Here is a 144,179-nt window from a genome sequence, read left to right as displayed (position 1 = left end):
TTGTTTTAAAGCTTAAGTTATTCTCTCATTTTCTCCCTTGGTTAAGGTCATTTATTTTACTTAAGCATATATGATTCTGTTGGTTGGACTGGATGATCTTAAAGGTCTTTTCCAACCTAAACGATTCTATGATTCTATTGGTTGGACTGGATGATCTTAAAGGTCTTTTCCAACCTAAACGATTCTATGATTCTGTTGGTTGGACTGGATGATCTTAAAGGTCTTTTCCAACCTAAACGATTCAATGAATGTTTTACTTCTTAACTAGGGGCAGAGGCTCACCATGAATTCTGCTGAGCCCAACCAAGAGCATACGCAGTCCGTGTCACCGCACTGCGGACATCACACTAGAGGGGGTGAGCTCTTCAGGGCTGGTTACTGGTGCACATCTGAGCAGAGACACCGTTCCCTTCTGGTCCACTGGACTTGATGAAAAAGAAATAGTTGAAGAAGGCTTGTGCAATAAAATATTTTAAGAATAGCCCTACTGCAAAATTAAAAGGAGACTTAGAGGAGGAGCTGTGAGTTCCTTCTCATGAAGGCAGCACCCGCAGTGTATAGGGCAGGGTCCCACAGCACCCAGGCTTTTCCTCCCAGCAGCCCCACGCATCTTGATGGGCCATGATGGTTTCTTGGACACCCTCACTTCCCCAGCTCCCTTCCTCCTGCCCATCACCCTGCCAGTGTGAAGCGGACCACTTGTCTCTGGAGGTGCTGAACATGCAGCCCAGCCTTATCCCCTTGAGAGCTTCCCTAGGCTCTGCTGAAGGGAATTGTCCAGCCAACAGCGCCAGCGAGGAAGGTGAGGCATGCCCCATGCTCCCTCACTGACCTTCCTCAGCCACCTGCACCTGAGCGGGAAGGAAAGTTGGTCAACATCCCCACCCAAGGATTTCTTAAACTTTCTAACACATATTTGCATGCACATGACATCTAATGTAATTTAGAGACCTAGAACATGATTTACTGCTGAATTCATATGCCCTAGGAAAAAGCAGCAGCCCAGAAACTCAGCTGAGTGTGGGTCTTGTTGCTTCTGATGGTTGGTCACAGACAAATGACTGTTGCCATATTGTGATGTCCAAAAGAAAAAAAGTGGGAATAAAACTTCTCGCTTTATCTTTTAAAAAATTCAGCCTAATCTGATCTGGCAGGAAAAATTACTTACTTCTAATCATATAATGAACACTGCTACAGGGCACACTTACCTGGGTGATTTGTCTGTATATACCTGTATCTTAACTTGCCTCAGTTTCTTTTAAAGCTTAACCTTCAGGCTGAGACATCTGGTTAATCCTTAGTCTGAGCCTAATCACAAGATTCTTACAATGTTTGTTAGCCTCACAGGCACATTTCAATCACCTCGACTCAGGTTTAGCAGTTTTTTTCCTTCCCTGGAAAATACATGTTAGCTCAGTTTTTCCAGAAGATGAAACATTTCTCTTTCTGCGATTTTTTAGCCTGTGTTACATTAGCAATTGAACTTTCCCTCAGCAACAAAACCATAATAAATATTCAGTTTCCATTGAACAAAAGGAAAATCAGAGCAGAGTCTGCTTAGCTTCCTTTGCCTGTGAACTAATGAACACAGACCATAAATGACTGTCTGCAAGATCTAGTTATCTGTCCCTGCGAAAGGAACATACACTGCAGGAGAAAATGAGATTGCAAGAAAGAAGGAAGCTGGAGGATTAATAATTACAGGAAAGGAAACTCATTTAGGAGCCTAACAATCATTACGTAACTAAGCTTTGTTCAAGACGGTTCAGATGATAAAGCAGTATAAACTGAGAATCAGCTAACGACTTGCTTGAAATGCTTTAGAAGCTAAAGCTTTTTCTTTTTTTTTTTTCTTGTTTTAGCATGACCAAACCTAGATCAAAGTAACTGTTATTATTAACTGATTATTATTAAATGTGTTCTGTACACATGAGGAGTGCTTTCCTTTCCCCAGAAATCCAGTCCTTAGCAAGAAAAAGGTTCTTCTCTTGCTGAGCAGGTTTGTCTTTAGAGAGTATATCTGAATTCTTTTAAATCTCTTTATCTTTGTCCACACATCTCAACCAACGGGGCAGCTGCAGCCTGGTTCACTCCTCCAGTGATATGAGTGAGTCTCAGCTACTTCTGCACTTGAAGAAGACAAGTAAAGACAAACAGGAGGGAACAGCAGCCTAGTAACTGCTCTTCTAAAACCAAGCCACATTTTAACAGTCAACCAGTAACACAGAATGGCCAGCTTAGACCTCAGCCCAAATCCATGTTATCCCCCACCTACCTCAGGAATCTAATTTGCTTCTCTGTCCCAGCGGGTGGGTGGGTGTCAGGCTGTCTATCTTCTGCTAGATGGCAGCAAAACCAAAACACCTGTCTCTTCACAGTTGGTCTTGTCATCAACGAATAGGTGCTCATGGTTTTCCTGGTCTTTCTTCCTGATGATCCTTCCTGGTAGAGGAAAGTTGTGTCATCCAGTTTTTCATGGCCCATGTCATGCTATGCTAAACACACAGCTCCTGTTCCTCATATCTCCACATATCCTGCCCTTCTTCATGGTACAAATGAACTCATTCAACAATACAAAAGAACAGAAGACCAGAGGGAAATGGAGGCATGGACTATACTAATGAGAAATAACTGTACACTTATTTTTCGTTAGCACAGGGACCATACATCAACATACGAATCAGAGCAATGCTGAACTACTCTAAGAGTTGACACCTCCTGCTTATTTCCATGGCACTGCAGGTTTTTTTTGCCAAAAAGGCCAAAAAAAGATATTACCAACCAACTTGGGACAAAGTCTGATTCCGTTTTCATTGGTGGAAATATGAGGTTCAGCAATATATATGATTGCTAGTCAGGCTTTTACGAGCATTCACATTTTTTCAATAGCTCTCATCAAGACTTCTATTGCTTCACTGTGCTAGAGAGATCTCCTGTAGCATATTAAGCTACAGCATAAAAAGCAGAGGTATATCAGCTGGGTATATTAATCTGGAAGCTCAGAAAAGACATTTACAACAATACCTGCCAATGTCTTCCAGAGATTCGGCACACAATAAACTTATGAATTTCAAACTTATTTCATTTTAATGGCACCCCCAGGTCCAGATAGGATTTTGCTGTTTGCCTGGGAAATGAGGTGCTCTAGATTACATAAATAAAGGAATGATTGGAAAAAAAATCATCCTGTAGCTGCTTGGAGTGACAAATCATACTGGCGCATGCAAAAAATTCTCATCTCTAGTGTACAATTTTCATAAAAATGAACATAATTTATTCCTTAATTGCTACAAAAGATTAGGCACTCACAGACAGTGGATAACCAGTGACCATGTAGAATTATAGATGTTTAGTAGCAGATAACAGATATGTGTAAAGATTGATGTGAATGATGCGTTTATTTATGGGATGGTTACTGTAGCCCCCAACTGATGAGTAGGATGCAAAGGGTAAGAGGCCCTCTTAATCTCATAAACTTCAGAGTTGTTAAAGTAATAACCATATTTATGTCTTCAAAGCACTTTATAAACATTAACTAATGAATCTTCACTACGTATCTGTGAGGAAGACATTTTATAGATGGGGATACGCACAAAGAGATGCAATGATTTATCCAAGGTCACAGGCACTGTCAACATTAACAGAGATTAGTACACAGTGTTCATTAGACCACATTCATATCAGGAACAACTGTCTTAAATATTTCATTAAAAAATCTATTGCACACCCTTCTCATCCAAAGCAGAACAATACTGCAGCTGCAACAAATGTCTTGTCCAGAAACAAAATGACCTTGTGCAGAGTCATCTCCTCTACCTCTTGTCAAATATGCTGCTCTGTCTGCTTGGTTTATTCCCATAGTATCTAATATAAAGAGAAATTATAGTACAGTGCTATTACCTGCATACTCTTCCACACTTATTTTTATTGACTTATTTTTAATGAGTCCTTTATATAACAAATAAGAGGATTGCTTGAAAAAAATGCTTTCACAGATCTGGTTAGTTTCTCAGGTGCCATAGCTAACTGTCCTAATGCAGTTCTAGCTGAAGGAGTTGGTAAAAGCATTAAAGTTATATGCCTGGTCTTTGAATTCACAGTTGGAACCAGCTCCACCTTTACAGGGTGATAAATTCACTAGGCCAAATTCACAGCAGGGCCTGATACCAAGGACAAATGCAACTCCACCAGCCAAAGAGATGAGTGCTCTTAGCTTGCTGCAAACCACTCATCACCACTCTCCCCTGCTCCTCAGGAAAGCATCTCCTTAATCACTTCTGTTAGTCTAAACAACTCCATTTGTAGGTATTGGTTAACCCAGTTCATGTGGACCGAACCAATGAAGGGAGTGTCATGAGTAGCCCTACTAGCAGATCTGAGCAAACAGGAGCTTTTGGCAGCCCAGCAGGGAAAAAAAGGAGTAGACAATGACCTCTTCCACTGTTCTATCTGTTTGCAATGCATGTTTTCTTGCATGCTGGGACAACACATCAATGTCACTTATACCTTCAGTCATCAGGTACAAGGGTACAAGGTCCCACTCCTACTTCCACTCCATCACAGCATCAGTTCCATTGCACTTATGATCCTGTAATTCCTCTACAAAAAGGCCACATGATGAGGAGGAAGCAAGAAACATTACACACAGTGGCGTGTTAGAGCACCTCAGTCATGGCAGTCATTCCCAGCATCAAAATATTTCACCTCAAATGTAGGTACAGCCCATTGGCACATTTTACTACAGCTTCAGCAACTTGACAATCAGAGCTTGGGAATAACATGAAGGCCATCTAGGATGACATGGGAGTTTAACCTGCACCTCTTCTGTGATCTGCATACTAACAGCACTGATCAGCTTTTAATTTCCCTTGTTCAGGATCTCCAACTCAATATTGTCTTTGAAATCTATCACTGATACATGTATCTCATTGCATCCTTGCGTTGTTAATTCATTCACTTCTGAAGGAAAAGAATGAGAATTTCCATCCTATTTTACTTCATAATTTCATTTTTTGAGAATTTTCCTTTCTTATCTATAGTGGAAACTGCTTTTGTTTCATTGTTTGAATTTCTTATCTTGCCTTTGCTGCATGCAAGACTGTAACCTGTTTTCTTCCAACTGTAGGTGAGGTAGATAGACCCTCAAAGGGAGAAATGAGTTTGAACATTGGTAAAATAGTACAGGGATAACTCTGAAACAAAAGAGACATCTATATGCCTACCTGGAACATCTGTAAACCATAAGGTACTTATAATAAGTCTTCCTTCTTTTCCCCTCCCAAACTATGTTCTAACCTGTTCACTTTTTGGTGTTTGCTGAACTATAGCAGAAATAAAACTCGAGGTTTATGACAAAAAAAATTAATTTTTTTTTCATGCAAGAAGAATTTTATGCCTTTTCATAGTAAAGCAACATTAGCTCATTTCTTACCAGAGCAGACATCCTTTCTTTCCATTAACTTCTGCATGTTCTGCCTCAGGTGTATGATTAATAAAGGGCCAAAGTTGGATCAGTTTATTTATCCAAATAATCCTATTAAGAACAGTGGGGAGTCCAAAGGCTGGTAAGGAAAATAACCCACTTGTTGAAATGTTTGGACCAAGTAAGAGAAAATGAGTCCCATCTGTTTTTTCTATATTCTTAAGGCAGAATGAATAGCTATGCAGGAAAATATATTTCTGGTGTATTTTAAAATCATCATAGTAACATAAGAGGCCATTTTCAGACAGTAGAAAAAAAGATTTCTGGAAATGAATACTATACCAGATGCCTTGTTTTTAACAGTAGGGCATGGAGATTCAGTTTGACAGAATCATTACTAAGTGGTAGGTGTGCTACATTTGAAAAAATGGAGTTCTCTTTTTCTGTGCAGTTTTTAAGCACCTCTGTTATTATAGATACCGGCACAGTAGCAGATTGTGTCTCCTAAATATGTTTAATTATATTTAATAGTGTTTCATCTTAGACATTACAAGCTGGGAATGAAGGGAATGCCTGGGAATGAAGAGAGCTGCCAGGCTTGGAGAAGAGAGCACGATGGGGAGCCGAGGAACATTTGTAATTCAGGAATTACTTCAGAACGGGATCAGTCACTGCTCAGTCTAAGTGATTTTTGTCCAGTTTCTGACCAATTCCATAAAGTAGAATATTATTTCCTATATATGCATTTCTAATAAGAAAAAAAATTGGGAAAATGCCAGAAGAAGAAAAAGAAAATTGCCAATCCACCCGTCCAAACAACTGAAGCATTACAGATCCTATTACAGTTTATAGCAATTGGGATTAGAAATGCCACAGAATACCCTCCTGCCATCCTTTTACAGACAAAGCTTCTGGGCTCTTCCAAAGCAGTGACTGCCAGATTAGGCCCATAACACTAATTTCCAAGGAGACATTTGTTAAGACCCAGTCTTGACAGGTGGGATTCAAAGCCGCTATCACTTTGAATAGGACCTTCAGCACCGCAAACATTTTGAATCAACATCATCATCTAATGGATAAGGAGGGCAGGAGAACCTATTTCTTTTTAAATGTTGATTTACTGCAGCTTAAAGCCCCGTAAGTTTCCAAACCATTTTCCAGAAACAGCATGAGTGGCCAGCAACCAAACGGTAGCTTTGTGTTAGATCTTTCTGGCTTCTTTCTCTTTTGAAGTGGATAGCCTCTGAGGTATTCATCTGTTCCACCTTTCTGGCAGCTATAAACTACCTGTGTACCTTCTCTCATAAAAAATGACCCACTAATACTGTCGGTAGGTAACAGTAAGAGAGAGGGGCTGCAGGGCACTTGTTCCCCGCTGTCCCACAGACTCCCTGTCTGTGCCAACATCTCCTTGGGGACTGGAGTGGCTGGGGAAGCACAGAGGTCCTGGGCCACATCGTTTGTGCCATATGATGTGTGGTAGCGCCACACGATATGTGGGCATCACAGAGTTTGGGTGGCACGCAGATGCCTTCCAGGTCCTGCCAGGTCCCCTGGAAATGGCCTGCACCTGGTCAGGCTGGGCACAGTTTCCAGTCCCACCAGACACAGATCTCATCTCCAGGCAGGCTGCTGGCCATTACTCAGACTCAGTGACAGTGCAGCTATGGCCCCTCCAATTAATTTTCTTTGTCATCTCATGCACAGCAAGCAAAATGTAAAACAAATTTAAAACCCCATCTCTAGAATCATGGAATCATAGAATCGTTTAGGTTGGAAAAGACCTTTAAGATCATCCAGTCCAACCATTAACCTACACTACCAAGTCCACACTAAACCAATCAAGGGTAGACTAGACTAAACCATGTCCCAGAGTGCCACATCTTCCCATTTTTTGAACACTTTCAGGGATGGGGACTCCACCACCTCTCTGGGCAGCCTGTTCCAATGCTTGACTACCCTTTCCATGAAGACATTTTTCCTAATATCCAACCTAAACCTCCCCTGGCGCAGCTTGAGCCCATTTCCTCTCATCCTATTGCTAACTATGTGGGAGAAGAGCCCAACACCCACCTCACTACAGCCTCCTTTCAGGTAGTTGTAGGGAGCGATAAGGTCTCCCCTCAGCCTCCTCTTCTCCAGGATAAACAACCCCAGTTCCCTCAGCCGCTCCTCATAAGGCCTGTGCTCCAGACCCTTCACCAGCTTCATTGCCCTTCTCTGGACATGCTCCAGCACCTCAATGTCCTTCTTGTACTGAGGGGCCCAAAACTGGACACAGTATTCCAGGTGCGGCCTCACAGCCTACCACAATTACCCTCCTTTTTTTCTTAACAGGGGTAGTCGTAATCTGTGGGGTTGACTGACTGGCCCTCGGCAACCCCCTGGCTGGACCTTCACCTTCACCTTCACCTCCCTCCCCACTTGCCTGGCCCTCAACTCCCAGAGCCCCATATCTGTTGTGTAGGGGCAGCTGGGAAGGTGAGGGAGGCCGGGAGGGGATTCGCCTGCCTCCCCGGGCAGGGACCTGTTTCCATTCCCCCCCGTCTCTTGGATCCCCTCCTTCTGCTTGCCGGCAAGAGGGCAGGGGATCCTCCGCTCCTTGTGGGGCCTCCGCCTGCTGCCCTGGCCCCAGGGACGGCAGGGTGCGACTCCACCAGTCTATTGCCCTCTCACACTCCCTGATACTAGCCCTGAAATACTCCTGAGTACCACACTACTCGCTGTATATAAAACCTTCAAGTGGCTTGACCAGCACAGAGCAAAAACTCCTCACCACCCCTGCTCACATGCACAGATGTTTCCTTCCTGCACACAGGCACGTGGGTGTCCTTGGGAAGTGAAACCACGCTCTGTTCTTCTTTGGGGAAACAAGATAGCTATCTATTTATGAAAAAGAAAAAATACACTTCAAAGTCATATGGAAACACTTGACTACACAGCCGCTGTTGTTGCTGTAATCCTACTAAGCAAGGTCGCCTATGCTAACCCAGGCTGGATCAGCCCTTCTCTGGCTGCTGGAGACTATACAGCCGCTCCGGGTTTCTTGTGTTATAGGGCTGAAAGGTCAGATGCTGCAGCGGGCAGCAGTAACAGCCTTCTCCATCACCCCACAGCCTGGCTGGCTATCTACGTGGCTTGAGAGCACATGCCCTGGAGAAGAGCTCTTCTGAGTACTGCAACAGTTAACTATCTCCGTACAACTTATTTCTGTCTATATGAATTAATAATTTCTAGTTTTTATATAATTTACACCCTCCAGATGATTTCCAGTGAGATGGAGACCACTCTGTCTGTGGCCAGGCTTACACAGCAATCTGAGTCATCCCTGATTAATCAGATGCCTTGAGCCCCTAGGGGGTTTGGATCCCTCAGAAACATGTGGAAAGTTTCAGGAGTGTTACACTTTGCAAAGTGAGGTAAATACAATCTACTGAAAGGCAAAAAATGAGTTAATTCAATTAAGTGCTTGGGATTTTCCACTTTTTCAAAATTCACCTTTGTGTTTACACAAATGAATGACATGGCCAATAGATGCACAATGAAAGGAAGAAGGATTTCCTACGCTTAGAGATACTTTTATACAGACATGCAGAGTACACTTTGAAACAAGGAAAGAAGGAAACTTACACTCAGCATGTGCTCGCAACTTCAAACAAGTGGGTAGCTGTATGAAACAAAAGCTAAATGTGTGTTTTGACATCTGAACAGGAAAGCCAGCATCTTTTATAGGTACCAACATCTTTATTTCATAGGAACAACTCTTGAGGCTTGGGATGTGTTTTCCAGGCTCACAGCAGGAAAGAGGATTTCCAGGATGCAGAAAACCTTTAACATGTCAGGAGTCACAGCATGGTCCAGCCTGGCCTGGGGAAGGTGGACAATAGAGAAAGATGGGCATTTTCTGATAGTACCTGAGGCAAGTTAAAAAAACCAACTGCCACCTGGAACCAGCTCTATTGGCTGGGCTCTTTGGCACCTCTTTTAAGAAGAGGTAGGAATCCAAGCCACAGTTTTAAAAAACCTTTCCTGATGTCAGAGCTAAAGCTTGTCTCTGAAGTCCCCCTTTCTGTTTCCATCCATACACTAGCAACAGATATTTTTCTTAAAGTATGGCGGAACCAGTGTGTCCAGAAAACATCCTGTTGAGCATGGTAAATGGGAGACATCACTGCATGCCTTGGAATGGGCGAAGGTGGAAGAAAAGACAGTGTCATCTTTCAGAAGAAGTGTTTGGAGATGTCTTACCTGGTGCTGAGAAAGAACATGATTGAATCAGACCTTCTCAAACACAGCAGCTGAGGCCCAAGAGGATTCCAGATGAGCTCCTGGTAAGGAAACATTTAAGAGGAGGCAATCCAACAGGGCTATGGAAAGGCTGAATTCTATCTTCAACATAGTTAACATGCAGCAGCACCTGCATGCAGAATGATGTACTGAAGGGTTTTACCCTGATTATCTCATACCCCTTCTGGAAGAGCTCAGCTGACACAAGGCACAGGCTCAGGGCACAGCAGAGCAGCTCATGCTTGCATGCCTCTAGTGGGACTGGATTGTTCAGGGGGACTGGAGGAAGGCATAAGTAAAAGAGAGAGGTGGGAAGACAAGACCAATGAAGTGTTATCAGATCTCTGTGGCAGGTCTTCTTCCACCTGGATTTATGTTTCAGAGTTTCAAACAGCTAGCGACGGAATCAGAGTTGTTCTTGGAAGTCTGTCCCTTCAATATGCACAGACCAGCGCAACAAACCATACTGCTCTCACAGCAGGCCTGATGCCTCCAAGAAGGAAAGAGAAGGAAGAAAGTGGAGGCAGGACAGCTGCAGCATGTTGGCAGTATTTAGCTGTTGTGCTGGCTCACTTGTGGAACTGTTTTTCAAGTTCAGACCTTACCCTTAGCTTATCTCTTGTCTGTCTGTCCACAGCAGAGTCACTGGGGTTAATGACTCTTTTGTTTCTTCTGTAGTATCCTCTAGACTGTCTGGATAGTGCATATCAGCAATGTGTCAGTCCCGGGCTGACTCATCACACCGAAGCATTCAGCCAACAGAATTAACCACAACTTGTAAGCTTTATGTAGACAAAATATCTAGATCCCAACTTTCAAGCTGACAAACAAAAAGCAAGGTCTGGAGTGCCTACATTAGTGTCCTGGTTTAGCCCCAGCCAGCAACTAAGCACCACGCAGCTGCTCACTCACTCCCCCTGCCCCGATGGGATGGGGGAGAGAATCGGAGGAGTAAGAGTGAGAAAACTCCTGGGTTGAGATAAGAACAGTTTAATCATTGAAATAAAGTAAAATAGTAATGACAGTAATAATAATATAATAATGATAATAATAATAACAATATACAAAGCAAGTGATGCACAATGCAATTGCTCACCACCCGCCGACCCATACCCAGACAGCTCCTGAGCAGCGATCGCTGCTCCCTGGCCAACCCCCCCAGTTTCCATACTGAGCATGACGTCGTATGGTATGGAATAGCCTTTTAGTCAGTTTGGATCAACTCTTCTGGCTGTGCCCCCTCCCAGTTTCTTGTGCACCTGGCAGAGCATGGGAAGCTGAAAAGTCCTTGACTAGCATAAGCAGTACTTAGCACCAACTAAAACATCAGTGTGTTACCAACATTCTTCTCCTACTAAATCCAAAGCACAGCACTGTGCCTGCTACTAGGAAGAAAATTAACTATCCCAGCCGAAACCAGGACAATTAGTCACCCACGGCTTCCTTAGTGTCCAGAGACAGGCACCCTGAAAGCATAATTCAGCTTGTAGGAGGACTAAATTGCGTTCCCGAGTTCCTTGTCTACAGCAATAAGAGAGCTTAAGACAAAGAGATTCTTAATTTAGGTGCCTTGTTAAGTGCCTATGATGTGATGGAATGAATCTGAGTGAAAGTGTTCATGCCACTTTCAACAACAGAACCCTGGGAGGGTTGCTGCTGTGTTTTTACTTGGAGAAAGGCTAGCTCATCATTTTCCCACGAGACTTTGATCTCATCCCAGTGGCTCTGCTCAAGTCACTAATCCCCAAAAGCACTAACCATTCCCTTTTCAATTTAGAAAAAGAGTGGGTGTATAGATGAGTGTACCAAAAGGGTTTGAGGAAACTAGAGCAAGATGGAGAATATAATTTCAAACCCCTGTCCTCAGGAAGGGATATGCTTCTTTCTCCTCTTACATGATTCAGAGGAGAATATCAGACCTTCTGCTATTGCTCTAAAGTCCGAGTGTTTAACCAGATATGCTGTCCTCTTGCCTGAGGACAGCTGCAATACACAAAGTGCATTTTAAGAAATCATTGCTTTTATTAACTGCAATTATACAGGTCAGTAATGAAAACAAGAAAGGACTATTAGTCAGTCCCTCCCAGCTATCAAAATTCATAATAATCAGCATCACTTTACTAAGCTATATAGCAAATAGTTTTAAGCCAGCCAGAAATATCCAGGGTAGGAGCATAACTGACCAAACTCCCAACTTTCACACACCATCTTCATAACCTTCTGCCCACCTTACGATTTCACAGTAAGTGTTCTTGTCTGGGGAGGCAGATGGCTCTGTATGGAAAATTAAAGTACTGGCTCAAGCTGACACTGATATATACATAGATCAGTGGAGCCTTTCATCCATATTTTCTGAGGAAAAAACATTAAGTTATTCAGCTGCTAAGCTGCTATTGAGACTGAAGCTGATCATGGAAATGTAGGTTGGAATATACCTTGAAAGGTCATCTATTCCAACATCCTGCTCAAAGCAGGACTGTTGCCATCTCAAGGTTCTTCATAATGGTGAGCTACATTAGGCTCTTCCTAATGTAGCCCAGTGTATGGGCTGCCTTATTTGCAGTGAGAGTGCCCTGTCACCACCCATCCACTATAAATACCCAGGGCTTTTTTAGCAGGGCTACCACTAGCCAGTCACTTCCCAGCCTGTGCTGATGCATGGGGTTATTCTGCCACAGGTGCAAAACTTTACATTTCTCCTTGTTAAACCATTCAAGCCATTTAGGTTGGCCTAGTCCTCCTGTTTAGCAAAGGTCCTTTGGATTGAAGCTCTGCCACTCATCTTGTCAGACTCTTATTCTAACTAAGTATCTTCTACAAATTTGCTGATCATTCATTCTCTGTTACCACTCAGGTTGTTGATGAAGATGTTAAACAACCCCTGCAGTATTCCTCTCATAAATGACCACCAAGCAAATGTGAGCCACCCTTTGAGCCCAGAGGTTCAGTCCATCTAACAGTTTGTTTCTCCAGCCCATGCTTCTTCAGCTTCCAAATGAGAATGCTGTGGGTGATGGCATCAAAATCATTAATAAAGTCAAGGCGTATTACATTCATGGTCCTCAACTTCTCCCCACAGACAGTCACACTGCTGTAGAAGGCAATTCTTGCTGACTATTTCTGACTACCTTCTTACCCATCACATGTCTGTGAATGGATCCCAAGAAGACATGTGCCATGATCTTCCCAGGAACCAAGGTGAAGCTGACTGGCTTCACTGCAGTGAAGTTCCCTGGGTCCTCTCTTTTGCATTACTTAAGGACCTACTGCTAGTCTTTTTCCTGTTGTCACAGAGTTCTCCCAATCACCATGATTTGTCAGAGATAACAGGCAACACGCTATGAAATCATATAAGGCAATTCTTTCAGCACTCTTGGGAAAATCTCATCCAGCCCCATAGATCTGAATGCATCCAGGGTCTCCAAGTAGTGCCTACTGCATTGTTCCCCCACTGTTGCCTGTCCCTCCAGTCTCCAAATTGTGCTGATATACACAGTAGTCTGGGAGCAAGTTTTGCTTGTGAAAGCCAAAGCAAAAAAAAGTTATTGGAATTTCTCAGCCTTTTCCATATTGTCCAACACTAACTTGTCTCCTCCAACAGACCCACATGCACTTTTGCGTACCTGTGGAATTCTTGGTATCCTTAAGATCAGCTCCAGGGCTTTGACCTTCCTGATTTTGTGTGTACATACCCAAGCTATGGTTTCATACCACCCTTTGCTGCCTGCTCTCATATAACCACCTGGTACGCTCCTTTTTGTGTTGTAGTTCATCAAGAAACTCCCCAATTCACCATGCTGGCCTTTTGCTGCAACACCCAGTCTTTCTGCACAAACCTTGCTGGTTTGTGCCTGAGCACTCTTATTTTTTCTTTGAAAATCAGCCTTCTTCCCATTCATGGCACTTTCCAAGGGATGCTACCTAGCAAATCTCTCACTGAGCTGAAGTCCACTCTCCTAAAATCCAGTCCTGACTCTACCACTCACATTCCTATCTCTCCTCTGGATTCTGAACTCCACCATCTGCCACATTTCATAGAATCATAGAATTGATTAGGTTGGAAAAGACCTTTAAGATCATCAAGCCCAACCATTAACTTAACACTACCAAGTGCACCACTAAACCAATTAAGGGTAGAGTAACAATTAATTTCATGTTTCCTGGCTTGGTGGCTAGATTATTTTTTAATGAAAGTAAAAATTTGACCCCGATTCTTTCCTTCCTTTGAACAACACATCAAGAAAGCACTGCCTCCATGGACATTTTCACAATTTACACTATAAAATTGTCACTAGTACTCTAGCATCTGCCTGAATTGCCTGCACAATACCAAGTTGCCCTTCTGACAGATGCCTGGATCATTGAAATCCCCTCTGTGAGCTCACCTAGATGCTTTTCAGAAGTTCAGGAACTAGAAAGGTTTCTCAACTTTCATCCTGGATGCTAAGACATGGAACCACTTTTAAAACATATCATTTTTTAATAACGTCATCTGTTTGTTATCTAAACAAGCCCATTGTACCTTCATGGGTAGAATGAATTCAGCTCTATATCTGTCTGCTTCTGTCTTCTGATACTGTCGAAGAAATTGGATTTCCTGCTACATCTGCAAAGCTCATTTTTGTGCAATGAAGAAGAATGACAAAGACGAGCCATAGCACAGTCAGGACCTTACATAATGAAATGTTTATTTTTAGAGCAAAGCTGGAGTATAGAGACCTATGAAGATGTTACACTGACATCTTATTGAGCTGCAGTTTTTGGGGCCTTGCACATTCTATAGTCATTTCCACTTGTACAAAGTTAACAGAATAAATAAGTGAAAAAGCTAGGAAACCCAAAAAGTCATTGCAGTTGTTTATTCATTTTTGTTTCCCTCTGATTTCAAGCACTGAGGTGATGCAGAATCAGGCCTCCTATACTATATTAAATCACATTTTTGAAAGGATACATACTAGAACATGCATTTACTTGTAATGCATACAAGAAAAAAAGATCCTTGGTACAAAAAGGAGCAAGAACTTATCCTCTCTTGGGAGGGGAAGGCCATAATCATCTAGGCCTGGTGTGCAAAGACTTGATTTGATCATAGGCCAGATACAATCTCAGGGAGGTTGTTATGTCAGGGAACTAATTTTTCCAGTATCTGAAAGTATCAGTGTCCTGGCAGTGTCCATGTCCTGCTGTCTAGGTAGTTCAGTCTTTTATTACTCCATAATCTGTAAGGATACATGTAAGGATACAAAATGCCTTTTTTTTTTCTTTGTGTGTGTGTGAGCTTCTCAAATAAAGGTCTGGCAGGACTTTCTCTCTGCCCTATCATCCTCCCCCTTCCCAAAAGCATATGCTTTAGCCAGAAAAATGACTGAGTATAATAGAAATAAGGGCTCTGCCTCTGCTTCTTTCTACTTAAATTGTTACTTTTTCATTAAGAATAAAATCCTTTTGCCTTGCTTGTATCCTGCACCTCAGGTAGGGAAAATCAGAATCCCATTACCCTTGGAAGCAGGGTCTCCCGCAGCCTTAACAGCTTTTCAGATCATCTTCCTGTCTCTTAAATCACACCCAGTGCCTTCAACAGAGCTGTGTTTGTTGGCCTCCTTCCTTATCTGACACACAGACAGAGTTTCTGTAACCCCTTTCAAATGGACTTTTGAGGTTTTCTTCAGCACTTTGGGTATCAAGTTATCTATTAACACCCTTTGCTGTGGTTTAAGTACCCAATGGTTATACTTAACGCTGGTTCTCCAGCCTCTCTCCCTAACGAGGATGTTTATTTTCCATAAGACTCTTACAAGTTTAATCTCCTCAGTGGTATTTGCATTTGTCTAGTGAACGTAAATTCCCTCCCACTGGCACCTGCTAGTCTCTAACAAGGTAAGCTGTTGTCATGGGGTATCTCGTTCCCAAGCAAAGCCGAAATCTCATCTCCCTGAGATCCCTTTGGCTTTCGCACTATGCTGGCCCCAGGACCATATCGATGTGGGTGCATTTTGCAGGGCCTTGAGGGTGCTCAGTTTGAAGAAATTGTCAGTACCAGCTAGCTTAGCCTGCTTGAGCCAGCTGGTTGTAATTTTTGCCAAGTGGCTGTTTAGCAAGATTTACTGCTCTTAGCAGGATTTTTATAAGGACTTATCAATGATGGGGATTAGCCCTGATTTGAGCTCTCGGAAACCAGACACCGGTACAGGTACACCCATGCAATCCCCAGTGCACAGGAGGAACCAGCTCCTTCTGCACCCGAAGCCTGTCCCTGTTTGAAGGTGGAAGCTGCTCCACCAGCGGGAACCGCTGATTTCTGGGGCTGTGCTCGGAGCAGTGGCAGTAGCCACCATCCCCTGGCAGGCGTGTTATGCCCAGTCCAGTGAGGATAACGCTGCCTCCGAGGCCTCAGCTCTTCAGCTTGCACAGCAGACGCTTCTAGTTCAATTCCCCAAGTAGATGCCAAGAGCTGGAATGGGAGACTCTGTTGCTGTTATACTTTGTATACGCTGTGCTGGCAAGAGCACTTTTTGTTAGTATGACTGCATCTACACTACGGCTGCTGCTGGCGCGGATCTTCTGTATTAAAACACATGCCTCTGCCCCAGCCAACATTCCTGTTACAGCCAACATTTCTAGTCTAAGCCTAGCTGGATCTCTCAGCCGGCTGTGATCGTATGCAACCCCGGCAGCGTCTGTCTGCTCTTCGGTGAAAGGTCTGTCCTGGAGCATGATGTTCTAGCCATGGCTCATCAGTAATACTTACCCAGGCATGGAAATGTTTCTGAGTTTTTTCACCTTTCAGCCTAAAGAAATTATCTCAGAGTAATGGTAGATTTACACTCATTACATCGCTAACTTTCCCATGATTCCTGCCTCACTGGGAACTTTTCCTGGACTTCAGAGAGAACAGAAAGTTTGGAGGATAGTTGTTTTTACAGCAAAACGACTCCAAAATACCCATCTTCAGCCAAACAATAGAGGTTTGGCACCATCCATCACAGTCTAGCCAGCTTCCAGCTGTATCTGAGCATGCTTATGCGAAAGAGTCACGCTGAGAGACAGCTACTGTCACATACAGCTAAGGAAAATGAAATACAGGGAAAAGCTCTGCTTCTCACCTCCCACTGATTCCCCCACGATAAATTCTTCCAGAAAATTAATTAAAGTTCGTTGTGTCTTGAATTCTATATTTGGCTGCAACTCTTTGCGCTTACATATTCTCTAAGTGCCACAGGGAAGAAAAGTGTTATAAATTGTTGCATGTTATGTTGCAGGAAACCTTTCTTCCCAAGGCAATAAAAATTGCACTCATTTGAGCTTAATTACGCTATCTCCTAGGGCTTGCCTTAACAGAAAACCTTCCTGAGGTTAAGCAAATGTTGTAACAAGATGAAGTATGTGGTGCAGTGATGGCTACGGACAGTGAGCGTGAACAAGTCCAGTTACCTCAAGTTCAAGGACTCCTTTCTGAGGGGTGTCCACCTCAGAGGACAAGGACAAAGAGAAAGATCAATCAAACAACGGCAACCCCTGGCACAGTCAGGCAGGGGTAGGAAAGGTTGGGGACTGCATGTGTTAGAAGGTCTCTAGCTGCTCCACTCATGCTGGCCAGACCAGGCCTCAAAGCAGGTCTTCTCCAAGCGGAGAGGGTAATTTTGGTGGCAAGGCTTTACACCCAGTGCAGGAGAGCAGTGAGAGCTGCTCTGGGGATTCAGCCTGAGCTGTGATTCATGACTGTTTCACATCACTGCCGAAGGGCTACCACCGAGCTCACAGGCACCAGCAGACAAACCGTTGTACAAGCCCATAGGAAGACCTTGTGTTGAAGAGGAAGCACAGGTGCTGAGTGGCAACAACAGCCAGGGAAAATGGAAGGGAACCCATCCATTTAACACCTAGGATATAAGACAATAACCTACTTCAGGCAACTTTGTTTTACATCCCCAGGAGTCTCTCAGCTGGTGTCTTTGATAGCCCCTTAGTCCCTGCCCAGTAATAGTATGCATAACAACATTTACCTAATTCTGGCTGGGATTTAGCTTTTTTCCCACAAAAACTGGACATGTGAGCAGCCGTATGTGGAGCAGAGCTGCCAGTAGCATCTTTTGAACAGGCAAACAGACCTAAAGCCACAAAAAGAGCTGCTGCGGCGGTGACCAGCTTTCAGCTGGCTGCTTCCCAGAGAGGGATTTATGGTCCTTGACTATGCCAGCATTGAAGGGTAAGAGGCAGAAACCTGAGGTAGCCAAAAGGAAATGTTTAAAGGAAGGGCGTAATATAACCTAACCCCAACACTCCTCCTGGGCGTGGATGTCTTCCTGCAGGCTCCTGGAGACAGACTGCCAGCCCGAGCCCCCGCTGCAGCTGGCTGTCTGGGCAGGGGTGTTCACCCCGCTCTCAGACACACCGCTCCCTGTGCATAATGGATAGCACCTCCTCTTTCCAAAGCATGGCCAAGTAATTCATGCACTCAGCTCTGACCTCCCTTCCATTTCTTCTGCACCTACTGTGTGCATCTGGTACCTTGTCCTTCCCTCCTTGGCAGCACCCACCAGCTGCTGGTGCCCCAAGGTCTCCCTAACACAGAGGTGCCTGTGGCTTGCTCAGCTGCCACTAGGACCCTGGGCCACCCTGCCCTCCAGGAAAATTGGTTCTTGTTCACCTTTGACTCAACAGGTTTCATGAGTTCTTTCATTGTATTGGGCACGAGGCAGAACCCCAGCCACCCAGGTATCCCCGGTGCCCACCTCTGGCACGGCTAAGGAAAGGGACAGGAGACAGAGCGGGGGGAGATACCTGAGAGGAGGCAGAAGAGACACATGGGAGGACATTGCTGGGGACATGGCTGGAGATGCACTCTTGGGAGGAGCCGCTCTGTGCCAGAGGAGGTGCCTCAGAGTGACTGTGGCCATGCATGACCCATGCCAGGGCAGGGACCCCCCTGCAGCTGGTGGACAGAGGAAAACAAGTGAGAAGGAAGGAGCAGTTGAAGGAAATCCTTATGAGCAGATCCACCATGCAGCTCTGCCCATTGCCTCACCGGAGGAGCTGGGAAGGACTGAGTGTGAGGGCTGGTGGAAACAAGGGAAGCTGAGGCTTGGGAGGTGTCTGACTTAAGCTGAGTCTGGGCAGTGGGGAGGAAAAGTGTTTCCCTAAGTGTTTGTTTAATTGTCTTCTTTTTCTTAATATCCAAATCAGTAATTAAAAATTTATGTTAATTTGCCAAAAAATTAAGTAAAATTCCCCAAGTCAAGACTGTTTTGCCAGTGACAGTCATTGAAAACTGCTTCTTTTATTAAACAGTACTTTACAACCAGTCCCATTTGTCTATTTGGGATTCCCAGGTCCTTTGATGAGATGGTGGCCTGCCATCAACACTGCCCTTGTACTAGAGATAGACTTGAAAAACAGCTACAAGCCCCTTATATGCCTCTGTTCCTCCAAAAATCCCTTTACCCCTTTTGCCTAGTTCTGTTCTCTGCAGATCTTTCATTTTCTAAGTCCATAAATACTGCTCTTGAAATGTATAGTTCATTTTCTCTGATACTGTATACTGCCTCAATCTCAACAGCTTGATGCACGTAGGCTGGAGTCAGCTAAGCCAGGTTTCATTTAAGAGCGGCCTACATGCACATACACACATGGTCAGTGACTGCAATAGTAGGTCTTTTCCTATTCTTTTTTTTAAGAAAAAAGCTACCCAACTATTGGACATGTCAAAAACCATCACCTCCAACAGACAGCTTTGCATGTTAAAACTTGTTCCCTTCTACGTGTTCCCTCCTCCCACACCCTCACATGTTGCAGAGCAATGGAGGTACAGCCCACCTCACCTGCCAGTGAGGTATTTTAGTGTGTACAAAGAACAATAAGACCACGCACAGCACTGCCTCATTTTATGTAGAATATGGGGAAATAGTTGTGCAAATCCAGTTGTGCATATGGAAACTATCATCCCCAAAGCTTGGCTAGCTTCACTGGAACACCAAAAAGCTCGTTGCCTCTCCAAGGACTATTTTCCTATAGTGTTTCAGTCTTTTCTTGCTCCCACCCATTTCAACACCAGAGCTGTTCAAAACAATCTATCACTTTCTTCTTTTTTCCTTCTGATGAAGGGAGATTATTTTCCCTGTCTACAAGAATAGCTGTGCTTTGCTACATACACATGTAAATTAAATTAATCCGGCGCAGAAACCTGGTCTGGAAAACTTCAGCTCAGATGCTGAAAGTTTCAGCAGGTAATTAACATCTGAAAATAGAGCTGTAAAACAGAAACAGCTCAACTCTGATATCCCAATGAAGAACAAGGGGAAGAAGCACTCTGTTCCAGGCCAAACACAGATACGTATCCCAGTGGAGAACCAGGGGGGAAGGAAGCCTCTGGTGAAGAGTGCCACTTCATTATGCATCTGAGCCTGGGCAAGGACTGTGCCTGCACTAGCTCCAGCAGCCCTTATTTGGGGGACTTTAGGTTCTTTTATGCCCTTTCATTTGTATTGTTGAACCACTCCTCCTTCTTCAGCACGCTTAGCATATCTGAAGTAGAAAGTACTATTTTTTCCCTTTTACAGATAGGTGTCCCTCCAGGACAGGGATACTGAGATCACTATACCCTCAGAGGTATTTTGGTTCCTAATTCAAAGGAGAGTCAAGAACTCATATGCATGTACAGGTTTGGGACTAACCAACCTTCAAAGGCTGTGTACCCACTCTGTGGCTGCAAATCACCTCGGGTATCCCGAGCCCTGGGCTTGTGCTTCAACACCTAGAGATGCTTTCTTCTGTTACAGCTGCTCCTAAATTCAGTATACTTTCTTGTTAAATAAGGGAGTGGTGCACTTACAACATAGACAGAAGCGCTGGCATCCCTCCACTGCGGGTTTCTGCCTTTGATGCTTTGGCCACGACCCTGCATCAACTCCTCATCCACTGCAACACTTAGCCTCTTTGTCTGGGCAATAGGCTAGGGGCAAGTGCATGGCCACGCACTCTGCCTTCACCGACCCTGCTGGCGGGGTGCCGCCGTTCTTGCCTGACCATACCCTCACATCGCGTGCAAAATTTGGCATTCGCTCCTCAGACCTCCTCCTTTGTCCCATGAGCCCCAAGAATGGTGGGAAGATCTGTACTTCACACAGTATTTTCTTCTCCCCTCAGACTTCTACAATACAATGAATGTCTTAAGCAACCACAGTTAGACCCAGTGGCAGCAGATTTTCAGAGAATTTGTTCAGGTGTTTTGGAGCTGAGCCCTTCGTAGATCTTCTTGAAACTCCACGGATTTATTGCTAATGTCAGTTCCTGAGAATCACACCTTCAATCTCCAAAGCACAAAAATGTCTCTTTTGTTAGAGGATTTAACTACTGCTTAGATTCATTAGCAAAGGTAATTTTGGCCTAATTAGCCTTCTATTTTCTATGTTATCCCTTGTAGGAATATGCCCTCAGAAATTAGTAAAATGGCTTATAATACATGCTAATTACCATAATCTGATTTGTCTTTAATTATACATGTAATGGGGAAACTAATTGGAAGATGAAGGGTATTCTGAAGGGCCAAAATATGTAAATCAGGAAAAGAACAGAATATTATCATTCCACAACAAAAAAAGAAGTTTTCGAGTATATGGAAGAATATTCATTTCCTATAGCAGGAATATCAGATTACTTAACTTCTTTTAGAGCTTCTTATTACAGCAAGACTGATTCATAAGTCTAATGACAACTGAGGTCTTGGTCATACAACATCTGCCTGGCCTGAAATGGAACATCTAATACTAGGACAAAAATACAGAAATTTTTTTTTGCAGAATAAAAGGCAAAGTATAAATAAAGTTGCAAATTATAATAGTGGTTTCCAAATGAAATTTTCTTAGTTTCAAAATTTCCTACTGGCAGGAATCACAGCACTGTATCCTGAAGTTTCCTCTGTGTTTAAAAAAGATATTGGGCTGGTGGATCTTTTAGCAACTTTGCAGTGTATTTTTTCCCTTTCCAGAGGTTTAATGGACAGTAACAGAAAAAATAGCAATTTCCTGGGCATTTATTATTTCTGTTCTTGAAAAGTACATTTTGTATGAAGTACTATTAGATTCTATCCATGCTTTAAATGTTGTGGTGTAATGTGACTTTGCAAAGCACAGCGAGAAAAGAAATTATAGCTCTTCTATAAAGTTGTCATAAGGGAGTAATTTAAAAATATCTTATTGCACAAAAGGACATAAATTAGCAAGAATGGAGATACTATACCTATCCATGTTTTTTAGCATTAATATTTGAAAGAATAAGCATTTTCTGGGTTGCTTGCTTTCTGACTACAGGAGAATTCAGATGTAGATGTGGAATTTGTCTGCATGAAAACCAGGTTTTTGTTTAACTGTGGTTTTTATTATGGGTTTTTCTTTGGTTTTTTTTTCCTATTATTAGACTAAAGTTGACAAATGTTGACCCAAAGTTGACCAATATGCAATTGCACTTTGACCGCTCCAGTTCAGTCATTGCATTTATAACGGATTTTCTATTAAAAAAACCCAATTACTAACATTTGCACCAGTTTCAAACATTTGGGCTCTAGCTTGGCTGGTCCCACAGGTAAGCTACACATCTGTGATCAAGTATGTGGAGAGCATCCACCCCAGATTTTCAGGTATTTTAAGAAATTTGAGTCATCATTGAATGTGCAACTGCACAGTGCCATCTGGGCAGAAGCTTTCAGAAACCAGAGACACACCTTGGCTCTTCAGCTCTGTCCCGCAAACCAGCTTCTGTAACTGAACACAGAGGGAAAACTGCTGTCCCCAGGAAGACGATCCTGTCCTCTCTGCAGCTATACCTGGTCACGTTCTCGTCCATAGAAAAATTAGGCCAACACATCCCAGCAAAGTGTCAGTGCTCTGCTTGGGTACAAGCCATTTTCTTCCATACAGAAGTTCTCAAGGAGGCTTCATCACATAACAAGCTGCAGCTTATTTTTGAGCAAAAGTACATCAGTATCTGACAATGTTCAGCATTTCAAATCAGAGTGTGTTTAAATGATCAGAAAAAGACTCAAGCATTTAAAATTTCTCTTCTGTACCTTCGGTCTGACATATTGCTGGACAGAGTGCTGGCCACACCGGAGTCATGAGGTGGAAAGGACACGTTAAAGCAGAGCAAAGAAAAGAAACCTTACCTAGATTGTTTGCAGGTACAATGTTTGATGCAAAGAATCTCATTTGCACTATCCTTTGACATTTAAACACAAAAAAGAGAATAGCTGATATTTTTATTTTGAAATAAGAAGTCTTGCCCCAAAGGCCTTTCTAGATCATCAGAGTCAGTTGCATTTATACCATTTCTTTCTATGGCTTCATGTCAGCAATGGATTTGGCCTAATGAATATCATGCACATCTCCCAATTTAGGCAATATCAAGACATCTCCTAATTTAGGCAACTTAAAATACCAACAATTATATCTTTTAATGACTTGTGTGTACGTGAGGGTTGATCCCAGCCTTTCAGCAACTGGCAGCCAAGATCCCAGCACAGCTAGGACTGGGATGCCATAACGTCTGCTAATCTTCTCTAAGAGAACTAACCACGCAGTGGGACGTGCCTTAAAGCTTGTTCTTAATTTTTTAATATATTTTATTAAATAGGGAATTGGGGAATCAGAGCACATACATTCATACATTTATTACTTCCTCTGTCAATAGGACAAAACCAGGCCAGCTACACAGAATAAATTAAACATGAGTTGGTTGAAATATTAATTTAAAATAATATTCTGTATAGACATAGATCTTTCATGATGACAAAATATTCAAAAGATTTTCTAATTGTCTGTGAATTTGCAATATTTGCTGAATAATCTGAACAATTAACTTTCCCATGAGGTATTACAAATCTTTTCAACCATCCACCAGTCTTCTTGTTTGGCTGGTAACTTAAGACATCTGGTATTGATTACTGGTATTGGAACTTTAAATGGCAACAAATTGAAGCAAAACCAACCTGTACCTTGTATAAGTGCTCACAATAATGAAACAGTATTGTTACATTTGGGAAGCCTTCAATAGCCTCATAAATAGCCGGTAACTTTCTGAACATTTACAGCCATCAAACAACATGAGCAGCACTAGCCGAGCACAAAAAGGTGGTTGTTTTTTTCTTTTTTTTAACAAGCATATCATGTTATTTAGCATGCCCTAGCACAAAGAGAAAATCTCGGTAGGCCAGTGGCAGTCTCCACAGACCGCAGTGGGTCTTGAATCAGGCCTCCACCGATAACCTCCTAACACAGCAATGGACCTTGCCAGGGCACGGGCAGACGTCCTGCCCAACTCCAAACTGCACAGTCAGGGGTCAGACATCGCTCGCTCCTTCTCCAGCAGACTCACTGAGGAAGCAGTGCACATGCACAGCGCTGCAGACATTGCCACAAGCCATCACTGTGCGGTTCACCGTGCATTCCAAATGCTATCACTGCTCATGACCTTGTTCGTTTCAAGAAAGTATCTACTGCATACATGTAAACCTTTATATGGGAAGGGGTTTGTGTGGACGCAATCTGTCTACAAATGAGGCCACAAGCTAGAAGATAACTTTTGTACTTTTTAAAGAAGAGTCAAATGGGAAAGGTAATCACCCATCCCTTGTGGGCTCCATTTGACTTTCATCTAATTTTTTTCCATGGATGTATAACTGAGTGAGCCCAAATGTGGCCACACACCATAAATTATGAAAACACACACAGAAAAGATGCAGTGCAGTGAAGAATGATATGAACAAATCTGGATGACATTTAACATAAGAGTTAATGGTCATATTGTTCTTGGGTTTTATTGAAAATTACCAGGCGGGCTCTGGAAAATATGCGCTGTTGGGAATCTGTTCAGAGTTTTTATCAAAGCTTCTTTGCAATTAGTGGCAAACTATTGTTCATTCGTCTGGAATTCCTTGAAATAAGATCACTCTGATTTCAGCCCGATACTATTCATGGCCTCACAATCTGCAGCTCGATGGTAAATGTGTTTTAATAATAAATGTAATAGCAAGTATTTGTGCGGCAAGCAGCAGTGATAAAAAGTTAGCACCATTCAATAGCATCTTTACCATCAAGGGACTTGACTTGCCAACCTTAATCTTTACAGCTCCCCATAAGGTGTGTGAGCAGTTTATCTCAGTAAATGCAGCGATAGGAGTGGCTAATCTCTCCATCCTGGCTGGTGGGTCACACCCTGATAAGCCCAGCCCTGGCGTGACAGGGTCCTGCAGCTCGCCAGGGCATCGCGGAGGTAGGCTCAGCTGGATGGAGGTGCTGTTCAAATATCTGCTCTTTTCTTGTTCAAGTACTTCACAGCCCTGCGAGTTCATTATTACTCCCTTTTTTCTGGCTGGAGTGAAGGCACACACATGGGAGTTGCTTGCCTGACACCAGGGTGTTGGAGCTCAGCCAGGACCCAGTAGTTTAGGGAGCCTGTCAGCCTCATCCTCCCAGTGCTTGCAAACATCCCGCTGTAAACATGGCAGCTTCTGGGCTGCTTCTCCATCGCGCCTCAGAAAGGGGAAATTTTGACTCCCCAGGTCCGATTTCTCCCATGTGGTCACCCGCAGTCCCACATGGGACTGGAAGTACGGGGGCTGGCTGGTGCCGCCTGGCCAAGCTACAGAGGGTGAAGGTCCTCGCTGGAGATGTGGTGGAGCCCAGCTGCAGCTCCGCACCACCCTTGCTCCTTCCTTCCCACCGCCGTTGCTATGAAGGATGGCAGGTAAAGGTGTGGAGGAAAGAGAGCAGAGACACCTGGCCAGCCTTTCTTCCTAAGGGAAGGTTTCCATCGGTGTGTCATCCATGGACTGTGCCACTCTCTTCTTTCCAAGGGGACACTGTAAAGTCACTGCAGTGCGAGAGAAAATTAGAATTAAATGTTCCTCTGTTGCAGAGCTGCACAAAGTCTTGATGCAGCAACATCTACCTCATCTACAAGCATGGTGCTGATGGGCCATAAGGGTACACGTCAGGGTAATAGAAAAATAGATTATTACTAGCTACGTCACTGAGAAAAAGGTGGCATTAAAATTATTACAAATAGCTGGAGGGGTTTTTTTTCAAAGCCATGAGGTATGAGGCAAAGAAGATTAACCATGAGAGAAATAGTTGGACTGTTGTCACTACTTTCATGGTTGTTCCTAATAGCATAATTGTCAGTAGCAAGAACAATGGGAAAGCATTGTTAATTTAAACTGCAAAATATTTTCAAGCAATTTATGCAGCAAAAAAGCCTTTGACTTTTACAGCAGCCAGAGTGAAGGCATGCAATGATTTTAAAGGCAAAGCTGTTACTAACAGTTCCTTTGAATGGATGGGATACATATTGTTTCTTTTCCTATAACAAAAAAATTGTTACTAATTTGATTAATGATGAACCTTCAGAAATTAAAAATACAGCATGGAAATCTTGATTAGCAATCATTGCTACCCAGGGTTAATGATTGTTAATGATTAATTAACAATTGCTCAGATGAGTTCCTGCAGCAATTGGATGAAATTATATAGGAAATTACTGTGCCATGGTACACAAGACAAATGATTCCCCTAGTGTGTATTTATAGAAGTGAATTGCACAAAGCAAGCAGCAGAACAATTATCAAAACTAATCACTCCTGGAACTTGGGATCTTGTTTACCTTTTATCTGGGGCTGTGAAATGGACAGAAAATACCCTTGGAAAGCTGTCTCACCGGTGGAAAGACTTAGCATCTGGTGATGGATGCTGACCCTGAGTGCCAGCCTTACAACAACAACATACGCTTGTCATGCTCCCTCATAACCTTCTAGTTTTGAAGGAAAGTATAAAAAATTGCGGAGACCCTGTTTTCTTCAGTGATCAGTGTCAGGGATTGTAATGATAGCTTTTTTTTTTAAGGGCTTTATCCAGCAGAGAAATGCAGACAGGCAACTTTACGTGCAGCTGTGTGACCAGTGGTTTCAAGAAGCACTATCTATTTGCATTCATCCCACTACTGGATCAGTTCTTGGACATTTATTTTATTTAGTTGTGCTTGCACCAAAGTGAGGATGGAAACTGCTTTATATTATGTTGAAAAGAAAACGGGGGGGAAGGGGTAAAGAGGAAAAATGATGCAATCATCAAAAAATTATTTGAAACACCAATAAAATGTTAACAGTCTAATGAAAAGGAGAGATGGAATACAAACCTACAAAACTTGTCACATGGCTGTATTTTGTTTAATAAGAGAATTTATTTTTAAGTGAATGGATGATTCACATGGAAAAATATGTTCTAAATGTTCATCGTCTGTGGGAGAGTAGTGTTACAACATGCATAATTTGGTTTCGGAGAGAACAGTTTGGCTTTGTAATAAAGATGTGGGCTTCAGTGGTAAGAAAAGTCTACATTACTTTAAAAAGTTGTCAAGGTTCCAGAAATAAAACTTTCTTTAATGGAAAAATATAGCATCATTATTCCCAAGCTGTTATTACGACTTGGTCTTGTCGTGCAGAGAAATCCGTGGTTAGTTATCCATGCTACCGAATCATTTGATAGTCTCCTTGAAAGATACCATCCCATCCATTTTATAACATTATAGTAACACAGCTACGGTGTAATCATCTGCCCTTTCACAATATATGAGGGTCATAACACTGCTGTGGGGAAAAATATCCACATCCTAAAACTTTCATTGCTCCTTCTGGGCTATAAACCCCTTACCTACATCTGCTGTTGTACTTATTTTCCCTTCCCTCCTGCATTCATTTATTCAACATGGAAATCTACTGGCAAATGAGCTTTTTATTCAGGTTTCCAAAGGCAAAAGCTTGTTTCACGGATGCAAAGGGAAGCCCAAGTTCATTGCTTCATCCTAAACCAGTTCTGTCAATGATTATGTCTGATGCGAATGCTTGGACCGGTGTTTATTCACCACAGGGGGTTTGTTCGCAGCACGTGGGGAATGTACGTGTGGTCCTGGGTGTGTATCATCATATTAATGTGAGATAACCCCCAGGGCACCAGGCTGAGGTGACTTGCTGAAATGGGTAGCAGAGATACAAGTAGGGTCCAGCTTCTCCATAACTTAGAACCGAACCCAGATGAGTACTGAATTGAAAAGAAATGTATTAAGTCTTTTTTTAATAGCCTTCTCTGAGAAAAATTGTAAAAGGGTGGTATTTATCACTTTGGTTGCTTATTTGTTCGAAATGTTGCAAATGAAGTGATTTGCTGTAGCAGAAGCAGAGTTATTGCTTGTACAGCATAACTTGGGCTGATCTGAATTTCCATTCCTATCTATGCTACTATCTGGAAACAGACCATTTTTCAGTATTTGCAATTAAACTTAGTTACAAGTACTTAGATAAATGGACAGACATATTTGAAACAAATAGGTGAGCTGGAAAAAGGAAAAAAGAGGGAAGGAATCTGTTACTGAAAAGCAGCCATTACCACATCCATCATTCCTGCATTTCAGGTCCACCAGAGCCCAGGACAAGAGAAAATAACTTGTTTAATCCATTAAGAAACAAAGCAAAGATGAAGCTTCATTTCTGCTCTTTGATCCTAACTTCCTGAGGAGTAACATTTATAGCAAGAGCAAAGATGAAAATGTCCATATGCCTCTCATCCAATCTGAAAAATGTAATAAGTTTCATTTCCCCACAAAAATAAGATGCTAGGAAATCTTCAAGTAGGAGAATGCATCCATTGCCAGGTACTGTAGGACAGTAGCTATATTCCTTCAACATTACTTTCCTCTTAAAAGGTCTAAAGAATGCACACTTGCAATTTGACATGACTTTGACCCAGGCTGTAGCTTTGTTCAATAAACATCACTGACCACACCATTACATATATATATCTATATCTATATATATATATCTCCAAATAGGCAACCCATTTAATGTGTATTTTTTGTAAGTAATATTCAGGAAAAAAATATGAAACTGAAAACTCCAGAGCACTAGCAGCCACACTAAAGGAGAAAAATAAACCTTTTAGTAATATTTATATTAGTGACTTGTATCAGCAATCCTGATGCAGACTGAAGTAAAATCTCAGCAGCCAGCTCTAACACATGCTGCATACAATTTGGAAAGATCAATATTTTGACACCTTTCTTTTGGCTAAGCCTCAAATTAAGACCCAAATCCTATGCATTACAGAATGTTCCCATGCATTACAGAGTGCTCCCGGTGGGATGCCGTTTGCCCCTGCTCCCAGTAATTCAAAGCCCCCTTTATGGCAGGTGTTTGTGAAGATCTATTTAAGATAAAAGAAACACAGGTTCCAGTTTCCTTTTGGGTATCGTTCTAGGCCTGAGGAAATTCAAGTCAGATAGAAACCTTTTCTTCTACAGACAGGAGAAGTCCCAGCTCCACAAAAGGAAGCTGCACGCAAGTCCCCAAATGTGGGATGGCTGCACCAGACTTGGGATGTAACCGGAGTGCACAAATCGAGCACTGTCCCTAATGATGAAGTTCAAGGAAATGGCCTTAATTGGGCCCTTTGAAAATGCCAAAGAATTGAGTAAAACTGATGAGCTAACAATGACCATGGAAACAAGCCACCACAGCCACTCAGCCAAAAACAAGCGAAACAATGAGCTGGCCAAAACACTGAATAAAAAAGAAGCGGCGCCTTCTTGTACCCACAATGCTCTTCTGTGTTAAAACCTGTTCTAGCTATAGAGCGAGAGACCTGCCCTTCCTGTCCAACTCCTCACACCCCTTTTGCCCTTCAAATTGTTTTTTAAAACCTATTCTTTTGTAAAGCTTTACAGCTCCCTCCCTCACTATGAGATGTCCAATACTGATGCTCTCATTCTGTATATACCTCACCTCGTACAGACAAACTTTCTGATGTTAACAGCCTGTTTGAGCAAATAGTAGCGTAAAGACTTCAGGACCTGGCCAGGAATAGCACATGCATGTACCTTGCAAACCCTCATCGATACGCTGCTCACCAGCCTGCCCCACGAGCTAACTGCTGCACTCTTTGCGTGACCTCCCTTCTTCCCATCCAACACTCCCTGTCTTGTCACTTCACTTGAATTATAAACAAACCAAATGACACCTCTGAGATTTCAAAGCCTTGACTCCAGGATCAAGGAGTTATATAGGAGTTATATATGAGGATGGTGGAGTATGTCCTCACTCTCAGACCCCCCCAAAAGATCTGGTGGGTGGTCAGGAGCCCGTGCCTCAGGAGAACAGGGACATGGGGGTACTGCAGCCACCTGTGCCATGGCACTACCCGCATCAGCTCCTTCAGCTGAGTTGTCAGGAGACCAAGATGCCCAAGCCTCAAGCAACCACTGCGCATAGTACAGCCCTCCATTTTAAGCAACACTGCAAGCTGATATTTAGCCATCTACATTGTACAGACTGGGCACACGTTGGATAAAAATTCACCTTTTGCTGAAACATATTTTCATCCACAGCAGAAATTCGAAGCTTGTTCTCTTTCTCATCCCTCTAAAAATCATTTAAACTTTTGTTATCAGAGCACCTGCAGCACAGGGTGCCCGCAACACCCACTTGCTGCTCTCCTGAGGTCTGCACTAGGATCCACGTGCTGCTGGAGTGATGTTACCAAACGAATGCTGTCAAACCCTCATAAATATTTCTAGCATCAGGTCTCTCCGTTCAGACTCTTCAAACACATGCTAACGCAAGCCAGAATTGTACTGAGCGAGGCTCCCTTGGGACTTAAGGTAAATTTGTGTCTTTGGGTTTGCTGAGTTGGGCCTTTTGCAGAGTAACTTGGTATTCAAGATGAATGAGGAGCCGTCTCCTGGAAAACTGGATTCCTGGAGACACTATCATTGATTGCTGTTTTAAAAAGTGCTTTGAGAAAATATGGAAGTGCTTCAGTTCAAAAGGCTGAGGATTGCAAGGTATTTTATGAGCCTCAAATGCATAAATGTTCTAAGTCTGCCATCTCTGCTGAACCGTCTAGAAAACATGCCATGGCAGGAAAGTACAGAAAGGCAGCACAGTGTCATTTCTGTGCTAGACATCCAAATGGGTGATCACGTCTTCCATGGAGAATCAAAGCCTGAAATCCTCACTCAGCTCCAAATCCGAGCTATGGTGTGGCAATACCAGCCTGTTCGTTCCACCGATTCCGATGCCTGAGCAGTGACAGCGAAATCAGGTGCTGAGGTCATGGCCCTGTTTTGCAAAGCTACTAAGTGGTATTTAAGGAACCTCCTTAAGATTCATTCAGGCTGATGGGACTTAAGGTATGTCTTTAGGTGTGCTTTTTACCGGGGAGCTTAATGCAGCCCTAACTGAACAAAAAAATATTCTTGGGGACCTCTTCAGTAAAAATACTGTTAGTACAGAGCCCAAATCCAGCAAACTGCTCCAGACTGTGAATCAGTGGAGCCCAGTGAGCTCCTGAGCTGCACAAGAGCCTGTCCCAGCTGCATAACAGGATGTAAACCTCAGCTGGGATGAAGCCCACAGACCTGGGACCAGAGAGGATGCTTGGACCCCCACGGCTCAGCAGTTAGGCTGCCTGTGTACTGCACACGGGTGCCTCGGTAAACACAGAACAGGCAGAGCCCTGCTCAGCTCATGCACTCGGTGGGTTACTACAGAGAGGAAACCAGGAGGCAAAAGGCAGCCTTCAGCCTATGCCCTTGGGACCTTGGCTGTGGGCTGGCCTCAGGGACCTCCCTTCCTTTGCACCCAACACGTGGCTTTTGAAAATGGAGCAAAGTGCCTGCTTTTCTTTCAGACCACAGCTGGAAGAGATGGATGGGTAACAGCTGAGACAGTAACTGTCCACAGCCCTCGCTCAGGACTCCTAGGGCACAAAGTCCCACTTTTCTGGTTGGTACCCAAGGAAATGGGTACCGGGCTGGGGCACTCCTGGTCCTGCAGAGCAAGTTCATGGAGGAGTGCGGATGGAGAAGCAGGGAGGAGCTCTGTGGTTGTACTGCCCCAGGGCCAGACACCTCTGATGGGGAAGCCCTGGGCTCCCTGCTCACCTGGGTAACTGCTAGGGTTGTCTTACGGGGAGCAGCCCCTGAGTGAAGAGCTAAAGCAGCCCTGGGCATAAGGAAGAGCAGGGTGGATAAATCCTCATGCCAAGAGCACGGGCTCTGCCCCTTTTCTGCACCCGCAGCTGCCAGCCCCACTCTCACAGGGCAGCTTGGAGCCTGGTGAGGGGGACAGTTCTCTGGGACCACTGGCATTCTCTCCGCTTGGAATGAGAACTAAATCCAGGTTTCCCAGACTCCTGTCGACTGCCCTAATTGCAAGGTTATTGCACACAATAGCACCACAAGTTGCCCTCAGGGAAGCTGGCAATGGTATTTCTGCGAGAACAATCCTGCCTGTGTACTAAGCATGGCAATGGCTGTGGGGCAGGAATATTCTGCTTAGGATCCCCACTGGCCTCGGGCATCCTCTGTGCCCCGAGGTGACATCGGTGCCAGAGCTGGAACAGCTCTGGTCTGCGTAAACACGCAGATCCAGCAACCTTAAAATCAGGAGCTGAGGAAGCTTTGCAGTCAGGTATACACACGCTTCTCCTTTAACTGTCCAAGTCCTCTGCTGGATTTGACTCCAAGTTGTTTACCTATAGACTGTACACAATGAGGTAACACTTAACACGTGGAAAAAAATATGATTCAACTTCTCCAGGTGCTATGGTATAATATAAAAATCATATCTGACATCTAGTGAGCATCAGCAACAGTGACAGCTGCTGCTCTTAGATGAAAGCAGGAGTGCTGACGCTGCAATGTACAAGTACAATACTGCACATTATCTGCACGTGTCTCCCTCCCACCCACCCGAAATTAAGCCTTCTGGGAAGGCATCCAAGACAGAGTACACCTAATACTCGGGCCCCTTGTCTTCTGTGACAAAACCCCATAGAATGGAACAGATTTAAGAGCAACAGAAAACCTGAAGCAAAACAAAGAAAACCATTTTTAAGAGCTATGCTGAGTGCCAGAAGGCTAAACAAAGACTTTATCTACTCCCAAAATAACAAATTGGTCCAGTGCCACAAGTAGTCTAGCAGTTCTGGAAAGCATATCACTTAATGCCAACAATAACAGACACCTTCGGTCAAATATGACCCCTTTACAGAAATTTACCATATATGAATAATTCAGACAGACAGTAGTAAATCAAAAGTCTGTTCCTCATCTATACATGAAATTATTTATAACACAGTGAAATTCTAACATGAGTGGTATATTGCACAATAATTTTCTTTCATATTTATTTATTTTTCCAACATTTCTTCCCTGAAGTGTAGTTGAACTAGGGAGAAAAGAATCAATCTATAAAATACTATATAAACTCAACTGCAAACTGCTAAGACAAACTAAAATAACACTGAAACTTGACATGAGTTATTTGAAAAGGTTAGGACAATGGATGTGAGATGATGTAAACCATGCTGTCCTCCCAGTCCACGTGAAAATAATACATTCGTATATACGTACGTATGCGTGTGTGCATGTGTCTGCACACATGTGTGCATTCTGTACCAACTTGTGGGCTGCTCTCAGGCAAGGAGGATTAAAATAAGCCAGATGAAGGCTTTGGGGTGGAGGTAGTGAAAAGACTGCCAGGCAAAGGGGAGAATAAAGGATTAGGCAACACGGTATGTCCTGCATTTTCCATACGGTGAGAGCAGGAGGAGCGGAGAGGCAATGAAAGCAAAATGGATATCGGGAAGTGTTTGTATAAGCAAGTGAGTAACCCCTAGGAACTACTTCCACACACACTGCTGAGGTCATTAGTGTAGAAAACACCAGGAAAGGATTACAGTTACACAGATTTGAATATCATGCGAAGTTACGGTAGCTAAAATAGACAACTCTAAGGACCACTGACTCTCCTCATTCGAGAAGGACTTTGGTTGGTTGTACAAGTCTGGAGCAACAAGAGCAGTGCCCTGACAGCAGCCAAGCTGTCAATGGTCTCCACTCACTGGACCGGGCAACCCATCGTTTCCCCAATTACAAAAGCTAATTTCAAACAGCAAGGCCCTAATGGTGGGCTGAGTGCCCACAGACATCCACACACAAGTGCAGGATCTCCACACTCTGTGGAGGGTTGTGGTGAAAGCCTCATTGAGCTGGCATAGAGTTTGCTTGAGCACATACAATCCTGCTCCCGAGCTACTAGCACAAGGAATGAAACATGGGCAAACAGGCTAGAAAATGTCTGGCCGAATGCCCCGCCAGCCTTGCGCTTCTTGCCCGGCTGTGAATTGGTGGGCTGGAAGCAAGGAAAGAATCTCTGACCCCTCCAAGCCTCCAAGGTGCCCAGGTGCCCTACAGTTAATGGGATTTGGTGTCTAAACTGCATGACTGAAAACTGATTTGGTGCCTAATCAGCCTACTTGTCATCTCTCCAAACGAGAGCTGTACTGCTGGAGCGCACCAGCACTTTGAGAGCATTTTCCTGAAATGCTAAATGAGTACGAGCAACCCGAGTGTGGTGAGAGAGGAGGCAATTTGTGCATGAGAGGTCTTCTGCTGTGTGCCCTGAATTTGCCAGTCCTCCCTGAATGCAAAAGAGCCACAGGCTGACGGAAACTACCGCTGCTCATTATCCTGAACGTATAATTATCAGCAACCACGTCACCCAATGGTTAAATCTTCATCTCTCAGCTGATTTCCCTATTGGTTTTGGCACCAGACTCCAAATGCGCCACAGGCAATGGAATTGCCCCATTCCCTTCTCTAATTTTTAGAGAAGACCATAGAAAGAACCATCAAACAGTAGAAATTGTACTAACCTGCAAAGCAGTTTTATTCTACCTTATGTCTTTTGCAATTAAAAAAAAAAATCCTCTCTGTTTTGCATAAAATGACTGCTTTTTAGAAGAGCTATTTACTTTTGATTTCTGTTAACATTTTTGCTGGGAACATAACGCTGAATTGAAAACAGTATCTGGTTGCATGACAACAATTACATGTAAATAAATCAAAACAAATTTTAGTCGTGAATTTCAGGCCCCTGAAATTATTCTTAGGACATTAAAAGCTGGTTTTAGAAGGATGTGTACAAAGTCAGGGAGCCTTTAAAAGGCCTCATTCCCACCAAATAGCCACTATCTGGAAACGAAACTCTTTTATTTCTGATGTAAAGCAAACACGAAGGTTAGATTTTTGGAATGCAAAATTAATATGAAGTCTTTTTAATGCTGCAGTACCTGCTGAAATTCTGTGTTTGGTGCACCTTTGCTCCATTGCTGTTTCTGTGCGGTTTGGCCCCAGCTATGTTGAGAATTTGCTGCTGGAAATACCGACGTTGTGGCTCCCTGCAGGAATAAGGCTGAAACCACATACGGTGAAGGAGAGACAGACAGAAGGCTGCTTGCTAAATGACCAGCACCATAAGAGTAACGCCTAGCACTTCATCTTCAGACTAGTACGTTGACCTTTATTTAGTGAGAGGATTATAGCTGCAACCAGCTGTGTTTGTGATATGGCACTAAGCAGTTAAAACTCATTGCCCCCACTCAGCTAGCCCACCGCTGGCTGCCGTTGTCCTCACTTTACAGGTGGGGGAAGATGGCCAAGGAAAAGGAAAGAAAGCCTATCCAGACCTTACTGAAATCCGTGGGCCTCTTTCAGCTATCATTAGAGGGTTCTTGATTTGGGCTCAGTCTTGGCTGGACGAGGGGCTCGCCTACTCTTAGGAGGGTTTTGCAACACCATCAGAGCCCCACCAGCACAACAGCTGGTGGCCACAGCTGCTCTAGCACAACATACACCAGCCCCCAAGAGAGAGAAACCACAAAAGACCTTTCTGCTGTTCCTCCCACTCTGAACCACGTCACTGAGGCTGTTACGTGCACACAAAGCGTAGTGTTAAACTGCAGAGTATGACACGCTAATTGATGTTTTTTCAGTTGAGAGTGGAAAGTTTTAGGTGGTCTATATTGAACTGATGGTGTGTATTTGCACTGATCTCAAATATGCAGAACAAATAATAGAGAGTAAATAACAAAGTGTGCAACCAAGGAACAAAAATGACCCAGACATCATTATGGCAATGCCTATACTTACATATACATATATACATAGAGTTATATATGGCTATATAAATTTCTAACTTGAAATTTGGTCTCTGAAAAAAAAGTATAAAATATTTTGAGTTAGGCGAACAAGCTTTTTGGTGGTAAGGAAAAATCACCATTAACTCCTAAAATTTCAATTAATGTATTGTTTATTAAAGCTTTTGAACATCTGGACTGCTACAGGAAAAAAATCTTAAGGGAAAAAAAATCAAAGATAAATCTTACTGTACAAGCAGTACCATGACTTGCAAGGAATACAGAAAATACACATATTTCTGCATCTAGTAGCCAGTTTGGAGTTAATAAACCTCTGAATTTTAAAGTAATTTTTTTTCAGCCTAATACTAAAACCTCTCTCATGCTGATGACTGTCTGTCTCCCTTGTTTAGTCTTCATGTCTCAAACAGCATTAAATGTTGGTTCTTTGTCCTCATCCAGAGACCTTTTCCACTGGGACCTTGCATATTATCTTCCCACTTATCTCTGTTCCAGTTTCCCTTATTATCACTCATTTTTTTCCCCCCATTTATACATTTACCCTTTTTGCTCTCTTTGCTTCTTTTTCTCACTGTGGACTTCACGCTTTCTCTTCTGCCTGTCACATCTCCCCATTAATGCCTACAAAACAACCTCCACAACCTTTTGTTTAAAATCCTTGTTTAATCCCTACCTTTTAGACAATAAATCTCAACCACCTCCCCTTCAGCCTCTGTTCATATGTCTTCTCCTATTCGAACCTTTGGGATAAGCAGGCTGTTTTTCTGACCTCCATGCATTGTACCTCTTTTTATGGTGCAATGTATCTTTTAATTATGGAAGAACCTACACCCCAAAGAAGACCAGAAATGACCTTCTGGTAGACAATGGCAATTTGCTCAGTTTTAAAGTTGGTGCAGACAGCTCTCCCATCTGTTCTAGAAAAGAAAACAGAGTTTACTGTTGCCCAACATCTAGAAAGATAAACTGACTTTGAACAAAAAGTGGAATCAATAAGAAGCACAACAGCCTCGTTTCATTGCCTTGCTCAATGAGGTGTATAAACCAAACTGACAGGACAACAAAGAGAAAAGAATAATTGATTTTTAAATGTTTTCCAAAGGTGACATTTGTAATCCAATTAAGGAAAATATTGTAACTTGTTTGGGCTTTTTCCTGACCACAGAATTTCACTTTTGTTGAAGCTGGATCTTCCTTACTGAGTGACAAAGCATCTGTAGGAATTCTTTCAGCTCCTGCATTGTTTTTTTTACACCTATATTTCTCCGCAAAAGAGATCTGTATTTTACAGGCGCTTCTCTCTCGTAGCAGGACAGTGTGTGCATTGTTACAGAGTGTGTGTTACGTGACCACGGCCATCATAATTTGAATGCAGCATTAAAGATAATTAATAAGCCAAGTGCTGAAAGCTGACCATCACCACCATACAGAAGAGGCTCTGACACCCTGTAGCTTCCTAGTGCTTCTGTATTTGTGCCAAGAAAGGGGATCATTGCCAAGACTGTGTGATGTGCGATAGCTAGCCAACGTGATCTTCTCAAGCACAGCTTGTTTTCACTCACGGTGTGTGGAAGGAGGTCATAAATTGTTATCCAAAGAAACCACAGAAAAGCAGAGTGCTTTACAATGATTTGTTGCTGATGATGTAGTTATACGATCAGCCAAAGCCAGTGTTGCCGCTATAAATGATTTTTGCACAGTTAGTTTTAACTGGGAACTGTTGTGCACCCTGATTAATGCTATGGTCAACGAGAGGGATGGAGCATGGATGGGGATGGGAGTAGGAAAGCGCGGTGGGGCCAAGGGATCACGGGAGCACCAGTGCCAGTGCCAGTGCTGGCTGATGTCAATCTCAGCTGATGGTGGAAGGCAGCATCCCAGATGAGCAGTTTCTGCTTGGCATCTCACGTCGGGTGTTCACTGTGCATTAAGATGGCCTTTATGTTAATACAATCACAGAGACATCTCCAAGCACTCAGTTTTGACATCTTCTCCTTGCTGAAACCCCTGCTTGTAATCAGTATTTCCACGGTACAGCTTTTTAGTGATAGAGGTAATTAAAATACTCCATCTGGTGACAATAAGTGTATTCAATAATCAATAATCAACAATTCAATCAACAAATCAATAATTCAATAATCAACATCAGCTGATTCAATTCATGATGTATTCTTTCCTCAGAAGGCACTGAGGTGAGCAGTTCAGCTTCAGTTCTTCCTCAGACACATAGGAAAATGCAGATGTGAGGTGCTACTGGTGTATCGCACAGCTGCTGCCACGAATCCTGCATACCAGGGGTATGTCAGAGACAGCAACAGGTCCATCCAGAGCTAATAGAAATGGCCCCCTCTTGCTTTGGTGGGCAAAGCCTGCTGCAGACACTTAGTTTCTAGGCAAAAGGAACAGAGGTGGGCTGTAATTTATGGCTGACTCTTGTTGCTGCTGCCACATCCAGTCTTAGAAGCACCACTAAGGTGGTGCTCAGTGCCACCTATTCCTTGTCAACAGGCCGTTAATGAAGCATAATCATGTTTATGGAGAGTGCTGTCTTTCTCCCACCAGGAGACTCAAGGTCAGATGAGGTATGCCTATCCTTTCCTTTTCTACTGCTGGAAAAGAGAGACTTCATAGCATGCTCATACACACCACAGTGACGTGTCCGTCATTGGCATTACAACCAGTTGCAAAGTAGGAGTCCAATGCTCATTTTTTGTTCAGATGAGAACAGGAACAATATGCAATCCCACCGAGCCCCTCTGCAGACAGTCAGGGTAATTAAAACACTACTGGTTGCGAGGAGACATGCTAGGAGCTACAGCCCAACCATATTCAATAGCTTATTCCCCTTGAGGCTGGGGAGGTTTCCTGCCAAAACTTCCACTCCCTCTCCCTAGATCTGATGTTCCTAGCCTGGGAAAGGTGAGGCATCATTGCATCTTAGCATGTTTTGCTGCCAGGGGGAGGGACACCAAAGACACGTTTTGTAGCAATGGTTTCCAGCAGGCATCGGCGTGTTGCTGGGTTTACTGCTGACCACCCTCTAGCTGTTTCTGCGGAGTCCGAAATGCTTTTCCTTTGATGTAAGGAAGCAGGAAACTTCATGTAACGGCAACACGATGCAACTTGGAAACCATCCACCCTCTTCTTTCTCACAACAGCTAGCAGGGAGCTCTGGCCCAAGACTGCCAGTGGCTCTGCTGAAGGTTGCTCGCAGGTGATGTAATGGAGCCTGAAGCGGTGCTCCTTGGCAGGCAGGCAGGGAACAGCATGATCACCATCCTGCTCCGCCACGGCTCGCCTTTGAGCTTCCTCTTCTTATCAGGACAAGAAGCTACACGCAGCGGTGCCGGGGTGGTGGAGAAGGGTTTAGGGTCCTAGCCGTTACTGGGAAAAGGGCCGATGGGGAAAAAAAAATCACATGGGCTCTTTCTTCAGCCCAACCACTGCTTTTTCACATTATGGATTTAGCGAGGCTGCCATCTGCTATCTGGGTAACATCTTCCCAGCAACTCCCTTAGCAGCCTGATGGAGCTAGGAAGCTTTCCGAAAACAGCGGAGTCAGACCTTTTCATCTTGCTGTCCCCTCTGTGCCTGCTATCTAGTATTAAACACATTTCCCTGCCCTCCTCAAAAATCAGTAACAGTATTATTGGAACAAGCTGTGTTGGTCCTCAGATTTTGTCCTGCCCTAATGAAATCCTGTCAGTCAGTGACAGAGCTTGTATGTGGCTGAGATTACCAAGGCTCTTGCCTGCAGGTTTTTCCATGGCACGACGCGAGGGATAATCTGTGAGTGTATGGTGAATAAATTGAGCTTCATTAAAGAAATCAATACTTTCAACCTAAATTATGCCTCCTGCCAGGGAGGTGACATCATTCCTAGTCCAGGTATTAGTATTCTGCTGAGCTGGCACCTGAAATAGAGCCCATGTTTTTCTAGGCTTTTCAGAAACCTCCGTTCAAAACCTCAGAACTTGAATATAATAACTTCAATGTTTTGCTGGGTTTTTACAGTGCTGTCACCTGATAACATCAGCACCGGCAGCCTACACTGTGCTTTACCTCGCTAAATGTATTTAGGATTAGATGCAAACCGTGTGTTTCTTTCATCTTTATGGGGTTTAGATAAAACCTCACATCAGGCTGAAGCGTTGCGTGCAAGACCCTGGGAATGAATGGGAGCTCTCTGCAGGAGTCCAGATCCCTCTCCCTGGGGGACCAGGAACATGCTGGGTCCAGAAAGCTTTCCTGAGATGGAGAAGGGTCTGAGAGCCTCTGAGACAAAACCGACTGCTCAATCTCCTTAAAATCCCACCAGCAGCCATACTTTCAACAGTGGGCAGCTGCACAGATGCCTCCATTTCTGCTCAGAGCCCTTAAAGCAAAGCCCACAGGGAAGTGGGACTCTGGAAGACAGATATTGGTCTGCCCCTCGGCCCCACTGAGGCATGTTCGGGGCACGTCAAGCATGAGAGGGCTTGCATGTCTCCACCTCCCAAGTTGTTGTTTGCAGCATTGGCCTTGGCCACATGAAAACCGGGTTCAAATCCTGGGGCTGCAGCAGGGGTTCAAGCCGCAGCCTCCCATGCGGTGGGAGACGGCCCTGGCTGCAGGGGGCCCTTGGATGCGGCAGATGGTTCCCTCTCAGCCTCTCCCCATGGCACTGTTATACTGGGAGAAACAACCTGAACTCACAGCAAGGGGAGGGGACTGAATGCTTGTGGGCATCGCAGCAGGCGTGTGGTCAATGCCCAGCTCCCTGCCTCCTCCGCAACCCTGTGCCAGACGACTGAACCGGCGAGGGTGGGAAAATGGCTCTGCACTATTCCCAGGCAGGACCTTTCCAGCCCTGACCTCCAAAGAAGGGGAACTATGTCAGCAGTGAGGAGCGATGGCTCAGCATCCCAAATAGTGAGTGGTGCCTGCCTCCCCCATCTGCCCAGACCACGAGCACTGGGTCGTGGCCGTCCCTAGGGATGCAGGCTGGACCACGACAAAGCGCGGTGCTCTCCTGGCACGTCTGCACAACCGTGCTGCCCCGCTCGGAGGTAACCTGGGTGATTTACTGACCTCTTATCACTACAAATCATATTGAGATATACGGTAGAATTAACCTAAGCAATGACTTATGCAGGTGATGCTCAATCTCCCTCTGCAACCCTTTCTGTAAATAATATTAGATGCTTTGGTGCTTAAGGTGGGGCCAAGAATTCCTCAGTGTGGGAAACATCTGGGATGCTGCAAAAGCCTAATAGCTCTGAGGTACTTGTCAAAACAAACATATCTCCCTTGGTCATGACTTAGAACAAAGCAAATTCTTTAAATGAAAAATTTTCTTCATTTCTTAGTTTTAAAATCTTGATAGCAGAGAACTCTTCAGTGTCAGTCCCTATATCTCAGGCATCAAATATCATGAGGTATAAGATTAGAAAATGAATGTTTTATAAAAAGGAAGATCTGGATAGATTTTGAATAGGGTCACAAATTGACCATTGTTTTCTATATTGAGAAGTATCACTGATATAAAGGTGTGGGTTAACAAACGTGCAAATACTTACAGGTTTCATAAAATTACACTATCATGTTGTTTATTGGACACCCAAATAGCTATTTCTTATAATCACTAGGCAAATGCGGATTTTGTAATTAATTTCATCCTAGAATTAAAATTTCCTAGAAGTAAAATAATTTATAAATATGACCAAAGATAAAGAAATCAATGAGCGTGGAAAGCACAGCCTTCTCATACTGAATGTCTCTGAGATCTGTACTTTGCATTTAAAGAGCTGATTCAAAAAAACCCCACAGCTCTGGTAAAATCTAGAATCATCTGCTGTATTTTCATTAATTTGTGCAAACTTCATTGATTTATCATTGTCATATTTATGGTGGAATAAATGCATAGCACTATTGGGATGCATGAATATTTAGATAAGGAAATTAGCTAAGCACATGCTCTTCTACGACAGGGCAAATCTAGGCATGAATTAATTTTTCACTAGCTGATATTGCATAGAGGGCACTTAAAAATTCCCTTTACTAGGACCAAATTTGGGGATTGGCCAGTGGGAAATTAACCAAGGCACCACGGCAACCACTGTGAGGTGGCCGACCTCGAAGGTTGGTAAATGATAAGCTCTAATGCTAGCTTTAAAACAATCTTTCGTAATAGGAAAATTAGCTAAATTATGCTCTGTCAAGAACACAATTAAGAGAGCTCTATCAGTAGTAGCAGTATTTGGATAAAACTAGGTCTGACAGAAACGATGTCAGAATATGACTAAACCCCCTGCAAAGTAAAATCTGGACTATCTAGAATAAACTTTCATAAAATAATAGCGAGAAGTAAGAGCAGAGCAAGCAGATTGACTCTGCCGTAAGCAGTCATGCTTACAAGATCAAACAAGGATAAGATAATCCCAGGTGAGCGGAAGGTATTTAGTGGATGTAAAAGGCCTGAGGACACTGATGTGCGACAAGTCTTTTGAGAAGTAACTAGGTCAGACAAGCTGATGATTTTCTCAGCTCCCCGAAACATGGAAAACAACTTTTACAGAAAATTACGGCATAGCTAAAACCTTGAGAATTTTGTTCTGAGGTGATAAACATGCTTTGGGTCAATTTTACAAGTGAAGGGAGAACTGGTTTTGTGTACAGCCTGTGGGCTTTCCCATGGCCAAGGAAGCAGAAGAAAACAGAGGCACACCTCCCCACTCACAGAGCTGTCGAATCAGCAGGGGAAACGAACGGGAGCTGTTAATACACTTGAATGCTGTTTCTCGGAAATAAATTGTCCTAATTATAAGCTGCTCAGCTCAAAATGGCAGAAGCCAGACAGAAAGCTGGCAGGCTGCAGGAGCCCCACTGCCTGCAGGGACCTGGTGTGGTGATTAGGTGGGAGCTCCACCCCATGCCAGTGAGAAGAGGCAACATCCGAGATTTTGGGCATGTGAGTCGGAAAGAGGAATTTATGGCAGGTGTTAGGCAGGAATGCAGGGAAGCATGGGGTCATGCCAGGAGGGTGGCGAGGAGGGTGATGGGGGTGATGGGGCTGCTCAGGTAATGAGAGGGATGCGCAGGGTAAGAAGGTGAAGGAGCGCAGGACATGGAGGAGGAATGTGGCAGGGTTGGATGCAGGCTTTATCTTTAAAAACTTCTGAACTATGCCCTCAGGAAAGACAGAGACAGAGAAGACTAAATCTGCTGAGGAGCTAGAATATCTATATTTATATCTATATATAAAGTAAGTATGTATTTATAGTATTTTTTTTTAATATATATATGTGTATCTATAAGTACCTTTATAAAATGCATTGATAGAAATAGTCATTATCAACAGAAATAAAGTATGTGGTAAAAGTTTTCATTCTTGTTTATGTTTTCATTCATTACAAGGTTTTATTCCTGAGTGTCGTAGTAATGTATTCCTTAATATTGTTCCTACAGCAATGGACTTATTGACATATTTATGTCTGTCCCTCATAGTTACTCTGCTTCTGACAGACTGACTAGATACAAGACATCAGAAAATTAATTCTGGAATGCCAGACTCTCTTCTAGCTCACTTAACAGTGCCTCACCGCTGAAGAGTGTTTTATTTCGCGCCAGTGTGGCCCCTTAGGCACAGTGAGAATTTCCTCTCTTTGAGTACGGTCAGACCTCGCTAGAACTGCAACGCTACTCTCTTCTCTTTGGGACCTCTGCTGTTTATTTTTTATAGTCTGTAGGAAATGTTATCAGAAGGGAAAATCTAATAGCTTTGGAGGCTACCTGAGGAGACATGATACACAACTTAGCATCATCACACATAGTTCCAGCAGGGCTGGGAGCGGGACAGGTCGGACAAGAGAGCACAGGCATTTCACGCAATAAATGGAGTCAGCCTGCTCTGACTCACACGCCTCTTGTTTGTCTGACGTGGAGAGATCCTCTCCCTTCATGTAAACTCCAAGTCGCGAGACAACAGTTGCCAATACTTCTGCTTCTCGTTGCGCTCCCTTCCCTCAAAACCTAGACTAAAATTTCTGCTATGACGTTTGAGGTCAGACTCTTGGTCTTGCTTGCAGTGAGCACCATCTTGTTCTACAGGAACCGATACTGGCTTTGCTGATGGAGCAGGGCTCTGAGATGGGCAGAAATCGCGCACAGTCTGGTCATTCACAATTCATCACGAATGAAAAAAGAAAATCATAAATGGGAAGGAAAAAAAGATGTCAGCGAGTTGTGGCTGCCAGCATGCAGGCTGCAGCACACTGGAAGCGCATTTTAAGGGGAGGGGACCGCTAACCTTTCCGATTCGTGTGCCTGACACAGGGATCATTTTTAATGATTGCGGTACAGGCAATTTGGCGGCCCCATAGACCGGCCGCTGCACAAGGCGGGTTGCACGCCACCCAGCCGCGTGCCGTAGGAGTCCCATGGGACCTATTTCACGCCTGACCTGCAGACAGCCATTTCGCCGCACGGTCCTGGCGCTGGAGGTTTTGTAAAGGAGCTGCCTCGCTGGGCTTCGTTTCTGGTACGCACGGAGAAGTCGTTCCTGGGCTGAAACGCAGCAACCTGGCACTCGTATGGGTGATGACTAGGTGATTTGGTGTTTGATTAATAAAGAGGAGGAGATAAACCTGCGCCGCCCTCTAAACACAGGGAGCTCTGTGCATCAACCTCCACGGAACCAGCCAGTGCGTGGTGGCCCTGCGGACCTGGGAGAAAGGGCTGCTTTTAAAGAGCAGCTCAAGCACTGAGCTGTTTTCCACAGCACGAACTGGCCGCTGCAGACAGGCCTAATTGCTGTGAAAACTATTGTCCTGGTTTCAGCTGGGATAGAGTTAATTTTCTTCCTAGTAGCAGGCACAGTGCTGTGGTTTGGATTTAGTAGGAGAAGAATGTTGATAACACACTGATGGTTTAGTTGGTGCTGAGTACTGCTTATGCTAGTCAAGGACTTCAGCTTCCCATGCTCTGCCAGGTGCACAAGAAACTGGGAGGGGGCACAGCCAGAAGAGTTGATCCAAACTGACCAAAGGGCTATTCCATACCATACGACATCATGCTCAGTATAGAAACTGGGGGGGGTTGGCTGGGGAGCAGCGATCGCTGCTCGGGAACTGTCTGGGTATTGGTCGGTGGGTGGTGAGCAATCGCATTGTGCATCACTTGCTTTGTATATTGTTATTTTATTGTTACTATTATCATTACTATTTTACTTTATTTCAATGATTAAACTGTTCTTATCTCAACCCAGGAGTGTTTCTCACTCTTACTCCTCCGATTCTCTCCCCCATCCCATCGGGGTAGGGGGAGTGAGCGAGCGGCTGCGTGGTGCTTAGTTGCTGGCTGGGGCTAAACCACGACAACTATTAAAGGCCTTCCTAATTAATCCATGCTGGAGCGATGGTGTGGCGGGGAGCTGGGGTGCCGATCCCTCTCCCAGGGGTGCCTGCAGACACCAGGCCCCACGCGAGCCCACTTTCTCAGGAGCGTGTTTCGGAGCCCTGCACGCCTTCCCGCGTGTTCCTGGCGAAACAGGGTCACGCTGCCTGCGCGCACCTGGCGCGGAGGGTGAAGAAGTGTAGAATTTTAAAGGAAAATCCTAAAAACGCGTAAAAAAAACCCCACCCCACAGGCTGGGGTCCTGTCTGAGACTGCAGCGGGGCTCCCTCCTGCTGCCTTCCCGCCTCTCGGGGTGGCTGCAGCGGGGTCACCGCCTTCACCCCTCGCCTCCTTCCCCTCGCACTCGGATGCCCCAGCGACCGCCGCAGCGCTTGAGGGACGCGGCTGGGGGGGCTCCGACTCCCGCAGGGATGGGGTCAGGCCCCACGGGTGGGGGTGAGAGCCCTGCCGCCCGGCGGGGCCGGGGCTGCGCGGCGGCAGCGGGGCCGGGCCGGGGCCGCCATGGCTCCGCCCCGGCTCTTTAAGTCGCTGCGGGGCCGCTCTGGGCTCAGACGCGGCGAGGCGGGAGGAGCCGGGCGGTGAGTGCCGGGCCGGGCCGGGCAGGGCAGGTGGGGAGCGGGCAGGGCCGGGCCAGGCCAGGCCAGGCCAGGCCGGACCGGACCGGACCAGGCCGGACCGGGCCGGCTCCTTGGGAAGGGGCACCGGCAGATCCCCACGCAGCCGGTCGCAGTCCCGCGGGGCGCGGTGGTCGCTGCCGCCCGAAGCTGCGCCCGTGGGGCCCGTCCCGCCCCCCCCGTGGGGGCTGCAATGGGGCTCCGGGTGGTGGGGTGGGAGGAGGAGGGCTGGGGGCGCGGGGGCTGTGCGTGAGCGGCGGCGGAGCAGCCCCGCTTTTGGGGAGGGGAGCGCAGGGGGCTGCGGTGTCCCCAGTGCCGCTTGGCTTTGCTGTCACGGATGGAGCCGCAACGCGCTTGGCTTGCCCGGCCGGTGGCCGAGAAAGCGATCCAGGGTGAGCTGGACAGCCCGAAATTCCTCAGTGTCTGTCTTTAGGGCTGGTTTAGGTTTCTTGTGTTTACATCTGCTGTTAACAAACGGGTTGGAAAGGACTTGGCAGTTGCCGTGGCTTGTTCCCTGGCGCTTCGGAGAGCGCTAGCCGAATAACGCGCTCCCCTCTTGACTGGGTACGAGCTTAGCAGACGTCAGGATTTTCTTCTTAGAGGACAGCAGCTGCCAACAAACCTGCAGTCAAAAGTCAAAATAGTTGGTCCTGGTAGTGAGATCATCTGGATGTTTTAATTACTGCTCTTGAGCTCCCCGAAGGCCTGCCCGAACTAGCCAAAAAGCCTTGAGGGAGCAGGGAAGGCTTAACGCGGATTTGGAAGTCTGAATCTGCTACCTGTGGAGCTCTCAAAGGAGACCTGGGCAGCATGGAGCTCCACGGCGGCGCTCAGAGAGCGGCTCGCGGGCAGGAGTACGGGCTTGTACGCTGTCCTACGTGCAGAGCTTCTTCAAGTCATCGGCCCTTTTCCCCTTAGGTGCCTGCCGGGCACCGCTGCTTCAGGGAAGCCCTTGCTGTCGAGTAATTGAAGAAATACTGCCCTTCCTCCCACGCAAGCCGTCATGGGAACATTATGGGGAGGATAAATGGAAATACCTTCTGTGGAAGACACCAAGGTCACCTTGAAGTACTGACTTCAGTTCCTTTTTGCTTTTCATTTAATAAATTCCCAGAGCCCTTATCAGAAGATTTGAGTCAGCTAATGGTTGCCAGATCGTCTAATACTTCATCTCCCGTGGGAAGAAGGGGTGGAGCTGCACCCTGTGTTGCCCAGTGTTACGTGGGAAGTCTGGGGCAACGCTGGAAACCTGATCCAGGTCCTCAGCTCCAGTGTGCATGGAAACTAAATAATTGTTTGCTAACAAAATGATTAAAATAATTTAGACTCATGTAAATGCACAAAAGAGCATGAGTGTGGGGATGGTGAGAGGAAAAGACAGAAGTAGTTCTTGCACCAAATACCGTTTACATTTTGGAAAGCATACAAAGTAGAAAGGAATCTCTTTTTCTCTTTCTCTTTCTTTTTTTTTTTCCCCCCAGTCCATGCATTCCTTTTCCAAAACTTTGCGCAGCCTATATTCCCTTTAACTAAGGACACTCTTTGCCATGATTGATGTCAGCTGCTGTGCGGTAGCACAGCCAAGCACTTGAATAAAAGCAATGGAATCTTAATTTTTAGACTCTACAGTTGTGCCAAGAATGACAAAGGCAAAGTGGGAAATGTCATAAAACTAATTTTATGAGCTCGGTCAGGGTATTAGTGCTAAACCATGGAGCAGTAATGGTGCTAATCCCGTGGAAGTATTAAACAAAGGGATATCTCAGTAATTAGTGTCAGTGCGCAAATGGCACTGCTCAACCCCTCCGAGGAAGTTTCCTAAGCCTTTGCTTAGGAATGTACCTAAGATGCCCCAATTTAGGTTAATAAACTAATCTTATTTTCCCACATGCCATGAATGGCTGTCTGCTTGTCTTGGACAAAGGTCTTGTAGCAGCTACTTGGCAGCATGTCTTAACTTGGGAACCACGCAACCTTCCCTGCATCCCTAAAACTGCTGAACTACTGGTCAGGCTGCTCGGGCAGGAGGCTTGTTTTTAGCAGCACTAGCTAGATGGGTCACTTAATTCAGGCTTAGCCAAAACTGGCCGCTCTGAGATGCGATTTGCGAGTCTGCTCTACCTTGCCTGGGGAGCGCGAGGCAGCAGCCGGGCGCCCACGAGACCCCTCACTCCGCACCGAGGTCTCTCCCACGCGTCGGTGAGAGCCCCTTAGAGAGAGGGGATCTTGAAGCAAAATGCTCCTCTCTGGCTCCCTGTGTGATGGCGGTGCTTCCAGTTCCTCTCTGCTGGCCAGGGCCACAACTGGAGACTGGTAGTCCTCTGCCTCTGGCTCGGAGGGATGAGCGGCAAAGCTGACTGAAGGCAGCAGGCTGTGGGCATTGCGTGGGGATGCTGTCGTGTGTGTCTTCTCCCTGTCTGGCCGACACACGAGAGCTTTCTAAGGGTAACTGAGGGTGAGTTGTGCCGAGAGAAGTCGGAAGCTCCCGACAAATTCCTTCCTTCCCACACTGATAGCTGACTCGCACCGCACCGCAGTGCTGCGGTGGGGAGCCTGCTGGGGGGGAATGGTGCTGCTGGTGGGGCAGGGTGGCTGGAGGTGCCCTCTGGGCTTCCAGTGGGCAAACCCATGGTCCTCGCCCAGAAACCCTGTCTGAAACAAGGGGCAGTAAGGAGCAGGGTGGGTGATGAGGCCTGGGCAGCTCCGCGGGGTTAGGCTGAATGGTTAACCCTTTCTGGTTGCTCTTGGCTTACGAGAGGTGGTCCTCTGGCGGGGAGCTGCGGGGGAGCGAACCAGCATTAACCTGCGGTCACGAGTCCAGGGCAGGCTGGCAATGACTGGGAGATGAGCCTTCAAGAAACACTGCTATGTTAGCTTGCGGTGGTGGCGGGAGGAGGAGAGCCCAGGAAAAGCCGAAGGTGGTGGGCAGTGCTCTGCTTTGGTGCTTTACTCCAGGACGCTTAACGGGAGGAGCAGGAGGAGCTCCCAGTCGAGCTGGGTGGGAACTGCTGGTGGTGATGGCACGAGCGCAGGGGCGGTGGGCAGGGGGCAGCTGAGCTGGAGATGGGACAGTTGCTGCTTCTGGCTTAATGTAGGAGACTCTTCCCAAGGCTGTAGTTTGACATGATGGGTGATGGTGCCTGTCCCTCCCCGCTAGCCTTCTGAGTGAGTGTCCATTCCAAGTAATGCACGAGAGGGAGTTTTACTTTATTTTAAAACCCTCAGTAAGTTTGCAGACGACACCAAATTGGGTGGGAGTGTCGATCTGCTCGAGGGTAGGATGGCCCTGCAGAGGGACCTGGACAGGCTGGACCGATGGGCCGTGGCCAACTGTATGAGGTTCAACAAGGCCAAGTGCCGGGTCCTGCACTTCGGTCACAACAACCCCATGCAACGCTACAGGCTTGGGGAGGAGTGGCTGGAAAGCTGCCTGGCCGAAAAGGATCTGGGGGTGTTAGTAGATAGCCGGCTGAACATGAGCCAGCAGTGTGCCCAGGTGGCCAAGAAGGCCAACAGCATCCTGGCTTGTATCAGGAATGCTGTGGCCAGCAGGAGCAGGGAGGTGATTGTCCCCCTGTACTCGGCGCTGGTGAGGCCGCACCTGGAATACTGTGTCCAGTTTTGGGCCCCTCACTACAAGAAAGACATTGAGGTGCTGGAGCGTGTTCAGAGGCGGGCAACGAAGCTGGTGAAGGGTCTGGAGAACAAGTCTTATGAGGAGCGGCTGAGGGAACTGGGGTTGTTTAGCCTGGAAAAGAGGAGGCTGAGGGGAGACCTTATCGCTCTCTACAACTACCTGAAAGGAGGTTGTAGTGAGGTGGGTGTTGGTCTCTTCTCCCAAGTAGCTAGCGATAGGACAAGAGGAAATGGGCTCAAGCTGTGCCAGGGGAGGTTTAGGCTGGAAATTAGGAAAAATTTCTTTACGGAAAGGGTGGTCAGGCATTGGAACAGGCTGCCCAGAGAGGTGGTGGAGTCACCATCCCTGGAGGCGTTTAAAAAACGGGTAGATGTGGCACTTCGGGATATGGTTTAGTCTGGTCTACCCTTGATTAGTCTAGAGTGGGCTTGGTAGTGTAGGTTAATGGTTGGACTAGATGATCTTAAAGGTCTTTTCCAACCTAGATGATTCTATTCTATTCTATGATTCTAAAACAGTTGTGGCTCCTTGAGCAGTTGGGTTTGGTTCATGTACCTATCTGGTAAAGGTGCAGTTCATGTAATAGGAATGGAGTCCCTGGGAAATAATCCCCTCTTAAACTTCTTTGAAGTGCAGGTGTGATCTCCAAGGAGTTCAGAATGTCCCTACAGCCCTAGTAAGTGGTTCTCCGGTGAGAGGAACTTTGGCTTGTACTGCATCCCAAATGATAGGCCCTGCAGTAAAACAAAATGCCGTTGTTGGCACAATTGGTTTGCTTCCATCAGACGAGAGGCCCAGTGTTAATGAAGCATAGAAACTGAAATTATATCCATCTGGGGGGGCGTTCGCTCAAGGTACAGTAAAGCCCTTGTGCATGAAACTGTAATTTGTGCATATCCAATTTATGTAATTTTCAAAAGCCTGGGCAGCGACAGGAGGACACGTTTTGTGAAGACTGTGTCTCTGTTTTTCTTGCTGTTCAGCAGCAGCAGCCTCTGTTCCTCTTGCCAGTCCATCTGCTTTTACAAATAGCCGTAGAGAGCCCGCCTAAGCCTTTAAGTCTGCTCTGGGACCTGAAGGGCTGAGAAGTTGATCTGGTCACAAAAACTTCTCACGCGGCAGAAGGTCACGTTTTTAAACAGTTGGTGAAATGGCAGGCTTGCGCTCCGATATACAGATTTCACAGACCTGGTTTAAAGAAGCCTGTAACCCCAACTGTCCTCGAGCCGGGGTGGTGGAGGACACCGTGATTAACAAACCTCTCCCCTTCTCCCTTCCCGCCTGGCTGGGCGCGCAGAGTCACCATGCCAAACTGGGGAGGCGGCAACAAATGCGGCGCCTGTGGCCGCACCGTCTACCATGCTGAGGAGGTCCAGTGCGACGGGAGGAGCTTCCACCGGTGCTGCTTTCTTTGCAGTGAGTATTCCCCTCCCGCTCCCCTGCAAAACCTCTCCTGGCATAGCTGGGGGGTCACAACAGCAAGGTGCTGGTCCACAGGAGATGTCCTGTGCTCAGCTGACACCCGTGACGCGCAGGGGATGGCTGCGGCCAGAGATGGCTTTGTCCATCACGTGTTGGGCTTGATTCCTGCTTCCCCGTGTGCTTCCTGGGTCTGGCGGTGCCGAAGGGAGAGCTTGTCTCCTGAAGAGGTATTATCCTACCTGTCCAGCGTGGGAGGGGTGGGCTGCACCTCCCAAAGCAGAGCACATCGTGCTTTTCTCCTCCATTTGCCCCCCGCCAGCCTTCTCCTCAGGAGTCTAAGGGATCTTTAGGATGGAAGCCTGGCTTAAGTGTTGCTCATACAGAGGAGAAAGCCCAGTGGCAGGGCCCCGTTTGCACTGATCTGAGCTCAGCCAGACTTTTCCTGGTGGTCCCGGGGCCGGCAGCAGCTGAAGGAAGTTATCGAACCCCTGCCCTGAAGTCCCGCGCAGACCGGGACACCGGCGTGCCTGAGCACAGCCGAGTTGTCGACGCATTAGCACAGCCAAAAGCCTAGGCTTTCTTGGCACAGGGGCCTGTGGTTTATTTCAGATGAAAGGAGTCCAAAGCATTATTTTCCAGTCCAACCAACAAGCCCAGCGAGGCATTGAAAATCGCTTTCTTTGCTGAAAAGACCTCTGCTTAGATGAAGGGAACAACGGGGCGCTGTGAATCGGAGGCTCCTACGCTGCAAACAGACAGCCTGTCTGTCTGAATCAGAGAATTTTACCTTATTACAAACACGAGGTACTGTTTTGTCCCGCTTGCGGGTGTTTAATGCCTACGGGCAGAGCTAGGGTTTAGCCCTCTTCGTATAAGCCACAACTGGCCCTCTCAGGCTAGTTTGCTGTTAGTCTGCAGCATAACATCAGCGCGCTGTGCTGGCATGCGAGCCTCGGCGCACCTACGCTCCTTTCCCTGAGCTCTACAGCAGTCACAGAAAAAGATTAGATGTCTCGGCTGCCTCATTTTCAGCCTTTTATGGGAGTTTCTATTAAAAGAAACCTGGAACTTAAAGTCAAACAATGGCTCTAGTGTGTCTGAGTATTTGCTTTTCCTTAGCGCATAGTTCTGGTGGGGTTAAAGTTTGTAGACTTAACAAACATGCATTAGTTGATTTACTTATTGGATATTTGTGTCTTATAAAAAAAAAAAAACTTGGAGCGAATGAATGCCATAAGCAAAGGTCACCCTGTATTTTGAAGACCTTAAAATTCTTTTTAAACAAAGAATTCATAAGGCCTTTTTTTTTTTTTCCTCCCCAAATTCTTTATCACGGGCATAATACTGTTGCAGACGGAAAGAGCATGCCAGTTGGGATACAAAAGAAGGTTTAAGAAGGAAATAGTTCTGCCTTCTACTGTAACCTTGAGCAGAGTACTTCCATTGTGCTGAAGGACAATGTAGGAATGCCAGAAAAGCATGGCCCCTCTGGTGACAGCTGTGAAACAGTCCCAACTCTGCCCCAAACCAGTACTGAGGCAGAGGGAAAACCCTGAAGGGTTGGTTTTTTTTTTTTTTTTTTTTGCCCCAGCCCCACCCTGGCCAAAAGGGCAGGCCAGGGGCTCTTCTGCACCATAGACTTTTGCTTCATGCTGTACGGCATCTGTCAAGGGAAATTGCTGACTGCGCTATCTGGGTTTCTGAGCAGCCTCATTCATCAAACCACAGCAAGTTTCCAGGCTTTAAATGTCATGGTCATGAAGAGGTGGGAGGGAATAGAGCCCTTTATAGGGCTCAGCATAATTCACTAATTCAAACGACAACCTGCTCCCTCTAATCTCTGGCAGTCCCGCAGCCTAATAGGAAGAGTTGTGGACAAGGAAACCCATAACATCAGTTCTCACTTGACTTTTGGCTTACTACATGTGCTGATGGAAATGGTCGCTTAAGGCAGTTTAACTTTTTTTTTTTTCCCTCCAGTGGTCTGCCGGAAAAACTTGGACAGCACAACTGTAGCGATTCATGATGCTGAAGTTTACTGCAAATCTTGCTATGGAAAAAAGTATGGCCCGAAAGGTTACGGCTATGGCCAAGGGGCTGGCACGCTGAACATGGACAGGGGAGAGAGACTAGGCATCAAGCCTGAGAGGTGAGCGAGCTGAGTTGGGGGTTGACCCTTGTCCTCCAGCACTATTTTCAGAGGAGTCTTTCAGGCTGGATTTGGTTTAGTTTACGTTGTCTAGAATAGAAATGCTGCAAAATACCCCAGTATACCAAATACCATTTAACCTGCAGTGTACAAAGCTTCCACTGGTGACTATGTGAGTAGGCACCGTACGAGCAGGAGTTGGTGCGGGTAAAGATGCACTAACGCTATGCATGAGCCATAGGGGGCTGGCTTACAGAGCTGCTGATGGCTCTGCATGAGCCCGCAGAGGTGACCGTGGGTCTCGAGTCGCTCTCCTAAATAAGCTGCAAATGCAAACGTTCAACAGTTTCTGGCAGGGATGGATTCGGAGAGCTGAGAATCTGGGGCTACAAGAAGAATGAATTTTTAACTGGCAAATGAAGAACCATTTGTGCTTAATTATAGCCAAAACCAAAAGGCCTATTAAATAGTAAGCATTCCTCGTCTGATTAAGTTCCTGCTGTAAAGCAAAGCATGTGGGAAAAAGCTAAGGTATGCCTCGCAACTTGTTTCATGCAAGTTCCCAAATTATTGCTTGACATTTACAATATATGTGCTCTGCAGTCAGGTTCAGTGATCAGTTCAGGTTCCAGATTATGATCAATGGACAGGAATTTAACAGAATTATTTGTAGCTTACTATCTGATAAATCCATGTGCTGATACAGAATTCAGCACTTCAAGAGAAGTAAAAAGGTGAAGGCTCCTCAGAAAACTAGGTTTTACTCTAGCTTCCTTTTATCCTTTGAAGCATGGCCTTTCTCTTCTCGCCTGTTTTCTTTTTCCCTCCCTACCAAGTGTAATTGGGTAGCTTTGCTGGTAACTTACTTCTCCAGTTTTGCAGAAGTACTGTATTCTGTACTCTGTGTTGGATGCTGCTCTGTTAGTGTTGTTAAGGAGAGCAAGAGGTCATTTAGTAAAAGAGTGAAGACAACAAATGTCCCGTTTCTTTCAGCACGCCTTCTCCCCACCGACCCACGACAAATCCAAACACTTCAAAGTTCGCTCAGAAGTTCGGAGGGGCAGAGAAATGCTCTAGGTGTGGCGATTCTGTTTATGCGGCAGAGAAAGTAATAGGAGCTGGAAAGGTAAGGAACTGCATGTGCCATTTTGTACCTGCTACGTGGACTTTAAAGTGAGCAAGGTATGTTATGTGGGTTCCAGCAGGGAACCAACTGCAGGGCAGAGTTACCTTAAAGTTGCATTTCTCAGCATTGGAAATAGTTAAATCAATCAACTGAATTGAACAAAAAGCACTTGAAATGCAGGGTGATGAGCGCTCACCTTGGATTTCAGAGGTGAAGCTTCAATATGGTCTCGTGGCAGAGGCTTGAAGCAGACCACAGCAGTGCTCTGCCCCCGGAAGAGGGAACAGTCTTGTGGTGTGCAGCTTACGAATGTTTCAGCAGAAAGGGGATGGTTTCTGAAATACCGAATAAAACTGTGTGCCAGTCTGCCGGCTGTCAGACTCGCTACAGAGAGCCAAGATCTGCTCTGAACTGATTAGAGCAAGCCCAAACCTTTCAAAATGCTGCCCTGAGTAGGATGCTGTGTGGAATTCTGGGCTTTGGGCCACTCGCAGAAATGCAGACACTCTCTCTGCTACTGGTGCACTTGAACTGGTTTTTATTGAACCAGTCATCTATAAACAATACTAATGCAGGCATCTCCAGTTAATGCATTTTTTCTATCAACTCAGGCATTCTGTGTATTTAAACTATCCTTTTTTTTTTTTCTTTTTCCCTAGCCATGGCACAAAAACTGCTTCCGATGTGCCAAATGTGGAAAAAGCCTAGAATCTACAACCCTAACTGAAAAAGAGGGAGAAATCTATTGTAAAGGTGAGGAAAGAAACAGATCATTTGTTTATGGTTCAAGGTAATGCGTTACAAGGACAGATGCTAAATTTATTCCCGGTATAAGAAACTTCCAGGCTCCTGTCAAGATGGAAGTGCTCTATAAGTCATAGGAATCGAGCTGAGAAATGAATATTACTGAAGCTGCGGATGTAGCTTACATCTGCATCAAGCAAAACATTATGCAGTGAGAAATGCAGCAGCAGCCCATGCCCTCTGCATGGGTCAGAGAGCAGATCAGAGTAAGGAAACAAGCTAGCAAGCATCCTGCCATGCCTTCTTGCATGGTATCATGGATATAAACTTGATCTACACAGTGGTTTGATGAACAACTTGTGTCTTAACAGATATCTAGCCACAGAACCAAAGTATGACTTGCTTTCACAGTAGTGTGGGAGCTACGTGGACCGCACAGCCATGGCTATTGAGTTCAGTCATGGCAGTTACGCAGCTTAACAGAATGTTTTTAAGCATTGCTTCCGATGAGGATGTTCTGGGGACTAATGGGAAGCGGCTGAGGGGCTTAGCCTAGACAGTGCTGTTCTTAATTAATGAGCCAGAAGCCTCAGCTACTACACGGTTATCTTCCTCGCAGGTTGTTATGCAAAGAACTTCGGCCCCAAGGGATTTGGTTACGGCCAGGGAGCCGGTGCCCTCGTTCACGCCCAGTGAGGGGGCACGGCTCCAAACCCCTTATGGCTCTACTGAGATCCTGCTACAAGAAAGAAGAGAGTTTCCTAAATGTTACTAACTACTGTGAAACTGCTACTAGTTACTGTAGTGCTTGGGCCATACACTCAGCAGATGGTTTGTTTTGGTTTGTTTTTTTTCCAAAAAAAGCACTGCTTTTTTCCTTGCTTTGTGTATCACACTGTAACACTTTTAATACTGAGTATCAATTCAATAAAGCTTTGCTTGTTGATGTATCCTAAACCCAAATGTTACACACTTTGTCAGCAATAAAAAGCTAAGTAAGGTGAGTTGGGGTGCTTTGGGGGTGCAGGGGTGGAGAGATGTTGCTGTAGACTTGGTGCAGACCTTCACTGAAAGCCCAACATGACTGAAAGCTGGAAATATGTAGCACTGGTCATGGCCTTCAGTGGTGAATGACTGTCCTCCATTATTACACGCATGTGTAAGGCAGCTAGCTGGTCATTGCACAGTAGTAGTAAATCTTAATCTACTGCTCTGTGCAGTGACACAGCTCTGAAGATGATAGATTATAAGTAGCTGTGTGCCTAAATGGCTGGCTGTCTCCGCTATAGAGCCTCTAGTGAATGGAAAACAAACCTTTTTCACCGTAGTATTTTGCGGGATTGTACCTGCTTCGGTATTGAGGTGTTACTATGCACAGGACTTAACTGTGCAGAAGGTGTACTCTACCGAGACAGCTGCAGATGAGTACCATCCCTACTGCACAGTTGACCAAGCTCTGGACTATTACAACAAACTCAGGTTTAAGAGAAGTTTTTAACCTTTTCTCAGCAGTGTTACAACCCTCAGTTCCCTGAAGATGGTGGAGGGTTTCAGCCTCTTGAGGACAGTGCCTGACAAGGTAGCTGTAGTGCAACAAAAGAGCAGAATAAAATTCCACCTTTAAACACTCTGGTAGATAACGTGACTTGAATCCATGTTGATGGGCAAGGATTAATAGCAATTAAACACATCAAATGCAGTGTAGATCTACTCCATGCGAACACACCAGCTGGGTGACTGCGGTAACAGTCAGGGTCCTTGCCTCTGCTAACATGACTTTATTAGCTGCAGTTCCTAAAGGTCTATGATTAGGAGACAATTACTTTTGCCTTAGCCAGATCTTGAGTGGAAAAGCTTACAGAAAGAAGAGCTTGGCTTCTTTTGGTGGCTGGAGCAGCTCCCACTGTAAGCCTGTGAGGCCTGAGCTGAAAGCACCTGCAATTGCACTTCTTGTGAAGCAAATGGGAGTCACCTGCTCAAAAGGAGACCCAGGACCAGCCCACCACAAAGGCATTATGTGAGAATGAAGTACTTAAGCCTAAAACTGTGATGCAAAACATCACCCAGTTTGAGGCAAGCTGCCCTATTTTTATGCAAGTAACCAGCATTTAGTATGAACAGCTTAGCAGTTTTGCTGGGTGGTTTTTTTGGTGTTTTTTTTTTTTTTCTTAAATCTGGGCCTAAGTTTCTTGAGCACCTGAAGCAGACCTTCAACTCTCATCATGCGCAACAGAAGTTATTTAAAGAAAAGATGAGATTTGAAACTCTGGTTTGGGAAGCAGGCTGATACCTCTGGGAGAAAAAAAAAAACCTTCACAGAGTGAATTTATGGAGACGCATTCAAGACTGGGAATGCTACAATAAGATCGTAAGCAAATGTGTCGGCATGGTCTAAGGCAGAGTTTCAAGCAACATCTATGACCGTGGTCTGAGGCAGTGAAGCAGTGCAAGCCAAAAGCCTAATTAGAAAAATGCGTACTAGTCAAAATAATACACAAAAAGCATTTTGTAAAGGTTACAAAGGAACAATGTGGATATGAGGAAGAACAGCCGGCTCAAAATCTGAGCCAAGAGCTTGTGCAGTTCACAGAGAGGGAAAGATTACAACTGAAAAAGACAACAGTAAGGCAGTACACATTTCAGCAGGAGCGAGACAGAAACAGCACAGCCCAGGGAACCTGGGCAGAAACCTTCGATCCTGCTACTCATCCTGATGATCCTAATACTTTTCTCCTAAAAGAAAAAGTTCTTTTCTCCTTTGCCAGCTTGACACTTGTGCAGGAAGGTTGATCCCCTCTGACTCTTCTAACCTGAGCAAGGACAGCTCTAACTTAGAAGTGGTATCCAGGCCCCAGCAGCCAAGGACATGAAGGCAATGACAACATCCCCTTTCCAAAGCCTCGTTACCCAATGAAAGTGCTTCCTCTTCTCGGGAATGGCATTATAAAATATGGAGCGGCACTGCTCGATAGACAGAAAGCAAAATAATGCTCTTGACACACTACTGAGCAGATGAAACTGCTCCCCCATTAGTTGATGTAGCTACTGTAGTTGATCTAAAGCACCACATTAGCACAGCTGGCAGGTGTGATTTATGCTGACAAAAACGGGCATCTAACATACTGTTCATTTGCCTATAAAAAAAGAACTTTCAATTCTTAGAAAAATGACCAGAAGCCGCGATCAGAAGTGATTTAAACTGCTAAAAATCAAGGGCTTTCATTTTCTGGAGGAAGTTATAGCAGTAACTCACAGCTCCACACTGCTCTACATCTCAACAACTTATTTAATGACAGAAAAACAAAGAAAGGAAGGAAAAAAGAAAACTCGTAACCATGAAGGCAATATATTTGTCAAGAGAAATGAGCACCTTACACTGAAGTGCTTTCACTTGGTTACTGTCAACTTCTCAGCTGCAGCAAAGCACTGATGCATAAAAGCTCAGCCCAGGCTGGAGGTAATGCTTTGAGTTAGTCCCAGTTTAGAGCCCTAAATTCTAGGAGAGATTGGTCCTCAAAAGTACTGTGACTTCATGATCTGGAGATCTTAAGGAGTATGTAGGATTGGAGGCAATATGAGTATGGCACGAAGTTTACAAGATACGGCACTAGGTTTATAAGACACTGCAAATAAATTCAACCTGGAACCAGTAGGTGCCATTTTTACTGATCTCCGTTCAGTAGCCTAAGGTGGATAAAATCCAAATGCGAGCATTCACAAGTAAACATTGCTTTCATAGCAAAAAACCCTGATTTTACTCAAAGGCAGTTCATGGGAGGTGCAAGGGAGTGAACTTTAATCAAGCCATAATGCGGGTGCAGAGGGCAGGCTTCTTGCCAAATAAAACAAACCAAGTAACCAGCTTTCAAGTCATCAGGAGCCCACCCATACTTCCCAAGAGCAGCAACTTCTCTTGATGGAGCACTGCAAATCTCTGATGGAGATCTTCAGCACAGAATGTCTCTTCTAAAAAAGAAAGGACCTTCCCTCATCTTTACCAGACAAGTCAAAGGGTGCTCAGCAGAGGCGAGCTTGGGCCCAGCCTCACCAGAACCATTGCTTGGGGAAGGGGAGAACAGCACCAACAATTCTCAATGTCAATACTGAACCCTGGCTCAGCAGAACAGAGAGAAAACAGAGACTTTTTTCTCTCCATTAGTTGTGCTCTTAAGTCCCAGCCTTATACTTCAATACATATTGCTGGTTATAAATATCCTGATTAAATTCCAGCTTGGATGCTTACCTTATTTCTACTCAAAATCTGACCTTTAGCAGACCAGAAGAGTCAAGGTATTCTGTCTCCTTCAAGTGCCACCTAGAAGCACACATCTTGGTCATACCTACTAGCCCTATGTGGATGTCTTGTTTACTCTCAGAATACCTCAAGTGTCATTAAATATGTACATTTGGCCACCTGAAACATTCCCTAGAAGGAATTCTCCCTTAAGAAATGTTACCTTGCCAGCGTGCTTTGCTCAAAAGAAAGGATTATCTAATTAGCGAATGGTAACTCTAATTGGTACTACAAACCCCAGTGTAGTAGCTCACAGGATTTCACATGAGCACAGAACTGGGTGCATGCTATCTTTAAGACACTGTAAATCTTTCCGGAAAGACTTTACCAAAATAAGATGCAAGATAGCAGCTATTTTCTCATGGTACGGCATCTGAAATGGGACAGAAAGAACACTGTGTGAAATCACATGCCAAGTCAAGACAAACACTGCATCTAAGAGTCAATATTTATTTGATTAATAACTTACAAAATTTAACAGATTTAATTTATGTAAGGAGAGCTAATTTATTAAACATTTTACAGATTTTTTTGTTCACAATGTAATACATCAAGATCTCGACAGTATTAAAATAATACTTGGCACAGTTATAAATAAAGAATATACAAAAAAAATCCATAGCTTAAAATGTAGTGATGCTGTTTTACACATTAATTGAAAAAAAAGAAATCTGGTGGACATCAAAGAATACAGAAACCTGCAAAGAAACAGCACATGTTTAGGGCCAAGACAAAATTCCCATTTATTCTACCTATGTCAGATTAAGTTGGTCTGATCTGCTGTTGGTCTGGATCAGCTTTGTTAAGTTTCAGAAGCAATGCAGTTTTGGTTCAACAAGTAAATTGTAAGTTTGATAACTTGACAGAAAAATACTGCATAGTTGGCTCCCCCCTGCTTGATTTTATGATTTCACATCAAACGATTCAGTGTTACTCAAGACAAGTTACATTTTGCACTGGAAAATTCATACATCCCAAATCCATATATGCAAGTTAATTTTCACAACTACCTACCATTGCTCAAATTCTACAGGTCTCAACAAAACTGTCACCAGAGAGCTACTGACAAGTAAACAGTGCAGAACTAACTACGCACTACAAAAGATCACCTCTTCTTTTGCAAACATTTTTGACGTGGACTGCATGACACAATTCATGGTAGTTAATGCTACTGGGCAACTAAAACCAGAACTTGTATCACGTACTGAACTGCTCTTCTGGTGCTAGGTGGTATTTAATAAAAGTGGATTGAAGTTCTTCAAGTCAACCGACCCCCAACAGAAATGTGAAAAAAAGTATGAACAAATATGCAGAACATTACTGGTGATTAAAATAAACAATATTGTAAAGTCTTCATGCTTTCTCCTGATTAGAAAAAAAAATATGAATAACTGATGTCAACTGTTTTCACCAAAATAGAACGCGTCCTCATTAGGATTACAAATTTTGTCTGACAAAAATAGCAAAAGCTTCTTGCCACCCCTACACCTAAACCATTCCCATTAAAACTGTGTCCAAGACGATGTTGATTTTTCCAGTATTAAACATTCAAGTACTCTAACGCTGCACTTCTGTAAATCCTGATATCTGGTACTTGCAAACTAAGTGTGTGTCTTGAGATCAATGAACAACTACAGAAAAAATGTTTACTTGCAAATACTGAACATCAACTATTTACAGTTTCACTGCTCCTCTTACTAAGGCAAGGGCTGGGAATACCACTAGATTGCTTTATTACCTGTAATCTGCATATTACAGAAAACGCTAATTTTGCCAAGCATCAAACATGCAGTGAATTTGCAGGGCATAATGCCTATTAACAGCAATATTGAACATCACTAAAAGCTCATTAGATATCTTCCTACACTTTTTTGGTTGAATAAAATGAAAATGAGCAGCTTTAAATACACTAAACACACACTCACAGAGAGAAAACTGTTTGATAAATTATTTATATACAGATACACATTCTTTACACTGGTTTCAGACATCTGCTTTCAGGTCCCTCCCCAAACTCCCCTCACAGGTTTCTCGAACCACTGGGTTGCTACAGCACTTAGAAGAGAACTAACCTGATTTTCAGTCTCTCTGTAAACAATAGTTAAGGAAGCAGTGAACAAGTCACTATGAGTATATGAAAACACCATAACAAAAATCAGTGCATCACATTCAAGAAAAGCCCCTTTGGAATGCAATTTCAGATCATTTCTTACCTTCCAAACATATCTGTAGCATGAGAACTTTAAAAAAAAAAAAAATTAAGGGTGATTTCCGTGTGCCAATACGCCATCTTCTTCAGAACATTGCATTACATTTTCTGTGTGTGCATGCTATGATGGGAACTTTAAAAATTTTTTTAAAAGTTTGGTTTCCATTATTACATCCAAACAAAATAAGCATTTCAGACAACTTTGGGTTCTTCTCCTGCAGTTGCATTCAATTTAAAACTATCTTGCCTTTTTGTAATTGAGATTTTTGCTTTCACATCTGTGGTTTCCCCCATGCAATTTCTCTTCTAACATGTCTCCAATTACACTAGACTGTACTGTTTGAGGACCAAACCTAATATTGAAACATTGCCAGTTTGTATGTTGCTTATACAATTACCTCAAAGATAATGAATATTTTCCACTTTTTTCCTGAACATTATATACTGTAATCTAGTTTTACAGGTGCATCATGCATTTAAGCAGGGCTTTAACTTTGACAGAAGAGCTTTCCTTATTTGCGCAATTGTTTATTTCAGACTATATAATCTCAGAACAGGGTTATTACAAGGATTTATTTAGTTATACCACTAACTGGTGGCAAAAACAATCACCAAAAAATGTGGGCAACGTGTTTTTTCTCAACATTATCTGATGTGCCCTAGTGCTATAAGTTAACACGTTACAGGGGATTCTCACCACATGATGTTTCTAACAGTATTGAAACCCACATTTTTCAATGTACATAATACTACAGAAAATCTGTATTAAAAAAATCACATTACAGGAACTACAACATAGCGATCGGTGAACTTTGCATCATGAAATTTAGTTTTATATTCTAGATTCTTGTTTCAGTGGAATTATTCATATTGGGAAATAATTTTTTCTGCTCAGCACAACATAACTACTTATGTCAATACTCCAATAATCTCATGCTCCATTGTGAAAGACCTTAAATAAAAAAAACAACAAATACTGTGAATATGCTGTCGCGAGTAATTCTCATGTTAAGAACTGTTAAAATCCCTTTTTGATCTTCCTCCTCTTCCTTATCAGGTTTGGCAGTTTATTCTGTCCATTTTTACTTTTGTTAATAAAATTCTGATGAAGAGAAGGTACCTTAAGATTCATCATCAGCCCTACACATAGCATGCTACTCTTCAAGGGATGCGGATTCGAGAGAGAGTGAAAATTTTTCAGGCACCACTCAGATATGATATGCTCACAGGATGAAGGTGGTGCTACACTAGCTGGTAGCCTGATCCTGAAGTTTGGTCATATTCTATTGTATACTGCCTTGTCCAGTCCACGATAACAGGCCGAAAAAGACCACAGCATCTGAATTCAAAGAAGTCTATAATGTTCCTTATACATCCATGGCTAAAACCAAAACAAAAACACATGTTAGTAAGCAATATCATAGCTCATCCAACAAAGTACAACATTTTTTGCCTACCTACAAATTCAATTCTTCACCCTTTAAGTTCCTAACTGTAGAAAACCAATTCCGTTAAGTGCTTCTTAGTGCTTGCTGATGAGCAAGTTCTGAAATAAGAAGTAGTCACCAGACTGGTGAATGTTTGATCCTTGGACACAACCAAGACACTAATTTTCTTCCACTATCTACCACTGTATGGAGAAATGTAGCGTCTTACTGGCAGTGCACCATGATGTAGCACAGCATGGTAATTCAGATCCCCTTCTAAGAGGAAAATTGCATTGTAGAGCTGGATGCAACACAAAACAGTATGAAGTGAATGTCTTCCTAGAATAATTTCCATTTTTATTAATATCTATTTCTGTCATACATACTGGTTCACCAGCTGCAGGTCTAAGATCAATTAAGTCCCTAGACATCACAAAATGAAGAAAGCATTATCCGAATTAAGTGAACTATTCAAGTGCTTTCTGCAGCTGAATCAATTAAATGTCAAATATTTAAGATACCTACATCAAAATTCCAACATGTTGGGGTTTTTTAGCTTAATTACACATGGGCTGAATAGATTACGGTTTTCTGGAACAGAAGCTCCTGTTATGACATATGCAAGAACAGGTCTAAGCAACAAGGAGATGACGATCTACTTGATGCCAATGCTTCATCTGACAGGTGATGCTAAGTCAGTTATTTTAGACATCTGGTATTATTTTCAGGAGTCATTTTTATAACAGCAGCTATTTCAGTGAAAATGGTTTGTGAATGTGACATTAATCTGCAGATAAAACCAGCGTTTTTTTCCTGTTCTGTGCACTGCCCTATGTTCTTCAGGCAAAATAATTATGTTTTTGTTACAACTCTTATCTGCAGGAACACTGCAACCATACAGAGATGCTTGTCTACTCCTCACTAGAAGTTTTGTATGGAAGGATATTAAAAAAAGATCACACAAATGTCTCTTGTAGCACAAAATCAAACTGCAACAAGAACCCTCTGTCTCCTTTTCCCCTGGGTGTCACCTGAAAGAGCAGCAGCTCCCACAGGGGACACAGCATATGCAGCGGGATTGAGACATGCTTTCATCCTTTCGCTGCTCCTTTTGTAATGAGCCCTCAACCCACCAATATTCCAGCCTCATGCCTTCATTTATTTCCTGCTTTGGCTCCATAAGCTGCTCCATGCCACCATAGTCCCATCCCAGTGCTATATCATCCCCGAGCCCCTCCCTCAGCTTGCACCCTCATCACTATAGAAACCAGAATCCTAACCTACCCGTTACAAACTGATACCCAAAAGCGCACGTCTCATTCATGCAACATCCACTTCAATTCCTGGAACATCCTGCTCCCTTCCCCACAAATAGCTTTGCCCATGCTCTTCCTCCTGAGCAGGAAGGAAGTGCTGCCTCTTCTCACGGTAAAGAGAGCAAAGAGAGCTACTGCACAGAACAAACTCAACAGCACATTAGATATCCATCAGGAAAAAGTGCCTGGTGTGAAGTGAAGATCCAGGTCAACATCGACACCATGCAATCAGCAACTACCCCTGGTTTGGGCACCTGATTTATAAAGAGGATATTTATTTCCCCATAAACTCTACAGCAAAATATGTCCACTGCTGGAAAGCATTAGTTTCTGTGTTTATGCATCCCTGTCTAGAGTCACTACAAAACGTTTATCACTTCCTTTAACTGGACAGAATGTGTTACTGTAAAAAGAGCTGACAGATTCAGCATTCCAAGTAGTGAAAATACCTTGAAAGTATGTAGCTATGTTGTTTCAACAAGCCGCACAATTCAAACATATGCAAGGCTACACAAGTAAGAAATAGATTTGTTTACACTTTAAAACTTACTTGAATGGGCTTTCAATAGATGTGGTTGTAACTTTAAAGTGCTTGTATCTTCTTGCATTCATTCTTTCATTTGTAGTGATACCTAAGCAAGATATCTGAAAACAGGAAAAAGAGAAAGTGATTTAGCTCATGTAAAAACATGCAAACAAGCCCTGCATGAGACAGACTGAAAAAGGAGGACCAAATTTACTGGTTTATATTCCTTCTTTTGAAGTAGGAATTTTTGTCTGGGGAAACTATGAGGTCCCAACATAAAACACCATACAACAGCTGTACCATATTGTGCAAAAGGTTTAATTTTTAAAGTGATCAGAAATAAATCATGATCACTGAATAAACTGTGACTTCTTAGTTCATAATAAAGAGATGCCTTTACTATATTGTCAGCTGAAGTGTACTGGAAGTAACAGATTCAGGAGTTAACTTTGCACAGCATTTGAACCACTTTTTTTTCTTCTTGACATTCTGGTTATAGTTCCAGTAATATATTTTTCCTTATTTATAAATTTGTTGCAGTAACATAACTTTTCTGTCCATAAGACAAAAAGATGACCAGAAAAAAAGTGAGGGTTTTTTTGTTGATGTTTGTGTTTTTTCCTTTTTACAGAATCATTTGGCCCAAAGGCTATGATTTTCTGTAACAGCTTTCCAACTATGTTAGCCTAAAAGGGTATCTTATGTAAAACTGGAGTTTACTGTAATGTGATGTAATTGGAAACAAAAATTTGAGAACTCCCTTAGCAGCCTTATACTACAGGAAGATAAAATCTGTAATTCCTAGTGAAATGTAAAAACTCAATGCTGCTGCATGTTACAAAAGCAAGTACATTGAGAAAGTTAAGTTTGGGCTGGCTTGCCTCGCTTGGATGTACTTAATAGCTCAAGCATTTTCTTTGCCTCCTTGAAAGCCAGTGAAGTTTTATGTCTACATACATAAATGGGCTCTCAATGGCCAACTTTTGAAGTAGGAAGTAAAGGTTTTAAATTATTTTTCTAAGATAGTAGGCAGTGTTTTGGCAATAACCCTGGCCAGTTCAAGGACAAGTCCAAACTTTAGCGGGGGGGGGGGGGGGGGGGAAGCAGCAAGAGTAGGGGCTGTGCAGTTGCAAACCAAAAGAAGCAAATTAGACAATATCTTTAACAATTCCATCATTATGGCAAACTCCAAAGAGATTTGTCAAGAACAATCCTAAGTTTTCTATGAGTAAAACTCTCAGGAAATATAGTAATATGACTGTGCGTTCGGCTTTCATTTTTCCAGGATTAGTGAAGTAGTCAAATGCTAGAATTATTTTGCTTAATTACACTAACGATACAAATACTATGAGATGTATTTTTCTAAGTGGCATAATTCAAAGATTCATCTGTACACAGATCATATTAACAGGAAACCTCAATGGGGAACTTAATGGATCATGGTATAAGTATGATGGACATCTCTCCAGAAAGTTACTTGCTTATTCTGCTACAGAAGTCTGGTGGGTTAGACTGCTTTGAAAGGCACCTGAAATACACATAGTTCCTCTGCTCATTTGTCTTCGGCAGGAAAGACCTCTTAAAGACTGAATGGCTCTCGCTCGCACATAGAAGATTTTGAAATTGATGTATGTTGTAAATGATGAATATTGTAGAGAAAGAAGGACAAAACTTAAATTTCCTGAAAAGTTTTACCTATGCCTTATAGGATGATTTTTATTTTCAGGATCTCTGGAAAGACTAAATCAAGTCTCACGGTTTGTTAATGACAAGTCATACTGAAAGACTTTCAAGTCATACTGAAAGGCTTTTAGTATGACTTGTCTTTCCTTAAAAAGAATAAAGAAAAACTTGCGTTTGGTCACATTACAGTACAGTAATGAGATCACAAATCACACTGAAGCAGTGTAAGAAATTATTGCATCCCCTTTGAAGTTACCACCCTCTTTCTGCTAATGACATAGCGCATTATTCCAAGTTCGACCCACAGATCTTATCTTCTATTAGTCTTTATTGCCTCTCTTGTCTGTTTTGCCTTTTTGTCATTCTGAGAAAGGAAAGCAGGAGGTAGGCATTTTAACCTCTTGCAAAAAAAAAAAAAAAAAAAAAAGCACAAATGAATGAGAAGTGAATGATGCCCAATATCCAGAGACAACAGATGCCTGCCTCCTCCACCATGGCTGAGACTGAACACTTGGTCTTGCATAAAGAACATTGAAATTGAAATGACAGAACTATTTGATATTCTTATGTCACTCTCAAGACTTCAGAATTACAAATGAAGTGCTCTTCCATACCTGATACATCTGACACATGAGTAACACAGCCACCCACATGAAGTGAAAAACACTGTTTAGAAACATCCAAAACATCCACGGAGAACAGGTAGCAATCTGTGTAATATAGGTCCAAAATCCATCCTTTGCATAACTTGTCTCACAGTGGAAACCCCAGTCTAGAGAAAAAACGAAGTGTCAAAAACCATACAGAAGATTTAAAATATGTTTATTGTACATCAACATAATGCCCATATTAGAATGTATTAACTTAAATAAGAAAAGGACAACATGCCAAAATAGTTTTACTTGTTCTCTCTTCCTTTCCCAACTCCTTGAATATATGGCATATGGACGTACTTGGCTGTGATGAAGAAAAAAAATCTAGGACAAGAAAAACATAATCTTCTAACTTAAATTATCCAATACAGTCAATTATTAATATGCAGTTCAATTCCAGAATAAAAACATCCAAAACTCTGATAAGGCAGAAATCTGTAAAAATCCACACCAGGAGATAAAGTATTGATAAGCAATTTAAAAAAAAAAAAAAAAAAAAAAAAAGGGCAAAAAACCACATTTACTCACACGAGATACATCCATAAATCATCCAGCAGATCATAAAAAGCAGGAAGAACAGGTATCCCATAAAATAGCGATGGTTCCCTGCTCCTAAAGTTGCACAAGAACAACAGGAATCAAATTACTACACTTTCAGAAGACAGACAACACTACATCAGAAAGTTTAATTGCTTGCTTAGAAGTACTGCTTATTATTGCATACAGAAACATTAGTCTCCCATATTAAGCCAATATAACTTCAAGACAGTGAAATTTGCTGGTTTACTTATGATTTTTTTTAACTTCTGAGACAACAAAACAATGTTTTATTTTCTTCAATTTCTGGCACATTACAGCTGCAATTCACACAAAGGCATTTCATTTGTAACCTCTTTCATGAGCTAATAAAATTACTGGTAGACAATATTTAGAACAATGTTGGTGACAGCTGTTGCAGAGCCCTGAACAGCCAGGAATTACACATCAATAAATAGTTTTAAAATTCCATTAGAAAATCAGACTGCAGAGTTCACTTTCTTAAAAGAAACAGAAATATGAATAAATATACAACCTCCCTTGATAATAAGTTAACTCACAACTTAGGTTTAAACCTGCTTGATGAAGCTAGCTAAAAATAAAGTATCTAATAGAACTTGTAAAACAAACATATGTAACGGAACAGATGAAGCCTAACAACCTCGCTAAAATAATGAATGGGATAAAACCCATTCTGCTTAAGACAGAATTTAAATGCAAAAAAATTCAGTTACTAAAAGACTGATCTATTTTTAACATGAATAGGGCTAAAAAGATGCTGCTTATGCGAATACATCATAATTCTGAAGTACTCAGCCTTCCTTCTGTTTGTAAAATATGTCCACTGTTGCAACCTTCCAACAGCTCTAGGCTGTAAACTAAACCCACAGAGATGATAATAGGCTACAAAAGATTTGGCTGTCATCATCTACAAGCACAGCATTTACTTCTTCATTATGTCAAATGTTTTGCCTGCTAAAACAAGAGCATCCTCTGGAGGCAGAAAATAATCAAGTGCTTTTAGCAAGTGAACTGAAAGACTATATAAATAAGAGATGAGGAAAAATACACATACAACACAAGCTAGACTAAACACAAGACATTTCCTTGAAATCAAACAAGTTCCTTCAGACATAAAATATGCTGTAACATTGCCTTCAATCACCTAAGAGCAAATGAGAAAGTGTTGGGAATGTCCCTATGGTATCACTTTCATTTGCATTCTAAATTTCAGAACTGTTAAGTTTCATAAAAGACATTTTCTAAAAAAAATGGAAGTTAAACAGTGACCTAGAGGCTCATCTGAGAGGCATCTGATGAGATGCTCCTTTCAGCAGCATCTTCAGTGATACTAATCCAAATTCTGCTTAACAGGAAATCCATCTGTGTTTGGTAAAAACATACATATAGCATTTAAAACTATAAATGAGACAGGCACAACCTTGTCCACAGTTAAAAAAAAGACTTCGGAAAAAGAAAGTGGAAAAACTGCCTTTCTTCTGTATCTGAAATAAGATTGGGCAAAACAGGACTATTCTCCACAGTTTCACCCTGGACTGGCAGGAACACAGTCAGTTATTCTCCACAGTTAAAACGATGCTGTAAGAATTGTTGCTCATTTCTTTTATATGGTTGTGCTTATCTTATACATAAGCAATATAATAAAGATAACTGATTTTTTACTGATGGAGTTATATTGCATGATTTAGATGGTTTGTTCATTTCTTAATTTTTCCTACTTTTGGCTCCTTGAAGAAGAATCTTTATTGGGGGAAAAAATGATCATTATTCTAAATCACAGCATAATTTCTCATATACACAAGACCTACCTTCTGAGTCACTGCTATCAGAACAATAATTCAGTACAACGTCAGCATAACCCATGTGACATGAGAATTTAAGATCTGGCTCTAGCTCCTTTCATGCTATTACTTGAAAACTAAATTTTGTTGCAAGTCTGCAGTTTGTGTTTGAAATGTAAGTACAAGTTTAACAAAATCTGTTATTTTTCATCTTCAACCAACCAACCAACTGTAAAAAAACATAATGCCATTTTGATACTCCATTAAAAAGATAGGTTTAATCACCTTTAGAGACTTGCTCACTGTAATTTTGTGGATATGATGAAAATAATTTGCCCCAATTGCCAATTTATTTATTTTTCAAATAGTCTGCACTTTTTGTCAACCTCTTCAGAGTGGTAAAAATATTCTCTCTCAATCTCTTTATGTGGTAAGTTTTATCCCCAAAGGATTTATTTTAGGGTATCTGTACACACTCTTACAATATTTCTCAGTCCCATCTTTAGTAAAATTCTTATCCTTTTAACACATTCAAAGGAAGATTACATAAAATATTTCCAAATTCCTCCTTTCCAGAAAGGCATGATTCATATTTCCCTTTTTGGCAAACATACCATGAACGCTGTTTTAAGAATGGATTCTGTTTTGTAATCCTATGCTCAGAGTCACCATGTACCAATCTGAGACAGAAAAGCCATATAAAGTCATTTAGACCACCACTCCCTCCAGTTCAGGGCTGTTCCATAGTGTGATTTCTAATGCTTTTTTCCCAGCCTACTTTCAAGCATCCTAATGTTTACTTTCACCTCCAGTCTCCCAATCTGTACAAGACCACTAATAGGAGAAGTCTGCTTTTCCATCACCATTGTTTTTTAAAAACCATTTCCTCCACCTAACTTAATCCCATTACTGACATACTCTCTTATATACACATAAACTAAGGTATTTTCTCCCCTGTCTGTTTTTTATACTTTTCCAGTTACTGATTAAAATACTGGATCTTTCTGTCCCATTGATGACTACTCCTCAGCACTCCTGAAAAACAAACGGTCACTAAACACTGTCTAAAACCTGAGCCCATCCCCCCCAGCCTGTTTTAATTAAAAATGTCTTAGTTCTTCATTGTAAAACATCTAAAACATAAATCAAAGGTAGCTCAGGTAGTAACATCAGTAGGAAATATAAAATAGGAGGGAGTAATCTAAGTCCACCTCAATGAGACTTTAGTGATGTTCTATTGCAATTCAGATGCCAGCATTGACTATTTTACTATTGATCATAAGACCAAACTACTGTGACTATCCATTATTATATATATCTGGAAGGACTACAATGAAGCGTTTATTGGCTGTCAGTTGTCAATGAATCCAGGTCCCAATTCCTCCCCAAGATTAAGTTACCTCTGCTTGTGTCCTAAAAAAATAAACCAGTGAAGCAAGCTGCACTAATTTCCTAGCTGTGAAGTCTTCAGTACTCCCTGCATAATAATGGCTTTCAAGTAAGTTTCTCAAAAAGCATATGACAGGGAATAGTAGCATTTAGAGACTTTATTCTTGTTCTATATCCACTCCTTTCATCATCACTGGGTAGAATAAATGACTGCCTGGGGGGTCAAAAAGAGAATACCTCAACAGGAAATCATTCTGTATCTAACTGCTATAATCATAACATTTTTGAATACATATACTTTCCCATTAAATTACTGAAAATTATTGGTAAAGATGAAAATGTTTATCTTATGTAATGGGTAATAGTCAGTTGTGGAATTGGTACATGACTTTCCTGCAAACATTAAAAAGCAGTTAAGCTTTGCATCTTTTAATTACTAGAGTTTATGTTAATAAAAATATATAGGTAGGACACTAAATTAGAAACAGGACAATTTTGAGGATGGTTATATAATAGACAATACAAATGAGAATAATGCAGAGAATTGCATGTAGAAAAATAAAATTAAGCTCAATATTGAAAATGTTTTTCCTTCTACCAGAAGTCCTCAACAGTTTTTCCTCAGACTTTGGCAGAAGCCAAGTTACTTTCACCATGAAATGAGAACAGACAAAACCCTGCACAACACCCAGGGTCGATTTCAGAAGCTCTTCCCTTCTTTATCTGTTTAGACAACATCGTATTTTAGCAAATTACTCACCTACACAGTTACCCACCCACGGGCAGTGGTGATCAAACTTCGCTATACATCGATTGCATACACCACAGTGTTTGGACCTCACTGGCTTCCGTATCTGTAATGGTTATTAACATTTGTTTAGAATAGCAAAAAACCCTAACATTTTTATATAGGAAAAAACCCCCTCATTTCAATGTAAATTGATTTTTCTATTGTTAACCCCTTAGCAAACTTCAAACTTCATGCTAATTTTTAAAACAATCTTAGCTATTAAGCTTAATGTATATACTATTTAACTCAAACATCTATACCACCTCACCAAAATGATTTTCATGCTATTTGTTATATAGAAAGGATTTTTTTTCCCTCATACAAATTCATCCTATCGCCTCCAGCTACTGCACTTTGTATAGCAACCAGTTTCATTTCAGCTTTTTAACAATGAAAATACAGAATGAGTTTGAGTTTCACGATTCTATCAATATAATTCATAAATGAGCTCTAATGTAAACTCTTCCAGCTTATTTTCTAAAGACAGGAATATGACTCAACAAGGAGAACTCGATGGAACTCAAAATGCAAAATTACTCCTAACAATTTTTTTAAAAAGGTTTGGTTTTAAAGAAGTATAAAATGGCAGTAAAAAAAGAACTGATATTAAGTGTTCTGAGATATATACGTACATATACACACGTAATTTTTAAGGTGTCACACCTGTACATAATTTTGCAGATTCAATTATTAACATCATTCACGTTCTACGTAGGTCAGAACATTACAGTGTAACACTGATAACCTTGATAATTTTGTATTTACTTGTTAACTTTCTAAAAAAGAAACACATTATATTTACTATGGTCACCTTTTTTTCCCCTTAAGCAGTTATTGCCTTTTAAATTTTCTGCGGTGAAACTAAGTATTAACTAGTCCAAGAAAAGTATTTGTTCACAATTTGGCAAGTTTTACAAGCTTCCCGCCCCCCCCGCCAATTACTTCCAAATTGAGAAATATACTTGACTTTTGAAAAAAATATTTTACTAGAAGCACCACATAATTTTGTGAGTTACAAAGGTGGTGAAATGTCACCTGTGTTTTTCATAACTTGTTAGGTGTATAACCAGCCATCTTAGTAGATATATCAGATACTTGGATTTTGACACTGACAAATTATTTCCACAGTGATCATTTTTTTTTCTTATTATTGCAAGTGTTTTTTTTGTGTACAGATGTATTATTTATTGAAAACACTGCTTAAATTAAAGATCAAAAATAAACCCTGCCCTTGAAATTGCATTATTAAGGCCAAAAATGTGTTTAGTACAGGAACATCTAATTTTGGCCTAGCATTTAAAAAAAAAATAAAAATAAAAATCAGTGTTGCAATTAATTAAAAAATTAAAAAAATACACTACCAAGCAGGTACTGCAGAATATACTGAGGTCCAGACTTCCTGTCTCTGCAAGTTCTACTATTGTCTGCAGAAAAAAGAGAAAAGAAAAAAAAGAAATTAGAATTTAGCATATAAACAAATGCTGACAACCATTGTATTAGCTGCTTCTGAGAGCCAGGGTTGTGAACTTTAGTCTTTTCAGGTACTGTCTACACACGAGAACAACTTAAATTCAGCTGAAACTGATTTTAAACCTACTTTGTTAAACCAATATGCACATTTACTTCTAAATTAATTCTAGCTTATACTTACTCCTACTCTATCTAGGTTTAATCAGAGAAAAAGCAAGCTTATGTTAATTTCGATACATCTACACAGTGATTAGCACCAGTTTGACTAACCTGTTGTTAAACTTACTAAAATTAATGCAGCTGAATTTCTAAACAGGAACACAAATAAAACTAGCCAGCAGGATCAGCCAGTCTAAAAACTAGACTTTCTTTCCAGAGGTATCCCATCACAACCTTTAAATCTATATTCACCTCTTTCCTCAGATGTTGAAGCTTCAAGAACAGAAATAATGCAAACCAAACCTCCTCTTACAGATAATGCTACACTTATGGGTCAAGCAATACACAGGCATGCTTTAACTGATACCTACACCTTCACACTAAACGATAGCTTTTTAAAAATTTTGTACACTCCTCCAGTACCCACTTCATTGTTGGAATAAAAGGACCCTAATATTCCATTAAATGGTTTCCAACAAGTTTTAAAATTCAGCAGCTGAAATCTGTGCCGGATGAGACTTAAATGACATTTGCCACATACTGAAAATATCCTGAAAACATCTTTTACCATAATAGCCATCCTTGAACCAGATGGAATTCACTCAGCATAAACAGCCTAACGGCAAATAGATTAATCTACTGCTCCCTTTCAAACCATGTATCTCTCATGCATCAAGGTGGTTTCCAACTGCAGAAGCAACAAAATAGTCCTTACAATTATTTTCTCACCATAGCAATATAAACATGACTTCCTTAATTAGATGATGACCACCGAGGTGGGTATCTTGACTGAAGCTGCAGAAGTTTCCCTCCAAAATACTACACTTAATAACTGGTTATGAAAAATTTATGGAAACTTTTCCTCAAAGTAACCAGTAAAAGCTACAGTCAACAGTCCAGGGGTAAATCACTCTTAATGCTTTCTCTGCTGATCTCAGGTAAACGAGGAACAATCTTTACAGTTTCCGAACACTTCTAAGCTCTGAAAGCTAGACTATTTGTTCTCCTCACTTGTATTTCCACCTGCTACTGGCCCAGTATTCTTGCCTCCATCACTGCAACCCTTGAGATCCCCTCTCCAACCAACCACTGCCACTCACAGGCCCTTCCATGTCCTTCTCGCATCTTGCCAACTTCAGTACTCTACATCCCTTTCTCATCCCCCTCTGCCCTCCCTCACTGCTCTAACAACATTTCCCACTACAGGACTTGAAATTAAAGAGCCTCCCTCACAAGACTGATGAAAGGATGCACAAAGGAACGTACATGTTGTGATGCTCAGCACTGGAGTTCAGTATTGTCCACAAGCAAGACCCCAAAGCTCAGGAGAACAGAACAGAACAAGAGCAAATAAAACACTTAAAGTCTCCACAGAGATTACAGCATAGAGACCCAGAAGTACTCAAGTTAGAGCCACATTTTTGTGGTTTGTAAATGTTGAGTCTATTTTCTGTGCTTTCCAACTATTAATATTTGATTTTGAAAATTTGGAATTGTTTATTTATTATTTATTTACTAATTTTAAGAGTGACTTGGGCTACTTTGTAACACAGAAGAAAGGGCATGACGTATCAGAAGAATAAACATCTGAAATTGTTGCTTACTACTTATTTCCAAACATACTTAACATGGTCTTCTGGAATTAAAAGAACTTTTTTGGTTGCTTATTCCAAAGCTAAATGCTAACTCAACATAAAACATTTGGAGACAAATTACAAAAACTTGAGAAAGCAGTACACTGCACAAAGGTAAGACATGCACCCTACAGTGGTTTATGCCCCTGATAACAGATCATTTCACAATTTGGTTAGCTGCAATGTAAGACATCCAAAACATTCATAGCCATATGCATCTGACTCAAGAAGTTGCATTTTACAATTCCTATCCAGTTCAGCAAGGCTTTTGTAGCCACACTCAACTACTTAAGCAAGTAGATCAAATGAATTGCATATTTGTGCTATTTGCTGAATCCAAACCAAAGTACAGTTGCTGACTCGTCTATTTTAGTCCAGTTGAAGGAAGGTAATTTAGTCTGGAACTTACTTTGGCAAATTTGCAATAACAGAAAGGGAACTTGCAAAAGTAAATCTGCACATTGACTATCAACTCAGTAATAAGCTATTGGAGGGGAAAAAAAAAAAATCACTTAAAGCTACCATAGCCATCTTTTAAAGGCTATTATATGTTTATCACTACATAAGGCCCTAATTCCAAGCCTCAGATTTCAATCCACAGAGGTATTTTCACAAATGAGCGTGATGTAGAACCACAAAACTCACTTTTAGTGGGATGTGAGCTTCTAGGACACTTGCCTAAAATGAAACAAACAAAATGTTTCTCCTGCTTGCTTGTATTTTGCAACATTCAATGAGTGACAGGACAAGAGGAAATGGGCTTAAGCTGCGCCAGGGGAGGTTTAGGTTGCAAATTAGGAAATTAGATGTGGCACTTCGGGACATGGTTTAGTCTAGTCTACCCTTGATTGGCTTAGAATAGACTTGGTAGTGTAGGTTAATGGTTGGACTGGATGATCTTAAAGGCCTTTTCCAACGTAAACGATTCTATGAGTTTGGCTGCTTAGGTCAATGCACTTCAACAACAACAAAAAATCAGAAATGCTAATGATAGTGTTATAAAGTCTTAGAAAGATGTCATTAGATCATCCACATTTTCTCTAATATTTAAACCAGAAGAAAAAAAAAAATCCATCCCAGACTGCCTGGGGTTTTGGTTATTTTTATCCTCAGTCAGTCTAAAACTTTTAGACATAAAGTTAAGGAAAACTAGAGGTGCTTTAAAGTCTGGAAATTTTCTTAGAATCAAATTAACTAACACTTATCCCACAATAGGTCATTTCAGTAAGGCAAAATTCTGAAATTTCACATTTTCATTTTCACCCAACTGCTTTTTAAACTTTTTTATCTTGAAAATCTAAGCTGTGATTTTGCTACTTAAAATGACCTAAACGTAACTTTGGAGCAGTAAGCACTTGAATGTATATTCCAAATGTAAAAAAAGAAACCTGGATGACAAGTGAAAGGAAAACTTTTCAACATTTTAAGACTTTAATTTAGACATTTATTGAAATTTCATGTACTGAACAGCAAACTACTCTGACCAACTAGTGGCAGGCTGCTGAAGATCAAGTTTCACATATCTCATGGCTTTACCTTTTTCTTTTGTTCTTCCGTGGCTTTGATGATTCCCGGATCAGACTTCCAGGATTTTCCAAAATTGTAGAAAAGTGCAACACTATTAGCGAGGAATGGAAGATGTATAAAGAAAAAATTGAGATGTGTTTGAAGTCAAGGAATCTAAAGTTTAAAACCAAATTTCCTCTTGAAAATACCAACTGATAATTCTGAAATAAAATTTAAATAAATTTAATTTTTATGAATGCCCTTGAGTCACTGTCTTCTGAATTAACAAAATTCACCGCTGCTGTAAGAACTAGCTTGGTACTCAGTATTTTCTATTGCTCAAAAACGTGAAAACTTACTTTTTAGAACACTGTTCTTCATGAGGCATTTCTAAAGCACTTAACCTTCTAAAGAATGAATAATGACAGTTCAGTTTTTGTAATTATTTTCCCTTTTAAATAAATTAAATTACATTAAATTTGTCGTCTTAAAAGTATTTCCTGTTTTCACAATAAACATTTCAGAGCTCTATTTATAAGATAGTCATTTGACTGCCTATGTCTTCAGTGGCTTGACATTCCTGTTAGGTCACAGAAAGGACTGCTTCTAGCCATAGAAGGAATTGTGCTGCCACAACCACTGTTGCATGGCAATCACATGTCAACACCACTTATCTCCAAGAAAGGTATTGTCTGAAACCTGCTCCTATTATAAGGCAATACCCATATTTTCCATCAATGAAAGTTATTTTTAACATACTAATACATCTAATCCTTACAAAAACACAGGATTTAATATTCTCTGGAAGTGTTTATACAATCAATTACCATATAAAGACAGAAAATAACCATTAGTTTTAAAAAATATTTCCTGTGTTGACTGACTTGCCATGTAACATGCCTAGTCTTACACCACTTGACATTTCCTTCACAGAATTAAAACATTTCTTAGCAATAATGTGGAAAACCCGAGTACTTCAGACATGCCTCTTCCACAAAAGGCAGAAAATTTACTCTGATACACCTACAAAAGACCTGACCAACCTGACTAACCATCAGTCATAACTGCAAGGAGATGCTGTATTTGACAAAGCTGTGGTGGCAGAAGCCTCTACAGCATTATCCAGGCAAAAAGGACACTTATTACTCAGGCACAAATCACTGCACACCCAAACTACGCTATATTCTGAGTAACTTAGATGAATATTTCTCTCTACTTAGGTAGTCATTAGAACTCCTACTGTAATTAAAGTTTAATATATTGTGTGTTTGCATTACAAAACCTTGCATATAAGACCAGAAACCAAGCATTACGTAGCAATCTGTACTGACTCGGTATATAATACTTTAAAGACAACAACAAAAACCCATTTTTTGCATGCTTTGAAAAAATTGGATTTTGAAGTTAGAATAGATGCTCAAATATATTCTACTATATAGCCACAAGTATATTCTATTTTGTTTGAGTCTATTGGAAAAAAATGTTTATTGAAGGCATTAAGCAGTATTAAGAAAAAAATTACCCAAACCCTTGATAAACAAATCTACATGGTATAGATACAAGCAAATATTAAATGAAAAAACCCAGAATTTCTATAGAATAGCAGTATCTCAAATCCTTCTACACTGCTCTTGTGAGGTGAAAGAATCCTGACATATGAATAAATACAAGTAAGGCCTCTTTTTGACTTCTGAAATGCTAACAAAGTCTCATTGTTCATGTGAAGCGTATCCTAAATAACTTTTGTTTTCCTTCTGTTGGGGGAAGGAATTGGCTGTGAATTTCTAATAAAAAAATATTGGCAAGTTAAGTTAAAATTTTAATGATGTACCTTATATAGTAGAATGTTAGCATTAACTCACTAAAGGCTAATTAATCTTTCCTCTAAGAAGCTGTTTCCAGCAAGTTTATAATAGGGGGGAAAAAACCACTAGCTATACTATAAACTAAACATTCGGCAGTTCTATTTGATACATTATGCATGAAAAGCTCTGACTAATATTTATACAACCTAATTTCTTCCTATTTTTCTTCTAAAATTATCTGCTGCCAAGAATAAGCTGGTTCAACTTATTTGTATAGCTACAGAGAGATTACATTTTCTTTAGAATACTAAAAGTATCACCGGGGTTTTTGCTACAACAGTGAAAATTGTTTTTTTCATTAAAAATACCTTAATCAGACATCTGTTACAAACAATAAAGGTACACCTGAAAAAAATTATATGACCCATTCCTAATTACTATACGTCATGTCTAGACTGTTAAAGAAGATATGGGGAAGACAATTTATTTTCTACCCAGTAGAAGGGTTTTTATAACCTTAAAGTTTTGGAATTGTTTTTTTAATGACTAAAATTTGGACAACCTGTGTGATGAAGAAGCTGTCCATGGATCCAAGCCACACGAGTAGAAATTCATTATGCAGAATTTTTCTGAACTTACCCTTCCCCCATTTTACTCCACAAAATACAGAGAGCATAAGAGACACCCCACAGAGTCTAAGTTTTGCCTTTCCTGTTATCATGGAGGTGTCAAATGAGTGCAACGCTGACAGTGTAAATGGTGGCAGATAAGGTACTTCTGTGCTGAGGATGGGAGATGTTGGGAGACTACATGAGAGAGTAGAGTTAGGTATAGATGAGCAGTAACTGTGTAAATGGAAAAAGACAAAATCAGCCGTCTTTTTCATTAGTATCTTCAAAAACCCATTTCTCATAAGTTCTAAGCAAAACTAGGGAGAAGGGATGAAAACCAACCAGACCATGAAGGAGAAAGGAAAGTTAGAATTGTCTTCTCTGATGCAGACAAACAACTCCAACTGTGGGATTCATCTCACCTACCTTAAATCACTCAGTATGCCTTCATACACAACAGAAAGGAAAAAGCTATGTCCAATCTATCTTCAGTATCAAGATATTTAAATTAAGTCAGAACAGCAGTGCCCTACAAACGGCTATTTTTCTCCACTGGCTATGAAGAGAGCTTAAACAACTAACTTAGATATGGATGTGTACACTAGGGGTATCTAAAATTGCACTGAACTCCCCTTTGAAGTTTACTTCCAAAGAGATTTTAGCAACTTTGAGCAACTCTCAAAACTCTCAATACACAAGAAACCCTTGTAGGTTTGCATTAGCTATAGAGTAGGGAATTGGTTCTCCAGAGAGTCTCATTTTGTCGTAACATTCTCATTTACAACTACGCAAAGAAAAATACATTACCATATTATTAAAGGCTGCAAAATGCATGATATAGCAGGCACTCACCTTCTGCCCTGTCACCAATTTGCTGTCTTTTATGAGGTTTTCCCAGTTTTCATTGTGAGAGACAAAGCAGAAACACCCATGAAACACTTCCTACTTTTAGTCCTAATCAATATCCTTTCATTATTAGAACAAGTACAACAGGCTGAAAATTATTCCAGGAAACTACCTGGAACCAAAAAGACCATCTCATTAGAAAGAAAAATAAAACCCAACAAGCACCCCACAACCCATGAGTGAGGTGATGTGACGAGCTAATTTTTCACCCTGAACTGCAGCCTATTTAAAAGGGCCCAAACATACGCAGCTTCCTGCTATCACAGCTACACATCATACAAGAGTCTGAAACCAAGCCAAAATGGCTTTATTGCCATTATATACCACCAAGACGCTCCCTTCCACTAACCACAAATCCAGTAATAGTCCTTTTCTCCTAAAGAAAAAAGATCTACAGCCAGTGTAAGCTGTCAGAGATCAATACATGCTAATGAACCTGCCAATTCGTAACAGATGTACATCTGGATCCAAGAGTCCAGGTAGATAACAGCAGACAGATACACAAGAAGCCTCATTTGACTAGGCATTTATTAGACAAAATCCATTTTTAATCAACCGAAGCTCTGCAAAGGCTCTCTACCTCCACCTTCCACCTAACATTAAAAAAATCCCTTAGCTTGCAAAAAAAAAAAAAAAAAAAATTCATTCACTGCCACCTCCCCCACCACAGATTTTTTTTTTTTTTTTTTTTAAATTTAGAAAAAGTATTTAGGCATAGGAACAGAAGCTCTGGATAGCTGGGCCTGAGGTTTGGATTTTTTGGGTCTTTGGTTTCTCTAGAAACATGGCTGATGGCTTCTTTCTTCCTGCATGCATGGACTTTTGCTGTTTTCCTGAAGCTAATTTTGGTAATATGAATGGGGTTTTTTTTTGTTTTTAACTGCTTAACTGTACCAATTGGCTTGTTAGAGGTTTTAAAACACTATGCCATTGTAACAGCTTTGTGAAATCGTGAAAATGATCGTGAATTCTCTTATACCCATTTTTTAAAATGATCCCTAATTGAAAGAGTGTGCAGTGATTGTTTTCTTTCACATAAAACCCATCAATACATGGAAGTATATTTGAGATAAGATAATCAAATACAGTATTAGTCAATGATAAATTATTTTAAAAATTATACATTGGCTTACATAATCTCATTATCTCAGCGTTGCAAGCAGCCAAAAAAGCTTAATGAAAACGGCACACTCCCATTTGCACCAAATAGAAGCGGTAGAACAAAAAAAAAATACTGTGAATATTTTGGGTTACAGCAAACCCTGACATCTTAGAAAAACAGAGCAGTATAAGAACCTTCTGACATAACAGGCACTATTTGTTCAGCTGGAACTGAAAAGACTGTGTGAACAACTGAGATATGAACTCCGTATATGTGCCCTGAACTTTTACAGGACACAAGAGAACTTTCTACCTACGAATGCTAATGAAAAATAATGAAATGTGAAATTCTAGTCTCACTTTATTAAAAGTGTACTTTTAACCTCCCCCTCCCCCCTTTTTTTTCCTTTAAAAATAAAACTGAATTAAAGTACAGTGATTTAGTGTGTAGAATTTTTGAGGGTATTTTCCCCCCTGCTCTGCAAACAGTGGAAAATTAGAATACACTAACAGAGCAAGACATAACTATCCTTTGTTATTGGCAAAACACAATTAAAGGGAAGCAGCAAAACAGTGGCAGGGAAGCATAGGACCATGGACTCATATACCTATAAATACGCAGATCATAACTTCCTCATTCCCAGCAGGAATAGGATTTCTATTTTAACAAATATACCAGACTCAGAAGCTGCTGAGAAAAATCCAATAGAATGGAAAAATTTACAAAAATTCAGTACACTATATTCTTCTAAACTGTCTGAATTTACTTTCAAGATTGGTCTTTTAGAAGACACATCATTAAGCCTTAGAATTTATAGACTTATTTTTCACATGACCACCCTGAAATTCAAGAAAACGCTCTGCTGATCTTTGGTTTTGTTTGTTCTTTATGACACACTTTTCAGCTACCCTTTTCTGCCTCATTAGGATTAAACCCAGAATACCAGATGATCTTCCAGACACCTTCAACATATCTACATGGAAAGAAAATTCTTACCAAACACCTAAATATTAAAGTAACACTTGCAGCAATTAAGACCTTTATATTATTTATAATATAAAGTTCCAGTAAGACAATTTGTGATAGTTGTTTAAGGTTAGAAAGTTTTTTCCTGAGCAAAAGATGGTCAGAATTTGTGAAAACTACCAGGACAGGTTTTATCACTTGAACATTAGAGAGTATAAAGTAGTAAGCTGGTCTGCTGTAAGTAATCATATAAAGCTGTAAAAATACAAGAATCCTTTCTCCAACCACAATGCTGTGCCTCATGCTATAAAAATAGAGCAGGCATGCAATTTCTTTTTTCCAATAAAGCTACAGGGCAATTTTCCAGAAGAAGAAGAATGAATTTGGAATCTTATTACAAAGACTTCCAATTAAAAATCACCAATTAAAGGAAGATGGCCTCAAGCACTAAGTCTCTAAAACTGCTTGTCAGAGAATTGTCAGTTCTAATGAAAGCAATTAGTAACTCAAGTTTTTAGACTACTACTTCTGTGTACAAAACACTGTTACAAAGGTTTTGAGGCACCTACCTGAAATTACAGAAGCAGTACAGTATTTTGTTGACATTCTGAAGTCAGACTTTATTAGGGTAATTAATTGTCTATGGTTACTACTTCTAGTGGACCATGAACATTATTCTGTGACAAAAAACCCCCCAAACTTCAAGTTACATTAATCAGAACAGCTATCAGAATAAAAATCTAAGCAAGTTGGTACAAATACGAAGACAATATGAGCTTCAGGATAAAAATCTCACAATCTGCCACCCTTAAGGGACAGCTTTCTGCATCAAGATAGAGGCCATCATCAAGCTGTGCTGGCTGTGCAGCCGTTTTAACATGGTCAAGGACTTTGATTTAAAGTTGCACACATTGTTAATTTGGTTCAAGCTGATGTTATGTTTGCACAAGAAAGCATTTCACAGTAGCTCAACATTTGCAACCCAAAACACATAGCAGCATTAGCAAACGTGAGTTTCTAAAGAAAACCTACAAGGTATGAAGAGCCGAGATTGGGAAGTGAGATGGTGTAGATTATAAGTGCCTCTGAAACTTGTATTTTACTATTTGCCAGAAGTCAGGTTTTCTTCACAAAAAGAACAGAAAAACATCAGTCTAGAAGCATTACACATTTAGACAGTTCTACTCCATTCCATAAAAACTGGAAAAGTATACCTCCATTTTTAACTACTGCTTTTAAAAATGTTGTTCATATTCATTTTGTACTCGCCTTCCTCACTTTGCAGTTACTAGTAAATTTAATTGAGTAAAACCATAGAAAATCAGGCCAGACAGAGAGACTGGTAGTAGGGCCAGCATTTCTAAATAACTATTTCAAGACATACTCATGCTAATATTGATAGTTTGGGGTTGGTTTGGTGGGTTTTTTTGTTGTTTGTTTTGTTTTTAACTTAATACTACTAGATTTTAATTTTCAGGTTTTTTTAAATGTGAAATGTCCAGTCACATGGGACTGCTATTATTCACAGCAGCACCTTTGCAAACACTGTCAGCATGGAAGCCAAAGGCAGCATGGCAGCAAGGTCTCCTCTCTGTTCTCAACCCAAAAATGTGAGGCTCATTTAGCTAAGTTTGGAGAACATATTAACAAGACAATAAAAGGGTTGCACTGCTACTATCCTATTTCATGGTAATTCCTTGAGGATGAAAAGAAAACCAGTTCCTAGAAAAGTCAAGCCAACCTCCATCATAAATATTTAGTTCACTTCAACTATTTACAGCTATAAGAACGGTATTAAACATTTGATAAAACATTAAATCTCTATTTTGTTTTCTTGGTTATTGTAATTACAATACCCAAGAAAGTTGTTTAAAAATTTGAATCTATTTCCTTAAGGTTCCTGAAGAACTGACATTCTTCAATGAACTCCGAATCAATTTCTACCCCTTTGAGTATGAAAAGTTCGTATCTAGGCAGACAGTCAAAAACATAAAACAATGGGCATATGCTGAATCTCTTTAATCAAGTGTTGTTAATATATACATCTTCAAAGACTGAAAATACAGTTAACAAACGTATCTAAAATTTGCATGAAAAGGAATTTGCAAAATCTTTAGGAAGAACTATGAAGTTAATTCCACTGGAATTGTTATCTACCATGAAATTACCTACTGCTTTTCAGAAAAGCAGTGTCTAAAAATGCAATTACACCTTGTCACCTCACAGCCAGAGCATATTTTATAGAGTTGCTTACATTTCCCCCACTTAAGAGACTGGTAAAGCACAGGAAATTTTGCAGACTACTGTAAGCTGATTTTGAGGAAAATCTTTCACTTACTGAAGCAAAGCAATAGCGTGCACATTTGTAAAGCGATACAACAATTACCATCGATGTAGAAAGCAATGTTTAATGGAGATAGCCATTTTAAAATTTTAATTACTTACTCTTATATGTAGAATATATCTAGGTATTACCTCATCTACTAACAAGAAAAAAATATTACTTATTACTGTACACAAAAAAAGGATATCATTCCAAAACCATAAGAACCACGTCACGTACATCCAGAATTTTGTTGCCAAGTATATTCCAAGAGGCAGTGCACTGTGCATGGAATGATCAAAGAATGACCTGTAAAGTAGGAGCAATGTCACATGATAAGTTTTGACTTATAAAATGTAAATCCTGAACTACTGCTTCTGAAACACACTTCCTGTTAAAATATGTACTATATGGGATACCGCAAAATACAACATAAAAATATTTTGCTCACTTTTACCTTCAAAGTTAATGAGAAATTCCTGTCAACCTGTTCAGATGAAGGGTCATGACTGAAAGTTACTTAATTAAAATTTATACATTTACTTTTGAGGTGAATGTCAAAAACTGGACAAGAAAGGTAGAATGAGTAGATACTCATGCTAAAACTACGCTGTGAAAGCAGCTAGAAACCTGTGAGTTTCCTAGCCTACATGGATAGTGGTTGCAAACTACATTTACTTATGAGATTTCAGCACTAAAGATATTTTGGAAACCCATACAATGAAAATTACTTGTTAAAATTACTTCAGTAAGGAAAAAGCTTAAGAGACCTTGGTGCTATCAGCCTACATACTTTAAATATTTCACATTCTTGCTTCTGTTACAGTTGCCAATAGAAAGTTGGGGAAAAAAAACCCAGATTAATTCATTTCCCACATCACTAGATTTGCCAAGTTCTAAGATAAAATGGTGCTACTTAAATTAAAAATAAAAATTAAGCCATCAGAATTATTTTCACCTTCTTATACTCTTGCATTTTAAAGACTATTCTTAGTTGAGACAAACTAGGTAAGTGATTAAATTACTCCATATTCAAGAAAAAACTGCTAAACAGTCACACTCCAAACTGCTAAACTCCTTGAAATAAAACTTCTTCCATCATCTGCCTAAACATCCTTACATCGATCCATTTTGCTTTTTGTCCTGGTGGTGCTCTCAGGGCTGCCACAGACAAATGTGCGCACTGAGTAGTTTCCATTTCACTCCTTTACTCCCTTGCAGTAACTGTCTCTTCTCTAATGGAAGTTTCTTAGGTCTTTTGAGAAAATTCTTTAAGGAAGATGAGCTAAGATAGTAATAAGCGAATACACATTTGGACACACAGTAGTTACTCAGCAATAATCTTTCTTTCAGCGATTTCTGTGCATTTTTGTGTGTGAAAGGAGTACGGAGGAAGACACAGCTAAGCAGGTTAGCTAAAATTCAACAGGGAAAGGAAATACTACTAGAAAAATAGCAAAAGTTTAATTTGAACCTGGGCTTTGTGAAAAACGCTTCAAAAGTATTTATACTAAACATTTAGCAAAGGATAAGAGAAAGTAAGAATGTTAATCCTGAATACATGTCAGGTAGATCAAAAATACAAAACTTGACAAAACATAGATCTTGAGAAACTTGAAGAAATCTCGTCCTTGCTTCTTACAGGAGGTGTGGTTGAGGATTTGCATTGCCAAATAAATTATTTGTGGGAGGAGGTCAGCAAATTGCACAGCCTCAGATATGACAAAAAGACTGAACAGATCATCTCCAAGATCCTGCAAAGGCAAAAGCTTGATGACGCCCCCACCTCCCTCCCGGTGTACTAAGTTCACTAAAATTCTATGAATTTGGATTAAGGAACAGATATGTTTTCTTTTCCTCTTTAAACAGAAAGGAAGGAGAAGCAAGTGTTTCTAATAAACATGACATTCAATGCCAGAAAAGCACAAAGCTTGTAAGTATGAAGGTATAAGTTCTTCTACACATGCCACACATGACAACGAAAAGCAAAAAATAGATGAAGTAGTCTGCAGATCTTGAAAATCCATTGCAGCATGCCTGCATGTATATGTGTGCGCATGTGTATATGTAGGTGCATTTACAGATATTTAAAGTAATCACAAACACAACCAAAATTCTTTATGATCAGGTAACAAATTAAAAACATTATTAGAAAGCAGCCTTTTTCTTTAGTCTCCCCTTTCTACACCAACAGAATCTACAAAATCTGACTCTGACTTCATTCCTCTCTATAAATCTCTTTAGATGCCTTTGGGTATTTAAATTCTAAAAAAATACATTTTAATAGCACACTTGCACATATCTTTTTTTCTATTCCTTTCTGGTAACTTTTCCCTTGACTGCTCTCTGCAAAATTCATGCTGATAACTCTTTGTAGACAGACACTCAGCACCCTCCTCTGGATAATGACTGAATTTCTGTTCTGCCGTTAGCTTCTGTTAGCTCAGTGGTATTCACCCAATGTAATTCCATGGCTGTTTGCAAGACAACAGAGCATTACAAGAGCTAAAGTCACACGCGATCTTTCCCAGAAACAGTAATAAAAAAAATTCCAACAAAAAATTAATGTTGCATGTTGAAAAAACACACAAAAAATATAAATTTAAGATTATTTATCCAACAAAGATGCCAGCAAAACACTTCTTGTGTGCACACTAAACAGATAGTGTCCTGGTAAAACACTTACTTTGAAAGAAACTGCACCATAGCCCAAACGCCACCATACATCAGCCCTTTAATGAGCCAAGAATCAATGTCTAGGTCTGCTATAAACCCAACCAGCCAAATAACTAGGAAAGGAGTTCCCAGCATCACCTTCTGACGGAATTCCTATATAGAAACAAATATCAGTAAGTAACTGTTTTCAGGAACAGATTGTATAATAATATTCTATAATAAATAGGACAGTAACAAAAACTTCAATAAATTTTCAGGAAGCTTCACATAGAGGGAGGAATCCTCATAATTTTTTCTCATTTTATATATCTCCAATGAATGTGCAAGAAAAAAAAATCTTCCTAAAATTTTATAACAAATCAGCAATTTTATTTATTTATTTTAGAAGAACTGACTTTGCTGTTAATCCAGAATAAAGGCAACAGTAGCTTTTTTTTCAGAATCTGTCAGAGTGTATAAACTACTACACAGCACATGGTAATCTCAGTGAACTTTAAAGGCTGCAGTTATGTAAGTAATAAAGTCATACTGAAGCATCTATGAAGGAGGATAGGACTTTTTTTGTCTTACACTATGTGCGTACAATTCCTGATGAAGGCACTGAACTCCTTCCAGATATTCAAAGCACAGTCACAATGCACATGTACACACAATGCAATGCACAAATCACTTAAAGTCAATAATCACTGCATTATTATATTATCACAGGGTTAAAGCACAGGCTGTAGCCAGTGCTTTGATCATCAAGATGCAATGTATCTTTAAATCAAGAAGTCGTAAGAAATCAGTGATAGCAATACTTAATATCTAGCAAAACACTCTCCCTGGTCAGAATATATTAACTCTATACAAGTTATCAAACTATAGGCAGGTAGACAGTTCTTCATGCCAGGCCAGTATGTTACCCTTGATACCCTCATTTCTTGCCTCCTCCTATCTGCAGTATTAAATAATAACCTGAGAAGAAAAAGGCCTCTACATTAGAGATTCATATATTACATTATACTGCCAAGATGGACTACTACTTTCATTCAACACAAAACACTACATAATTATAGAGGAGATCAGAGTTCAGGGTATCTAAAATGCTTCTTTCCTTAGATACTTGAGAGTCAGCTTTGTGAAAGTCTTGGCTATTCCTAACATTACCAGACCAGCTAGTACTTTCCTAACGTTCCGTTAGCACAAAAACTGAAGGTAACTGTGTGGAGGCTTAGGGTTTTCTTTCCTCCTGCCTTGAATAAAGTTTTTTTTTTTTTTTCTTTTGCATTTACTTTTGTCATAACAGAAAGATGTTTCCTAAAACTGAAATGTGGGGAAACCACAGTACTGAACTGCTTACCTTAAAAAAACCAAACACACACACCCCCAAAGAAACAGCAGCAGTAATACTGATTTATGTAAGTGTTACACTACTACTTACCTTATCAGCTTTCAGTTTTCTCAGAAAGGATGGACTGTCATATCCCTTTGCCTGCCTTGCTTCCTGTAGGTGATTGATCATCCAAACGTTCTTCCTCTGTTTTGCTAGATCAAGTGGTGATTCTCCCTGCCAGGAGTATAAAAGTGGGAAACATCCAATTTTAAAACAAAATGCATACAGAGCACTTTTGAAACAGAAGATTGGCAGGTAAAACCAACACATTTTAGATCAGTTTAAGCTACATTCTGGCATACTTTTTGCTCTGCAGCTTACTTGACACCAAACATCATTCATTCCTTTTGGTCTTTTCCTCTCTCTCATAACTATACATGTGTGGACAAGCAGAATATTAAATGTGTGATCCTGACCATATGTGTGTCCTGACATAGCAATAATTGTTGCCTTTGGTGTAACACATCTGCGTTTCACTCTTCTACACACAGTCTACTAGTCTGTAAGTGAAAGACTGTGCTTCCCCCTCAGCTATTGACAGGCAGCAGAGATCAAGCAAAGAATAAGAACTCGTGACCCACTGGATCATGGAAACTTTCCCAGTCTAAAGCCTGACTTCTCAGTTAATTCTCTGCCTTTTTGGCAGAGTGAAGTTACTAATATCATGGAATGTTTCTATACGGAATTTTTTTCACAAGCTTAATGCTCTTATATTCATCTCAGTTACTGAAGTCCTAGGAAGAAAACGGGAAAGAATAAAATTGATTGCTCGTGTCCAACTTATTCCAAAACTCTGAGCTTTTACGCTTAGCTTGTGCTTCACACACTTTGGGTGCCAAGCCAGCAAGGGGTCATGCTTTCTCCTTCCCTACTTTCAGAAAGGACTGACAGACAAAGCAAAAGAGACACAGAGAGATACAGGGGCCAAAGATGCCTACTAAACTCATTTGATTTTATTGCTTTTTAAACATTTAGGAAGAGAGCTAAGTGAAAGTTATTGACTGGGTCTAAAATTATAGAGGAGGCAAGAGACAACCAATTGCAGGTACCTCCAGCTGCAGTTTTGCATTTGACTCCTCCTCTCTTCTACTGGAGTTAACTCCCCTCCTAAACAAACCATTCATGGAGGCTTGAAAAATGGCTGAATCCTCCATCGCTCGGCCCCCTCCTAAAAAAAAAGTGAGACAGGTACCAGAAACTGAAATTACCCAGAAGGGCAATAATTACTATAGACAGAAGAGATTTCAAAGATTAAAAAGTACAGTTAGCTACCTATATCCCATAGAAAGACAATGGGAATTGAGTACTTAACTGTCATTTTTGCCTTTGAAATCTTGCTTCAAATCTCTAAAAGGAGTGTAAATAGCACAGACTACAGATTATAAGGTGAACCTTCTTGCTACTTAACAGGATCTTGCACTCCTTCTGTGCAAGAATTTTAACTAGCAAAATCAGTTAAAAAAAGAATAACCTTTTGACCTAACCTGACTTCAAAGTTATTTAGCCAGATGTTTAAGAAACAGGTAAGTTAACTCCACCCTCAACAGAAATGCCTGAAATCAAACTATGGTGCCTACTTCATCACAAATTTAATAGCACCTTGAACTGCTAATATCTGGAAAACTCCAGAGATGCTGTTATTTTAATGTCACCTTATATAGCCAGACTGTAAAGATTACCTGTGGACAAGCAATCCCCTCTGGGAGTTGATCTCCCAAGTAAATCCTGAAGTTGTCTCGGGGTCCAGCTGAGCATCCCTTCCACTAGAGGGCCATGAGACACCTAGGAACTGCCTAGATAAAAAGATTGAGGGAGCTTTAAAGAAGTCTTTGACTATGCTTATTATCTGGCCATTTTAATATTTTCCTTGTATTCACAGGGGTGGTGGATGGCTGACTTGCTTAGAAAGCAAAAAAAAAAAAAAAAATATTGGGGAACTTAATCTAGTAATACACTTAGTTTGTCAGCAAGCAATAAGGCTTCAATAGTATATATTTAAAGTGTTTAGATAGAAAGAATAATCTGAAGAGTCATTACCACAAGGAACTTTACATGTAGACTTCCACAGACAAGCCTACAAATACACTGCATAATCAAGAACTACATCTAAAGTACATTCAATGATTCATGAACATGTTTAAAAAAAAAAATCTTCCTTAAACCATAAAAGCTCTTTCAGGTCTCTATCACTCTCTAATAAAAAAGGATTTTCTGCTTCTATTTAAATAAAAGTGACAGGTGTCCCCCTACCCCCAGTGATAAGCTGATTCCCTGTGAAATCCTGTCCTCATGTGCCCAATCTGTCTACTGGTGTGGCAGATAATTTCCTTAACAAAAAAATTAACCAAACAAAACCCCACTCCAACTACTGAGAAGCAGCTTCCAACTCCAACTGTAATCCAGTTCTCAAAAAGAAAAAAGAAAGTAACTCACTACCAAAAGAAAAGCACTATTTTCTTGTGCAGCATAATATAAAGAGAATAAATAACACAAACAGGACAAACCCACTGCTTGTATCAAGCTTTATTCTAGAATAAGAGTGCTACTGTTCATATACTTCTCAAACGGTCATGCAAAGTAAAAAGAGCACCTTACTGAGATGACTGGTTCCAATTTGTTCCAAACCTAGGCGGCCAGCAGCATGCGTCTTTCTAACACAGACTGCCTAGAGCTGGTAACAACAAGGTCAAAGCTCACACCTAGTATTTTCAAGCCACTTCATTAATTTGAAAAAGATGAATGGCTTTCAGACAATGTATTTCTTTAACCTTAGCTGTCTTACCACCACTCTTCGTCAATTCCACGGGCTATCTGAGAAAAGGACTTCACTAGATAGTGCTGCAGAAATCTGGAAATGACTGCATCAGAAAGGAGCCTTTCACAATTCCTTTTATTTCTGGAGAAACATGAGCCAGACACTTAACAACCGTTCTTTGGCTCAGTGAAAACTTTTTTGCTGAACAGCCAAAGGTGAAGCACAAAACTGAGTTTCTATATACCTACAAAAATCAACCAAATCCTTATGTTTCCTGTATGTTTACTATCACCCAAATCAGCATATCTTATAAAGCCACTTGGCAGGATGGCAAAACTGCCACTGCTAGAATAATTTTGATCCTCTGAACATCCTAGAAACCTGGGAAGGCATGCAAGAAACCTAGACTCCACTGCAGAAGGCAGGCAGCGGTTAATGAAACCAGGCACATGTCTTCTGGCATGACTGGAAAGATACAATGATCCAGCAGGTTCAAAAACCTATTTTTCTACTGACTGCTGCTGTCTGTCAATAAAGAAGGAGAGACCATGAACTGCTTCAGGCTAGCAGGTACTTCGTCATTTGGCCAAAAACATACAAATTTTTATTACAGATTTCATAAAAGCCCAGAAATGTAGGTAAGGTGATGACTTTAAAGCTCTAATCACACTGATCAGTCTGCCAAGGGAAGCAAGGTATGACACGCTGATTTTTTTTCCACAAAAATACCTTAATTTTTACTATTAGGTGGCATCTTTTCAACAGTTTACAAGAAGTGAGACTAGAAGCATAATTCATCCACACAACTGACCTTACAGACCATATATTCACACCAGTACATGCAAGAGGCTAGTTGATTTGTTTTAAACATGTGAAAAGCCATGTGATTTTTCTAACGAGTTTTCACTCATGATCATCAGTATTTCTGATATTCTAAAGTGGATGTAGGACCTAGAAAGCTACTAGCAAAATTTGACTGCACCCTTAAAAAGACTGTTCCATGTTCAAGAAAACAGATGTGTGTATATACATATATATTTTTAGCATATTTCCATCACTTGTGTCCAAGCAAAATAGGCCCTGGCCATCTTAATCAGTAGGGAAAATGGTGAAAGGTCAAATAAATACTTAATTAAGTATTTAATATTCTATACATGTAGATTTACAGCTGTATTTTCCAGTGTAACCACTCCATCTGTAACACTCATTAAGTGGAAAATACAAATATCTGAAGAGAAATTGAGAATTCTTTTTCTAAAAGTGAATTCTTCTCTGACACCACAGAAGAAACAGCTTGGGTGGTGAAGTGCATGTCGTTTGATATACAGAATAGCCCGGAGGCAATGGACAAAACCACGTTCAACAGGCACACCTTCCACTGCTGAAGAAGCTCTTACAGACTGCAAGCCTATGGCATAAATTGTAACAGCTGCTTGGCTGGTCTAACATATGCTAGGGACAGGCTCTGTTAGTGCTCAATCTAGCTACATCATTAAGAAGTTCTGGTAGAGTAATTGGGCAACTTAAAGTTCTGATGCAAAAAAGAGCCCATTTTCTTATTTTACTACTATTGCTATTTTTAGGCCTCCAACATCCTTACTGCCACTGGGAGATATACCAGAGCATTTGTCATCTCTCTGAAAGAGACATGGACAATCGCACATCTCACTCCAACAGTCAGTCACCCCAGAACTTCACTAGAAGCCATTCAGTCAGATTTTCAATTTTGCATCCAAATACATGGGTCTTCACGCATGCAGTCTAATTGCACACCCCACTCCCATATATTTGCACATAACCATTGGCACATTATTTACATGAGTACTTTTGAAGGTGCAGATTTAGTGGTTAGGCATCACTGTTAGGAAAAACTGATTCCCAAATTAAACGTTAGTGGCATGGCTTTTGCCCCATCTTCATGATCCCACCATACCCACAATAATAATCTATTTTTGAGATTTATCATAGGCTCTGTTATTTCTGCCTCAAACCACTTACAATAAAAACAGACCAAGTGTTTACCTTTATATTTTGAGCATCAACATTAGCTCCAGCTTCTAACAGAAGACTAATAACTGTAGTATTTCCTGCTAGCACAGCCCAGTGCAGTGCTGTGTTTTTGTGATATTTGTCTCCAAGATTAACAGAAACATTAAATGTAAGTAGTAATCGGGTTGGATCCACACTAGAAAAGAAAATTCTTGTTAGATCTACAGAAGATGAACTCAAATACATACGAACTTCTTGTTAATGAGTTCAATTTCCATAAAGAACATTGGTCAGGTACTCTATGTAATAGCGAAGCGACGTCTTTTGCTGATGATTATGAATGGCTCAAACTCCCCTCCCACCAAAGAGCAACCACAATTCTGTTGACTTTTAAAGGAGCTCAGTAAGACAGCTTGTTCTGGGATGTCATGAAACACCTTTGTTATACAATTCTGTTTTCACGTTTACCAAAACCTAACAGTATTAACAGATTTGTAAAAGCATGCACAAGATTATATACTTGGCAGGTAACCAAAGTTCAAAACATATTTCCAGTTCACATTCCAAAATATGAAAATAAAATAGGATGATAATGTTGGTAATGGTAGGTATTCGTAAAAGCTAGCCTATGTTTCTCCCCAACAATCGATAGAGATAGCCCCTTCCGATCAGGAATCTAATTCAGACAAATTTGCTCTTTGGAGAACTGTTATTTTACACCAACTTTTTCCAATCATCTCCACAGGAAGATTTACTTTGTAAACTAAAAGTTCATATTAGTGAGTACTTCTGCAAAACACCCTCTCTCTTGAATAGGCCATTGTACTGGTTTTGGCTTAGATCAAGTTAATCTTCTTCATAGTAGCTCCTACGGTGCTGCGTTTTGGGTTTGTGACCAAAACGGTGTTGGTAACACACCCACGCTCTAGCTACTGCTGAGCAGTCCTTAGACAGAGTCAAGGCCTTTTCTGTTTCTCACGTTGCCCTGCCAGCAAGTAGGCTGGGGGTGAGCAAGAAGCTGGGAGGGGGATGCAGCTGGGACAGCTGACCCCAACTGACCAAAGGGATATTCCATACCATATGATGTCATGCTCAGCAACAAACACTGGGGGAAAAAGGAGGAAGGGGGGACATTTGGAGTTACAGCGTCTGCCTTCCCAAATAACTGTTAAAGGTGATGGAGCCCTGTTGTCCTGGAAATGGCTGACCACCTGCCTGCCCATGGGAAGTAGTGAATGAATTCCTTATTTTGCTTTGCTTGGGCGCACAGCTTTTGCTTTATCGATTAAATTCTCTTTATCTCAACCCACGAGTTTTCTCACTTTTACCCTTCTGACTCTCCTCCCCATCCAGCTGGGCAGGAGTGAGCAAATAGCTGCATGGGGCTCAGCTGCCTATTGGGGTTAACTCACAACAATCATAAATGAAGACAGATAAAGTCACAATTGTGGAAAGAACATTGACTAGTTAAACAAACAAACAAAAAAACCAAGACAAAACTCTCCAAAAAATCAAAACCAGTCACTATTATATGCCAGTTAGTTAACATCAAGAGAAATTCAAAACTGCAGTGAGATATTACCTATGTGTTCTGTAAGCTGCCCACATTAAAGGTGTCATTCCATTTTGATCCATCATATCTACATCCTAAAAAAGGAAAAAATAAAAAAGTTGGTGAGATAAGTAAGCATGCTCAAGATCCAGTAGATAAAAGGTTTCCAATGAGAAGCAGTATTTTAAGACTAACCAACTGAACTGGAAAAAAACTGACAAGCTTTTAGTACATTAAAAAAATAGTATTTAAAAAATGAAAACAGACATTAATACCACCATTGCAAAAATATAACCATTTCAATCTATTCTGGAAACATGCTGTATAAGACTAGTCATTTCTACCTTACTATTAATCTTCAACATAAAAGAGATATATATATGGTGTACTATTACATGAAAAAGCAGGAGAAAACTAAAATAATGCACCAATATCTAATAAAATACTTGATAAATTAACATAAATACCACAGCCTGAATCCTACATCCTACTGGATGACAGCTGCATCTATTTTTCCACTTTCAAAGCAATTTTCCTTAGTTCACTCAGTTCCAAAGGTATTTACACATCTGGATATCAAGTTAATGGATGCCAGAAAATTTCCTAAGTTAAAAAAAAGCCATTAATAAAAACAACCTACCCAGAAACAAAACTGATCTATAATCAAGTGGTGACTAAACTGATGGCTAAAAACAATTAAAAAAACCCTCATTATTACATTTAACAGAACATAGTCACAGAATGGTAAAACAGCACCATCCAGACAATTCTCTTAGCTCCATCAGAAAGGATCTAATACCTACAGCATTTTTTCCTGTTATAGATCCCTGCCTCACTAACATGGAAGTTGGTCATTCCTAAATATACTGAGGCAGATTAGACTCTCAAACACATTTGGGCAAGTTCCACACACCACCACTGACAAAATTACTCTAAGCTACCTTAATGCAAGACCTGAACAGTTTCCCTTAGAGGCAATAGAGCTATGTCAGTATTTCCTGTGCTACTTCCCTCAGTCCCTGCTAGTAAAATTAGGTTGAAAGTGTTTCAATAAAGTCTTTTGCTACAGAAACTACTGACAGAAACCAAAAGAGCAGATAATGTTGCTTTCTATCACCCCCAGAACCTTCTTCTCCGCTCCAGCAGTCTGCCAAACGCCCAGCACCCTTGGATCCATGCTCACGGCACTGCTAGCCTGACCCACGCAAAAGTTTTCCGGAAAATCCAATTTAGCTCTTCAAAATAATTGGTTTTAAAACATCCCTAGCCTGCAGATAACTTCCATTTCTGAGTTTTTACTCTGTTGCTTAACTTTTAAAAAAAAAAAAAAAAAAATCAGAAATTTAAAAAACAGTTGATAGAAAGAGAACCATTACTTGTATTGTATTGTTTGTTCAGAAAAGAGTTACATGCACTGAGACCGGGATCCAAGTCTGTTTGCCCACAGTACTTGTATAAATTAGATCCTTCTGAGCCTACTAGGACTGTGCAACCATTGCCACTACCTTTATCCTCCTGTTGCTGAGACTGTGAAGGAAATTAGAACCGTAGCCTAATGTCAAGGTCATTCAACCTTGAGAAGCATAACTTTGATTCACAGGTCACACGGTGCAAACAACGTATTTTGAAGATTGTACAAATTACTGTAACATGAACAATCACCCTTTCATCTATAGATTTCATATAGAAAAGCAATTCTTTGTGACCAACAGCAGGCACCCGATTGCCTGGATGTAAGTAAAGTGATGCCTTCAGTGATTCCACCTGACAAATCAAAACTACACTTTGCACACTAGTGACACTCAGCTAAAAGAGAAAGAAAAAAAAAAAAAATAGCTGTGAGCTCCAGACTATTCCCTGCACATAAATTACCTAGGAAAACTACAGTTATTACTCTTAATAAGCTACAACATGGGCCGAGGCACATCCCCATTCAAATGAACTTTAAAAAGAGGCAAAGCAACTAAGATTGACTTTCATACTGTTGTACAGATGTAACAAAGATGATGTACTTGTGGATAGCAGATGCATGCTCTAACAAGCCTCTCAAAAACTCTTTCTTCTTTTGCCAGATCATTATCGCAACCGCACAAGTGGGATGTTTCAGAAAGGAAGCTCTGTTGCTGCTTTTTACCAAAGGGCCGAGTCAAAAAAGTAAGCCTTCACCAGCAGGTACATATTAGGAGACTGTTCTTCCGTTCTGGTGCGTACCAACAGGCATTTTAGCATTAATTTCTTGTTTAACTCTCGGCGACGGGTCAATCTGATAATGCTCATGGGGAGGTGTACCTATGCTCTTAGGACAACGGTACAAGCACTGCAAGAACCAACTATTTCAACAGTAAGTGATTAAAGTATAAAACATTGCAGATACTGCTGCCCTCTGTATGTATTTCAAGTGTGAACTCCATGGACCACAACTGCCAAATTTTTCACTAGCCTCTGAAATAGAACAACTCTGGTTCTGAAAGAGAACAACTTTGCATATGCAAAGATAGCCAGACTTAATCCCAGGACACCAATACAAGATTCAACAAAAAGCTTTTGGAGAGGCAAAAATATAGGGGAGAAAGAGCTTCCTGCATGGAAAGGAGATGTAGCAATTGTAGAGCTGCTTAACACTACTTTCTGAAAGCAATATAGCTGATGAGGTAGGATTCCTAATAGCAGCTAGAGACCAGAGCAGCATTTAGGCTTACTAGGACATTTAACAAGCAATGGTCAAACCAGTACTGCAATACAATACGACCTTTTCAAAAGCACAAAAAGCATCAAGAGATTCCACTTAGAAGTGCATTACATTGCACAGAAAGGACCCAGCATTTGATCCTCTTTAGAACCATTACCGGTTATTTCACAAAACACAGACCTTCATAGAAAGGCGCACCAAGCACTTGTTCAGAACTCTGTTCTCCGTAAGGAAAAGATCTCTTTCATATGAACTGTTGCCAGGGAAAGGCAAACGGGCTTCTAAAGAGATGACATACTCAAAAGCATATAGTAAAGAAGATTTATCAGGAAGGGAGATGTAAGGTTGAAAACATTTCCTAATTTAGGAAAGACGTGCTAGTTATTCACGAGAAGCAGAGATTTTTTAGGATTCTTGTGGAATGAACCGAGTGCAGACCGACAGGCAGCTCCTCAAGCAAGGTAACACACAAAACTGAACCTACCTTGTCCTTTCAAACAACAAAAGCTCTGTTCTGAATACTCTAGTCCATCACACGCAGAGTCAGTTTTGACAATCATGAGAGAGAAACATGACTGGACATATAATTCTGTAATTAATGTGCTGTAAGTTGGGTCTAGGGAATAAACACTTGGTTCAGTGTCTTACACTGGCCTGAGCCCAGTGGAGAGAACGATCCTCAGTGCCAGCAGAGGTAACAGTGCTTAGGAGCACTGCTCACAGACTGCAGCACCAAAGTAACCAAGGCTGCTGGTAGCACACTGCCATCTCCCAACCTAGATGCCAGCTACTCCTAGGCCATAGCTCAGAAGAAGGCCGTATGTAGCTCAGGACAGTAGTTAACACATAAAATTGCAACACTGAGAATAAAAAAAAATACATACTTCATGAATAAGTGATAGTTAAAGGATGAGTATGAAAGAGTTAAACTATAATTTTAGCTCCAGCATATTTCTTATACCATGATTTTACCCACTAGCAACTTTGTAGTCACTCATTATCTATGACTGAGGTAAGTTATGTCACATCTGCCACAGGATGAGAATACATTATTCAACCATCCAACATACCATATCCATATCTTAACTTATTCCAAGGTGACATGTTTGTGTATCCTAGGCCCCTGATATGCCTTTGGCATTTTAAGCGGTGTAAAGCAGCGTTGAGCATTCAAGTAGCACGAGCATCAATTTTGAACGTTTTTAAGTGCCTTCAACCTCTTTTCACTTTTTCTTTCTTGCATGTTTTTTTAAACAATGATCTTGCTTAAACGTGAACAGTGCTACAGATTCTGTTACTTGCTATCTGATTATATTTATATCCTGTACTTGTCCCAGGCTTGATTTTGACCCAGGCAACCTACTGACACAAACAACATGAGCAAATTAGGATACAGCCAGGTATTAGTCTCTCAAAATTCAGTAAGAGACATGACTAAATAAAAAGCAACAGCTACCAGCCACTGCTGTCTCTTGGCTGAGTAGTACTTCCTGGCGTGAAAGTGGGTTCACCTCCAACCAAGGCCAGAGGGCATCTGACCAAGAGTTCTTCCCCTACACCACACTCCAGAAGCTAGAGGACTGGACTCGAGCCTCAGACTGGAAAATTTACCGTTGGCTGCTGCAGCCCAGGAAGAGTGAAGCAGCAACACTGAAGTTGGGTTCCAGCTCTGTCTCAAAAAGGGACAAAAAGCAACTAGGAGCAACTTCTTAATCCACCTGTCAGTTCTCTACACAGTTATGAAAGCCGGCTCTCCTCTCATCATGCAGATCCACAAAGGCATCAGGATTAGAACTAAGAAAGCCCAATAGCCTACACTGACATTTATTTAGTTGTCATTTACCACACAGGTACTGTACAATTAGGTTCAGAACAAGGGCAAGCCCACTCTTTGGATATAAGAGAACCAGTTCTCTGTAAAGGCAAAAAATTTTTGCAAGTAGTATACAGGGTAAGGCCACATAAGCAAAAGCAGCTCAAGTTTCCAAACCCAAATCATGGCATCACAAGAGAGGTGAAAACAAAATAAGGAATTAATGACCTCATACATATTTATTAAAGAAGAATAAAAAGTTGAATTGTGTATTTCCCACAGCTTCTACAGAAACCAGGTAGTTTCTGTACTTGTGTGTATTATAGCTAGAGAACTATGAGTTTAGGGATTGTTATTATAATGCTATGGATGTAACTATATTTTAAACATACTATATTTTAAACATACAAATCAATACATAATTTTAAAATTAAACTTTTTGAAGTGTTTCCAAAAATTACTGTTAATATTAATTCAAACTTACAGCATGGGAAGGATACCAAAGTCATACTTGGTAACATTTGGGGCATTTAATAAGAATTATCCTTTTAAAAAATACTGATAAGGAGAGCTGTTTCCAAGATAATACATTTTAAATTTTAAAGCAAGTTTTGTGTGTTTATGTATGTACACATGTGAACACACACAGCTTCTTTTGGACTGAAGTATTATATGCTCAGATAAATAAGACAAGTCTGTCTATAAACATGAGGACAAACAAACATTTAAAGGGAGATTTCATAATCACAGTAGAACATTTTAAAAGCCATTTATACTTCATTAATGCTGTGCTTTAAACAAGTTCGCACATGTATAACATCTGCAAGATTTTTCTGGTAACATAAAGCCCACATACAATTATACATAATTTGTGAACAAAATACAAAACTTGTTCCTGATGAAAAAGCACTTCTCTCCAATCATTATCTCTTACAAAATAGCGATTATATATGATCAGCCTCTTCTTGTGCCTAGCTTACTCTCTATCGTACACTAAATATTGTTTTACCAAACAGTTCTCAGATACAAACTGAATACTACATGGAGCAACAGTTTGGTTTTTTACATGAATAGGCACAAATCATTTTCTGCAGCAAATTTAGTATTTCTTACACAGACCAAACCCACTGATTTCATAGTCATATTCTACCTGACTCATTGGCTCATACCTCACTTGCTCTTCGAAAGAATAAGCAGAATAAAGGAGTGTGAACAGCATTAGCAAGACTGTAAAAAGAGAGGAGTGCTTTGACCTTTCTATATGGTTTACAAAGTAAATCAAATTTGTGCTTCAGGCACGTATCTGTGGGTAAGTAAATCTACAAATTATAATGCAGGGTGAGTAGCAAAAAGGAGAACATGTTTTTGAGCATACAGAATGAAGGATGGGAAGAAGACAATGAGAACAGTAATGAATACATAGACTATATACACACTTTACAGATCTAGCATCAATATAAGAAGCTAGCAAGAAGGTTTTGCATTGGTTTGTTTTTTTTTTTTTATTTATATATGCATGCACTTAGTAACATAAATAAATAAAAGTCGTGGACTGAGGTGTAAAAAAAGAGATGACCTATGACAACTCTTTGTCATAAGATTCTTTACCCATGTATAAATTGTTGATTCTATGAAGACTCCTAAATATTTGCTATCATTGTCACTGTTAACATTAAAAGATTAAATTCATTAGAAATAAGGAACAGTAAAAGAATAACTGCTAGAATTTCCACATACTACACTAGACAGGTATGAATTAAAGCCAAAGTACTCACACCACTGTTAGAGGAAATTAAGTTAGCAGGTGGAACATCAACACTGTAGTCTACAATAAAAGACACTGAATTATTTAGTCAGGTAAATATTTTGCATTTCTTGAATGATAGGTATAGGTTTCAACTGTTTTCCTATTCTAATTTTGAGTAGAATCTGTTTAAATATGGTATTACTTAAAATTTACCTGTCCCTTTGCTATCAGGTAAGCAACAATCGAAGTATGTCCAAACTGGGCAGCCAAATGAATACAGCTACATCCTTCTCCATCAATTAGCGACGGATCTGCCCCATATTTCATCAGCTGTACAACCATGGATAAGTGACCCTGTCTAAATGTAACAAAACACAAAAAAACAAACAACTGAGTAACTATATACAGAAAAACTATTAAAATTTGAGTATTTGAATACAAGAAACATGTTTAGTAGTTAATTACACTACCAGAGCTTCTGCACTGACTTATACTTTGAAAACAACAATTGTCACGATCTGATTCTGGAACTGAGTAAGCAAACTCATTCTCATGAGCAAATTCTATGCAGCCGATGCATGCATCCCATGCAACTGGCTTAAGTGTGTTGTATACCAAAAGGCCAGTCAACAAAAACCCCAAGTTACTAGTTTAGAAATCTAGTCTACTGTGACTTCTTCCAATCTACATATGAAACCTGCTATTTTAAGAGATGTCAAACTGGCTATATGCTCTCACTTTTTGTGGGGCATATGGTTTATCTTTCCACTATTACAAACAGTAGTGAAATAAAAATAGGAAGGAAAAAAAGGAAAACTGAGGGCCTACACTTCCTCCACACTACATGAAAAGCTTAAGCATATTTTTGCATAATGAGCATAGGCATATCCTTCTTGTTGATACAGTGCCTAACTGTCAGCACACAGTTTCTGACACGAGCAAAGACCTTTTCAATGTCAGAAGCAGCTTTGGACAATGCTTCACAGAACAACAGATTACAGCTATGAACAGCAGAAGATTTAATCAAGCTTTTGTGCTATTGACACAGAAGGTAGAGTGTGATCTGTAACAAAAAGAAATATACAAGCTAAAATCTTTAAGAGGCTAAGAGCAAGTCTTTAGTAAACAAATTATTTTGACACATTAAATGTTCTAAAAGCTAATTTTGTAAGTCTCCTTTTGCAGTCTACAGTTTAAAAATACTAATATGGACAGTGTTCCTTTCCTGCCTATTTCTAAGTGGTTGTCTGAAGGAGCAGCTACTACTCAAAGGCTATCTTCAATTTTTCCAGCCATTCGTCATTCTCGGACCATCTTCTACTCATTCTCGGACCATCTTCTACGTCATAAATCTGATTTTAAGTGCATCTTTAAAAGAATCCACACACGCAATAGAACACTGAAAGGACAATGTCACACAAAATCATCCCAAGCCCCATCTGCAAAAGTGTTGCTGAACTTCAGAAGACTGCCAAAAACAAGATCTCCAAAGTAAGAGTAAACCAAGGTGACTAGACTCTAGTTTTACTTTTACTCTTTTTACTTTTACTTTACTCTTTTTCCTATCATAGCAATTACCTTCCTCTACATCAGAAAGAGATTAAGACAAAAACTGAACTACTTGCTGAAAGCTCCTGTAGCTCAAATATACCACATTCACAGTGTGCCCAGTTATCAATGACTGAATTAATTCTTGTGCAAAGTATTCCCAGAAAATACAGCAATTTCATAAATCAATCAGTAGCAGATTCCAAATTAAAAAAAAACACAGGAAAACAAAGTTCCAGAAGACTTTTCCCCACCTTGTTGCCCAGTGAAGTGGGGTAGAATTTAAATCTCCTCCAAGCTGATCAACGATAGCACCTTTTGATATATAGTATCTGGAATAACAAAATTAGTAAACATTATTGCTTGTCTTGGTTAAATATAAAGGACATACAGTAAGCATGTTTGATGTTATGCGAAACAGGCAGTTACAGACCGGAAGATTGGAACCTTTCCTTGCCTTCATATAACCTTCTTTTTAAAAGGTCATGCATATACATTCGATTTTTTGCCTTTTTGATGTGGGTTGGGAGAGCAGGGATGCTTCCTACTGTGTTTTAAACATGCTGCTATTTCCTAGTTTGGTTCTAAGGTAAAACAGAATAATTGATATAGAGAGATGTATATATCTCTTTAAGTACCAACTGTCCTACCACAGAAATATTTAATAAAATGGATTCTTCTAAAATATTTAGGGGTTGCTGCATTAAAAAGAATTCTGAATTAATGGTAAAAGAATATGTTGCTAGAAGACTAGCATATTTAGAGAATTTTGGCTAAAATGGAAAAATTGTATACAATTGAACTTGCAGCATGTATCATGACTGGAATGGCCCCGCTGAAGTCATTGTTCCAAGAGTTCACGCTTAAGTTACATGTTTAGCCAAGTACTAAGATTTTTGCATACTTCTCAACTGTTATTAATCAAAGGACAAAAAACACCTGAGTATTTAAAAAATAATTCTAAATGATGGGCTAGAACTTATTTTGCCCTCAAGAGCATTTATAAAAAGATGAGTTACCTGTAGGAGCAAAACAAGTGACCCATATTTAACTGCAGCAATTCATATTCATAGTCATTTGTACTGTTTCTGTGAACTGTTTTCCTTGCTGTTTTATATGAGACACTAAACTGGCAATATTACTGTTCCTTTGTGAAAGACAATGCACACCTTACAAAGAAATTAATGTTTTTAAGAAACAGGTTTTCCCAGAAGGCTTCCAGCTCTTCATTCACTACTATATAAGCCAGTGGAAAAAAAAAGTCATTACTAACAGGCCTTTGAAAAGTACTACCTATCTATAGATTCCTCAGTGCTTGCACATTTCAAGTACCTGTGCCTGCAGACTTTTCGCTTTCAAATACCTGTCAGGTATATATGCATCCTGCTTTCCCACCCACACAAACTGTCCTTCAAATCCTCAGCATTGAGTTTCTGACACCTCAATTTCCTCTAAGTGTTTCAAGACATGGCAAGAAGGAGGGCAACAAACAGAACAATTTAAAAAACATTACTCTAAGTAACTACATTCTTTGTGCTTAGTGCTTATTGATTCAGGGTGAAACTTCAAAAAGCCCAGAAGTTACCTTTAAGAACAGAAACTGAAAAATGCATTAGCTATCCATGTCCACACTGAAAACATTAAAAGGAAAAGTCCTTTTATACAGTTGCTTTAGAGCCATCAGACACAATGAAGTACTTCAGCAGACTTGTCAAAGTCATACAAACTCTGGTTTGTGTGACAAACAAAATCTGGTCTGATCGACGCAGGAGAGTCCACTCCACTGGCCTCCAACACCAAAGGAACAAAATTGCAACATCTGTCTGCTGAACTTAAGCTTTTGGGTTTCTCAAAGAGAACGTCCAAAGATTTTGTGAAAGTCTTGGTCCCATGTAGGTGGAAAGACAAGGCGTATATAAAGGGACAACGTAATTTTGTTATTGTGAAGCATAGTCTCAACTACCAAAGAACGAATCTGAAAAAGACACTAAGAAGCTATTTAGTCCCCCTTTGGAAGGAGTTTCCAAGGAAATCTTGTCTAGATAAAAGACAGCACAGAGAAATTCACAGTCAAAGCTTGGATCTATCTTGCTGATGTGACAGCCACTCATGGGGAGGTGAACATTAAACAGATTGTCTTCATTCAAACACTGATCGCTGCAGAAACACAAAATATGTTCAGATTCTACTGAGCAGCAGCACTGCTTACTGCTTAGTATGTTTTATTTAGAAGGAAGAACTTGCAGTTTTGACAACTGGGAAAAGACAAGGCGGCGATCTCCTGCCAGATGGTGCATTGAAGTAACATTTTATGTTTCCTTAAAGGTGTTCTTAGACTAAGTTGAGATTTATCACTGCATTTCATTCAGTTTCAGTACACATAAATGGTGAGATTTTTCTGCAAAACCAGACTGAGAACTTAACCTCCTTGTCTAGGTAGATCTTGCAGAAGCAATTTTGTGCTTGGTGAGAATGTCCCTGGAGAAAGGAAGAACTGGGTGATTCTGCTCTCACCGAGTCATCTAAGCTTCCACACTAGAAGATGCCAGGTATGTAAGTCCTATTTAAGCAATCTACTTACATTCAAAGCAAGCAGATCTGATAAGAGGTCGCCTTAAGAAGAAAATACTTCCACTGATCTCCACATTAGGATCACTAAGTCTTTCCCAGGCATTTGAAAAGTGCCCCAGCTTGCATTCAGTGCTTGTGGAATCGAAGTGCATGCAGTCACTGTTGCTAGAAAGAGGAAAAGTAGAAGAGAAACCCTTGCCTGGAGGAAGTTTGACACAGGGAATGGGGAAATGCTGTCAGTAGGTAACTGCAGAGATAAAAGGCCAATTTTTGCATTAATACAAAATCAAGCTGCAGACAGACCAACGCATCAGTGTTGTCATGGAAAAAGAATTACGTTGTGGATGTCTGACACTTATCCCTAATCCTACAGAAATAAGAAAAGGTTCCGTAGTTTTCCTTGTAAAATATCAATGGGCTTCACCGGTACCTATGCTGAATCTTAAGTCTCAAAATAGACAGGATGAGGAAATACTAAAAACAAGAGAAGTCTAATTCTAAGCTTGCACTCTCCACAGACGAGCTGCTAAGCTACTTCACTGGGAAGACCTTACATAGTCAATACCCAGTAAGCAAGACACTGAGACCTGGTATCATGAGAGCAGACCACTTACACTTAGACTCTATCTCTGTGATATGAAGCTCACTATCCAACATATTTAATGAAATTATCCATTGCACACAATGGGCACAGATAGTGGAGACTTGGGGAAAGATGTAATAGGGACCAAAGAAAAAGAAAAACACAGAATAATTTAATGCTAAGGAAACAGAACAATCCAGTGTCTCACAAAAGGGAGAGTGAGAGAGCGCACGATATGCTGGGTGATATAAACTAAACCAAATCAGGACCCCCTAAAGACAGAGGAACTTGGAGTATAAGAACTGCATTAGAAGGAATGAATTTTACATGCAGTTAAAAACATTAGTAGTCAAATGCACTCTAGTGAACAGCAGGAAGAAAATGCAATGCAGTATATTGTAGTGGGAGAGATGCATCAAGAAGGCACAAGAGCTTTCACATACTGTTGAGAAAAAAGGAAGAATTAGACACATTAGATTTAAGAACATTCAATTAAAGTCATATTGAATTAAAATTCTCAGAACAAGTTTCCAGCACTCAAATGTAGGTGGAGAGATCTCCCTAACATATAATAAAGACCTAACTGGAAATTCAGATATGAATTTCTGCGAATCTGACATTTTCATTTTGAACCACCTCTATGCCCAATGTAATTACTAAAGCAGGAAATTGTTAGCAACATGCTTGGAGGGGAAAAAAAAAAAAAAGGTAAAACACAACATGAAATACTCGCATGCTAAAGTACTTTCACAAATAAAAGAGGACTAATGGGAAATTTAAAACTTGGCCTGATTTTACTCTGTGAATGACAGAAGGTCCCCAAACAAATTTTTTGGGCAGATTTTTGTTTGGTTTTGATTTTTTCTAAAAGAAAAAGCAGTAGAATACATAAAATGCTAGTGAACCAAAGCATTAAGTCATGATCAAGTATTATACAGGTACAGGTATACACTGCACTGCAAAGCTAATACAGAAACTATACATACGTTAATACAAAAACAATATAGGTGTATTTTTTCAAATGCCTCATGTCATACTGATGTTTTTAAGCGATGATAGTTGTCTCAATGCCATTCACTTTTCAGACCTTATAAAGACGTATCAAATGAGATGGAATATCTGTAATATAAATGTGTCTTCCAACAGCTCAAAAGATAAACAATTCATTGCACATAATTAATTATACATTCAAGATGGATAAAAAAAGTAAGCTCAAAATATAACAATTGCTTTTAGATGCTGTACTTTCCTTAAAGAAAAACAGCTATCTGAAAAATTTTACGCATTTCAGTTATTGCACAGCAAGCTGTAAGATGCTAGCCATTGAAGACCCAGGACAAGCCAAAAGAAAAATGGAATGAAAAGGAAGAAAACAAGGGGGTCTAAAATGTACTCTCACAAAAAAGGTTATTTAGGTAAACCAGGGTCCTGCATCACTTTTGCAAGAGGGTCTCTTTCAGCATGCCAGAAAGCACATTGGTTACTTATCTTATAACGAAGGGAAGATACCAAATGCAGAATTATAGTTTCCATGATAAGCTTCTACCCACATTAAAGACATAAAACCTGCTGTGCTATCTGTTGCATATAATAAAAAAAAATTCTTTCAGAAACACTGTATTATTTCACAGAAACATTTACTTTGGAAGGGACCTTTAGAGAATCATCTAGTCTAACCATCCCTGATCAAAACATCTAGATCGTGTCATCCAGGACCATGTCCAGTTGTGGTTTTAATATCTCCAAGGATGGAGAGTTCACGATCTCTCTGGGCAATCTGTGCCAACGCTCAGTCACCCACACAGTAAAGTAAGTGTTTCCTATGTTCAGATGGAATTTCACATGTGTTTTAATTTGTGCCCTCTTCCTCTTATCTTGCCCCTGGGCAGTACTGAGAAGTCTGGTCTGTCTGCTTTACTCCCTCCCATCACGTATTTATATACATGGATAAGATTCCAGGTATTATATTACCAGGTATCCCAGGTACTTGTACACATTGATAAGATCCTCCTTGAGGATCTTGTACACATTGACAAGATAAGCCTTCTCTTCTCTAGGCTAGGAAGTCCAAGCTCTTGCAGCTTCTCCTCATGTCAGATGTTTCAGTCCCTTAATCATCTCTGCGTGCCTGCACTGGACTCACCCCAGTAAGTCCGTACCTTTCTTGCAAAGGGGAACCCACAACCTCACACAGATGTTCAGCTTAAACAGCTGAGTAGAGAGGAAGGATCACCTCCCTCAACACGCTGGCAATGTTTTTCTTAATGAGGCCCAGTATACCATTGACCTTTTTGCCGCAAGGCTGCATTGTTGGTTCACAGTCAGCTTCCTGTCCACCAGGACCCCAAGGTCCTTCTCATCAGATGTAAATCTTTATCTATTTAACCTTCTTTTAAGAGAACTGCATCAGGACACAGAAAGTCCTTTAAAAACAAGATGAGAAACATGAACCTGAGATCTTCCAGAAACTCAAGACCTGGTCTAATGAAGGTGCTGGTGATGGACATACACAGAGAGAACACGCTTAAATGAAGATGTTTTGCATTTGTTTTTATGTGTACGTACACACATTCACTAATAAGAACTGTTTTGACAAGTGGACTGATTGAAGATGTGCAGTTTGTGTAAAATATTCTGGAAACCTGCTGATTCCATAATATTTTGTATATTTAGATTTAATTGCATGTACTTAATTAATCATTTTGTTACTAGTAGAGGGGGAAGAAAAAACCCCAAACATTCTACACACACTCATGATTTGTAAAACAGCAAGCCCTAAGAATTATCCCTTCAGAATTTAAGCTCTCCATGTTCTGAAAGATAATAATAGGTTTTAAAACAGTCTCAAATATTATGCTCCAGATTTTATAAGCTGAAAAGCAGAAAAATACCCCAAATCCCATAGCTCCCAGAAGACTGTTATTACTTGAAAGGAGAGGTGCTGCAATGTTACCTGTTGTAACAGCTGTGTTTTTAAAATGCAAAGAAGTTATTTCAGTTAGAACTTCTTGAAATGCTGAATGAAGTAGAAATTGCCCCTTGCATCACATTAATCTTGCTTATTGAAAAACATTCATTACCATCTAGCATCAAATTTCCCCTCCTCCAAAAAGAAATTTGGCATTTCAACAAGTATACCATAGTATAAAGGAATTGCACGTGCAGCTGAACAGCTGTTCTGCAGGTTTATCTCATCTGAGAAATGTCTGAGCTTGACTTCTGGACATTTAATAGGTTGTATTTCTGTTAATTGTGTCATCAAAACATTGCTGCCAAAATGCAAATTAGGTCTTTTGACTACAACCCTGCCCCCAAATTTCAAGACAAGAAACTGAATTTTTAAGAGAATTAAGATTATTTAACACCTTAAAAAAGAAATCAACATTTTTAAGGACTTGATTGGTTTATGTTTAAGTTAAAGTGTAATACATACTTCACCAGATCTATCCTGTTGTTGATTGCAGCCCAGTGGAGAAGCGTTACGTTTTCTTTGTCTGGCTGTCGTACATCATAACCTGCTTCCACCAACTCTCTACATCGTTCGTATATTCCATACCTTGAAGAAGAAAGTAAGATTTTTCAAAGTTGTTACCTTGGATAAGAATGCATTCAGCAAACACCATACTTATGGTCACAATACAAAAGCTTCAACAGAAAAGAAATGAAGCAGAAACTTTACTTTCTGTTTCTGTATGATTATAGATCTCTTGCAACAAGAAGCTTCCACTGGCAGAAGTTATATTAACCAATTCAAGATTTTACAGAAAACTTGTCTCCGCAGCAAACTATACAGTAGAGCAAGGGAAAATATAGATAAGTATTAAACCAAGTATCAATAAAACTATTCTCTTCCCAGGGACTCACTACATTTGTTTCTCGCACTTCTGTTCTCCTTCATTTCTACCTCTTGAAGACCAAATGAGCTTAGCCAACTGATTTGACAGTATCTTCCTAAAATTCTGATGACAAGATCATCAGATCAATTAAACACACTAACAGAGCTCAAACACTTCCCATTTTTCTTCTCAGATAACAAACAAATAGCAATTTGTCAGATATAAGTACCATCTACTTTTTTATACCACTTCAAAATTCTATATTTAATAAGAAATTAATTATTTCATTAAAGATGACATTTAATAATATAAGCTACCTTCGTGTGAAAAAAAATTCTGCATACTTTTTCAAATTTGAAACAATTCAGGAAGAGTAAACATCACTTAGGCACCTAAGGTAGGACGAACTCCAACGTTAAAGAATGTTTGTCTTGATGCTTACACTGTTTTACCACCTACTTTTAGTGGCAGTAAAAGAAATGCAGAAAGGCAAGTAAAGATTACATTTCAATGTCTGTACAACCCACAGAGATTTCTCAAGTCTCAAGGAGAAGACTGATGTGTGGGCAAACCTTGAAATCAAGACCAATGCCTTGTGACATCTGACTTCTGCTAGAGCAGAATGTTAACAGCCTCTCAAAGTTGGAACTGAAGTAAGTTTTCCTTATGCTGCTTCTATGTTCTACTTTCTGCAGAAAAGACAGCCTTAGACAACTTAATGCTCCTTTGCTCCACTTGATCAGCTTGTGTAACTGATGCTGAGACCTTTTTTCCAGGGTAGTTCTCATTCTTGCTTTTTATTTCCTGTATTTGAAGGGATCCTCAATCTGGACAGCGCTCCCTATAGTGAAGCCTCAAATGACTCAAATCGGTGAACCTCAGGAATGCTTTCCAAGCCTGTCACAGGCTTGAAGCACATACATTAGTTGGACACTGTCAAAAAAGAAGTACTAGACATAACAGCTTACTTAGATCATGTTGTTTTCAATTTCTTAGGAAAGCTGCACTAGAAATTATGAAAAACACTAGAAATTGCTCTCATACCTCTAACTTTTCCAAACATTACAAAAGATCAGAACAAAGACTATTCCGTGCAGTACATACCAATTGGCAATAAGCCTGTAAAATCTGGTCCCTTAGAACGAGTGAAAAAGCAGCAGTCATGAATAATTTTGACAACAAAGCTTTGCTTTTAGTCAGTTAGAGGGGGAGAGAAGAGGTTTGGTTTACGAAGACTTAAAAATATGCAACCAGCTAGACAAGATACACATACTCAGACATACATAACTGCCAGGAAAACTGATAAGGTTCTAAGTCTGGCCAATCTTGAGGCACACTATCTCCCAAGTCCAGTCTGGATCAGCAGTGTGGCCTGGTGAGTGCCTGTTCAAGTGGATTAACATGTACCATTCCTGACTTTCCCACCCCCAGCCGAAAGGGCCACTGAAATAGGTAAGGACTCCTAGAGGCAGGTCAGCCAAGAACGAGGAGTAAGAAGAGACAGTAGAAGAGATAGGGTAAAGAAGGACTTCTGAAAGCAAGACAGCAACTTCTGATCTTACTGCAGTACAATATCACACTATCACACTAGCATATTACAACATCTGGAGGTAACCTAGAAAGTGATCCATATAGAATAGCAAAACACCCTTTTGTTGACAAGCAGTTCTACTCCAGTCAGCTATTATGACAACCTTTCCTACTGTAGACAAGCCTGCTGCCTTCACTTAAACAACTAAATGAAACCATAATCTAAGAAGTAGCTGACCTACAGTCCTGCTACTAGGTTTAACAGTCACCAGCTAAAAAATTGTACTGCCTAAGGCTGAGTTTAGCTGACACTCATCCTGCTTAAATAAGTACTACGTATACAACAAGCAGGAGTTATACTAATAAAATATTCAAAGTTACTGGAAAGATACACAAGAACATAATAATGCTAACTTCTATAAAGTGTAAGAGGCGATCATGTAAACCTTTCATGCAATGGATTAGGATTTTCCTTACATGTACCGGTTTTGCCTGGGATCAACTTAATTTTCTCCACAGAAGCTCCTGTGAAGCTATGTTTTGGATTCGTATGCAAAACAGCATTGATAACACAACAATATTTAAGCACTGCTCAGCAACAGCTTACGCAGTATCAAGGCCTTTTCTGTTTCTCATGCTGCCCTGCCAGTGAGTAGGCTGGGGGTACACAAGAAGCTGGGAGGGGACGCAGCGGAACAGCTGACCCCAACTGACCAAAGGGATGTTCCATTTCACATGACACTGCTCAGCAATAAAAGCTTGGGGAAGGAGGTGGAAGGGGATATTTGGAGTTATGGTGTTTGTCTTCCCAAGTAATTGTTACACATGATGGAGCCCTGCTGTCCTGAAGATTGCTGAACACCTGCCTGCCGATGGGAAGTAGTGAAGGAATTCCTTGTTTTCCTTTGCTTGCACATGCAGCTTTTGTTTTCCCTATTAAACTGTCTTTACCTCAACCCACGGGTTCTCACTTTTACCCTTCTGATTCATTTCCCCATCCTACTGGAGGGGGAGCGAGTGAGCAGCTGCATGAGGCTCAGCTACCTACCACAACATTACTATTGGTCAGCTATGGTAAACCATACAAATGATTTAGATGAGTGTCCCATCAAGTTAACTACACAACACAAAATGAACCTCCTTGAAAGTAACCTCTGATACCTAGTCAAGTTTTTGTTAGACCACGCTACCAGGATACGTATAATGAAGCAGCACTGTCACAGTCTTGGTGGGGGGTGTGTGTGTGCGTTTGTTCTTTGGGGTTTTGGTGGGTTTTTAATTTTATTTAAAGCAAATCTCTAGTCTTACAGAAAATGTGATGCTGGTTTCTGAAGAACTTTTCTCAAGAGATATGAAAATGAAGGAGAGCTGTGGCAAGCACGTGAATCGACTCTGCAGCCTGTTGAGGCAGAACACTGTTGCCAATGGCCCTGCAGAAGCCCTGACAGGATGCTCTAATTATGCTCCACTGATGTTTACAAATACCACCCTCTAGAATTCACCCATACGCTGCTGTGAGGCACTAGGCAAAGACTACCGCATGGGTTCAGATACAACATGGAGTAGCAGGAATGGATTCCTCCTCCAGGCTTATCATCATAGAGTTCCCCTCCTCCCCACTGGAAGGCAAACTGCACGTCACAGGTACTTCCTACTGCTTGGCCACAAAACAAATCATGAAGTTCTGCAATACATCAGAGAGCCTTCCCAGGAAAACAAAATGCTTTCCAACAGTTAAACTGAGAATGAGGTATATAGCAATTTTTTATTTAAGTCACCATCAGTTTGTCTGTTCCTAGCAATTTATTTTGGTATCTTGAACTCCTGAACTCAATCATAACTGAATACAAAAGATGTAACACACAAGGCTGAATTTAAGAACTCTTAAATTTATTAAATTGTCACAAGAGGACTTAAGGATCTAGACAAGACAAAATCTGCCTGGCAAAAGATGTTAGGAATTTACAACAATTTGCTCCTCTTCCTGGAAACAGCAAGTTCTCTACAATTAAATAGAACACTGAATCTGATGCAGTCATGGTTTCTTGAGCTCTGTCCTAGAAATGCAGCATTCTTCTCCCACGTACTACCTACAGCCTTCTTCCATCAATTTGCTGCAGCTGACTTCACCTTGCCTTCTCCAACGGTTCATGACGCACTGTTAGATTACAAAATGAGAAAGTCACCTATTTCAGACACTCAGCATAATCACACTCAGTGTTGCTACAAACGGCTCTACGCTCTTCAAGAAAGAGGAATGGAAGAAAAGATTCCAATCCTTACAACAAATTGATGTATTAACCTAACAAATTTTCAGCATCTGGGTGAATTCTAGAGGGTGATGCTGTAAACATCAACATGGAGTACAATTGAAGCATACTACTGAGCTTGCCTTGTTCCAAAAGAAATGGGAGTAGTTCTTCCAGGGCAAAAATACCATTGTGCAAGCTCATTTCACCATCACAGTCTCTAAGCCGTTTCAGTAACTAACCTGTAACATTTTGTTTGTCATCACAGGTTAAAGATATTCTGAATTTAGTACTTTAAAAAACAGTATCCTAGAAGCCTTTTGCACTTTAAACATGTAATCCATTTTTTAATCTTTTGTTTGCAAGCACATCGACTCTTGGAAATAGACACTGCCAGCTTTGCTGCATGATTAACATAAAATTGGCCACAATACTAGGAAGGAATCTCTCTTCAGTGAGCACATCACCATGCCAACAAACAGTAGGTAAGCCAGAAGCTCACTCCCTCATCTTGCTATCGTTGTAACTCCAATCAAAGCTGCTGTAACTAGAAATGCAATTAGCAGAAAAACGATCTTTTTTATCTTTTGAAGCCTCATTCCCATGAACGATGGTGGTTAAACACTAACAAAGCCTTTCATATGTTCCCATGTTTTTTGTGTTAAACAGCAAGACAGTTTTGTTTTCAAAGCAAAAGGATAACTCAAGAGCTGCTTAATGAACTGTTAACAGTGATGCTGAGAGACAAGAGAAATTCAGCTCCTGCGTGTGTTCCAAGGCCTCAAATTGTCTAGATAGTTGTGGCTATATTACTAGTGTGGTTAAAAAAAATCCCATCCTTCCATGTGAACTGCAGATACATTTCACTTTCAGCAATATAATCAAACTGCATGGGCACAAATGACCAGGCATAAACAATGTGTACCTGTGTCACAGTCTGCCCCTCCTCTCCTGTGAATAGCTGAGAAAAGCCAGGAGTAATTGTCACTTTGGCCAACCCTCACCAGTTTGAATTATTCTATATTATATATATCTATATATATATATATATTCTATATATATATATTTGAGGAGCGGCTGAGGGAACTGGGGTTGTTTAGCCTGGAAAAGAGGAGGCTGAGGGGAGACCTTATCGCTCTCTACAACTACCTGAAAGGAGGTTGTAGTGAGGTGGGTGTTGGTCTCTTCTCCCAAGTAGCTAGCGATAGGACAAGAGGAAATGGGCTTAAGCTGCGCCAGGGGAGGTTTAGACTGGAAATTAGGAAAAATTTCTTTACGGAAAGGGTGGTCAGGCATTGGAACAGGCTGCCCAGAGAGGTGGTGGAGTCACCATCCCTGGAGGCGTTTAAAAAACGGGTAGATGTGGCACTTCAGGATATGGTTTAGTCTGGTCTACCCTTGATTAGTCTAGAGTGGGCTTGGTAGTGTAGGTTAATGGTTGGACTGGATGATCTTAAAGGTCTTTTCCAACCTAGATGATTCTATGATTCTATGATTCTATATGTATCCTATTGTTTTGTTACCAGCTACCCTATGAACGATGAGAAATAGTGAGGAAAAAAGTATGTTCTCAAATGTATCCAACAATTCTTTTCCTGAGCAAGATTCAGCATATTCCATATTTCATACTGCACTATTTCACAACATGCATGACTTCATTTTGAATTATCTCATTGAATAAAACTAACAGAAAAGTTAATCTTGCAATAATGAAATTGTAACACTTGAGCATAAGGAATCAATCTTCCAGAAGTCACAAAAGCACTTGTTAATATCATTAGTGTTTAATGCCCATGTTCATAATAGTTATTTAACATACTTTCAGCAGAGCTGGAATTTGCTCAAGTTCACTACAAGCTGGAGGTGCCTATTCACTCTCAACAGAACTGAAAATCACGACGGAAGGATTAATGTCTCAGATTTTATTCTCCTAGTCATAGTCTGTCACATACTTCTCTACCTGTCAACATCAGCTACTTTTCCTTAATTTCATGCCTTAAAAGATTTAAAACAAAACAAAGGCAGCAACTGAGTAATTACATTAACACAGCACCCTTCCCAAGGCATCAGTTATGACTCCAGCCTTGGATGACACAGGGCTACTGGTGCCAGAAGAGGTAGAAATAAACATACCCAACATATCTCCATTAAATTTCACTTTTAAATCACTTAAGAAGACTCCATTCCCTTAAAGCTCCAGTGAGAGCACTGAACGGTATCACAGAGGAATGAAAACAGTACACAGCCCACCCTCTGATTTTGCAGAGGCAGAAGAAATTCAAAGACTTTCTATGCAGTTATAAGCAAAGTACTTATTAAGTATTAGTATGCAAAGTTCTTCCATTGCAATAGCAAAGGCAAGAATGGATGATTTTTTTACTACTGCTTTGAAAACAGATTTTCAAATGAGTGGCCTGCTTCTCCTTTCAGAAACACAGTGGAAAATTTATATGAACCAAACTGAATTTTGCTATAACCAAATACAAGATGCCAAGAGATTGCACACACACATTGTAACATCTGCAAGATGAAGGGCTAGGACACTGCTACCGCTAACACTACCTCGATGTCCTTGGACATGTTTGTAACAAAGCCAGTGAAAAGTGTCCTTTATATCAACAGATATTAAAACCAAACACTGATTTTCACTCCAACACAAGTTTCTGCAAAATAAACACAGAGAAAGGCTATTTTTGGTAGAAAGCACACCTTGGCCCCCACATCTGCGGGAGAATTTATCAGGAACACAATGGGGAAAAAAAATACAAATACCGGTAAACTTTTTTCAGTGAGAACATCAGCTGAACCACTCTTTTCTATACAAAATCTTAATTTGATTTTAAAAGGTTATTAGATTCGTGGCTCAGTGTATGAGCATGTTAATTTAATAAGTGTCCAATCTACAGACTGAGAAGGTAAAGCACACAAACAGTTCAACATGATATGAAACAACAAACAAATACTTCTGGAAAAATGCGTGGAGCTTGCAAGCTCTGATTTTCCCTTGCTGAAAAACATAAAAGCAAATGCATTATTTTACTAACATTGTTTTTATTTCTCCGTAATCAAGTGCAAATAAACTCAACATCTCAAAATAGAATTCTACAGTCAAACAGCATATATGAAGTATAGATGAGTTTTAAACCTTTTCATCCCATTTTTCATCATCATCTTTAAAGTTTAAGGAACTATGTTCTCCATTTTCATGTATGTTGCAACAATAACATAACTCGTTACTTTCATAGGAGAAACTTTTAATAATACAGCACATTGAATACTGTGAGAACAGCAATGATTACAAAAAAAACTAAATGACTGACTAGCTACTTATATGACATGACTACCTGCTTCCTGCTTGCATTAACACAAATTTAATAGCAAACAAAATAAAAAAATGCTATGGTGAAATGCACCTCCTACCTGTCAAGAAGCCTAGAATTTAAGTGGTCTTACATGAAATGCCAAATCATTTTGGATGACAGATTGGCTTGCCTTTTTTTTTTTTTTTTTTTTTTAAACAGAGGAAGATATAAAACTTTATTATTGTAATTAGCTATCAGACCATTCTCGAGATCAACAGAATTTCATTTAACTAATGGTAAGCACCCCGGCTACCATTTGACTGTATCACACTGAAAAACCTGTTGCATTCTTTTGGGGAAGTTTTGAAGTGTTCTGAAAAAAACCACACAACTGCACTGCCAATCCCATGTTGAATGCTACATATCTGGACCTGGAAAACCCCCACCCAAACTAAGAGACTGAAAACAATTCTTGCTCTATTTGGCTACATTTTGCTTGAACTTACTGAACTGCTTGGGGAGCAGAGCTCTGGGAGACAGAGGAATGTCCCTTTTTAACAAAACTTTTTGTGGCATCACCTGGCTGCTCCGATGCTGGGATAACGGGGCCAGTAGCCTGGATTTAGAGGGTAAGGAAGCCAAGCAGCTGGGATAGAGTTAACTTTCTTCCTAGTAGCAGGCATAGTGCTGTGTTTTGGATTTAGTAGGAGAAGAATGTTGATAACACGCTCATGTTTTAGTTGTTGCTAAGTACTGCTTATGCTAGTCAAGGACTTTTCAGCTTCCCTGCTCTGCCAGGTGCACAAGAAACTGGGAGGGGGCACAGCCAGAATAGTTGATCCAAACTGACCAAAGGGCTATTCCATACCATATGACTTCATGCTCAGTATAGAAACTGGGGGGGGGGGGGGGGGGGGGGGGGGTTGGCTGGGGGGCAGCAATCGCTGCTCGGGAACTGTCTGGGTATGGGTCGGCGGGTGGTGAGCAACTGCATTGTGCATCACTTGCTTTGTATATTATTATTACTATTATTTTATCGTTACTATTATCATTACTATTTTACTTTATTTCAATTCTTAAACTGTTCTTATCTCAACCCAGGAGTGTTTCTCACTCTTACTCCTCCGATTCTCTCCCCCATCCCATCGGGGCAGGGGGAGTGAGCGAGCGGCTGCGTGGTGCTTAGTTGCTGGCCGGGGCTAAACCACGACATTATGTTAGCACTGAACTAAAAAGTAAACAAAATCAGCAGATATTTTAATCTGAGTATTGGTTTTTGAGGACAAGTGGTACATCATAAGATCACCTATTTTTCATACATATAAGAGAAGTTATATTTCTACAAAAGGGAATAACCACACAATTTTCATAGAAACTGTATGTCTTTTTAATAGCACTGAATTAATATATTAGGGGCATTATTTATTTTATTGCAAGCCTTATGATATTTGGTAGGTTTATTTTCTGCCTTAAACTTCAGAGATTTTTCCCTTTAAGACTGCTGTTTGTGTAACATGGCCTTCAAATCCTAGTAAATACTTAAAATAAAGGTGAGTTCTCCCTCTAGTCAGGGAAGTGCTGTCTGGATACCACAACTTGATCACATACCTATGCTGACAGTCCCCCTTCATTGTGATATTAACAATCAGGGCTATGATATGAAACTACAGTCCTCTTCCGTGAGATGTCATCCTCTCTGTAAATCACATCTCACCATGACTGTGAGGGCATGTAATGGGTAACTCACAGCCCTGTTGATTCTTGTTTGAGGAGACCAGAAAAGAACTATATAACTCAGCTGAAAGCACAAATCAGCCTAAATTTGAGGGTTAATGGGGACAAATGTGTTTTAGGGATTCAAACATGCAATGAGCATACAAGAATGGAAGCAGGTAACTTGCAAAACCACTTCTGCTGTCATATTTCCATGCTTCTAGAAGTAGCCAGTTTAATGCTACACCAATATTTTCATTTCTAAAAATGCCCTAACATGAGGATTATAGGTTGTAGTATTACTATTAAAGTATTTAGAGCAACAATTGCAGAGTCAAACAACATCTATTTCAGGGAGTTAAACTCCTCACAACTCAAAACAGAAAAAGGGAAGTATATACTTCCTAAACCTAAACGGGGCCTGTGTCACATGCAGAGCTGCAAAGCTGCTTTCAGGTGGAGGAGGTGCCTTTTAGGAAAAAAGGAAAGAAAAATTTTCTCTTAAGAAGAAAAAGGCAAATAGCTCAGCAAGATACCTAATAGTTTAAGCATTCAAATTAACAATACAAGAAAAATAAAAATCTTAAAAAACTATCATCTCAGCTCACTGAAGAAAGGCGATAGTGGTGGTTTCTGAATGGTAAAATATAGCAAGCTAGAAAGTAGTGTCATGACAATTCTTCAGGAAGTCTTGAGAGTTAGTAGGTACTACAGGACTGTGTAGAAGACAAATTTGTATAATTCACCTGCATTAAAAACACAATTACTAAATTTGCACACAGTTTACTCCTATAATCCTTTCTCAGCAATAAACTCAGTTTCACAGCAGTGCTGAAACTGCAGAATGAGAGACTATGAAGGAAGTTAGACACGTTCCTTCTAACCTATAAGAGATGCCAACAAATCAAGAAAACCCTCATGTTGGCATATCAGTGTTGCCCACTTACCTCTTAATCATCACCTACAGAAAACAAACAGTACCAACAGGAAGAAAACCACACGTTCTGCAACAATCTGTCCAGCAACCACCTATATTTATGACTTACCATAATTCTTCCTGCATATTTTCATACAATGCTCATAAATGTGTCTTAACAGTAATTTTGCAGAGTTCACTTCTGAAATTTTCTACTACTGTATCTACAAATACACTTCACCTTCCACTTTCTGCAAATAAAAAAATCCATTTTACTGGTTTTTAACTAATACAGACACAGACAAATCTAATACTCAAAAGTAAACTTACTGTGTAGCTTTGACAATGTCCCAAGTGCTGTAATCATCAATGTGGCTTTTCCGTCCAAGAGATTCACTATATCCATGATTGTAATGGCTTTGAGGCTTTATCTCCTAAAAAAACCAAACAAACTTGCTATTAGAACACCAAAATGAGCATTACTAAAGTTTCTCAGCGAAAAAAAAAAAAATCCTATAAGCAAAATTAAAACCAGTACCCAGTTCAACACACTATAAAGCTACCTAAATCCAAGGGTGGTAAGCTAGCTAGCCACATCTCTACATTTTGCAAAGCAGGCCACTGTATTCCCTACTACAGATTTCAAACACCTTCCAGAAAACACCACTTGTAATAGCAGCGTTCTGCCAAATCCTATGCTAAGATATGTTTTTTAGAATGCTAACAAGAAGTAACAGCAATTTTTTGTTTGTTTAGGGATTTTTTTGTTTGTTTTTATAAATGCAACTTAGCATAGCTGAAGAAAGCTACTAGCCATAAACTGACAAAGTCTCATTCTGCTACTACAAATAAACATTATACTTTAAATAGCATAGTCAAATACCTTCTAGAAAATAAATAACTGGGAATGATTAATACCAATGACGAGAACCTACTGATACTTTACGGATTCTTCAACTTCAGTCCCAGCTTCAGAGGTGATCCGTGTTTAACCTATGGGTCTCAGAAATAAATGGCATGACCATGACATGTTCTTCACCAGATACAGCTTCCTACAAACTTAATTCTTTTGATGAAGGGCAACACTTCAACCCTTAATGCTTCCCTTGGTGGAATTTGTATTAAAATACTGTATTGACAGATCACTAGGGCAGCAACATACCATTTTTCTTTACAAAATGCATGTGAAAGTCAGCTCAGCAAGTTGAAATTGAATGATGAATTTTATACAGCTTCTAGACAATTTTCCATTTGTTACAAATGTTATAGCTGATTGCCTCTGTAACAACCATGCAATTCAGCACAGCTACATAAAAAGTATGTGAACTGGAACAGCGAAGCAAAAAAAGAAGCTCTCTGAAAACTCTAAAAATGTATTTTAATTGATTTTATTAAAATGTGTTATTTACTTTTACTCAGTTTCCCCCATCATACAGTTCCATAAGCAGAAGTTTTGTCTCTTTAATTTATACCTGGAAATACTGTTACATACCTTATGAAAGGTGCTTCATTAAGGTTGCAACTTCCACTTAGTTATTAAAATGAGTGATCAACTTTTTCATTATTATACTAGATAGATTTTTTTTTTTTTGAAATAAAGATATCCTGAGTCAAGACAACCATGACATAATACACCTAACCTTAGCAAGGATTCGCAGTCACAAATCTCCACCACCTTCTCTCCCAAGAGGCAAGTGTTGCCCCGCTAGCTTCCATGGCTAAGAGACATATTAGGGCTAGGAAGACTTCCTATTGCCCAGATGAGCATGTCTCCCATTGCTCACATTCTTTCAGCTGTGCAATAATTTCTGCTAAAGGAGCTGTTGGTCACAATGAGAAGCGTTAGTAACTTCTTACTGTGTCCAGTTGTGGCTAGTCAGCCAAAGCATTTTCTAGCTTCCTGTGACAACATTAACCAGCTCTCTATCAACTGCAACAGGAGTTTAAATATGGAGCTTGCATGCAGACAAGTAAACTCTGCACTCTGACTCTCTTAATCTGGAACTTACTCATCTCGGCTGTATAAACACAATGCCTTCCAAATAACTGGATGCTGGTGATCAAATCAGGCATTACAAGTTTTTCCCATTTAAAATAATTTTAAAGGTATTTCTAGCCTAAAATTATTACACACATTATGTATCTCTTTTAAGACCTAAGAGATTTACAAAATGGTTTTCAGACTATTTCCAGATTTCAACATAATGTAGTGCTACTTAAGCAGAAGTCTAAAAACTTACACCAGTTATAACCTTGGAGTAGACTATCAAGAAGGTAGTCTAGTTGCAAATCCTCAAACTCTCAGTATTAATTTCAAAACTGAGTAACCTCAGTACAGCATGTTTGTATTTGTTACATACAATGTACCCATTTCAGACGGGGGGGGGGGGGGGGGGGGGGGGGGGGGGGGGGATTAAGATAAATTCTAATCCATTAAATACATTTTGTAGTACTAAATTGTACTAAATACAGTCATTTATATAGTTAGAAGATTTATGACATTTTATTCATTAAAAATCCTTTCAAGAAATTCAAGGGTTCAGAGCTTTAAAACCAGAATATAGCAACACTGAGAACTAGTGCAGAAAGTGTCTTCATTTCAAAATGCATTTATTTTTATGCATAACTTTTCTTCATAAAAATAAAATTTTCAGTTTCACACAGTACATAACTGATCAGCAGAGTCTATCTTTTCTTGACCACAATGTTATTTTGTGGCATTCAATTTTTTTCCTAAGCCTGAAAAACTAACTAGTTTATCCAGTTCAGCACTGCCAGCCCAACAGGAAGGCTGCTCTGTTGCCATCTCTGGAGGAGAGACAACCTAAAAACAGGGCATGTGCTGTCATCCAAATTGCACATTACAACCAATTCTCTTACTATCCAGAAACATAGCTTCACTTTGTATTTGAAGAAGGCAACAGCTTAACCAAACGTTTTTTCCCCCAGCTACTAGATAAGCCAGAGTGTTATCTGGAGTAAAGATGCTGAAAAAGATACCAGACAACATTACAATTGAAAAAGTGTAAGAGAAGGCTAGATTCATTATTTTGTGCGACATAATTTTCTCTTTTCCATATTAGAAAAAAAAGCAGGATTTATACCATCTCTGTTCACCAATTATTGCACCACACAATTGCAGTAGGATTTTACATATCAAATTGGAATACTTGGACCCTGAAAAGCTAAAGGGTAAGTCAAGCAGACAGACGCCAGAACAAAAGAAATTCACTGTCCTGGAGCACCCTGATGAGGAGATAGTAGTTCAATGTAATTCTTAGCCTTCCACAGCTGCTGGAAGGGGAAAAAGTCTCTCTTCTTGTTAGCTAACAATTATTAAAAGCAAACTGAGAAACTTGGGTTATTTTTCAGGCAGATATTAAATTACCAGGGAACACTATTTCTCTTAAACTACATTTTCATGACCACTTCAAGCACACTAACCAGGCTTCTGTTCCCTTGAGCCCGCACTAGCCAGTCAAGAGAGCTGGCCATTTTCCAGCAGTGTAAATTTATGTCAGCCTAAAGTGACCATGAAACCACAGCCTTATGATACTAATGCTTGCACAAAAAGGTTTATGGGAATACAGCAAAATCTTAAGTATTAATTATTAACCATGTAAATTCAAAAAAGTGAGAGATGATATTCCTTAGCCTCCCTCAGCTTTATCTACTACTTTTACAAAGGACTTGAAGGTAAATGACAGTACCCTTAATTTCTAAAAAATATAATTTTTAATATCCTTTTGTACTGATAGCACCTCTGAACTATTTTTTTTATGCTTAAACTTTCAAATTTTGTTATATCAATGCAAAATGGCCAAAGTGATTAAAAAGTTATATTTGAGGTGCCTGACAAAATGAGTAAGCGACAAACAATTCTCTCCCTCTTTGCCCCCAGGACATACATTAGCAGTTACAATCCATTTGTTTAATATAAAGACTCATGACAAATATAAACTTAACATGAACCCTGCGTTCCCTGATTTACTAAGAGAGTTGAGTTTGTGTTTTACATTTAAGAACAGCTGAAAGAATCTCTAAAATCCTGAAAAGTATATGAACATCACAGCCTCCAACATCATACAACAGAGTCTTCTAACCACAGTGGTAACGGTGGAAAAAAGGATTACTTTAGATTTGCCTGAAAGGAAGATGCAAATACTGCTCATTTTGGAAGTAAATAATTTAAAACAAATTCCAGGAAAGCATATAAAATCGGAATCTTCACCCAATACAGTCAGTTCTCTGCAGCCTGGACACAGATTCCCAAGCTCAGAGTCAAAATTTATCACTTACTATTATCTATACAACCTGACAGTTGCATGTTGGCTCATAGTAGCATGCTGGCTGGTTACTATCAGTGCCATTCTACTGGTTACTATCAGTGCCATTCTACGGGATGGCGAGATAAACTAGGCACTGAAAATCATAGAATCATAGAATGCTTTGGGTTGGAAGGGACCTTGAGAGATCATCGAGCCCAACCCCCCTGCAGTAAGCAGGGATTGAACCTGTGAACTTGGTGTTGTTAGCACCATGCTCTAACCAACTGAGCTAACCCGGCTGGTCAAATGCCACGTAAGAGTTATGATTGTGATCTGCAGAGTAAATTTTGGGTTCCCAAGTCAAGAAGCTGCCAGGAATCAAGATAAAAGAGAACCTGGATTTTGTGAATTACAGCAATACTTGATTCACCCAGTGATAGGCAATTTGGACCAAGTCACCACAAACAATGCTGTGACACACTATGCTTGGCTGACAAGGCAAAATACAAGAGAGGCAAGGCAGCAGCTAGAAAAGAGTCTCTTCATTCCTAAAGAATTTTTTTTCAGGGTTCCGAAAATCCTGTGCAGGGATAGGGCACAGTACTATAAATGCAGAAAAATAATTTCTCCTAGTTATTCTAGAAAGAATGATTTTGAAAGAAATAATGAAAGACTAACATTAAGAGAATCTAATATGGGGCCTACACTGTTTTAGATGGGCAAGTTACCAGTAAACAGAAAATCAACTGATAGCCTGAAGTAGGCAACCATTCTAAGATCTACAACAAGTGAATCCAAACCAGAAATCTGCTCAAGGTGTTATCTCAGAGTCTACCGAACACAGCTAACAAACACTTTCCTTGAACCTTCAGCTTTTGATTTTGCAGTCCCTATCACCCTTAGGCATTTCAGAGAACAATTTGGTTATTTGTGTCTCTGCTTACAAAGCCTACTAGTTTGATTAAACATTGACTTATCAGGAAACTAAAACTGTGGTTTTCAACAGCTAACATTCCCAGATGTCATGGCTTGTGATATACCAAAATCTAGTCAACACAACTCAATTGCTACCTCTGCTTTTACAAAGGCTACATATACATCAATGGAAAAAAAAAAAATCATATTTCAAATTACTTCAGCCAAACTAACACAACCGTACGCCTGACATGCATTTGGTCCTATCAATACAGTCACTTCAAACTGAAGAGCAAAGGTGTCTTTATTCAATGCACAGCACTGAAACCCAAAAGCACATTCTTAAAACTCACAAGGAAGTTCAAATTATGTCCTTTTTAAAGAAAAAAGAAGTTCTGTAATTGAAAACCATAATTTCTAATACTACAGTACCAACAAATACATGTTTTCTGAAGCATCTGTTGCTCAAATGAGAGAAGAGTAAACATAAATTCTTTCTTTGTATCTATCCAGCCAGCGGTCAAGCTCTGCCATGTGATTTGGAAAGTAAAAAATCAGAAGAAAACAGGTATGGCAATTGTTTCATTTGACTACACAACATTGCTGCTAACATAATCCGAGAGTAGACAAGATCTTCAAACGCTGTTACAGTAATTCCTCTACCTCAAGGCACAACAGTGTATTTAAACTATTACAGAGTTTGCAACAAGGACTCGGAAGACAACGCAACATTCAAAAGTGAGAATGTGTGTGTGTCTATATATATATGTGTGCAAGGATTTCAACTCTGTCACTTAAAACTTGTATAGACACCAAAATTCCTCTTAAGCCTATACATGTTTGCATGTATTCATCCATTATAAGCTATGTAAAAGACATGGCTTAGAACAAAGCCACGCCAAAGCTTAAGAACTAGCAAACACTTAACCTTCCCACCACCTTCTTTGACAAGTTCTATATTTTTAAAAGTTTAGCAGAGTAATTTAAAAGACTGCTATTTAAAAAGATGTGGATATTAAACACAATCTCTCTATATGCATTGCTACCAAATATAATGGTTTCAGTGCAGCCACAACCATCAAACGCTGCCATAATACGTGCAGGCATGGCTCTACATCAGCAGAAGGCTACCCGAACAAAGCTGCCTGTGCCCAGGCATCACAAGTCCTGTTCAGCCCTGGCAGGACTGATTACGGTGGTGTTACATCAAGGGTGAGTTTGCCCAGCGTTAGTCATCAGCAGCTAAGCTAGAAAGAAATCTAAGTGCGACATTCAGACAGCATCTATTTTTGGAGTTTAACAGAAGATTAAAACACACAAAATACAGATTACTTCCTCCAACATGTTGGACAGAAGAGAAAGTTCTGCTTAAAAACACTATACTCGTCTAGATTATTTGCCCACCATTACTGAAGGGACAGGAATAAGCATAAAAAAGTGAAAAATAATGATTTATATCATGTTTATATCATGCCTTTCACAGAACTTAATGTATTGTGAGTTTCATTTGGCTTTTAAGTTCTCACCTAAAATAGGAAACAATGAATCTCCTCTAAATTCATATGCCCTCACACAAATTCTAGGAAAACAGTTAAAATCCTTGAAACTACTATTTTTTTAAACATGCGACAGATTCATAATAAAGTAACAACATAACATCTTGAGCCTAGAACATATACAACATTCACAAATGGCTTCAACAACATGCCTAAGTGTTAAAATATTTTTCCTTTTATGATGAAAACATTTATTCCAGGAAAATTTAATTTTGCAATGATGATCCATGGTTTTTCCACTAACAGCTAATTCAAAGATGAAAAACTAACTGAAATCCAAACCCATTTATTTTTTCATATTTTGATCTCTACTGACACTGGCATCCCCCAAGCTGAAAGTCAGGAAAACTAAATAGAAGGTAGTAAAGCAGAAGCCTGATTTCACTGATTTACAATAAGCAGGCTGCAAACACTAAATCTCTAACTTATTTCATCCTGTTTCAAGGAGCCATTTCCAAATGTGACTTGAGCCAAATCAGCAGTTTACCATTGCTAAAAGAGAAAGGTCATTTCTCTGCCCACTCTCCCCCACTGCTCTTGGCTCCATGCTCCTGCTTCCTAACTCAAGCTAGCTTCAGTACTCGGAGCTGTGGTCACAGTGAGCCCACTCAATTCATTAGAAGGGAAAAAAAAAAGTTAAACAAGCAACAGAAAAACCTGATTCTTTTACCAGCACAGCAAGTTGAATCTGTTTCTCCTGTGACAAGACAGGCTCCAGAGCCACTGGTAAAGGGAAAGCAAGTAAAGAGAAGGTAACAGGAATATTTTGGCAGCTGTCAGTTGTTAATTTGACTAGGTAATCCTGGAACAACACACTCCAGCTTTTAAATATTCAAGGAAGTCAGGCTGACAGGATGAAGAAAATGATGCTAGTTCTAGAAACTGGTAGAGTTGGTTGGCTTGGAAGGTTGCAAGAGAGACAGATTTTACTTATTTAAAAAAATCAAATTTGGTTCCCCAATTACTACCAAGGGTCAGTCTTTCTAGATGAGCTTCCCAGTTCAGTGACTATCCTTTGACAGCACCCTAATCACTCATATGCATCTGTGACTAGTTCGTCATTACTCATTAATCACAACGTGCAGATTGCTTGCACAGATGCGCAAGTAATGCAGTGTAGGAAAAAAACTGGGAAGAGTGAGAATAAGGCTAAAAAAGTAAAAACAGTGGTTTGGAAAAAAAGAAACAACACAGTAGAGGAGAAAAGGGAACCTCCTCTGGAAAACAGGACCACTAAGCTGGGGAAACAGAAGATAAAGCAAAATATAAAAAATAACTGCAAAGGAAAAAGGAAGAAGTGCGGGGGAGAGGGGAAAAAAGTAAGCACAGCTCCCAAGAATAAGCACTAACAATGCCAACATTCTCAATCAGTTCTCCTCATAACCAAATGCGCAAGTAAAGTTATGCTCATTTCCCCTCAGTACTGAAATCTTTGAATCTTTTCCAATAAAAAAGCCAAAATTAAATAAGCTTAAGGAGAATTGAGAACAGTATTCATAGAAAAAAAAATTAAGAAGTTACATGAAAAAATAAGATGACCAAGACTGAATTATTCTGAGATAACAGTTTCATAATTCGCAATTATATATAGCAGGAGAATATGAATAGGTCAATATGCCTGCTTGGACATAAGGAAGGAAGGAAAATACTGCTGCTTACAGCTGCTACACATGGCTCTGGTAGGCATTAACAGATGGCTAGGACTGCTTTTCCTTTAACGTTATGCAATATTGCTGCAAGGAAGCAATACCATGATCAGACAGTCAAATTCTGAATGGTGACCAAGATAATTGACACTTCAAGCGAAAATACTAACAAGTTCTAAAATAAAAATGTAGAAATAAAAGCATTACCTTCCATAAAATATTGCAAGCTATTGCCTTTTTCTTAATGAAAACAGAAGAAATCATAATATTCTTTTTTTCATTGATGACTACACTATTTCCATACCCGCCTGCAGTAGAGAGAATCATGATAAAATTGGAAGTGACTGCAACTATTTCAGGGAAGCTAAATAATAAAATAAACCTCATGTATGTGTGTTATATTTAACAGGGACTACTGGAGATTAATAGTAAAGAATTCCGTTCCCTGTATTTGTGTGTTCAATTTCCCTGTTCTTCATTTGTTAGTATATAGTGCTTCTTAATAAGCTTTCACAGTTTTCCTCCTACTTTTAAAAAAGTGCAAGAATCTATACAGACAAATTTATAGTAATTTGCATATTACAAACACCCACATGAGTTTATATACCCATAAATACCAGCCACTCATGCACTAGCATTAACAGAAAAACGCTCACAAAATAAGTGTACAAGCAAATCAACTCATGGCATTCCTAAAAATGTACTGCTGATATTTATTTTAACATTTTTATGGAAGTTCCTCTTCTGAAGTCTGTAACTTCCCTGCCCCTACCCCTTCACCTAATTCTGCAACACAGAAAGTCACAGAAACAGAGGCTAAATTGATCATGTCTTTATTTTAGAGAGAAACACATTTAATTCTTTACAGGCATAAGAGTAGCTTTTTCTTCTCTAGAAACAGCAGTAAAATGTAGGGTGAAACCAGCAACAGCTGATCTGACTAACCATTGACTGTCATCAAATGGGAGCAGTCTGATTCTTCTCATATTTGCATGAAGTCCTAGCCAGAAAAAAGAAAAGAAGAATAATTCTGCAGGGCTGTATAGGTTCATCAGTTTGAGGAGTCAGAGCCTTCAGCAGCTACGAGCTGTTAGATTGTCTGAACTGGGATGATGCATATACACCTTCAGTTTAGCTAACACATGCTAGAAAACTTCCATCTAAACCAGATTACATTCTCCATGAAAAAAAGTGTGCAATACCACTTTTTTTTTTTTTTTTTTAATCTTAACTGGTCATATTATATACCACAAAACAGCTCAATGTTTGGCTTGCAAATATATACTATCAGACTCTCCTTACTTTGAGTCTTGCAATTTATGCTGGGATTCTCCCTGCCCCCTATTATAGCATTAAATTACACAAAATTAGTATGACACAACAAAAAAACCCTTCCATTCAGTGCCAATTCTGTCACTGTTTTCCATTACTTTTCACATTTGACAGCATCCTGTGAAGTCTGTTTGGCTTCCCTCCTAAATTTTTAGCCTATTTGCACGGTTTCTTGACACACCAATAGAAAAGATGCATTTCTGAAAATCCCTGGAGAAGCTAATTATAAAATACATACACAATGGGAGAAAAAACAATATGGAACTAATGCTCTGATTTTTTTTTTTTTTAAAGCAAGTTACAGTTTAATTTGACAATGCTTTCTTTAAAAAGCAGTGAAACAGATTGAGAAAAGCCTCGTCTGAAACATGATAAAGTAGTCCTTTTTGCTGATAGAGTTCCACCCACAAGCAACAGTCAGCCATCACACAGAGAGAATAATCCCACATTCTCTTCAATGTATATCTAATTTTTTACATAACAACGAGTTAGAGATGCTCAACTAGAGCCCTTAATCCAACCACTCTATGCAGAGGTCAGAGCTCATGTGATTTAAGGCACAGCTGGTAATGAATGAGTTTTGTTTCTTCAAAGCAACCATCCGTAAGCAATGGACTGCTTTCTAGTCATTTACTTACAGATGCTCCTAATTTATGTTATACTTTAGGAACTAATAGCTTCACAAGTAGGATTTTCAGAGGCCTTGAGAGCTGCGTTTACTAGCATCTGTAGAGGATAAAAAAATTAAAAGCTTAAAATACTATGGTTTAAAGCTTACTCTGAAGTTTTGGTTTAGTCAGCAACTTAAATTAACATGTACATACATCCTTTTTGGCTTTCTTTTCAAGGAGCATTGCATTATGCTCCTAGCCAAAATCTCAGGATTTCAACAGAAATAAAACTCTATTTTTTTTTCCCCAAGTGATTTAAACAGGTCTAGATCTCAGAGTATATAAGCTTGCAGACCTCTCAACATTTAAAAAAAAAAAAATCCCTGAGAGACCTAGCATTAGCAGCCAGTCATCATGAGAGTAACTTAAAACCAATTATGCATTTCACTCTTAAAATGCTAAACTTCAAAAATGTATCTAGCTTGAGCATGTATCTAGCTCAATCCTGATCCTCAGCTACTTGGAGGAAAAAACACCCTACTCTTTTTAAAATTCCCAGAAAAGGATATTCTGAAAATTCTTGTTCAAGGATCAAGATTATTCATTCAATTTTCAAACCTGCTAACATCACATATTCAAAACAAAGTATACTGAAGGTTCTGCTTTATTCAGCAAGTATTTGCCAAAGCCACACCAAAATGTGTATTATGCTGCTTAGTGAGTTTACAGCTAACTTGTCTGAGGAATGGTGAAAAAATTAAATCAAGAATTAGAGCACTGGCAAGTGCACATGACAGAATGAGCAGTCACTCTAGCTATGGATCCTCTTTTCTCTTTGGCAGGTACAGGAAAAAAAAGAAAGTTAGTACAAGTTGCACTCAGTCCTCATGGAAAACTTCAATTCACCATTCCCATCACAACCTTGAACCAGCAAATGGAGCTTCAGATCAACAGCCAACTAAGCAAACTCTCATTCCCACTTACAATAAATACAGGCTGGTTCATTTACCGCAACTAGCAAATGCATGAAAAGTGTTTCTAGTCATGCTGACAGTCAATTTTCTGCAGCATGAGAGACAGCTTAGTAAATCTGTGGTCTCACAGTTAAGAACAGTCCCATTCTACCCCACTCCTAACCTTCCATACTGGTCACACCAACTCACCCTCTACCTTCTGTCAGTACCGTACTGCACTTGATCCTACAATGAGAAGGTTTAGTGAACTGGCAGAAAGTTATGCACAATTTTTTTTGTATGGGATGAATTTTCTACTGATGTACTTCCTTGAACTGGCTCATCCTGGGACCAGACAAGCATCACTGGCAGATGCGTGCAGCTGGAGCGTTTAAAGGTAGGTTTTGGCTTAAGTCAAGCTAAAACTGCCCTGCCATCAGAAGGTGTGGTCACAGTCATGGTCCTGGCTGCACATTCTCTGTTATCTCTTACCAGTTCTCACAATGGCGCAGTAATGGATTCAGTTAGATCAGGTCACAGACCCACAAAGCAAGAAGAATCCCAAGTCACGCACCAGCCACACAATTGCAAGAGCTAATCCTAGGAAGTGAAGGGACTGTGTCTGGGTTCCACCCTGGCTTTAGACCAGCTTAAACCCGATCGCAAAACCTCATCCTTCAAAGCCAGGAACACAAGTGTTTTTAAATCACACTCTGATGTCCTCTGTCTCATGCTACTGTGCTCCCTCCTTATTGAGTCATCTTCTCCTGGTCTTGAGCAGCCTTCCAAGCTCTGATCACAACATTCCCACTACCCTCCATTTTTGGTACCTCCCCCCTTACAGACACAATCAAGGAAACACTTCTAAAGACCTCAGGGCATCCTACAAGCGTAGGAAGAAATTACTAGATTTCAAAACTGCACAAGACAAATTGTAGTCTAATGTTACACCACGTACTGGGCATGACAAGCCTGGGGGTTCAATTCAGCCAGTCTCCCCCTGACTTCAGAAAAAGCTTTCGACTTTGTTCTACAGTCTCATTTGTAACAGACCCCAGTGCTTCTCTCAATGACAAGGATGCTATGAAAGTCAAATCTTTATCTCATACTGGCTTTGAAAAGCAGCAGAGGACAGTGTGCATGCTGAAATATCAATTACTGAAGCTGCTCCCATCTAAACACGTCAGTATCAATGACAATATTATCTAGTTTTCAAGCCAACAGCAAACAAATATTTTCCTCTTTAATTCCATAAATGGGATTCTGCAAAGTCAAAGTGTAACCCTCTTCCACATTTATAATGTCTCATTACTTTCCTGAGCAAACAGGTAACCACAGTGAAACAAATGCTGTTGGAAGACTAAAATTCTGTGAAATCTGAGAGAAATAAAGTCTGTGCTTAACAAGTAAAGGCAAACTGAGTCAACACAAATTTAGGTCAAACCAGATATTTATCACTGATGCTTTAAGAGGGCCTGTTCCAGAAAGTTAAAAATCAATTACTGCCCAAATCAGAGAAAAATGTGTAGAAGAAAAGCTGTAAATAGTTGCAATCTATTTTTAAGTATTTTACTAGGTGCCTGAGAAGCCAAAATGTTACCACTGAGAAAAAGCCCAGAGTGGGGAAAAACTGCATAGTTTACAATGGAAGTGAGAACAACTGTAAAAAAAAAAAAATCTTGTAAAAATGTCACGAGAAGCATTGACAATGAGCATTACAAATTAGAAAAAATACACAAAATTGAAAGGCAAGCAAAAGGATACAAGACATCCCTATCCCTAGAAGGGCAAACAGCATTCTAACAACACAAGAAACAGACAGAAGTTGTCAAGATTACAACATAAGAATGATAGAACTGTCAATAAAAACACAAAACCACAAAATTTGAAAATGTTCAGTAAGTACAGAACAAAAACAGCTGAGGAAAAAGCCAGAAAATTTAAATCACATCTTGTTGCCATGAAAAAATGCTTTCTAATATAACAACAAATATTATTAAACTTTAAAGTACAGGTTGTTTAGGTCAACCATATAGTCCAGAAGATGTAAATACTGTTTTTTATTAAGCCTGAAGAAATTCCAGTGATCTGGATAAAAGAGAACATGGGTTATAAATGGTTACCATTTTACGTTATTGCTGGCTTTTCTCGGTTTGATACAGAATTAACAAAGCAGCAAAGACTAGCAATGCTAAGTACCATGGCTTCACAGAAAAATAAACCCGGCACTTTCAGCTGATAAAGAAGTAGTAGTGGTCAAACACAGTTAATGTCCAAAGCATGTGATTTAGTACTGTTTCATATTTTGATTAAGAAATTAGAATATAAAGTTAATGTGGTCTCTCTTGCATGTATTAAGAATAAAGCTTGGCATCTCTAGTTTTTATGATGCATTCTGTGACTATTATTCATACTGTCCTAGTTAAGGACTATGCTGGCCAAAAAAAGGCTCTTGCTCTTTTCAGTAGCTCACATTTTTAAAACCTCAGGGGAGTGTTAACATGCAAATACTATTGATAGGACACTAAGCATCCTACAGAGCTGGTATTTTGACCCCACCCTATTTCATGGTTGCCTGCAACCTAGGAGTAAACAACAGTGAGAGGCAAGTTTTATAGTGAGGGCAAGAGAGGCGTAAAAAATACTCTATTTCTGATACAACATAGCTTCTATTACTTGGGGAAGGTTGGGACAAGCCAGAATAAGGTTTTTTTAAATACCAACAAAAATGAAAACCCAGCCAGGAAAGTATCCAGAAGGCACTGAAGAGACTTGGAGGTGGGTAATCATCTGGGCACAGGCTTCCAGCGTGATGCAGTTCCCAACAAGACCAGCACAATGGTCTGTACAAGTGGGAATGCTGAGTAAGAACGTGGAAGTTACTTTTCTACCGCAACTGGCCCCTACTGCAACTATCAGAATAGTGCTCTGTTCTCAAGTTCACTACTACAACAGCTATTGCACTCGGAGCAATGCCATGAAAACACTGCAAGAATGAAAGAACATGTCTTAATGAGAGACTCAAAAGGGTCAGTAGGGCTGCAGACCATAACAGCAGTATAGCGATCTGATAATCATCAGCATATTAAATAAATGTAGACAGACCTGTTTTGGATAGATATCTCTCAAGATGTAATGAACAGAAACAAATTTAATTCAAAACCAGGTTTAAGTCTTAAGCAGACTAATTAAATTTGGGGGCAACTTGCCCAGCTATACAATATCATCTGTTACTGTAGAGTTTTGCTTATTTTCTTTTTTACTTTGTAAGTAGTATGCTGGCTATAAAAAAGAATTAGTTCATTAAAAACCCTCAGTGCCTACACTGGAAGGATGGATTAGATCTGCAGTCCCCTCTGGCCTCAAACTGTGAAGCTAACCACGACACATAAAGCAAGACTCAACTTCCAGTATTAAGCATGCTAATTTGTCTGAGACTTTCATGGTTCCATCCTCCTTTTTAAGTAATACGATAAACAATAACCAATCTTGAAATGAGCTCACAAATGTAAGTTTAGTCAGGATCACTTCAGGGGCTAAACTACAGAGTAAGTCCTGCACCTTTACAGGACAACTAAGAACAATCTGCACCCCAATACAGCCCCAACAATATCAGACACTAAAATCAGGACTTTCACTGACGTTTTAAATGGAACAAATTAGAGCCAAAGCTATCTACAATAAGTTTACCTATTTTCTTCACACCACCACCAAGGAACACAAGGAGGTATCATCCTTCAAACTTCCCAGTTAGTTACAAATTGAACCACAAAGAGAAGACGACAGACAAAAATGAAGGCTTCCAGCTGGGATAATTCCTGCCAGAGCCCGTAACTCTTAAAATTTTCTTCCAACTTTGCAGGAAGATTCTTCTCCTACTTCAGAGCAAGCCAAAAAAAAAACCCAACCCCCAAAGAAACCCCCAACTTTCACAGCCAAGACTTTTTTAATGCCAAAAGGGACCTGTAATAACCAATAACTTCCATCTCTCTCAAACATATCCCACACAACCTAACGACACTAGCGAATGCAGTACATAGCGGTAACAAAACAAATCTTCCTCCCCAGTAACAGTGCTTAACCATTTGGGAAGAGATGCAGACCTGAACAGCTGAAATACCTTTGGGATTTCAGGCCATATTAGGCCACACACCAAGAATATGTTCCAAACAAAAAGGAGCAATACAAACAAAAACCATTTCCTAAATATCCCCCCACCCCCATTCTTGGATTGCAAAATAAAATATCCAAGTTTATCATCATCTACCACAGAACAGGCAGGAAGTTGCTCTTGTTTGAAAGATTCAAGGAATTTAAAAGCCAGAAGGCCTCTTAAAATCATTTAGTCAAAGGATAACAAGTACAAACAGCATGAGCAGCATTCCCATACTAGGGCTACACTGTAAACATTGAAGCAGAGCTTGCCATTTTAACCGTCACCAGAAACCTGAGCATTGGGAGAAGGAAGGAAACCAGCAGGGACTACTCAGTCCAGTGTTACTGTGTCGCCCTAGGGAGCCCTGCATCTCTTATAATGGAGTTACCATATGACACTGTAGGGCAGCCAATGCCATGTCCACCCCGAGATCCGCACCCACAGGACTCCCTCTCCTTGGTCATCCGTGCACTTCACAACCCTGCTAAAGAATTCATGTATATGAAGGAGGTGGTACATCACTCACAGAATCAGTCACCCCAACAAAGCCCACACTCCTCTGTATTCACGGATTTGAAACACCGCCCAGTTATCCATGTGCAGAATTCAAAACTTGCATTTGGTCTCTCGAAAGACATCCAAACTCAAGCTGAAAACACCAAGAACTGGATAATCCACCGTTGCCCTCCTTTCTTCATTACAACGATTACTCACTCTCACCGTTTACCACTTGTGCCTTTCAATTTGATCCCATTCAGCTTCACTTTCCAGCCACTGGATCTTGCATAAACTGAATAAAGCACTGCATCTCAGTAAGAAAGTATTTATATGGGGCAAAAGAGGTGCTTGTCACTATTCCTGATAACATGAACGGGGATTTTTCAAGCCTTTCACTGTAAGGCATTATTAAAGTAGTTCTTAACTGTTTTCCACACTCTTCATTGTTTAACAATGACTTTTAAAGACAAAACTTCATCATTAGTATTACTACATGCTAAGCCAAACATCATCTCCTTGTTCCTAATCAGTAAGCCACCTTAAAAAAAAAAAAGGAATATATTACATATTTTTTAATCAAAGCATTATACTGCGAGCTTCTGCTGAACTGCTTGTTCACATTTATATCCTACCAGTCAATAAATTTCAGGATACAGTCCCATGCCTATGTTCCTTACCTTCAATGCATTACTTCAAATATGGCTGCACTAAGGTGTGCTTTGTTTTACTAGCATAACTTCACATGAAGTCTGAATGGTCTTGTACAGTTCTGTCCTCCCTGCTTAGTACCTATCCATCTTGTTCATCTGCAAGTTTTATGTTATTAGGCAATTTTGTTATTACTCCCAAATAATTCATGAGAAGTCTTGAGTCTAGTAGATTAGCTCCTCTAAGACTTTCAGGAACAATGACATTCAGGAATAATTCTCTCTAGCAACTATTTCCAAGATATATCAGTTAGCCAGCAGTTCTCCATCCATTTATCATATACTATAAGATCATTCTACTGGTATTACATGAGCAATTGATGTTATTTGTTGTACTTGACCACTAAAACAATATTTATACACTTTGCGGTTCCACTAGTAATCTTACAACAATGCTAGTAGAAAATAGTGGGATCTACACCACCATACTAAACTGAACTTGTGATAAGAAGGAAGAATAAATATCCTTTGAAACAACAGTCTATTATATAAGTTAGTATTGCTTTCTTGTGGGAAGGAGGCCCATGAACTCAGTCAGCAAGGTACCACCCAAAACCCACCAAAAGCAGTCCCATCATTGATGTCCTAGAGCATTCGCATTTTCACTGGTGTTTCCACCTCTTCTTACCAAAATTACTTGAACCACTTTAAGCTGAGCCCTTCACAAATAAATAGATCTTCCAGTGCTCCAGTGTCTATGTAATTTTTCACTATTCCCGAGACCATCTTTCCTACAACATTAATACTGTGTTCATAATATCTCATGGCAAAATGCAAAGCCATAGAGTCCGTATAAAAATAAACACTTCCCTTCCAAAAAAGCCCCTCCAAAAACTTTGAAAGTAATCCAAATTAGTCAAAACAAAAAGACATAAGAGGCAAAAGTCTCATTTAAAAAAAAAAAAAAAAAAAGAAAGCAGCACAGGAAAAAAATCTGAAAAAGATGCATGACAGGTAACAGCAGCATAAAATACAAGAAACTGGGAAAGATTTTAACAGTCCTATAAAAAGCATCAGTTTTATAGGTATACAAATGTAAGAACTGATTATATGCTCCAACGTCACTACTTACATAAGGACACTGTGCTGTTTTCTTAAAAAGTGGAAATCAGTGAGTGTTAAGGCCCCTGACCTTCAAAAATGACTGAACACAGATGCACTACATTGTTCAATGGGCAGGTCTGTGACAATACAGCTCTCCTAAGGTACAGAATCCTCAAGCTTTTAACAGACACTCCAGAACTGCTTTTTTAACAGCCAGTCTTCACCACCAACATTAAAAACGTCCTTCTCTTCTAAAGCTTATCGGCACAAAGGGATTTTAAGGACTAAGGGATCACCCACTGAAATCCGTGTAAATACTACCCTGTGAACAAGATATAGTCAGATAATCAGCATTTCCAGAAAAATCAAATAAAAAACCCTCACGACTGGTGAGACAAGTGATATTTATTGCATATTAAATGATTCAGGTTGGTGTTACAGCACATGATATATTTTATCCCCATCTTTTGTACAGACGCCTAACTTTATATACCAAAGGAACACTACAAAATTCTACCAGATTGCTTAACTAGTAAAAATCACCAATTTAATTTGAGACATTTTTGTTCACTATGTAGTAATTACTCAAAGTTAATTTAACAAACACTAATCTTCAATCTTTAAAACACAATGGTTTTCTAACAGCCTGTAGATGCTTTTTATTCAGTTGTATAGTTTTAGACTGCCCATCTCAAGTTTCCACAAGTTAAGAACATTTTCTTTCAAAGAACATCAACATCAAACAGTCTGGATCATTACTGCAAACTTCTGGCACTTCTGCAAAACGTCAGACCCTGCAAATGAGGGTACTTCTCCAGTTAGTCTAAAGAAACACATAGCATCAGTCTTCACACATCACTTAAAAAAAAAAAAAAAACCCAAAAAATCAAGACACTTACTTGAGGTGCACCGCTTTGCTACTTAACATTCAGAACAGACAGGTCTATTTTAAAGCCGTAAGTGAACACAGTTTAGAGAGGTAGAGAAGAGTGGGCAGAATACACAATCACATATAGAGGCCTACAGAGCCTCTTCAGTCATCAAGAAAACTAAAAGTGTCTTTCAGATGTTGTTTAAGGAGAAAAGAGTACCATCTGTTTAGCAAAAACTGGAGCCTGGCATATGCGCTAATCCATTTCGTAGGCTGAAAAACCAATTCTTACAAACCTTAATGTATCAGGTGACAAATCCACACATAAAAGGTTTTCTAAACTGTTTAAAATACATTTAAAACCAATCATACTAGCCCTCAAGGATGCACGCGTGCTGCTGACAAAGGTGGGTGGCACGAAAGAGGGCTAAAAACATGATGCGAAATGACCTCTACACATTACCTGTAAAGATTCCTCCCACTGCCTGTCCAACACATTGGAAAAGACAGACCTTTTGCTTTCAAAATAAACCCCACGCCACCGAGGGAGCGCTGGGCTGGATCGGACCAGGCCTGACCTGCTGGCGAGCCGCAAGCCAGTGCCAGTAAAACGCAAGAGGAAACATTTATTCTTCCTCCTCCTCCTCCCCCGAACCGCTTCCCACCCGGCTGCCGGGCCGCAGCCCCCAAGGGGCAGCGGGGGCGGGCGCCCAGGCCGGCCGGGCACCGAGCGCTGCTGCTCAGGGACGCCGGTACCGCGGCGGCTCTGCCCGCGGAGGAGCGGCCGGGTCGCGGCGGGCCAGGGGGCAGGCGGGCCCCATGCCGCCTGCCTCACCCCCCAGCCCGCTGCCGGGGGGGACCGGCGCCGCAGGAGGGCTGGCGTCGGACTCTGCCCTCCTCCCCGCCACCGGTACCCGCATCCTCCTCCCCGCCTGGCCGCCGCCCTGCCGCGGCCCGGCCCTGCCCACCCCGGCCCGCCGCGCACACCCAGGCCGGCGGCGGGGGGCGGCGGCGCACCTCCCGCCCTCCACACACCCCACCCTCTGGCCTCGCCTCACCCCCGCATCGCCCCGCCGCCGGGCACCGTCCCGGGCGCGCCCCGAGCGCTTTACACCGCGGCCGTGCCGGCGGGGTGCCCTCACCTCCGGGTGTAGGATGGGGACGCAGCCCGCTTCTTTCTCGTACTCCTCCAGAGGCGCCGCCATCTTAGTGCGAACCCGCCGCCCGCTGCATGCCGGGTAATGCGCGCCCGCCCGCCGCGCCTCCCCCCCGCTTCCCTGCGAGGACGCGCAGGCGTGGGGCGGCCGGGCCCGGCGGAGGGGCCACAGCCGCGGCCCCTCCGCCGGGCCCGGCCGCCCCACGCCGCCGGAGCGCGATCGCTCCCCGGCGGCTTCGATAAGGGCGCTACCGGGGAGCCGCCTCCTCTGGGAGCGCCGGGCGGCGGCGCAGCGGGCGCTAACGGGCCTCGGAGCCCCGCCAGCGGCCTTGGGGACGAGTCTGTGGGCGGATAGCGGGCACGGCGGGGCGGCCGCCCTCCTCGCCCCCGGGGGCTAGTTTTGGCGGATCTCCGGGGGAGTGCTCGCTGATTCTCTACCCCTTGGCCCACCCGCCTTCCCCCAGCCGGCCAGCGCCCGGCACCGGCGGGCTTCTGGGGGCTGCAGGACGGCTGCCCTGAGGCAGGCTGCCGCCAACTGAAGGGAAAGCAAATTTTTTTTTTTTTTTTTTTTTTGCTAGCAGCTTTTGTCTGGAGGAGCATGTTACTTTTTGGAGATACCGGTATCAGTGCTCCTGAAATGTGTACTTAGTATAATTTAGCTTTTGGGAGATACTTCAGCTTAATTAAGTCCGTTATAATTTGGAATGCGAGCAAAAGGAGAGCTGCCCTTGTACATTTAACGTTGATTTCGTTCCAGGCTAAGTAATGTCTGTCCAGTTTTCTTTGGAAGTTCTTTTCATGCCTACTTGGTAGCAAAGAGAGCATGGGAAGAAATCATAGAATCATAGAATCGTTTAGGTTGGAAAAGACCTTTAAGATCATCCAGTCCAACCATTAACCCACGCTACCAAGTCTACTCTAAGCCAATCAAGGGTAGACTAGACTAAACCATGTCCCAAAGTGCCACATCTACCCGTTTTTTAAATACTTCCAGGGATGGGGACTCCACCACCTCTCTGGGCAGCCTGTTCCAATTCTTGACCACCCTTTCCGTAAATAAATTTTTCCTAATTTCCAACCTAAACCTCCCCTGGCGCAGCTTAAGCCCATTTCCTCTCGTAATCAAGAGAGTTTTTACAAGGTTTTCGCTCTCAGCTGCAAGAATATTTGAAGCCCCCTGACAGTTCGGAGGATGGCTGGAAAGGGATCCTTCCAGCCGCTTGTACCCCACTGAACTGGTGATTTCTTGCACCCTGTCACACACGCTGTCCAGATGGGCAAGCTGTCTGCTGCGGATTCGGGGGTCAAATTATGTCGTGCAGGAAAATCGGTTTGGTTCTGTTTAGTTTGTCATTTCTGTTCTTACAAGCTGTGTCGTATGTGTACAGCCAAGATAGGAATCCTAAAGCTCTTTTATTTCAAAGGGTTTTTTTATAAATTACATTTTTATATAAAAAAAAAAAGTTGCAATTACAGAATGCTATTGCTGGCTTGACTGCTGCTTTATGTTGTTGTATCTACGGTGCTCTCATTGGCCTTTGTGAGAAAAGTACCTTTAGATAATACATTTTATTGTATCATAATACATTAAGCTCATAAGCCTAAAACCCCACAATGATATTCTCTTCATTACTCTTTCCTATCTCATGCAAAATGTAACAGAGAAGCACTAATAAAATCTGACTACAGTGTTATTAAAATGTTAAACCATAAATATCTTTTTGCTATATAAAGATATTTAAATTTAAAATTGTCAAGAAGAAGAATGACATAGGATTTAGAAAGTGGGGGTGTGAAACAGGTCTAAAAGCACAGACTTGAAACCATAAGGTACTGAAGTGCTAAAATATCAGAACAAGACACAGATCATACAGGAGATGATCTTTTTTTAACTGTGTATGTTATTAAATGTACCAGGGCTTAGATATAATTTGCAATCTGATTTGCCTGAGGAAGAGGGTTTTCAGCCCCCTGCAAGCCCCAGAAATAGAAATCGTATCAATCATGACAGTTCTTCACTTGCCTTTATAATAAAAGTAAGGGTAGTAAGATAACCCAGAATCTTTATAGTATTTTTACTATGCAGATTGTTTTTCTTTGCAAGCCTAAAGAAGCTATGCTTCATCCCGTGGCTCTGAACTGGATTGTAAATGCATACCCTGACATCTGTCTAGGTATTTATACCCTGTTCTTCACAGGTCTACACATTTTGAAACTGATTTTGTTCTCAGAGACATCTGTACAGAGATTTTTTGCCATTAAACTTGAGGCCTTGTCTGTGTGTATAGTTCATGTGCAGCCTATTATATCCTTCTTCAGAACCGCGTGTCCCTTTTACCACCAAGTAGCAGCAGAACTAGAATACGGGAGCATGCTAAGGTGTCTCTGCATTAGAGCTCTTCATTCAAAAGCTAGCGGTGATTCAGAAGTTAAAAAAGGTTTCCACACTTCAAGCATTCCTTGTCCTCTCCTAATCTGTAACACGACTGCTTGGAAACATGGTTCTTCATTGTCTTAAGTTGTCATTACAGACAGGTTGACATCTCTGCAGAGTAAGCGAACGGCAGATACAAACCTAACAGTCTGCTTTGGTAACGAAGTTTACACCTATTTTCCACAAATCTAAAAGGCTGTAAGGTTAGATGGTTTTCTGGACTCTGGCAAAAATTCACTATCTGACCTTGAACAATTACCTTACTCCTCTATGTTTTACTTTGCTCATTTGTAAATCAAATACTATGTCACCTAATTCAGAAGGGTACTCTGAGAATTTATTATCGTTGTGGAGCAATTTAAAGCTTTCACATTAAAGATGCCTTGTAAATGCCAGGAATTATTGTTGATCAATGGCAGAAAATACTCTTCTGCATGGTTGCATTGAATGGTCAATAGCTCATGTGTGAAGTGTTTTCCCTATTGACCAAAGAGTGCTTATCCAGTGCTGCTTACTAGGCATGCAATAAGGACAGGTCTGTAATATTGTCTGAACAGCACAGGCACTAGAAAATTATTTTAGATTCTAGTCTGACAAAAGGAAAACACAGTTGACTGATACCACCGACACATAGATTTTCTTCCCTTTGTTTTGCTTTACGTTAATCACTGTGAAAAAGGGCACGAGGTCTGGACACCTTTTCATTTTCAGGTAAGCCAAACCACAGTTTAACTATGAAGTATGTAGCACAAAGTCTTATGATTCTCTATTCTGTAGCATGAATTTTACCTTTTCTAATGAACTATGAGGAAAAAACCCCCCTTGGCAGAGACAAGACACGTTTATAGAATACACATCCGTACACACAGTTCAGTACTAGGGACGACTGTGCAGCTACTTTAGCTCCTGTTTTCCACCAAACTGTGAAATGTGACAGTGAAATAAAAAACATTTAATATACATGTCTTAGTAGTAGTTTTGTGTTATGGTGTTACCACCTGAAACAACTAAAAGTGCAAGTAAACAATGTTTACCTTTGCAACTAAATATTGCAACTAAAGCTAAGTATTTGCTCTCATGGCAGGCCAAAGTGAAAATACTGGAATGTCTTAGTACAAAAATAGGTGCTAAGTCAAAAATACCCTACAAGAATGAATATCATTAGAAAGAAAAAAAAAAAACCTGTGTTTGTCCTTCATGTTTCATACATAGCTTTCATTAATCCTGTTCTAATTAATACATCATGAGATGGATTTGCCACCATACTGAGGCCTCTCTGAAATTTTCCCTTGCAGAGTCACCCAAAAAATGAGCTTCACTGTCAGGGGCTAAAATATCTGGGGAAGCCATATTGTGTTCTTTTTCTCTGAGTATGTTTGCAGAGGGGCTATGAGTAATTATCTTTATTATTCGCTATCTACATTGCATTTTCTAATCACATTATTGGTTGAGCTTTGTGTTTTCTGTATTGGAAATAACACCCATCCATCTAAATGTGTGTATCAAAATGAACATATAAAACATGTCACTCTGCTTGGGTTTATCCAAGTCTATGCTTTCTCTCTCCATTCACTCCTAGATGGAGAACACCTGGTTCTCACACAGTTTGGAGCAGCTTGGGTGACTGAAAGCCTGTGAGTTTGGGTGATTGCAACTGCCCAGGCGGCCTCCCCTCCAGTCTGTTCCTGCTGCTGGTTCTTGGAAGCATTTCCATAACACGTCTGTTGAGGAGCAGCTGAGGGAACTGGGGTTCTTTAATTTGGACAAAAGGAGGCTCAGGGGAGACCTTACCGCTCTCTACAACTGCCTGAAAGGAGGTTGTAGCCAGGTGGGTGTCGGTCTCTTCTCCCAAGTAACAAGCGATAGGACAAGAGGAAATGGCCTCAAGTTGTACCAGGGGAGGTTTAGATTGGATATCAGGAAAAATTTCTTCCCCAAAAGGGTTGTCAAGCATTGGAACAGGCTGCCCAGGGAAAGTGGTTGAGTCACTGTCCCTTGAGGTATTTAAAAGATGTGTAGATGTGGCACTTAGGGACTTGGTTTAGTGGTGGACTTGGCAGTGTTAGGTTTACAGTTGGACTCGATGATCTGAAAGGTCTTTTCCAACCTAGAAGATTCTATGATTCTGTATTTCTGCAGGGCAAACTACTGCAGCATTACCATATTCCTGAGTGTTTAAGTATGCAGTGGGCTCAGAAACATACCCTTCTTTACCAGCTGTGTAGGTTTTTCTTCTCTGTGGGGGCCAGCATCTTTTCATTGTCGTAACGTCTGCCTGGTTGAAGCTCACTCCCTAAGCTATGACAGCACACCTCATATACTGCACTTCCATCCATGTCTCCCATTTCTGGTTTGGCTATTGGAAGGCAAGCCTATCAGCAACAGTGAAACTTGCTTCAGTAATTTAGTTTTAATCCATGCTGTAGGCCCTCAGCATTTTTAAAAACTCTTACTCACTAGGTCTTCTCTCAGCATAACAGGAAACAACCAGAGGGAAAATTCAGGTTCACCAATGACCTTTTCCCATCCAACGTGAACAAAACTGTAGAGAAAAAACTATGTTGGTATGACCATTTTTCTTTTTGAAGAGAGGTGTCTCTGTTGTATATGACTGTATATAACAGGATCATGACACCATTACTGGATTTCCTTTCATACCTTCTTATGGTTGAGATAGGCTGTGATGCCCCAAAATGCACAGTGTAACACCTTACAGAAAAATATTAAAACTGATGACATACAGCTCTTCCCCAAGGCTTGGCAGAGGATGATACCTAAAGTCAAACTAGAACCAGTTTTTATAAAGACAATGCAAGTCATTTCTCCTCAGTGAAAGCCACAGTCGGTGGGAAAATGGAATGGAGATCATTTATTTTGCGTCATTCTGCCCAAACAGCTCCATGGAATTTGTCTTTAAAGATACAATCTAGCTGAAAATGCTCTCAAAGCAAGTGCATTAGGAGAATATTATATGTGCAGCATTGACACCAGAAATCAAAGATAGTGAATTTGGTCAATACAGTGCCTCCTGTAGCTGCAGTCACTGCTTCTGTGATATTTCAGGGCTCTGACAGTTGTGTGGATATGAATAAAACCTGAGTGACTAAACCTGGTGTCGTGGTTTAACCCCAGCTGGCAACCAAGCCCCACACAGCTGCTCGCTCGCCTTCCCTGCCCCCCTGGTAGGATGGGGGAGAGAATCGGAAGGGCAGAAGTAAGAAAACTCATGGGTTGAGATAAGAATAGT

General features: G+C 40.7%; 2 protein-coding genes across 4 annotated transcripts; one reads left to right on the top strand and one right to left on the bottom strand.

Moving 5' to 3' along the window:
* The first annotated feature begins 45,642 nt into the window (after positions 1-45,642).
* Positions 45,643-55,529, top strand: CSRP2 (cysteine and glycine rich protein 2). Of its 3 annotated transcripts, XM_075717336.1 has the most exons (6): positions 45,643-45,749; positions 50,692-50,808; positions 52,795-52,963; positions 53,957-54,089; positions 54,749-54,842; positions 55,453-55,529. In XM_075717336.1, exons 2-6 carry the CDS (start codon positions 50,697-50,699, stop codon positions 55,527-55,529), a joined length of 585 nt encoding a protein of 194 aa, XP_075573451.1. In that variant the 5' UTR covers positions 45,643-45,749; positions 50,692-50,696. The 3 variants fall into 3 exon arrangements, with proteins under 3 accessions (XP_075573451.1, XP_009478746.1, XP_075573460.1); XM_009480471.2 differs by lacking the exon at positions 45,643-45,749 and having other exon boundaries at positions 50,697-50,808; positions 53,957-54,071; XM_075717345.1 differs by lacking the exon at positions 45,643-45,749 and having other exon boundaries at positions 50,697-50,808; positions 54,749-54,836.
* Positions 55,530-61,377: 5,848 nt separating this feature from the next.
* Positions 61,378-138,547, bottom strand: ZDHHC17 (zDHHC palmitoyltransferase 17). The gene is made up of 17 exons (XM_075707427.1): positions 138,485-138,547; positions 119,116-119,219; positions 108,673-108,795; positions 102,340-102,417; positions 100,751-100,895; positions 94,319-94,383; positions 92,770-92,932; positions 88,041-88,166; positions 86,628-86,770; positions 84,150-84,250; positions 76,259-76,383; positions 72,821-72,883; positions 71,430-71,523; positions 67,470-67,553; positions 66,903-67,060; positions 64,630-64,724; positions 61,378-62,717 (listed from the first exon to the last, which is right to left on the bottom strand). Exons 1-17 carry the CDS (start codon positions 138,545-138,547, stop codon positions 62,579-62,581), a joined length of 1,869 nt encoding a protein of 622 aa, XP_075563542.1. The 3' UTR covers positions 61,378-62,578.
* Between the last annotated feature and the right edge of the window lie 5,632 nt (positions 138,548-144,179).

The sequence above is a fragment of the Pelecanus crispus genome, chromosome 1 (genome assembly GCF_030463565.1).
Source record: "Pelecanus crispus isolate bPelCri1 chromosome 1, bPelCri1.pri, whole genome shotgun sequence".
In the NCBI taxonomy this organism is placed as follows: Eukaryota; Metazoa; Chordata; class Aves; order Pelecaniformes; family Pelecanidae; genus Pelecanus; species Pelecanus crispus.
Note: the sequence above shows the minus strand (reverse complement) of the source record. Positions and strands in the feature narration are given on the sequence as shown.

Bases quoted from the DNA above. Each gene is read 5' to 3' on its own strand.
- CSRP2 (XM_075717336.1), top strand. From the start codon at position 50,697: ATGCCAAACTGGGGAGGCGGCAACAAATGCGGCGCCTGTGGCCGCACC. The intron at 50,809-52,794 runs GTGAGTATTCCC...TTTTCCCTCCAG, and splicing joins CCGGTGCTGCTTTCTTTGCA to TGGTCTGCCGGAAAAACTTG. The intron at 52,964-53,956 runs GTGAGCGAGCTG...CGTTTCTTTCAG, and splicing joins CTAGGCATCAAGCCTGAGAG to CACGCCTTCTCCCCACCGAC.
- ZDHHC17 (XM_075707427.1), bottom strand. From the start codon at position 138,547: ATGGCGGCGCCTCTGGAGGAGTACGAGAAAGAAGCGGGCTGCGTCCCC. The intron at 71,524-72,820 runs GTAGTGTATTTT...TAACCATTACAG, and splicing joins TATTCTGCAGTACCTGCTTG to ATACGGAAGCCAGTGAGGTC. The intron at 64,725-66,902 runs GTATGGAAGAGC...TCCTGTTTTCAG, and splicing joins TCATGTGTCAGATGTATCAG to ATATCTTGCTTAGGTATCAC.